Source organism: Paroedura picta, chromosome 1 (genome assembly GCF_049243985.1).
Source record: "Paroedura picta isolate Pp20150507F chromosome 1, Ppicta_v3.0, whole genome shotgun sequence".
In the NCBI taxonomy this organism is placed as follows: Eukaryota; Metazoa; Chordata; class Lepidosauria; order Squamata; family Gekkonidae; genus Paroedura; species Paroedura picta.
The window spans coordinates 166,498,564-166,638,436 of NC_135369.1; the positions used below are offsets into that span (position 1 = coordinate 166,498,564).

General features: G+C 43.4%; 1 protein-coding gene across 1 annotated transcript; it reads right to left on the reverse strand.

Moving 5' to 3' along the window:
- Positions 1-849: 849 nt before the first annotated feature.
- Positions 850-76,413, reverse strand: CYRIA (CYFIP related Rac1 interactor A). Its single transcript, XM_077311056.1, has 12 exons — positions 75,983-76,413; positions 42,843-42,878; positions 22,465-22,544; positions 17,892-18,013; positions 16,083-16,188; positions 14,922-15,058; positions 14,129-14,206; positions 12,850-12,966; positions 12,676-12,755; positions 8,503-8,629; positions 7,147-7,217; positions 850-5,589 (listed from the first exon to the last, which is right to left on the reverse strand). The coding sequence occupies exons 3-12, from the start codon at positions 22,532-22,534 to the stop codon at positions 5,526-5,528; spliced, it is 972 nt and encodes a 323-aa protein (XP_077167171.1). The 5' UTR covers positions 22,535-22,544; positions 42,843-42,878; positions 75,983-76,413; the 3' UTR covers positions 850-5,525.
- Positions 76,414-139,873: the final 63,460 nt, after the last annotated feature.

The following is a 139,873-nucleotide window of genomic DNA, read 5'->3' on the forward strand; positions in this document are numbered from 1 at the left end:
CCTCCAGGTGGATTGGGGAGGACAACTGGTAAGCATAGAAGGAAACGCCAAGGAAAACACGGAGAACCCCTCTCCCCATGCAGATGCTCATGGCCATTACGAATGCCTCCGCAGCAATGATGAGCGCACCAGAGGAAATAGACAAATTCGATCCACAATAACAGTGCTGGAAGAGTTTCAAATTGTTTTCCCTTTGAATTCTATTTTTGGCAGACAAAACAATTGACGTAGAACGGATCATAGAACGAGTCTAATGTGTGCCGAATTACATGTCAACACAAACTCAGCTCAAAGGCTCCGTTGTTGTACCACGATTTTAATACTGTTGTTCATATCTCATGCTAACTGTTAGCATAGTAACCTGCCATAAAACAGCAGCCAAGAAACTAAACGAAAAATTTAAATTAAAATGATTACGATGACACGGTTCTAAGTAGGATCTCTCCAGAAGGTTGGTTTCCTTGTCTTTAACAAGATTCGAATTAGGGTTGCAATTTATTTGCCTCTATTTTATTTGTATGTTTGCCAGGTTTACATCTTTAAATTCCAGCTTCTTTTAGTATAACAACAACAACAACTGAAGTAGCTATTTAGAGCAGGGGTAGTCAGCCTGTGGTCCTCCGGATGCTCATGTACTACAGTTCCCATGAGCCCCTGCCAGGAAACAGCTCATGGGCAGGAGCCATGTGAATTGTAGTCCATGAACATCTGGAGGACCACAGGTTGACTACCATTGATTTAGAGAACATTTTTTTAACTCCTTTGAGTTTAAAACTCCTTTTTTTTAAACTCCTTATACAACTATTTTAAAGTAGGCACTGAAGCGTACAAATGGCGAAATCACAAAACTGCTTTTGAAACTTTTTTATTATACAGAAGGCAAGTTACTCTCTTCTTCAGGCTTTTATAAACCGAGCTCCCTTAGTAAAACTTTAATTCCCAGACAGAAAGTATCTGACAAAGCACTCATTCATAAGAAAATCAACATCACATCTACTTTGCATGCATATTGATTTGTGCAGAAAGTGAATTTGTGAATGCAAAAACGTGATCACCATTGGAACTGCGAGCTCACTGGGGAGGGGTCCTGCCTACATTTCATTCAAACAGTACTACCTTCCTTTCCCATATATCTTTGTCAAGAAAAACCAGGGTGCTGCATCTTTGCAGCAGGATCCTGCTCTGCACACCACTCCGACTGGGCAGAAATGCTGAAACCAGGCATCTCCCTCCCCCCACCCCCCGAGAGCCATTTTTCAAGTATTTTAAACCTTATTGTGCTTTCTATAAAAGATGAACGGATGATTTAATCAATAAACACACCTGCAGCACTTTAAGAATTACAAAAAAAAGGCATATAACCCAACTGGAGCAACAAACCATTGGTGGCGAGTGGGAGGGGCAAAAACACTCATCTGAATAAGGGAGCTATCCTAAGCAAGACCCATTCATTCAGTGGGGTTTCCTCTTAGGGCTAAGTATTCCATTCACCACTGTCAATTGCCTTTTGAAGCTAGGATCCTCCCACTGGCGGAGAATATACTACGACTCCTAGGAGAAGCTTTGCTTTGCTTTCTCTTTTTTGGTATACATGAATACATCCATTGCATTATCTTACATATAAAATACCACACATCAGGAATGGCTTCTCTCGAAAATTAAGAGCCTGATACATGGGCCTGTGGGAAAACCCAAGGATGGCTGCCCCAATACTTTGTTTTACGTCAAAGAGTAGATCATGTCATGCAGGGTCAGCGGTAAGCAACACTAACAACAAGAATAAAGTAGTATTATTCCAGAACAGGCTCCTGTTCAGGACAAAAGCTGCATAGTGCTAACTCCTACCACATATATAAAAATAGAAAGCTATCTCTGCCTCAAGCAGCTTACAGTAAGGCCCAAAAGACTATATCACAAATACTCTTTAAGTCAAACTGACATCGGCACAAATACTCTGAAGCATCCAGTTTCTGGTTCTGTAGATAAGAAGTGGACATGCCCAGTCTATGTTGCAATTTATATTCTGCCCTGTTTTTGGAAACCCAGGGCAGATTACAGTCGAGAGCATCTCACTCCTCTCAAACATTATGGACCCAAAGTCATGGATGCACATTCTAGCCAGTATGACTAATTCAGGCCAAGCCAACCCCCTCTCCCCCAGGAAACGGTTGTGCTGCAAACTTTACAAGGTCTAAATATATAAATGCCAAACCTTACCGACACAAACTAGCATATAGTTCTGAAAAATCTCTTAAGTTAACCACAGCTGCTCCATATCACTCAAGAAGACACATTCGAAAGGAGAACTCGGCATTCCCCGATGGGGAACTCCGGTGGGAAACGACACGAATTCAGCGAAGGATCTTGCTTCTTGGAAGTGTCACAATTGCAGCTCTGGTCAGCCGAGAACTGAAACGTAACTCTCAGGTTTCACACAGTGGCCAACTGTTGAACACAGCAGTAAAAGGGATTGAATGGCATACTTACACACAGCTCAGTTCCCACACAATGGGGCTCCTCTTTAATGCCTCTTCTGTTCTCACCCTTTACTCTTCTCTAACCACCTACAATTTCAATATCGCAAAACGCCACACCTGACACGACACACAATACACAAGGTTCAAGAGAGTCAAAGCTGCGCAAGGTACTGGGCTACGGACGCTGCGTCTTGTTCCCAAGCATAAGAAAGCCTGTTTATTTTGTTAACAGAGATAAGCGCTTAATTCTCGTATTATCCATATATCTAATTCTCAACATTTACAGACAGAGAAAATAGTGACTGCTACAAGCCTGGGGAAAATCCCAGGTTTGCAGAACATCCTGCAAGTTTTTTTTTTTTTTTTAATTGAGATGTTAAAACTCTTAAAACATGGCCTGCCAAGAAGGAGAGCCAGGTATGGCACAAATAGGGAGGATGGGGGCCACTGCTACTCCTCCACAGACCTGTGGGGGAGGGGCAGTTGGGTGGAACAGTGGGGAGGAGGATGGAGAGAGTGGAAGGAGGATGGGTAGGCAGGGTGGCAGGTTAGTGGAGAACAGGGGAACAGGTGGTTGGGCTGAGATGAAGGAGGGGGCAAGTGTGACTTCCCTAGAACCCATGAACACACCCAGGTGAAAAGTTGGGGGGTGGGGCAGGATCCCCTTACAGATTCCTTGATGTTGGGTGGATGTTTAGCAACTACCACCCACTGCAAGCTGACTTCTTCAGCTAGGCCGTGTACAATCTTGGAAATGTTGTGAAGTGGGGGGATTTATACGTGCATACGGGACCTAACTTCTCCTTCGGTTTTCCCCACTGCTCAGAGAGAAGTGGCACATATAGAGATAGAAGTAACGTACCTTCACATGCCATGACAGCAAAGACACGCCATATTAATTTATTTGCATAAAATTACAGATCTTATTACGAATATTCAAGTGCGGCTGCTTCTGAGAAAAATGAATCCCACGGGAATAGTTATTGGAGCAGTTTCCCCACCAACACAACTAAGAAGCTGGCTTTGACTTAAACGTTGTGTCACTCCTCCCCAAAGAAATTTGCTCTGCTTTAGCCAGAATCTTACTATATTATACAGCTCCTTGGAAGCCTCCCATGTGGTTTTCCAACCCATCATACCATCAAGACATCTGGAGTTTTATCTTTTAATCATTTCAAAATGGTAAATAAAAAGTAGGGGGGGGGGAGTGGAAATTATGTATCAAAACTTTTTGACCTGCCATGTGATTCCATGCTCTGCCCAGGGAAACTCTGGGCATTAAAATATAACAGCAAACAATGCTATTGAGACATTACAGTAGCTCAAAGTGAGCCTCCAAATAATCTGGGATACCTGATGAATGAATCTTAAAAACAGCGCCAAAATTCATAGCACCTTGGGGATCCTCTATTGGCTCGACTGAGTTATACACGGTATAAGCTAGGCCTAGGCTAAATCCGATGCGGCACCACAAAAGAAAAGAAAATAGTGGTATCTTTCATCAGCATGCACACAGCCCTCTGCAAAGTCAGGAGAAGCGCTAAGAGAGAAGCCAAGGGAACACACACACAAAGCTACTCGGTGCTGCCAGCGTGCTCAAAGGCATATAAAAATCAGGCAAAGATATATACAGATAAGTTGCTGACACTGGATTGGTCCTCTATGCAGTTTCACATAATGGTTCCCGTAACTTCACCTATCTGCCAAAAGGCAATCTGGGCAGACATAAAAACCACAGAAAGATTGAAAACGGTTACAAAACAATTGTTTACACACATTCAGGACTCGAGGGGACACCTCCCCCAGAAGCCTATAGGAAGGGGGATCCTTTAGGAAGTCCACGGTAGGAAATAATTTTTTTTTAAAAAAAAGGAGCGCCAACACTACATACTAAAGCTTTGTTCAGATGTACTGCAGAGAATTCGGCTTGGCATTATGGAAACAACCTGGAAGGAAATTCAGCCTTGCTCACGTGATCCTTCACTGGCCCACGCACCATCATTACGTAAAGCAGGGGTAGTCAAACTGCGGCCCTCCAGATGTCCATGGACTACAATTCCCATGAGCCCCTGCCAGCATCCGCTGGCAGGGGCTCATGGGAATTGTTGACCATGGACATCCGGAGGGCCGCAGTTTGACTACCCCTGACGTAAAGCTTCACTTCCTGCACTGCAGGCTCAGTGATCCTGCCCCCTTCCCACCCTCCACCAAAGCATCCCAACCTGAGCAGCTGTCATTCCACACAGCCCCACAAGGTCAGGTACAAATTATCCTGGGGTCAACCAGAACTGCTGGGGTGTGTGTGTGTGTGTGTGTGTGAGTGGAAAGCAGGGAAGATCTGCAGCTGTCAGGGCCTTCTGAGGACATGTGACAGGATCCAATCCACGGCTAGTGCATACCCTGATACCCAATCTGGGTTGGCAGATCAAGAGCAAACCAGAGTGTGTCTGATACAAAAGGAACCAGGCTGAGTTCGCAACCCAAGAGGGAGTCTGGACGAGGAAGGATCATGCAAGCGTGCCTGAAAATTCTTCCACGTAAGTGAGGTCATATGTCTGAACCGAATGCACTGTTTTGCTTAATTTGCTGCGCTATACTCTCTCTCTCTCTCTCTCCTCTTCTTCAAAGCCTAGTGGAAAGGAGAAGAGGAGAATTCCTTTCAGAACCACGGAAGTTTCCGTATCAAAATCTTCTTGGGTACGCTCTCATATGTGGAACTGCTTAGAGATCCCGGCAACGAGAACAAATTTACAGCATACATCCACAAAAGCATTAAAAAAGAAAGAAAGAAAAAAACAAGGCACATAGACAATTATGTCATTTACACATTCAAATTAAGGTACCTTTTAGAGCTGTCAAAGAGTAAGAGTAGCATAAAATGACGCTCTGCCATGCAGAGTCAGTCACTTTATTAATCCAAATCCACATACTGTAGCCACAGTTATGTTATGTAAATACATATATGTATTTAAACACCACACACTATTAAATTATGTAAACAAACAGCTCCTCTAAATAATACAAAAGTCCACTTGTCCAAAGAGGGCACTACTGGAGCATTGCTCGAACTTGTCTTGAAGTCGATTCATCATTCAGGTGCTTTGTAGTAAACCTGGAAGTCACAAAAGGACAGTCAAAAGGGGGCATCGTGTGGGGAAAGGGGAGCCATTTCTGAGCATTCTTAGTTGTCCTGACAAATGAACAGTCTGATGCATGCTGAAGGTTTATTCACACAAAGGCCATTTTAGCAAGACCTGAACGCTGTACTTGGAAACTATGAAAAATGATAAAACTACTTACAGTACTAAAACAAGCTACTTCTGTACACAAATGAAACATATGAACAAGTTGCCTATTATGCTCCTAGTATAGGTTGCCCGGGTAACAATCTGCTCCACTTAATATTTCTGGTAAGCCCTTGGAAGAGGAGCATGTCTCATGGCTTAAGTGCCACTCAGCGCTTAACACCCACTCAGGGCAGCTGTCCCACCCCTGAGTGCCTTCTCCTCCAACCAGCTTGCCTGTCTGTCCAGCAGCCAGCCAATCGCCTTCCGTCCCCCACTGCTGACCACCCCCTCCTCCTTCCACTTCCCTCTGAGGCTTGGAGGCTGCAGATCCCTGCTGCGTGAGAGCTGTCCCTGCCGGTGAGTTCCCTAACAGCTGCATGCAACCTTTCGAGGTCTTGGAGGGAGGGGGAGGCTGTCCACAGAGTTCTTCCACCCCATCCCCCCCAATCTAGCACCCCTTGTATTGCTGAATGCAACGGCCTTGGCCCCTAGTGAGTGGTAAAGGTCATCCATAAGTTGAGATAGCCCATTTGCAGGCTACTGGGAAGCAAACAGCAGTTATAGGGATGCTGCCCTAACTCAGCCTTTCTGGATTACAAGAGCATTTACTTCCTTTACTACTTTTGCTGCTACCTACCAGTTACAGCACTCTCCCCCCCCCCCCAATCTTGGGACATTATCTCAACTCCCTCTATCAAGACTTGAAAACTTGATGCGATCAGTCTGTGAACGGCACGTCTACCCATCTGAACATTCTAAACAAATGCGACATATGGAGAGAAGAAGAAAAGCCACCCGAAGGAGTCTCAAAGCAGCTTACAATTGCCTACCATTCATCTCCCCACAGCAGACACCCTGTGAGGTAGATGAGGCTGAGAGAGCTTTGAGAGAGACTGATTCATGAGAACAGCTCTAACAGGACTGTGACTGGCTGCATGTAGAGGGGTGGGGCATCAAACCCAGGTCTCCAGATTAGAGGCCGCCACTATTAACCACTGCATCAAGCTGGCAGACACTTAATGTTTGGAAACAGACTGGTCCTTCTGTGACATCTTGCACAATATGCACAAACTGACATTCTTTTTGAACTAAGACTGAACCTAGGACTTTCTACAGGCAAATGATGTTTTCTACTACTGAAAGATGGTTTCTCCCATAAGCTTCTGCGTCCACACCAGGCTCCTATTTTTCTTTTCTATCTGATATGCCTACCAAAGATTCCATTTAAACTCACAGGAGTCATGGAAAGATCTCTGAACACCAATCTGGCAACTCTATTCTACTACACAGTAAAGACAGAGTTAAATAAACCCCCTCACATTATTAGTACCCAAAAACAAAATAAGATTACGGAATCAAAGTAGCAAAAGAGTTGTTGGTACCTGAGAGCATTCAATAGTCCTTCAACTGTGTCCGGAGGCTGTTCTCTTAAAACCTTTATGCAACCCTTCATCTGGAAAAAGAAAACATGCAGGTATTTAAGAATATTAAAATGGGGTGGGGGATCTTATTCCAGCCAGTACTTGGGGATAGCTCATTGAATGTTGCTCCTTTCGTGGTTGGAATGACTTCATCAACATAAAGTAGAGGCAGCCATTTACAACATTAATCAGACTGTAATAAATAAATAAATATTCTAAATGGCATAATCCACCCTGAGTCTCAGTAGGGAAGAATACAGATTAAGTAAATGAACAAATGTCCTGATATTGAACTGGGCTTGAACTGACCTCCACCGAGACAGTTCCAAAGTTCGTTTTGCCCCTACATTAGCGGTCCCCAACCTTCTTGTAGTCGGGGACCACCTCCGAGGGTGGGAGAGAGCTGGCGGCCCGGCCACAGCAGCTGCATGTAAACGCGCATGCGCAGAACAGGCACACCTGCGCGTTTTCGCCAGTAGGGGGCGCAAACCCCGCATGCGCGGCAGCTCTGCGCATGCGCTCTCGCTGCGGGGGGGGAGGCAGGTGCAGCCGCTGGGGGCCCGGTACCATGGCCTTAGCAGCCTGGTACCGGACCGCGGACCGGGGGTTCAAGACCCCTGCCCTACATGATCATATCCTGATGATGCCGCTACAAAGGCTAATTCAAGGAACTTTCCCTCCTACATCCTCCAGATACTTGTCAGTGGACCGCAAATGTGTTTTTCCGTGTCATCTAAGGTTCTATGCCTTAGTCAGTCAGGCAGTAACCTTTTATTGGCATAAAATATGTATAAAACCTATAGAAATAGGGCTTAAAATGTCAACGAAATAATAAAATGGGCCATGGGGTTACATAACCGAAGAGATCTTAAAATGATTAGATAAACCTTAAAAGATAAAATACAAAATAGGCAGCATATTATAAAAGCATCTTAGTTAAGACTCTGGCGACTATAATGGTTACCTCTGGGTCTTTGTCAGAGAGCAGAAATTGCAAGGTCATGGACTTACTTACAGAAGGCTTGTTTCCCAGCAAAGCAACAAAACCGTCATCCTGGCATTGCTCATATAAGGGGCAATCTGACAAAATGTGCGCGATAGAGTCAGGGCAGCGAGAACCACACAGACAGAGTCTCGCATGGTATCTATGCCTTAAGCTAGTCTAGACTTTTAGGATGAAGTAAATATTGGTGTGGGTACAATCTTCCTCCAAAGAGTTTTCCTGCAACTTCAGATGTTTTTCCAAAGCTGCAGTGTCTCCTTTGTACCACCTATAACACTTTTGCTCAGCCAGGGGACCTTCGTAATTATTCTTACATCGATCTTCGAGGCCTTGGAGAAAGCTCCCACCGGATGGACGTGGTCATAGAGGATAATAACACCAACCATGACTCTCATGCAGAACATAAGGGTCTCTTCGCTAGTGAATCTACTTCGGTATTCTCTGGGAAACAAACAACAACAAAAATCAATCATTGCTTTTATTTTATATTTCAAATGAGGAATAATTTATTTTCACAGCCATGTAAAATGAGTGCAAGAGATCTTTTTCAAAAACAGTCTTTTCTCTTTCACTGACCCTTCAGATATGGCTAAAAACAGCGAGTAGGGGAATGTGGGATGAATCCTAAATAGGACATCAAACACGACACAGTACCAAATGCAACTTTGGAACTGTACTAGTTGTGGCACTTCCAGAATGGTTATGACACTGCTAATACCGTATGCAGCAGGAGCATGCAAACAAACTCACACTCAGAATTTATTTTACGTTTGCTGGTGACAAAAGCCATTTTTTAAAAGCAGCATGCAGTTTCACAAAGGAAATCCTACTGATAGCTAAAGAGCAATTTCCATTTGTGCAAGGCACTAGCATTAGAAGGCTGGTCTAAATTTTAATGAATGATGCCAATAAAGAATTGCATTTCAAAGACCGTCTATGCACTGGGAACTTCACTGCCTCAGCTCCCGTGCAGCTCCCGCACAAATCGGGGGCGGATGAGGCGCACTGGGCAAAATGCTCCCCCGTGTGGGTGCAGGAAGAGGAGGGGCAACCTGCCACGACTAAAACTCCAGCCTGCAGCCTGGCATGAAACCTCCAGTGCATAAACGGTCAAAGGGAGGAACGGTCAGCCGTAATAACTGTACGATGATCACACCGTACCCAGTGTTATAGTTTGTGCCTCAACCCCTGTGTTGACAGAACACAACCGCATTAGAGATTAACTCTGCTGACTGGCTTCTTTGATACTTTCTACTTCACTTCAATTTTTATCTATTGCATCTGCATCTGGTTTAGACTAAGGAACCATTTAATAATGTGGCCTTTAATTTTACAGTACAAACTTGTGAAATATGGGTGCCTTGATTATGATGAGGGTTAGGCTCCAAAAAAAAAAAAACCCCACAGTTGTATCTCCAAAGATCTACAGGGACAGTCAAACAATTGCTTTTACCACTGGAGAGATAGCAAAAGGCTCGATTTTAAAGGAATGAATATGTTAGCATTGTCTGTATACAGCCATGTCAGTGTGTGACTGAGGAGCACAGGGTTCATTAGGTTCTCCTGACAGAATGACCAATCTCTCAACATCACAGCTTGTAAAAATACACAATTGAATCAAAGGGTAAAGCCATGTGGAAAGTGACCTGTTTTAAAGATCTTTGACCTTTTTTTGTCCTACCCTATCTCCCCCACCCTCCCTTTTCCAACTTTAAAAATTTGTCAGAAAGGATAAAGTCAAGACAACTACCTCTTAGCAAAAAAAACCCCCAATCAGACAAATTCACCTTCTCACAGTCATGAATTGTGCAAAAGCTAAGCAACTCTAATTACAGGACAAAGTTTGAGTCCAGTTCACTTGTACTTCAAGATGTGTAGATAATGGGCCGTTTAGTTCAGGGGTAGTCAAACTGCGGCCCTCCAGATGTCCATGGACTACAATTCCCACAAGCCCCTGCCAGCGAATGGAGGGCCGCAGTTTGACTACCCCTGGTTTAGTCATTGCTAAGTGTCAAGATGTCATGCAGTGTTTCCTTCACTAATTAAGAAGTAAATATGTATCGTTTGTTTAACATTTATTTGAATATAAAGCACACTCAAAATGATTCACTAAAGCAATGCGTTGCAGCTGTATCAGGCTTGTGCACAGAACATTAGAGGCTCTGAAATATGTTGCATGGTATCCAAAAGACATGCAGAAACCTCTTTTTCATCTCTCCCCGCATTGGTTTACATCCCACAGAGGATTTCTGCAGATGAAAGGTATTTCCATTGCCCCTTCCTGCTGTAGTCCAATGACCCTTCCTGCTATAGTTCTCGCCTGCCCCTTCCGGCTGTAGCCCAATGAACACAAAAGGCTGCTCCTGCACAGGAGACACCCCTGCGGAGCAGCAAGAGGGGAAGCTGGCGGAGGAAATCAGCAAAAAAACCCCTTCCACCCAAAGAAATCTTCTGGGAAGTTAATCTATTGCCCTGGTTCGTGCTCAAATATCGTATTTCCCATATTCGTAATAAGCATGCTGGTGTTTATGTGCCACACTAGGGTAGAGGTGAAAACTGGACTCTGGATCTTTGTACGCGGCCCATTAGACAGAATGATGCTGCCCAGGAATATTAAACTATAGATCGTGATTTATAGATACATTAATTAAGTGGATAATAAAACAAAGACACATAATTAAGAAGAAAAACTAAAACAGGAAAGAACAAATGATCCATAGTTTGGAAACACTGTTGAAAATAACAATGCCTTGATCTATTGCAGAAGCTTTAGAAGGAAATGACCAGTGGATCTCTTCAAACAAGGAATTCCGTAAGGCTAGTGCCATAGCAGAAAAGGTCCCATCCCATATGCCTCAGACAATTTAATTGTGTAAAAGGGGCCAGCCCAAGATGTTACAAATAATGTAGGCAATCATGAAAGAAGCCAGTCCTGTGTTTCATCTGTTCTTTCTAGGATTATGTAACACTGAGTTTCTATGGCCTTCCAAAGAGGAGGAGGAAGAGAAGAAGAAAAGTTGGTTCTTATATGCCGCTTCTCTTTATCCGAAGGAGTCTCAAAGTCGCCTTCCCTTCCCTTTCCCCACAACAGACACCCTGTGAGATGGGTGAGGCTGAGAGAGCCCTGATATCACTGCTAAGTCAGAACAGCTTTATCAGTGCTGTGGTGAGCCCAAGGTCACCCAGCTGGCTGCATGTGGGGGAGTGCAGAATCGAACCCGGCATGCCAGATTAGAAGTCCGCACTCCTAACCCCTACACCAAACTGGCTCTCCAATAAAGCAGAGAAGGTTGCCAATAAAGCAGAGAAGGGACAACTAAAATTTACTGCATGACAACAGGTGCCAAAGCAGTGTTATACCTTCCAAGTCTATTGAAGTCAATGGACTCCGCACTACTGAATGGGACCATAAATACCGTTAGGTGTTATGGGGCTGAAGAGTGCAGACTATAACAATGCCATTAATATTTTTAAACAATTGCTTTGATATACCAGTATAATTAATTGGCATTAAAGTCTCATTTAGTAGAAAGCACTTGACTTGGATAACAGTTTTCTGTTCATAGTTGAACCTGAGAATATTGTGTGGATGGGTGTAAAGTGCTGCCAAGACTTATGGTGTTTTCAAAACTCTCAAGAGTTTTCAAGGCAAGAGATTTCTGGATGTGGTTTGTCATTTCCTGCCTCTCTGCAGTGACCGTGGATTTTCTTAGTGATCTCTCATCCAAGTACTAACCAGGGCTGACCCTGCTTAGCATCTGAGATGTGATGAGATAGTCATCCAGGCCAGAGCATATATACTGAGAATATTACAAACATTTCCTTTCTTAAAAAACAGAATTACTTCTAAATGGCACTTCTGTAATGTACTTTTAAATAATATAGTGCACCTCTGCACAACCAGGAACATTTTTTTAAAAGTGCATAATTTCCCCTCCATTAAAAGGGGCATTCGTCGCAGCCAAAAGCTGTTTCTTAATTCTTCTAAAAATTATTTCAGAAGGGAGACAAATATGCTTGCTGAACGGGCATCCTTTAAAGTCCATTATGAAACAAAAGCATCCATTTGGAACTCTCAAAATGCAGGTTGTTCCTTTGCAGAGGTCTCTTGTAATTGATGAACAATTTTCAGACTGAGACAAGGGAAGTTTATCCATTGCTCACTGAAAGTGGTGAGGTGGAAGCATTATTATCCACAGGTTACACAATTGTTTCTTTCGTCCCACTGGAACCTCCAGCCAAGTATGTTCTGTGTATTCTTAAAGCATTGTGCAGATCATTTTTGTAACGGAAATGTTTGTACATGGCACAGCCCGTCATTCCTCTTTCGTATCCCCTTCTCTCTGAAATAACTATTGGCTACCCTCAGCCTTACAGCAGAATGAGCTCCCTAAAAGTTATAAACTACATCAACAAACTTTTAACAATCTTTGTACTGTTACATGAAAAAAGGGGGAAAAGAGTATTTCTGTCTTCTGGAAACTTACGGTGTTTCCAGCATGACTTTACATACACTGGCCATCGTACTTAGACAGTCTGTCGTATTCTCAATGGGTAGAGTTTTGTTCTGGAAAGTTGAAGGGGAAAAAAATGGATCAGTCATATGGTACTTCCTGATGGTCTGTTTTCTGTTCTCAGTACACATATTATAAGCTCATCACCTCTGCAACAAAGCGCATTGTAGCATTGCTCAGTGTTTTCAACACAGGTGTAGCTTCTGCATAAAAGAGGGACATCCTGTTGGCCATCTCATTGTTCACTTCATTCTCAATGTCAAGCTGAAGGAGACACAAGGAAACACTAATTAAGACAACCTGTCCTGCTGGTTTCCACAAACATGGAGATGGCCGGTGACTCTGATGAGCAATCATGTTTGATGAATAATCTAATCTGGTCCTTTTGAGAAGAGGAAAAGAGAGGCTGTGTGCATGTTTTTATGCCCCATTGTTCATTACATTAAGGAGTCTCAAAGTAGCCTACAATCACCTTCCCTTCCTCTCCCCACAACAGACACCCTGTGAGGTGGGTGGGGCTGAGAGAACTGCTCTACAAAAACAGCTTTGCTGGGTGAGACTGTGGTGAAGCTGATATGCAGAAGGTCCCAAAACTGAACACTCCTGTTAAAGGTTCCTGGGTAGTAGATGTCAGGGAAGACCTGTCCTCTGATACTCTGGAGAGAGAGACTGCTGGTCAGAAAAGATACGACTGAACTAGATAAACCAATGGTCTGACTTGGTTCGAAGAACATTTTACGTGTATATATATCAGCTGAGCTTGTGGTCCTTGATTAGCACACTTCCTTGACGTAAGGCAAACCACTTTACAAGCTGAAGGGAACTTTGGCACAGAGATGAAGAAAGAGCACTCAGTCACTCAGACAAAAAAAATAAATATTTACTATGTCTCTCCAAATCTTTAGGGGCACCTACTGTTATTATTATTTTTTTTTTTTGGATCCTAGGAATCACAATCACAATGAAATAATAATTCCTTTAACATTCTCTTAGTAGCACAGTTACATCTCTTCGGATACAAATACAAAGAACAATAAGACATCAATTCTTACCATGAATAAGGATTTAAAATGTTGAATAAATCTTATCCTTGGGACCAACGTAAGGATCAATTGCTAAGCCTGTCAACCACAAGCTCGGCCACCCTCTGATACGAAGGCTGTATCCTTGATAAAGGACCCCTAAAAGTGCATTTGTTCTTATGGCAACAGCTTCTAAGTATACTGTGGTGTAAACACATCTATGAACTCTGCCTTCAAGGTCAACATAACAAACAAATATCAACATATCACCTTCTGGTACAGAGTAAGCTTCTGAAAGAAAGAAAGAAAGAAAGAAAGAAAGAAAGAAAGAAAGAAAGAAAGAAAGAAAGAAAGAAAGAAAGAAAGAAAGAAAGAAAGAAAGAAAGAAAGAACACTTCACTTACATGCATATTATTTATCCTGTTGCGACTTATTGTCCTCCTATAATAGCTGAAGTCATTCTGAATTGCTGGGTTCCTCATCTTTAAAAAATAAATGATGAAGTCCATGAAGAAAGCACCTTCCAAAACTACTAACACAAGAGCAGTTCTAGCCTCCTTATTCACATACATTGATCAGACAGCTCAGATTCCCCAAGAACCTTGCAGTCCTAGTTCCCATCTTTAAGAAAGGTAGTAGAGAAGACTTGGCCAATTACAGACCCATAAGCCTCCTTGACATAATCAGCAAATTATACTCTAAACATCTTAGTTTGAGATTATGTGAGTGGCTTGACCAAAAAGGTTTCTTGGAAGAAGAACAGACTGGCTTTAGACATGGCAGATCAGTTATGAATCATTATTTAGTCTTAAAGGTAAAGGTATCCCCTGGGCAAGCACCGGGTCATGTCTGACCCTTGGGGTGACGCCCTCTAGCGTTTTCATGGCAGACTCAATACTGGGTGGTTTGCCAGTGCCTTCCCCGGTCATTACCGTTTACCCCCCAGCAAGCAAGCTGCCTTACTACCCTGCGCCACAAGAGGTTCTTACAGAATTGACAAGTATGTGCATTATGATGAGATCACTTTTTGTAGCCTTTGTCGACTTTAAATCTGCATTTGATTCAATATCTAGAGATCTTCTATGGTCAAAACTTTTCAGCTCAACAACTGATAAACGGCTTTTGTTATTACTTTATAAACTTCACAAGAATACAAGAGCAAATGTATTTCAGCACCTCACAACACTATCTCCTGACCTTGAGTTCATCGAAACGGAGAGTAAAATGCAAGATGGCAGCAAACTGCTTAGCAAGGGCCTGCTCGCGCTCTAAATGCTGCGTCGGTGTATAGGGTGGGCAGGTCAGGGATTCCAATAAACTTTGCAGTGCTTTCTCTGGGGGAAAAGAGTGTATATGGGAGAGGGAAAGAAGAAAATGAAATTGCACTAATTTGTTTCGTTTATTAGAAAGCCACATTCAAACTAGTGCATACTTAAATACGCTTTGCTGTTTTGTGGGGCAGGTCAACAGTTAGATTTCAGAAAATTAACAAAACGCTACACCTGGCTTTTACTCGACTGTCTGCAAATGCATTTATTGGCCAGTTATTATTAGAGAAAAAGCCTCTTACGTTATTTTCTCTTCATTGCAAATCTGGGGAAATAGATCAGTTCATAACACATAAGAACCAACAGGTTTAACAAATAAAGTCCTTGAAGGATCCAGGCCAATAATAATTTTTTGAAGGGGGGGGGGGACCTTCAAGTTCTTTAATTGCACTGAAAACCAGTCCACACCTGTGGGAAATGCTTGCAGTAAGTCCCTTCTGGCTAACACCTGCACTCAGTCATATATATGTAGACTCTAGATGCAGAGGCTCTGTATAAATCACCCTATCTTTTGCATACTGTTACATGAGTCCATTTTCTTCGAAGTCCTCTAGACATCCCCTGTCTAGATCCCTTTTTCTAGTCCTTCCAGCACCAATATTACAGTATTATTTTGCATCCAGGGGGCTGACAGTACATAATACTAGCCTTGGACTTTTTTTTCCAGGATAGCACCAAACTAAGGACAAATAACATTCAGAACATTATTATTATTATTATTATTATTATTATTATTATTATTATTATTATTATTATTATTATTATTATTATTAATTGGATTTATTTCCCGCCACTCCCCGTAGGCTCGCGGCGGGTCACAATAGTCCTATCCCCATTAAAATACCCATTAAAAGACTTTAAAAACAATCCCAACATGGCGGAAGCTCTCATTATTCCCACCCCTGCCAGAACATACCAGATGGCAAAGACGCTCTAAAATATCAGACCCTCATAACAAAAATTCAGCTCAAGAAGTATTCAGAAAGTATGAGCCAAAAAGTTCTATTGAGATCGTTAGGCAGGTCCTCACCTAATCTGAGGGAAAATTCATAAAACCGCTTCAACCTCACCACCAGGGGACAGACTGAATTCCACGCTCTTTCTTGAAGCTGTATATCATTTGGGTTTTGTATTGCCTGAAAAAAAGGGAGGGGAAAAAGAAAAATGACCAAGGACACAGCCATGACTGCAGTACAAAACAGCCAAAATTCACCCCAGTATACTACCACATTTTAATATACAATATTCCATAAAGACTATTCATGTATTAACAAGGAATCAATAATTCCAGCAGATTCCAACAACTGCAATAAATTTCACTGCTGTTAGCCTGGCCTTTCCCCTCGTTTTTCCTTTAATTTTTTTTTGAGTTCCTTCAGACAGAGATGTGTCCCCCCCCCATGTACATTACCATATAAAGCACCATGTACATTGAGGGAGCTGAACAACAATGTAATCATGACAACATCCTTAAATCAGAGAGAGATGCCGAGCCCAAAGCCAAGCTGCTTGTTAAGCCTCCTCTGGAGTTTCATTATTAAGAACAAAACTGGCAGAAATGCTTGGAACGCGCGGTGCTCTCATCCTACACCAGACTTCATCATCTGTCCTCTTAGTCATTCATAAATAAAACAGATTTAGAAAAATATTTGCAAAATGTGTGTGGTGCATGTAAGAGGAGTAGCTCTGGCACAGATCCAGCCATGGGTAGAAGGAATTCTGCCCCTGAGACGCTGTTCCCAGGGTTCCCCCAGGAACAGTATCTCAGAGTTGCACTTTAGAGTGAAGAGCTGAGCCACCTTTTTATACTCTGCTTTTCACTACTTGAAGGAAGCCCAAAGTGGCCTACAAATACCTTTTCCTTCTCCCCATGGCAGAAATGCTGTGAGGTCAGTGCGTCTGAGAGAGCTCTAACAGAGAACATCTCTAAGAGATCTGTAATTAGCCCTCCGTCACCCAGCTGGCTGCAGGTAGAAGAGTAGAGAATTAAACCTGGTTCTCCAGAGTAGAGTCCACCACTCTTATGTGCTGGGACATAGCGTAAGGCAGAGAAGTTGCAGTCCACTGGTGGAAATTCTTCCACCCACAGAAAGGCTAGCCAGATCCAAGTCACTGTATTGGCTAGTCAGATCCAAGTCACTTCCTGTGATTACCTGGGTGCAGAGGCACTCTGGGACAGAGAAGTAACTCAGGCTTTCTCAACCAGGGTTTCATGAAACCTTTGGATTTCTTGACAGCCCTGGAAGGGTTTCCCAAATGGGTGGTTATACAAGTTCAATTAAATTAAACTAAACTAAACTCCCAATTGGTGTGATTTGCTTCAATGGGGCATGTGGCCTAAACCAGCGGTAGTCAACCTGTGGTCCTCCAGATGTTCATGGACTACAATTCCCATGGGAACTGTAGTCCTTGGACATCTGGAGGGCCACAGGTTGACTATCCCTGGCTTAAACCATTTAGTTAGGGCTCCTAGCCACTGCTCCAGTTTTGTGAGCAGAGTTTTTGCAAACGAATCTACATCCATAGGAAATTTATTAGAAGGGGAGGGGCCTAGAGAGGGTGGGAAGGGGAGGGGCCACAGGTGGGTGTGTACATAAGTATGCTTCCCAACCATATTCTGCATGATCGTGGCACTTCTGGGGTCCTTCAAAGCCTGACAAATTTTGCAGAGATTTCGCAACAGTAAAAAAAGCTGAGAAAGGCTGGGATAACTAAATCAGGAATTATCTCCTGATTTTTGGTTTAATTATTCCTAATCATGAACACACAGTTAACAACAACAGAGTGGAATGCAAAATACTGCAGAGTGATGTGGATCCTTCTTCTGCAATCAACATACATCTCTTATCTCTTGTCCAGCTCCTTTGTAGGACTGCAGGTCTGACAGCATGCTCTCTGAATCCTGTAACACAGCACTGACTTGGTTCCATACTTCCCTTTCTCCCTCTGTAGGCTGAGCATCTGGGCATGACATAAGAAAGCAGACAATTCAAAGCAGTAGATTGCATGAACCAGCATGAAACAATAATCACATTCACTTAATAATAGTGCACTGAGTCTGATGAAGCCAGGAAAGCTTGCTGGGTGACCTTGGGACCGGTCACACAATTTCAGAGCAATCTACGCCCACATGGTTGTTGTGGGGATAAAATGGCTGTGAGCCGAATAATGTAAGTTGTTTTGGCTCCTCATTGGAGAGAAAGGGATACAAATGAAATAAGTAAGCAAACAAATCCAAGATTTGGCAAGGCTACTAAACTCTCTCAATCATGTCTTTTACAACCTTCAACATTTTCACTTTCCTTAATGGAGGCAGAGGGTATAGAGGAGGGGGTTCCTGCCAAGGTTGGAGGAGTCTCAGGCATTCCTCTGTAAATGCAGTGTGCCCCAAAGTTTCAAACAAGTCTGCCTTCACATAACCTGTGCCTTTATGAAGTATCCAAGAATACTATTCTGTAGTAAGTCATAAAAAGGATACACCCCTTCTCTCATAACAGGGCAGAAATCTTGGTTTCAAATGCTATTCACTCTCAAAGGTGAGAATTACGATACAAAACAGTGGTCTTCAGCATGAGCACGGAATTCCCAGCAACCACATGAGATAAAACGTATGGCATCAGATTTGTGACATGAAGAGGGAATATGGAGTTACAGTTTGTGTATGTGAGCAGGAATTAGCCCTTTGATAACCATATGCTCGTCTATTTAAGATTATAGTCACAGCAGCTGTATTGATTTTGATGAAGGGGGAGGAGAACCCAAAAAGACAACAGTTAAGTGAAACTGCTTGTAAAGACCGTAAAGATCAAGTATATTTATAAGTAGACCAAATTAATGAAAACTAAAAAGCAAGGATACATTTATGTAGATTTTAATATAAATTTCTATTATGACAGGCTAAGTGAAAAGGGTTAAAAACTGAGAGCAAATGTTTTTTTTTTTAATACAACAACCCTGAGCTACCAATATTTTGTAACTTCTCAGTGTTGTAGCTGCTTAAAATACTCAGATGTGGCTAATTTTAGTTTTGTTCTAATTTTAGAGGAGTAAGGCTAGTTTTACTGCAGTACGTGAAGGGTTAAACAGAGGGTCAAACAAAGGATAAAGATTAAAACTGAGGTCACAGAGCTACCATAAACTCTAATATCACTTTTAAACTTTATTACACTTATAGAAGATTAAAGTATTAATATCAGAGACGAGAGATAGTGAGTTCACAGATAAGGCTTTAGGCAGGTTTTTGTGACAGAAAAAGGAAAACAAACGACAAAAAAAAATGCAGCTAGGGTTTTTTAAAATGGAGGTCCAATTTTAAACTAAATTTAAAAAATAAAGCTAATTTTCACATTTTTAAGAAGGTTTTTTTTTCTTACAACAGACAAGCAGACAGATATCCCCTGTAACTACTGAAGCTACTTAGCTAGGGTTCCCTTTAATTCAAGCCTAGAAGGGCAAAACTAGCTCCTGGTAGCTGGTGGTTTGATCCTTAGGCATGTAGACATATGGATTGTGAACCTGTGTACTGTGAGCCTAGGGATTTGCCTCCTGGTAGGAAGGCACTGGATATTACATGTGGTCTAGATCAGGGGTAGTCAACTTGTGGTCCTCCAGATGTCCATGGACTACAATTCCCATGAGCCCCTGCCAGCAAACGCTGGGAGGGGGTGATGGGAATTGTAGTCCATGGACATCTGGAGGACCACAAGTTGACTACCCCTGGTCTAGATAGACTAGTAGACAATGCTGGGAAGGATCCAGTGGTCATGGTATGCTTAGGCTGGTAGATAGATCAGTAGCAAACCTGCGTACTAGCCACAATGTTATTTACCTGCCTGGTCTAGACAGGCTGGTAGAGAGTACTGGAGAAGAGCCAGTGGTTAGGGTACATGTTGATGCCAAGGATGTGGGGAAATGTAGTATTGTGGCTCTGGAGGAAAAATTTAGGCTGCTAGGCAGGAGACTCAAGGCTTCCTCCAAGGTAGCCTTCTCAAAAGTCCTGCCTGTTCTACACACAGGGTAAGTTAGTCAAGCACAAACTAGAAATATCAGAATAGATTCAAATGGTTAGCCGTGTTGGTCTGAAGTAGCACAATAAAATCAGAGTCCAGTAGCACCTTTAAGACCAACAAAGATTTATTCAAGGCATGAGCTTTCGAGTGCAAGCACCCTTCATCAGACGAAGGGTGCTTGCACGCGAAAGCTCTGATTTTATAGAAATATCAGTGTATGGATAAGATGATAGCGTACTTCTCAGTCTTCTCTTGCGAGGGGAATTGTGCTCAACATGACAAAATCATTTCACATGCTGGAGGATGAGAGTTGTGGCCTAGCATCACTGTAGGTGTAAAGATGTTGAAAGACCTGACTCAGACTGAGGTCATGAGGTGCTCCAACTGATGGGCAAATGAAAAACTCACCAGGCCTAGATGGCATGCATGAAAATTTAACTTCTGGATCTTCTGACAAAACTATACAATTTAGTTCTAAAATCTCCATTCCCAAGGACGGGAAGGAAGCTAATACAGCCCCCATCTTTAAAAAAGATTCCAGAGGAGATCTTGGAAATTACAGGCCGGTCAGTCTAACATCAATACTGGGGAAGCTGGTTGGATCTATTATTAAAGATAGAATTAGTAGTGGATGAATAAAAGCTATTGGGGAAGACATTGAGAAAGCAGATAAAAACTACAAAGGAAAATGCTGGCACTTTCTATGGAATGGTAAAAAAGCAAAAATATTCTGGAAAAGAAATCCACTTAAAAGTGAAACTTATTAAAGTTTAAATTCACAATGGAAACTAAGAGCATGCTATTAGGTATTCTGCCTAACAAATTATTAAAATTTTAAAAGAGATATTCAAATACATGGTGAGAGCAACTAGAACTACTTATATATTTTAGCGAAATGGAAATTAGACATCTATCCATGTTTAGAAGAATGGGAAAATAAAGCTGCTGAATATGCAGTAATGGCAAAATTAACAACCCAGCTGAGAAACATCTATTACAAAATTTGTGGAGAGCTGGAGCATGTGTACTATGTGCACTATGCTAGTTGAAGATAAACTTAGATTGAGAAAGAGTCTAAAAATACAAATGTACGGTAATGAAATAGAATTAGAATTAAAATTTGTTTTAAATGTAACATCTTATATCTTGAAAGGAGATATATAATAGATCTTTTTTCACACTGATATATATTTTAATCTGTTAAAGGTTCTAATGAATATGTAGAAGAGGCAAAATATATAATATTGAATAAATAGTAATGATGAACCTAATGGTGTAGTCAAAATAAAAATTTTGAAACTTAAACTTAAAATGTTGAATACAATCATACCCCAACAGAAGTAAGAACTATTGTATATTATAGATAATACCTTAAAATTATAATTAAGGGGATGTAAGGGAAGATATTTTCTCTCTTATACATTTTGTATTACATGATTTTTCTCAACACAATTATGTTGTATAACCTTTTCCCCTCCCCTTTCTTGCATCCACAAGACAGCAAACACTTTAATTTTTTTAAGCAATTTGCTTATAAATCATTTTAAAATACACCACAGACCACTTACAATGATCAATCTGTACATACAAAAGTGAGAGGAAAACTGAAGGCTGCCCCACTCTGCTTCTTTCGGATACAATTCATGTGGGAATGTAATCACTGAGCTGGATCTATCCAGATGTTTCACTTTCTTTCACCTGCTTACATCCCCTACTACAGCCCCTACCACCCATGGGTTTTATACACACCGTTCCCATGATCCTCAGCATACCATTTCTGGTGGTCAAAGAGGACACTCCCTTTTTCACGAACAGAAAAGTTGGTTGGATTCAACCCACTTTCCAGAAGTTCTAATCGCAAATTTAAATGCTAGTAGCCAAACAAGAAAACTACAGCAATCTCCTGCCCAAAAAGCTCCCAGATAATATGGCAGCATTAGATCATTAGCTGGTCTTTTTAATTCATGTTGATGATAATGAAGCATGGTATTGGGGTTTTGGATTATCTGAGCAGCTAGCTATCTGAGAGGACATTGGGAAGCTGTAAGTGGTGTGTGCTGTATTGCCATACATTGATACACTGATGCATGCAATTCATTAGGAATTAAAATGAGAAAAGAATGCAAGCCAGGCTGGAAACTTTACTAAGTCTCAAAGAAAATGGGGGGGGGGGGGACACTGGCCTCTGATCAAACTCTGTGCAAGTGAGAACTTTTAAAAGAGTCCCATTCAGTTCCTGAAAAACAGAAAGGGAACAGGAAAAGTGCTCTGGGAGAATAAATACTGTAAAAGCATTAAGTCCGATCATTTGTACAGCTACCTGTTAAAGCAAATCAGGCTTATACATTCCTTCTCAATCTTTTCCTAAATCAGGGGAAATGATATTCCAGTCTTTGAACTTACTTTCAAAATCCAGGAAAAAATGTGGGTTGTTTTCAATTTCCCTGGAAAGGACTTTAAGAAGGTTACCCATACCAGCAAACCTAGTGAAGGCAACAAAACCATAAAGAGTTACATCTACACAATTAGAACACTGACAAAAGCAAAGGATTGACATGTTTTGTTCTTCTCATGCACACTGAAACAATGCCACTTCTCTGATGTAGTAAATAGCGCAAACAGTATCCAGTGGGTGGATCCAACCTTCATCCAAAGAGCTTTCCACCAGCCTAAAAAACCTTCCTCTACATTAATTGGCCTTCCACTGGAAGAAGTCTCCTTACATTTGAGGAAGCATTCAAACTCTGCTCAACGGATTGGTAGGATAGAGGTAGGATCCACCCCAAGAGATAATAGGAGGAACCCCAAGCAACCCAAATGATACACAGAAATTGTGTTAATTACATAGGCTGGGAACAAGACGCCATTTCAGATGACTGGAAGTAGTAGAAGGATAGTTGGATTTTATACTCTGCTTTTCATTACGCAAAGGAATCTCAAAGTGGCTTACAATCACCTTTCCTTCCTTTCCCCACAACAGACACCCTGTTAGGTGGGTGAGGCTGAGAGAACTCTGACAGGACTGTTCTGTGATTACAACCCTAACAGGACTGCGACTAGCCCAAGGACTTCCAGCTGGCTCCATGTGGAAAAGTGGGGAACCAAACCCGCCTCTACAGATTAGAAGCCGCCGCTCTTAACCACTAAGCTGGCTCCCAAGTAGTAAGGTAGATGTATCATCGTCAGTGCTGTTCATGCTAATTTCTTTCATACTATTGCCTTTGGTTAAACAGATTTCAGAGATTTCAAGAATGCTACGGTGTATATGAGAGTTTTGGCACTGCAGTTCTAATGAAAGATAAGTACAGACCAGTTATTTAGGTTTATATGAAATACATTCGATTCTAGTTTGATTATATTAAAATTTTTAACCACCTTTCTATCCACCTGCCCACAGCAGGTTACAGTGCATCCACAATATAATGGCATCCACAATACAAAACAATATACAAATCAGTTCTGTAATACAAATCTAAAAAGCTGTAAGGAAAATTACAGCAGGCAAGGGAGCAGCAAATACAAAAAGATAAAACCAGTGACGTTTACTTCTTTACCCTGTGGGTCATTACTATAGATATGGCTACCTGTTCAATGGTCTCTGAGCAATTACCAATAAGCAGCAATTCAAGAGCCCTGCCATCTGAGCCATTAGGGAAAGGTAAAAGTGAGGAGATCAAGTCAGAACGTTTGTTGTTATACAACTCACATCGCAGAATGATATGGCAAACTGATGGCAGTACCTGCAAATCCTTTCATTGAGGGGAGTTCTCCTATACCTGCCTTCAACCATTACAGAAGGAAGCACGTTTAGACTGGCTAACAAAAACGCTCTGCGGTTCGAAGGCATTATAAGGTTGGAAAAATAATGTGCCATAGTGTTTGCTTATATGCTATCTAAAACTGGATGCAAGAGCCTCTTGTGGCGCAGAGTGGTAAGGCAGCCGCCTGAAAGCTTTGCCCATGAGGTTGGGAGTTCAATCCCAGCAGCCGGCTCAAGGTTGACTCAGCCTTCCATCCTTCCGAGGTCGGTAAAATGAGTACCTAGCTTGCTGGGGGGTAAATGGTAATGACTGGGGAAGGCACTGGCAAACCACCCCGTATTGAGTCTGCCATGAAAACGCTGGAGGGCGTCACCCCAAGGGTCAGACATGACTCGGTGCTTGCACAGGGGGTACCTTTACCTTTACCTTTAAAACTGGATGCAACAGCCATATGGTTACACACTGAGATATTATAAAAGGGCCTTGAGTTTTGTGCAGTGCACTGTTATAAGATGGCACCATTGCTGAAGTCTTTGGGGGAGGAACTAGAAACATGAAGTGGTTCCCTGCACCTCTCCGTAATGTCAACGAGAAAGAGAGAGACATACAGCACGCTGATACAAATGCCACAGGTATTTTCTCTACTATAGCCCAAGGATCCTCTCTCAGAAGACCGAATGCTAGCAAGCAGCTTTTTATCTATGATGTTTTTGAACCAGAGCTTTGAGCATTTCATCTCACTCTCTTCCATGGAGATCGCTCCTAAGTGCAACCTAGGGACTGTGCTATCCTGTTCCTCTGAATCACCTGAGAATCATAACCTGGCGTATTTTTTTTTTAGTATTCTAAAACCTCACAAAGATTTGTGGCTCTAGGCGTTCAGGGACAATGTGTCAACTCATTTCAGTCATTTGTTTTTGTTTGTACCAGTAAGTTCACTTCTTTATCATAATGGGGAAAGCGGCATTATTTAACTGTGCTGTTAAATTTCATCCTCCTCATTTTGTCTTGTCACAAGGGATGTAAGTATTAGCCATCATTCCACAATGTGACCTTTTATAGTCCGTGTCTTTATCTATGGGAAGACATTTATGACTGTGTTGGTCCAAATATAAAATGCAAAACATAAAATCCTATGTAATTTATGGAGCCAGTTAATAAATTACGTTATTATGTTATTTATGGAAATTTATGGAAATAGTTAACAAATTAGGAATGTGCTTTGGGAAAGCTTACTCTCTATCCCCAGATGACATCCCTCATTCATATAGCAACTAGGGGCCAAGCCCGTTGCATTCAGGAATACAATGCGTGCTAGACTAGCGGGATGGGGTGGAAGAACTCTGCAGTTGTCCTCTCCCTCAACCCAGGACCCGGAAAGGTCACAGGCAGCTTTTAGTGTGGCATGAACCTGGCTGAGGTCATGGCCGGGTGGCTCTGTCATCTAGGGCAGGGGTAGTCAACCTGTGGTCCTCCAGATGTTCATGAACTACAATTCCCATGAGCCCCTGCCAGCAAATGCTGGCAGGGGCTCATGGAAACTGTAGTCCATGGACATCTGGAGGACCACAGGTTGACTACCCCTGATCTAGGGGAGAGGCGCCCTCCCGAGAAGCCCCAAGACTCAGGGGCTGGAGGCCCCTGGGCAGGGAATTCACTGGCAAGGGCAGCTCACATGGCAGGGATCCCTTCCATTCCAGCTCCTCTACAATTCCTTTCTCACTCCTTTGTGATTTGCTAAATGCAAAAAGAATGTGAAAATGGTTTACTTGTTTCTGTTTCCTCATTTCCAAATTTAATTTCTCAAACAATAAGGGTGAACTTTCCAACACATGTGCTTAAACTATACAATATAGAGCTTGAAGCAGCACATTGGATAGCCCTGTAAGTTTGGAGGTCATTTTGACGTTTCGGTATTCAATAATTTGGGCTAAGAGTTAGTGTGTGGCTTTCAGAGTGCTGAACCAGGTTCTAAGAGACTTCAAATCCTTGTTCAACCAAGAAGGTCACTTAATGACAATGAACCAATATAACTCACAGGCCTGTTCCGAGCAAAAAGTGAGGAAACCATTAATGCCTTATGCAAAAATCCTGCATGTAATGAATTTAGTAAGACTTAGTTTTGAGACTATGTAAGATTCAAGTACAAGACCAGAAGTCTAAAACATGCCCTACTGCATCATTACAGAGAGATACGGATACTCTTCATTTTTACATGGATTCATTTAAGATAAGACTTGTAGAAGGCCCAAAGAATTGAATACTGCCATGTGACATCCACACAGTAAAAAGAGCAATACAAATCAAAGGAAAATGCAAGTTAGCACTTGCACATCACAAGCAACTTGCTGATGTTTTGGAATCCTTTAATATGTTATTGCTTCAAAAATAAAATCCTGAAAAAGCTAAATTTTAAATTAAGTTTCCCAGACCTGCCATCTACAGTTATTGGTTTCTTTCATTCCCCCAGCGAGCAAAATTGGCGTAAGCCGCTTTTGTGCAAAAGATCCATAGAAACAACAGGTACAGTATTAAGCACGTAATGATTCTGAACTAATTTGTAGAAGCCAAGCTCTTTCCCGCCATGGGTGTTCCAAGAAAAATATTCTCCAGCGCATTAAAGTATAAGCTATTCCAACTGGGAATCATTCAGGGCTTTAAATGTTATTTAAAGCAATGACAAATTATGGTTGAAGAATTAAATTGCACCAGAGTTTGATCATTTAAAAATGCTGTCCCTTGGCAACAGGAAGCATTGTATGTGTGTGAACTCTCTTAACCAAGAACCACATCAATATGCCTGAACTCATCTAAAGCTATGATGTAAACACAGAAATTAGTGAAAAGACGATGATAATAATTATGAATCTGAAAAGGTATAACAAGGGTAGTTTTCACTGTAAGTTTTGCTTTATCTTTTCATTCTACTGGACTTAATCAGTTAAAAAACGTAGGATTAACATTTACAGGTGTCCTCTTCTAAACAAGTAAACAAATCAAAAAGACTGGACCAGAAGAGTAGGATGTCAGCAAATGCCAAGATGAGAACTTCACAATTTGCTGACTGTATGATTTTTATTTTCTGCTCTCAAGTCACAGCTGACTTACAGTAAGCCCAGAGGGTTTTCAAGCTAAGAGACATTTGCAGGTGGTTTGCCACTGCCTCCCTCGACATTATGATCCTGGTATTCCTTGGCTGTCTCCCTTCCAAATACTGCTCTGCTTAGCTTCTGGTATCTGATGAGATCAGGCTTGCCTGGCCAAGGCAACTATAAGATATCCTACTAAAGATGCCAGTCTGGAGACTTTTCTCAGGATTCAAGAGAGAAGTTCTTACAGGGTCTCAGGTTATTTCTCTTCTAATAAAGATTCTTCTCAAATATATTTAGTCAAACCTTGTCAACTTCCTGCATTGGTTCTTTGGACTGCAAGATTGTATTTATTAGGGACAGGCATAAAACGAACCACAATGCAAAATTTGTTACAAATTTGTCTACCGTTACAAACTTCTATGAACTTTTAAAGCAGTTCATGAGATTTCATAGAAAACGCAGATAGCAGGGGTTTAAAGAGACTCTGAGTCTCTTTAATCTCCTGCATTCTTTTCCCTGTGAAAGCCATAAAAACAGCTGTGGGGTAGGGAACAGGTTGTTTTTCAGACTTTCTACAAACCCCAATGAAAGGGACTGAGGTGTGCAGGGCTACAAACCACAAACCGGTTCAGTTCACAAATGAATCCCATCCCCATATCAATTTGGTTTGCGGTTCAGCCATGATCTATAAACTGACATGAACTGCATTTTTCTAGTTCATGCCCATCCCTAGTATTTATAGCAGGGAGGTGTTCACAGCAGTGCAGATTTCAGGCTCAAAGCCTGGATGCTTCCATGAGCATGGACAAGAACATCCACTAAGCCTAGGAAGCACTGGGAAATTTTACCATATTGTTCCAGGTTCAGTTTCTAGAGTTTACTTATTAAAATCTTTATGCCTTAACTGTTCCATCATGAGTGGTTCACAGCTCTTCAGATCCTGAAGCTTCTACATCTACAAGCCATCATTGTCAATATTCCCCTCTCTTATAAGGATAAACCAGGAAGAGGGAAAGCTAGGGTCTGACTGGAATCTGGCCTATGACCCAAACTAAGTTATTTGAGTGCCTGGAGGCATTCACACCATACTTGGTTCTTTTAACTGACTTCCCAAAGCTGCCTACAAAATTAAAGTATCAAACAAAAACTCAGCTAAATAGCTTTAAAATGCTCAGCCCACAGCTGAAAGTAATTGTTCCTCTTCAGATGTTTATTTACATAATGTATCTTGCTTTGCCTATGCATCACCAGGAGCTGCTAGGCAGGAGTGGGAGAGCAGGTCATGGTGACACCAACACGTATTCAGGTTCCTTTCAGTGGATTTTTTAATTCATTTTTGCCCTGTGTAGTAATAAGACTCATAACAACTATTCATTCTTGCACTGCTTAGCCTTTTGAGTCTTTAGTTTAAGGAATTGCTTCTCTCTCTTTCTTCCCTGTTTCTCAGGACAAAGGATTAAATTGATCAATCATTAATCTAATAAAATGGCCTCTGGCTTAAGAAAGCTTTTGCCGTCTAATATGTCTACGCCACAATACTGTCCTGTTTATACGACTACAAACCAAAATAGTTTCCAATGTCTAAAAAGTTAACATATGTACCAATCAAGAATAGAGACAAATATTCCTAAATTCTGTTTTTAAAAGATTTTCCTTAATTCTGGCAGGAAACTGGCCACACAGAATGCTCCAGATTCTTAATTTTGTTGAACTTCTGGGGCTTTCTGGATTTCACAAACAGACACTGGGCCCAATCACAAAATGGCTGCCATCTGGGTGGTTTTAAGCTAAGTGTCCTCTGATGGTGGGTTAGCTGTTTCTGAATGAGTTCCCTGTAGACAGGGCTCTTCAGAAACCCCTCCTGTTCTGATAAAATGGAAGAAAGCCAGGATTGGCCCCTTTAGTTTGAGGAACAGGTGCTTGAAGAAAGAAGGAAGACCCCGCAGGGGCTATTGAGTCCACAGACACCACTTTGGAGATAGCTGCTCTACAGCTTATCTATTTATTGACTCTTCTGATAACAGCAGAATTCTAGCACACTACCTTCAGATGATCTCAGAGCAAAGAAGACAAGAATTATTTTATGTAATCAGGATCTAAGTTATTTAGTCCTTTAAACCAGTGGTCCCCAACCCCCGGTCCGGGGACCAGTGCCAGTCCGTGGATCAGTCGGTACCGGGCCACAGCTCCTCCTTGTCCTCTTCCCCGGCTGCTGCCTCGGGGGTGCCCTGCCACTCTGCTGCCGGCTCACCTTTAGTGCTCTCCAGTGGCCGCCATGGCTGGGGCTCCCCCTCAGCATGGCACTGTGCAGCTGCTGCTGGCAGCACCCCCCAGCGGATGGCGGGAAGTCAGGGGCACCAGTGGGAAAGCAAGTGGAGCAGGGGCTCAGGCAGCAGTGGTGACATCCCTCGGCAAAAGACTACCCCCCCCCCCGGGCCTCAGTAAAATGGTCAAGTGTTGACCGGTCCCCAGTGATAAAAAGTTTGGGGATCACTGCTTTAAAGAATAAGCACCAATATTTTGTGGATCCATACTATGGGACAGTACAGTCACTCTACATTAGTGTAAGAGGATTTCTTTGATTAGTTAATGCCTAGCCGCTATACTCCAGAGCAGCTGAATACTTTTCAAAGGACAATATGATAATGCTGATGATGTTATCCATTCAGTCGTGCCTGACCCTCGGCGATTCTATAGGAAAGTTTTCACCACACATCCCTGTCTCTGACTGCTTCTTTTAGTTGGTTCATGGTCATCCCTATATCAGGTTTGATCATGTCTAGCCAGCGGCTCCTTTGGAGGGCGATATAGAAATTCAATAAATAAATAAACCAGCAGAGTGTAGTGGTTAGATGAGGAACTGGGACACCCAGTTTTGAAACCCTACACTGTGATGGAAATTTGCTAGGTGGAGTTACACGCTCAGACTAAACTACCTCACCAAGTTGTTGTAAGTAGCGATGTGAAGGCTCATACACACAAAAATTGGAACAGTTCAGGAAGGTGGAGGTGAGTTCCAGGTGTTTTTTGAGGACTTTTTCATTTTTTTTAGAAACAATTCAGAGAGCACTGGAGGAGGGGGACTATATTTTCTCTTTTAGGATCAGTAATGTGCTTCTTAAGGCAAAGGTTTTTTTTTACTGTTTGACATGAAAAAGTCTGAGAACATTTGATTTTTTTGATGGAAGAAGAGGGAAATTTATGAAAGCATGGAAAAATATTAATATTGTACATATGTACAACATTTTCAAGAATTGGTTTCCCTTAAATATACATATTCATGGCAACTAGTAATATGCTACAATTTTAATCATAATCATAATACATTATAAAAGAGTTCAGTGTTTTCAATGTTAAATAGTTTAACTCACTATCCAAATTTGTTGGTATGATGTGACTATGAGACACTATTTGTCTAATAAAAATCATTTTTACTTTTTTTACAACGTAATTTGTTTTCTACTTTCAACTTTAATGTTTCCCTACCTATCATATAGGAAAACCTAAAGGATGGATGTGTTATGGCAGGGGTAGTCAAACTGCGGCCCTCCAGATGTCCATGGACTACAATTCCCAGGATCCCCTGCCAGCAAATGCTGGCAGGGGCTTCTGGGAATTGTATTCCACAGACATCTGGAGGGCCGCAGTTTGACTACCCCTGTGTTATGGTATCATGAGGTGCAGCAACTTGCAACAGTTTCTCAAACATTGGTTAATCCTGCAATTTTTCATAAAGAGAATTAAGACATTTTTACATTTAAATTTCAACAATACGGCAAAGAGAACAACTTTATATGCCAAGCAAGTTATATTTATGCATTTTATGTTGTCAGATCTGTAAAATAAGTTCAAGATGAACGGAAAAGGGGGACAACGTTTTGTTTTTCCCTGAACCTCTATACTTTTTGCAACTATTACATCTCTACTTGTGAAGATAAAATGGAGAAGGGGAGGGGGTTGTATGCTAGTTTGGGTCCCTACAGAGGAGGAAAGGGGGGTATAAATGAAATAAATAAAATAAACAAACCAGAGGAACGAAACCTGTGTGTGCGCTGGCATGTGTATATACATGTGCATGTTTGAATAGCTATCCAATAGCTTTCTTCAAGCAGATTTGCTAATATATGAATGAATGAATGAATTTGCTCTATGAATGCTAGCTGGTGGCAGTATGGATGAATCAACACAAACCCTCTAATTAGCTGGAAAAATTACAGGAAACCTTAAGGCCTACATGATCCCAAACTCTTACACTAGTTACAGCAGAAGGGACCTGAATCTTTTCCACTCACATTCTATGCATAATAAAATCAGAGTCCAGTAGCACCTTTAAGACCAACAAAGATTTATTCAGGGCGCGAGCTTTCGAGTGCAAGCACTCTTTGTCAGACTATGATCTTCTTACAAAGAATGCTTCCACTTGAAAGCTCACGCCCTGAATAAATCTTTGTTGGTCTTAAAGGTGCTGCTGGACTCTGATTTTAGACCAACACGGCTACCCATTTGAATCTATTCTAGGAATATTTTGTCTTAAGTGAATCCTACAGAGTTCAATGGGGACTTACTCTTAAGGACAGAGGACTGCAACCATGAACAGGAATCTTGCACCAGAAAGCAATGGCCTCCCCTAATTAAAGAGGACTCAACAAAAGACACCTGTTCTACCTGTTCAAAAAATCCCTTAACCGGTACATCCTGCTGACGTAGTATACAGTTCCAGTAATTCACTGCCATTCCAGAAGGAAAAGAATGGAATGTATGTATCAAATCGCAAACTATATAACACATATTATTATTAATAGTGAACAGATCACATAACATGCAGACAAATATTAACGAGCAGAAAAGTATCGCCTCTGTATTATGTCCTGGCTGTAACAGCAGAAAGGTTTGGGCAACACATCAATCGGGTTTAACTACAGGAAAGTTTAAGATTAGTCAGTCCTGCTCAATCCATTTGTAAAAGGCAAAAATTCTTATTGTGCTTTATAACAAGACTGGCTGCCTGCAAAATGCACAGTAATGGCTCGTCTGGCAATAAAGAAAAACCATCCAGCAACAGATTAAAAACTGTTCTGAAAAAAGAAGCAAGCAGACATTGCAAGTCAAAAGCTGTAAAATGGAAATAAAGGTATGTTTAAGAAATGGATCTCAATTCAGCAATAAAATCCATTCAGCAATGTCTTGTTAAGATAATTAAGTTCATACAAGGCCTGACTTTTCTATTAAAGATTGTTTGCTCCAAACCTGCAAATTTTAATCCATGGCAAATTCACCCCATGATTCATCTTACCCACCCCTTTAGAGTAAATATCATTTGCTTCTTTGCTAATACTAGATGCACGTGGCTGAAGTGACCTATTATAAAAAGAAAACAGACATTGTCCAGTGATGTGAGCAAAGTTAAACATATGCACAAAAGTGGACATTGTGCAGTTGTTTGGACAACCCTGCAGTGCTACATTGTGGATTTCCTGTGAAGGAGACATTTAAAAATCGCAGACCACTCTATAGACATTTGCTCATTCAACATGGCTTCACATGAAGGGGGGGGGGGGGGGAGACTGACTAGTTCAGAATGGATTTAGTTGGTTATATATTGCCCTCTGCTGTTTGATGGAGAAAATCACTGAGAAATTACCATTTAAAAACTAAATCCTGCAAAATTTTCAAGACGCAATTGAAGTCCGAAGTCTGACAACAAAAGCGTACACGTGCTTTAGTCATTTTTGAGTACCTCCCATATTATATTGGCAACTTCATCCCAATCAAATGTGATAAAATGTATAACTTCAGCAATAAAACGCAAACTTAGAAAGTCTCAAATGAATTATCTTCAAATAAGAATAATCCATCAATTATAAGACAATTGATCTACAGAAGGAACTAAGAGGAAAGTCTCTTCTATTGCCTATTCACACACATACCATATCCAAAGCACTATTTAGACATAACAAACACCTGTATTCATTCCTGTAATGAACAAGCCTCAAATTCCTACTCTTATGCACATTTTCTTTCTTCCCCTTGCATGCAGAGCTTTGGTTGAAAACATCCTGATTTGGGAAGCCCTTCACTGAACTTTAGCAAGTTGGGATGAGGTGTTATTTCTTCCCAGTAAACAGGATTCTACACTAAGATTAAATAATAGTTTTAAGATCTCAGTAACTGAGAAAGACACACATTCCCGTTTCTTAAGGAATCTGCATTCAGGCACCAAAACACTCAGTGCCTCAGAATATCTACTGTGATTCCACAGTATGGAGGGAAATCAAAGGAATCATATGACCTAAGGGTGGGGGAAAGAACCCAAGGATTTCAGTCTCATTCACATTACAAACTAACTGTGGTTTGTGACATATGGGTACAGCCTCCTGCCCCAAGATTTCTTGCATTCAAAGGCTTAGGCAGTGGAAGAATACCAGTTGTCCTAATTCACCAAAGACAATGTCAGGGTTCAGTAATAACAGTATCATGTTATGTTATGAAGAAAGTTCCGTGTATTATTTATGTTCCATGTGAACAACCATGAGCCTCAGGGGAGGTATACAAATTTAATAAATTAATGAAATAAATTTCTTGCAGAGATTAAAAGGTGGAATGCCTGAAGTTAAACTTTTAAAAAATAAAGATGAAAAAAGTGAGTATAGAATCATAGATTGATGGAGTTGGAAGGGGTCATCCAGGCCTTCTAGTCCAATCGCTTGCTCAATACAGGATCAGCCTAAAAACATAAGTATCTGTCCAGCCACAGCTCACCACCTCCTTAGGCGGTTGATTCCACTGCTGAACTGTTCTGACTGTGGACAATTTTTTTTCCTGATATCTAGCTAATATTGTTTTACATGTAGTTTAAACTCATTACTGTGGGTCCTATCCTCCACTGCCAGCAGGAACCTTTCCCTGCCTTCCTCTAAGAGTCACAACCTGTCAAAAATACTTCAAGGGAGCAATCCCATCCCCTCTCAACCTCCTCTTCTTCAGGCTGAACATTTCCAAATCCCTCAGCTTCTCCTCATACGTCTTGGTCCCCAGACCATTCTCATCTGAACCCTTTCAATATTGTCCATGTCCTTTTTGAAGTGAGGCCTACAAAACTGCACACAGTACTCCAGGTGGGGTCTGACCAATGCAGTATACAACAGGACTACGATGTCTTGTGATTTTGATGTGACAAGTCTTCTGAATATACAAAACAAGCTTTCCCCAGGCATGTCCCCCACCCCGACTTTGATCTGATGTGCTATTGGGCTACTCATTAAATGTCCCTGACAGGAAAGCCCCTGCAGCCTATGCACTGTAGTTCTGATCTCAGTTTAGTTCTCATGGGCCTAGAGTGCAGATGGAACTCTATTGGGCAGAGATGTATCTGGGGAAAATATATATCATATAGTTACACTCAGTCTTCTGAAATGAATAAAAATCTTTCAGTTGTTTGAATGCGCAAAGGTAGCAAAAGGATAAAAAAAATCCCGTTCACAGTGGTGCATGTTAACACATCCGCCTTGTGTGCCATCAAAAGCTATTATTGATCTCAGAAGCTTGGCTTCCATTAAAACAAACCTTCTTTGTGTTCATGTATTCCAAATTTGTTCCAATGCCTCACTGTAATCATTCCAACGCAGGCAGGCATCTAATTTTGTCAGGACTCTCCATATGGCAAAATTTAAATAGCAAGAGCCTTGGCAGCTTGTCAGATTTGAAATGCCTCCTTCCAAATATCCAATGAAACCTAATAAGCTTTCTGAGGTGTGTCTTGATCAATCAGATGGCAGCTATCGGTTGATTGTGAGATGTGGCAGTGGCAGATGATGAAGTGGCCTTTTTCAATCGCACAACATTAACTATTAAAACTAACAACTTGAAGTTTGCACAAATGCTGCAGACAATCAGACAGATCTGGGAACAGTCCTGGGCTGAATGTGCACTTACTTTGTTTATTCCATTGTGGATCCTGCTGAATCTAGATCGATTTGAACTCGGGTCTCCCTTTCACTCCCCCCCCTCCCCACTGAAACAGAAAAGTGTTCTGCAAGTGCTTAGGGAAGCTCAGAAGGGGAGGGGGCAGCCAAGCACAGCAGAAGCCTCTTTCTTTTTTCTTGAACGGGAGGGGGGAGGAGAGGATTGGACACAGTAGAGGGAGGAAAAACAGGCGGCAAACCTCTACTGACAAAAGTTAAGGCTTCTACTGAGAGAAAATTGGGGCTTCCCCACCAGGAGCGCAAACGTGCATGCGCGGCAGTTTCGCGCATGGGCTTCTGCGCATGCGCGGCGCCTGGATCCCGCTCCCCCCCACTGGTCCGCAACTTGAAAAAGGTTGCCGACCACTGGGTTAGACCACATCTGAAATACTGTGTCCAGTTCTGAGTTTGCGCAGGAGATTGACAAGTTGGAATGTGTTCAGAGAAAGGCAACTAGAATGGTTGAGGGGTTGGAATCCATGCCTTATGAGAAGAAGCTGAGAGAGCTGGGTATGTGTAGTTTGGAGAAGAGGAGGGCAAGGGGTGATGATAGCTGTGTTTAACCTCGTAAAAGGAAGACATTTTGAAGAGGTAGCTAACCTGTTTACTGTAGCATTAGATACAATGGCTAGGAGCAATGGATTTAAATTATGGGAAAGGTTCCACTTAAATATTAGAAAACATTTCCTGATGGCAAGGGAAGTTCGTAGATGGATTTTGCTGCCTTGGATGATTGTGGCGTCTCCTTTGTTAGAAGTTTCGAGGAGGAGTTTCAATGAGCACCTGTCAGGAATGTGTGATTTTCAGGTCCCCAAGAACATGGGAGGCTGGACTAGATGGTCCTTTGTGGTCTCTTCCAGCTCTGTGTGATTCTGATTCTGCATTAACCAAGAGGCTTTTGGGGGATGGGGTAGGGGACATTTCTATCAAAGATGCCGCACTTTATAATCCTCTTGTAGAGCCCTGGGTCCCCCTCCTGCATGTAAGAAGCAGCTTCCTGTATAACAAGGAAATCTCTTTGTATTAGTATTTCTGGTGCGCCTTAGAGAAATATGGCTGGGCTACAGAGCTTGTTTAGACAGGTTCAGAAATGTTTAGACATGTTCAGAAATAGGCCAAGCTTGCTCTGGTGGGTAGTCATGTCATCTCCAAATGAATCTGACTATCACAGAGTAACACAATTAATGAAACATAGGTTTGGGTCATCAGTTCCTTTCCCCAACCCTGGAACAATGAGGATAAAAGAAATCAAAAGTTTCAGGCAGGTGGCTAATCTCCTCAACCTTAAAGTACTGTTTCCCTTTAATGTCTTGTCCCACTTGAAATCATCCTTCAGTCCGCTTTTCCTCACCCTTAATTGTTGGACCATCGCACTCCCATCAAGGTGGGTCCAAAATGTCCAATGTTCAAACCAGAATGCAAATATGACTAACACCCTTTTCATTACATCAACTCTGGAGGCTTCCCAATGAGTCAATTAAGGCTCCTTTGACAAATACTGGCTAACCTGTTAGCATAGTCTCCACTTCTTCAATACATTTTTAGATGTTAATTACCCAAGGGAAGGCACTGGCAAACCACCCCTTATTGAGTCTGCCATGAAAACGCTGGAGGGCGTCACCCCAAGGGTCAGACATGACTCAGTGCTTGCACAGGGGATACCTTTACCTTTAACCCCAGGATATATTTTGGATATACAACTAGCATGGTTGGCTCAATTTAGAATGATATTTTGGACCTGCCACTAAGCATAGCATGCTGATTTTCTTTGCTGTTTTTCTGTGCAGACCTACTGCACGTAGTGGATGGTAGCTATGAAAACCTTTATTGAACCCAAAACTTAATCCTCTTTTGCACCATCTCAACCCTTTACCTTCTTCTATGTGCTTGTTTAGTTTAATAGCATGGATGTGTGTTAGGGACTTTTCTTTTGTTTCTTGAGATGAACACTTTGAGATGAAATGCACTTTTGTGTGTGTGAAATTCCCCTGGCAGAACCAACACCAGGACCAACACAGATTAGCAACTGCTTTTCCCTGCCCTCTCTGCATCCAGAGGGTAAGGGTGGGAGGAAGGAGGCTCACACTCCAATGCACCTCTTTTCTCCATGGAGACTGCTGCCTGGAGATCAGTTGTAATTCCTGAAGATCTCCAGGCCTCCCCAAGAGGTTCAAAAACAAAAACCTGTCGATTCCATGAAGTAGAAGCTGAGAAACAAATTGGTAATTGGCCGTGCAATAAAATCTGTTTATTCAAAATAGACTTTATTGCACAGCCAATTATTGCTTTCCCCCCCTCTATTCCCCTGGAAGTTGGCAACCCAGCAGGCTGCACATGGAGGAAGCATCAGATCCAGCTCTTGAGATCAGAGTCCGCCACTCTTTAACCACCACACCACACTGAATCTGAAGATCTAGTGGGAAGCAGGGAGAGAAGGATGTTAAAACCATGATTTATGCTTTTCCATGTGGCCAGCACCCATGAAGGCCACAATCCAGGTGTGGGTCCTAGTGCCCGGTGCATTCCTGGGTGCACTGGGCTTTGCCTCTAGTGTGGTAAATAAAGTTCAGTGTTGGTAAATGTAAGGTGACTCACTTTGGAACCAAAACTCCAAGGAGAGTCTAATAGGATCTGAACGTGCGGAGATGGAGAGGGGAAAAGCTCTTGAGGTCACAGTAGACAACCCAATAAAAGTCTGATCCAACAAGTCTGTTCTTATGATACAAATTCAATTTGAAGAGTACAAAATTCAACAACCAGGGTCCCCCTCCATTACATGCAGATAAACAAAAGCAAGCCAACCCACAGACCTTCACTATACTTTTAAAACAGATTGCAGTTAGGGGAATTATCCACTAAGTGGCAATATAAACCTACAAGAGACATAAAAGTCCTTCAAAAACAATCCCACTGCATATAATTTTTCTGGAGCTAAGTAGACAGGTCTCAAGGAAAATCAACAGTACAATGTGTCTGATTCTGAAATGTGTTGTTAGCACAAAAAAACTAACAGCCCTAGACCACTTTAAGAACACTATGTAGAATCTAATTAACAATGAGAGAAAAGCAGCAATAAAGACCCCCTCCCAAATTTATTTAAAACGATGCTTTCTTTCAAGCTAGTCATACAAATAAAATTATCATGAAAGCAGGAGGCTGCTGGCGAGTGCTATATAAAGATGCATGGCTAGACAGAAATGCATCTTAAAATAATTGTACTGGTTCTAAAAAATCAGTACAATTTTAACAGTCGGCACAGAACAATATGGATCAGTAATCTGTTGCCATGAAAGAAGAATGGGGATATTGATAAAGATAAAGGTAAAGGTATCCCCTGTGCAAGCACCGAGTCATGTCTGACCCTTGGGGTGACGCCCTCCAGCGTTTTCATGGCAGACTCAATACGGGGTGGTTTGCCAGTGCCTTCCCCAGTCATTACCGTTTACCCCCCAGCAGCAAGCTGGGTACTCATTTTACCGACCTCGGAAGGATGGAAGGCTGAGTCAACCTTGAGCCGGCTGCTGGGATTGAACGCCCAGCCTCATGGGCAGACAGTTTCAGACAGCATTTCTGCTGCCTTACCACTCTGCGCCACAAGAGGCTCTGGGGATATTGATAGTGCAATTCTAAACAGAGTTACACTCTTGTAAGTTAATTGACCAGTGGGCTGAAAAGGCCGTAACTCCACTTACGACAGCACTGTAAAATACAGGGTTCTTTGGTCTGTAACTTTGGACAGTGCCTGTTATCTTCTGATGACATGGCACAGTAAACGGCTTTCAGCTGGCATCAAAAACTGCTCCTTCCAGCTCCATTCCTCTACTCAGGGCATGGTTTTATGCTTGTTCTCAGGACATGAATTCCAGCTTATCTGGCTGCATGTACACATATGGCATGTTTATGTCATCACCTGCATAATATTTATTCTGGCTAGAAGTTCAGCAGTTAGAGTTGGCTACAACAATCATGACTTTCTGGCATGAGTGCATAGCAACGCAGATTTAGGTCATTATCTACAAACTAAATCCTGAACAAAATCTGAGTCCAGTAGCACCTTTAAGACCCAATAAAATTTTATTCAAGGCGTGGGCTTTTGTGTGCAAGCACTCTTCCTCAGACAATGGAACAAGAATCATAAGGGTACAGATATAAGGAGAGAGAAAAGTACTAGTAAATTAGTTAACAGCGTCAAAAAGACATCCACAAATACACAGCATAATGAAGATTGGATAATTTCTTGCTAGAATAACAAAATCAGTCCTTTAGGTTCAATTGTCATTCACAAAAACATAGGGGGAATAAAGATGTTAAGGTTAGTGCTTAAGGGCAGTTGCTTTCCCTGTTGTGCTGATGGAATTATCCAATCTTCATTCTCATGCTAACTCATGAGTTAGCCCAAACGTCCATCACTCCACGGCAGTGCAGAGAGGATTAAATAAGAGGGGAACCCAAAATGCACACGTGCTCCCTGGGTTCCCTGCACTCAAGCGCTGCCTTATGAAGCACCCTGATTGTCAGGCAACAGCGCTCTGTGCTGTGCGGAATTTATCTGTTAAATAAACTAAACCATCCTCTCTCCTCCCCAGCCAGCATGAGGTCCATAATATTTACAGATGCATTTCGCACACGATGGAGCAGCATCCTGTTTTGTAATTTTGCCTGGGTGTGCCTCCCAGGCCATTTCTGGCAACACGTCCTAGGACAGTAAGCAGCCAGACTTGTTCCTGATACAGGGAAAACAGATGGGCATTTGGCTCATCTGCTTCACTAAACAGAGCATATGCAAAATGGATCTTAGCCCAGCTCTTTCCTTCTGTAGCAAAAGGCTTACCAAGTGTGAAAGGTTTCAAGTTCTTCTGTTCTAATATGCATCATCCAGAAGTTATGGAAGAAGTAGGGCTGTCACGTTAACATGGCAAGAACAAGGGACGCTTGGGAGAAGCAGTCTCAAGCAGAGGGCAGCCACTGTGGATGTGTTTTATATGTAAATAGGCAGCATCTAATTTATCTTCAGATCTTTGCCTACTGAATATACGCTTGTTAGCACCTTAAAATCACAACCTCCTCCCCCGATTAGCATTCTATAATTTATGGTAATAAAAACTGTAAGGACAGGTAGCAGAACCCTAAACTCTGGTGCCCCTTTCCTTTGGGATTTTGAACCTGGAAAGTTTAAAGTGTCCTTCCTCAATATCTTTTGTTATCACATTAAGGAAGATTTTTATCTTCAAAAGTATTTGCCAGTCACTGCCAAGATTCAGTTTGCTGTTATTTCTGGCTTACGATCGCTGCTTTTGTGGTTGAAAGCGTATGAAAATGTATAATTTATCTTCCACAGAAATCTGTTTCGGTTTCTGTCCATTGATACCTATGCCGGGGGGGAAAAAACCCTCCTCATTATTATGAACGGAGTACTTCACTGTCATAGGTTATGCTCAGGACAGCATTGCTTTTCAACCAGAATGTAACCATCACTGCCCTGCCCTGTTTAGAATTTATTAAGAGCAAAATAAGCTCCTCAAGGCAATAGCTCATGTGGGAAGGAGTGGAAACCTGCTGTTTGTTTGTTTGTTTGTCTGTTTATTATTTAGATTTAGATTTATTACTAGCCTCTCGCCGGACTCTCGAGGTGAGTCACAACATATAAAACCCTAGTAAAAACATACAATAAAACCCGTAAAAAATATCAGTACACCTATATACCAGGCATAATAAAACAAGATACAGCAAAAAGAATCACAACCCTTATCTGCACTACCCTTAGATAACCCGTTCTAGAGGGGAGGGAGATAGAGGGTGCTGTTGGTATTTGTGACTGCTGCTTAATTAATTCCTGTAGGGTAGGGAGCCAGTTTGGTGTAGTGGTTAAGAGTGCGGACTTCTAATCTGGCATGCCAGGTTCGATTCTGCACTCCTCCACATGCAACCAGCTGGGTGACCTTGGGCTCGCCATGGCACTGATAAAACTGTTCTGACCGGGCAGTGATATCAGGGCTCTCTCAGCCTCACCCACCCCACAGGGTGTTTGTTGTGGGGAGAGGAATGGGAAGGCGACTGTAAGCCGCTTTGAGCCTCCTTCGGGTAGGGAAAAGCGGCATATAAGAACCAACTCTTCTTCTTCTTCTTCTTCAAATCGCAGATATTCCTTGCGGCCCAGCCTCATCCAACGACCTGGCGGAAGAGCTCCGTTTTACAGGCACTGCAGAATGCTGAAAACTCCAGCTAGGACCCGCAGCTCTTCCAGGAGCTTATTCCACTAGGTTGAGGCCAGGACCGAAAAGGCTCTGGCCCTGATCGAGGCCAGGCGCGCCTCTCTGGGGCCGGGGAGGCATATGCCTCTCCTTAGATTTCTTTTCAGCAGCACTTAATGAAGTTTAACACAGCAGTGGTTTTCTTACACAGCACACACACAACACCACAGGGTTTCGCCAGCAGCAGCAACCGCTAAAGCTCAAATGAACCTCTGGAGGTGAATGCTGGCCAACGTCCTGGGCATTTCTAAACAAACCTTTGCATGATGAAGAAAAGAAAAACTTCTGTCTTCAGTGGACAAACCCAATGATGCTAAAAGAGGGATCTGTGACAATTCTGCCAGGTGGAAAGGGCTGGCAGAAGGAGTGTTTTGACTTCATTCCCTTTGAAGATCTCCACAGCGGCTCCTTAGGGAAAGGAGAAGCTTCCTGAAGCATTAGACAGCAAAACCCCACTCTAGTAATGACATGCATAATTGGAGTAGAGTTGCTCTAGCAGCAGAAGGAAGGAACTAAGTTAAATCACCACTGGCAGAAGAGAAAAATAAAGGAAGGAGAAACTTTGGCCTTCTTTCCTCCCCATCTCTATATGTCTCCAGAAGATTCCTTTGCAGTCAGATGCATTCAAGGACAATTGTTGCTACTGTCAATTCACTAAACCTGGAAAGTCCCTGGACAATGAGCTGTTTCCTCCATTCAGCTTTTAAGATAACAGTTTTCTGCAAGCACTGACTAGAAGCAATGGGGTGGATCCAACCATGCTCCAAGTAGCATTTCTCAAACTTCTGTGGCTTTTGCATGGGAGATACAGTCTTTAGGCTGGAGAACGCTTCATATTTAAGCCAAAAAATGGTGAGATATAGTTAGCCAGCATGGTGCGGTGGTTAAGATCTGCAGCTTCTAATCTGGTGAGCCAAGTTGGGTGACCTTGGGCTAGTCACAGCCCTGATAGTGCTGTTCTGACCAAACAGTCCTGTTGGAGCCCTCTTAGCCCCACCTACCTCACAAGGTGTCTGTTGTGGGGAGAGGAAGGGAAGGCGATTGTAAGCCACTTTGAGACTCCCTCAGGCAGTGAAAAGGGAAGTATAAAAATCAACTCTTCTTCTAAAATTAATAAATGAATACTGCTCAGTAGAATAGTATGATAACAGTAGGACCCATTCCAGTTGCTGAGTGCTGCTGACAAACTAGGAGACCTACAATGCAATCTTAAACAGAACTAGATGCTTCCAGGGCCACAGCCACGGTCAGGCAGGAGGGCGTGTGAGCGGCCATACGGTAAGACAGGAAGTTCAGCAGCAACCTGGTGCTGCACAGAGTCTTGCATTGCCCGTTTTAAGACTGTAGCAGTTCTATTCTGCTCACAGAATTCTGCTCACTCCACACAGCATGCTCACTCCACACAGAACGGGAGGAAATTTAGAGAGAACACTGTTGCTGAGGTCCCTCCTCTCCACAAACCACACCCTCCCTTGGCTCCCCCCTCCCCCACCAAAAAAAGTCTCCATATAATTCCCAACCCAGAACTGGCAACAGTAATTTAAATCCAAATGCAAATTCCTATGCAGTTGTCCTTACGTGAACAGCGCCGCACAAAACATTACTGTGGAGGAAGATGTATCTCTATGTAGAATATAATGCACATAATGCTATTCACTATGCACCCTTTAAAATTATGATTTCAGGAAGCATTCAATATAGTGAGCGATTTCTTACCTGGAAAAGTATTACTTCTGAATGACGTTCAGTAATCTGCAAAAATGGAATGGCATAATCAGTAACAGTCTCATACAATACTCACATTTATACACAGTATACTTCCAGGTGAAATCATTCATCATTCAGCTCCGAACTGTGCTCCGAGATCCCTGTGGGCCTCTTCAAATATTAACAATTAGCAGTAAATGTCAACATCCGCCAAATTTATGACACTGCAAAAAATAGATTTAGGCAGAGAGACACAGGAATACTTCCTCACTCATTGCCTAACAATGTTTTGTTTTCCCCCCCAGACAGAACTATATTCCAGGATGTGAAAACTTTGAACCATTTTTTATTGCAAGCCCAATTAACATATAATATTAATTATATGTTCCAATGAATATATAAAGGAGACATAAAAATAGCTGACTAAAATAACCAAAATATAATACAACTGGCATAAATATAAAAACCAAAAAGGATCAGTGGAGTAAGTAGGGATGCCAACCTCCAGGTGGTGGCTGGATCTCTCTTATTGTTTCAACTGAGGTCCAAGCAACAGAGAGTTCACCTAGAGCAGTGGTTCTCAACCTGGGGGTCGGGACCCCTTTGGGGGTCGAACGACCGTTTCACAGGGATAGCGGCAGGACGAGCAATTTGGCCGGGATAGATTGAGATAGAGCATTCATCTGTCTGGAGCAGTGGAAAAGAGCGAGATCGGAATGGTGGGACAAGAGGAAGAGCTGAACTGAGAAACTCCGGGGGAAAAAAACAGTTTATATACAATCATGAACAATGGATCTTCACGCCAATGGTCTTTTTTTGTTTAATTTCTGTGAAAGAACACTTGCATAGTTTTATGGTTGGGGGTCACCACAACATGAGGAACTGTAGTAAAGGGCCGTGGCATTATGAAGGTTGAGAACCACTGACCTAGAGAAAATAGCCACTCTGGAAGTTGAACTCTATAGTATTATGCCCCAAACCCTGCCCTCTTCAGACTCTACCCCTAACATTTCCAGGTATTTCCAATGTGGAGTTTGCAACTCTAGGAATAAAACCCATCCAAACTCTTGGAATAAAACCCATTGTTGACGGCCTTGGTGGAGGACTGACAGTCCCACCTTTCAATGCCCCTAGATGAGATCCCCCCCCAGATGTCCTCTCCGCCCTTGACTCAAACGGATGCCTTGAACTTCGGGAGAGGAAAAGGGAAGTGAGACGCCACACTAGAGCAAGTGTGGCGGAAAACTCATGACTTCTGATTGCATGCTTATGAGGGTGTATGAGATTGCAGTGAAAGTGGCGAAATGGGATTTTTTTGCTGTGGAATTTGCTTCCGCGAGCTCTCGCCCAGCAAGCTCTCTCCCAGTGCCAGTTTGGTGTAGTGGTTAGGAGTGCGAACTTCTAATCTGGCATGCCAGGTTCGATTCTGCACTCCTCCACATGCAGCCAGCTGGGTGACCTTGGGCTCGTCACGGCACGGATAAAACTGTTCTGACCGGGCAGTGATATCAGGGCTCTCTCAGCCTCACCCATCTCACAGGGTGTCTGTTGTGGGGAGAGGAATGGGAAGGCGACTGTAAGCCGCTTTGAGCCTCCTTCGGGTAGAGAAAAGCGGCATATAAGAACCAACTCTTCTTCTTCTTCAGTGCACTTACTGCCCTTGAAGAGGGGCGCCAAAATATTAGTAAATTGGACCTCAGCTGTGAGGCATTATCGAGCTTTTTCGCAGATAAAATCTTGTCACTCCACCATGATCTTCCCACCACGGCTGATACAGATAGGGAACTGGAGGCCTGTTGGCCTCTTAACATTTTTCTTCTGTAAGATGGCATCAATAGACAAGCCCATGGCCACTGTACTGTGTAGTTTGACCCTTAGCTTTCTCTTGAAAATAGTCTGAGAGGAAGTGAAAGCCCAGCTGTTACTGGTGGCACAGTTAAAGATCCTGTGCCAGTACTAAGTCTGAGGAGGGTGTTTCTGAGTCTGTCCACACCGGATGCTCAAGTGAAGGAATATTTATATATTTTTAACTAGCTTGGGATTCTGGTCCCTGAACAACCCACCATGGTGCTGAATATTTCCTAATCTACAGATTACGATGTTTATTATGAAAAGGATGACCTCATTATAGAAAAAATTATCTCACTTCTGAGAACTGAAAGCCTTTAAAAGAGGAAGGCAAATTTCTATATGACTGCAACCATTGCTTGCTTCTGCCTGCCAATATTAATATACAAAGCCGTTACAGAACCAGCAAAGCTGGCAAGGAACAAGATGTCACTATGTCAAAGGGTGAAAAGGAGGAAATAGAAGTTTTCAAATCAGTCACACTGCACACAAAACCACAGCGGTTCCCACCAGGATTTCATACATATTAACCATTAGATGAAACTATTCCAGCTAAAGAGAACAGGCGTAACTAAAAAGAATACATCCAACAAATGAGATCTTCAGAAATTCTCCAGAACTCTTAAGAGTTCTAAGTGAAGAGTGAAATCTACCAATTTAGAATATAAGATTACAGTTATTAATGATATGCACTCAATAAAAAGCAGTTTAAATACTATTTTATGTATAAACAAATATAGGAAAACAAGAAAAAATATCAAGTTTGTTTTGATTTCAGTGTGTTTGAATGGTCCTGGAGGAGATTAGGAACGGGAGGAGAGCAAGCCAGGTGTAGATCCCCATTCAGCCATGGAAGCTGGCTGGCTTGTTCTGGGCAAGTTATATACTCTGAGCCTAACCTACCTAACAGGGTTGTTCTGAGGCTACAGTGGTGAAAGGGAGAATGCTGTAAACCACCTTTAATAAATGAATAATAGTTAGTCAGATTGAAATACAGGGAGTGACTTGTAGGATTGCACATCTTCACCCATGCATATTCCCTCCTCACCACTATAGCATTTAGTTAGAGTTAGGCCCATTATGCACGGCCGCCGAAACGGCGATTTCGGGTCACATGGAAAACGCGGAGGGGGAAGACGCGACGCATACCGGTTATACACGGGGCGGGGCGCGACGGCGGCAAAACCCAGAGTAACCGATTATGCACGCGCCGATCCGGGCGCCGCTTCTGGTTGCGCCCCGCTCACCCGGAAGCTGCGCTTTCTTCCGCGTTTCACTGACGCGGCTTTTTCGGCGGCATGCACCGAAGCTGCAGCCGGTTGCAGCCGGCTCCGTTGCTTTATCCGTGATTTTAGTCGCCGCCATTCCACCCCGAATGTGCGCTAAAACCCCCGTGCATAATGGGTCTTATATGTGCGCCAAATTTTAAGCTTATCATGGCTAGCTTTAAACCAGAATTTGCAACTATGGTCAGTGGCTGGTTTGCAAATACCAGTTCAACCGAGCCTGGAATAATAAGAGACCCACCATGGTTTGGTAAACAGTACTACATTTGCACATGAATGAGAACCATCCGCGGATGTATTAAACCCAGTCCAACATAATGCTTCCCCATTTTGTGCCATATAGTTCCCTCACATCTCTGAAGACAAGATGCCCTTCACAAATATATAGAAAGATAATTTAAAATAAAAACTTGCCTATCCACAAAGATCTGGCTCATAAGGGCCTATCCAGACTAAGATTTTGACACCCAACCATAAGATCTGCACAAATCTTGCAAGCACTAAATTTCCTTCTAAGTAATGAATGGTTGTAAACATGGATGCAATCAGTTCCACCTGATATTCATAACCTGATAAACACTAACAAAAGGCTCATAGGATTTGACTTGTCATGTCAAATCCCAGCTTGCTGGGAGCAGCGGCATATAAATTTAATGAATGAATGAATGAATGAATGAATGAATGAATGAATGACAGCTAATAGAATATGAACAAACTTTGGCAGTTGTGCAGACTTGTTTTTTAAAATGGGGCAAAATATCAGGACCCAAATGCAATTGTGCTGCAGCCTGCTAAACTATTTTCCATCTATCACAGATATGTCAGTGTCGTGCATTCCAGGGAGATGTGACAGAGCTCTTTTAACTCTCCCCAGCTGTCATTGAGTGGATTAAAAATTAAGATATTTGGATTTAGGGAGATTGCCCAATTGGGCTGCATATCTGTTATATCAACTTGGTTATATATTTTATATTATTACTTATGCTTCCTGTATGTATCTACCATACAATCAATCAGTCAATAACTTCGGTTCAAAATGCTTGCACAGCTGTGAAGACACAAATACATTTACTTTCCATCCCAGGAGGAAACACTTTTTTAGCCTTGAACTCTTACTTAGCATCTTTAGCTTTTATACAGCGAAATATGAAAAAAATAATTTCAAAGCCACCTTCCTTTATGTATAAGCAGACACAATTCTGTAGCACAGGAGGCATTTGAGCTGCATGAGCTTGAATGGTGCTATTAGCCAGTATCAATCCATCTCACATAATGAACAAGGAAGGGCATAAACCAGGGCACAAACAAAATTTCCCCATGAAAATGCCCAATTTGTGCCTCCTAAGCTGTGGTTCAGGGAGGTGGTTCCCCTGAACATTTCATAGACCATTGTCTGGTTTAAGGGTTCAGCTGGTAGCCATTTTAGGCTGACAGCAGATGGGTGCATACACCCTGCTCTCAGCCCACAGTGTCTGAAAGTGATTTCAGTGCACTGGATAGCTTCCCTTCCTTTGGAAGGGGAGGAAAGGGATCCAACACGTTGAAAAAGACTTGAAGCCCTTTCAGTCTGACCCATGGGCCTCTCATCTCTCACGACAAAAATGGCTGCAATTTATTTCAGCCAACTGTTTCACTCCCCCCCCCCCACCTACACACACTTCTAAGCTGACAGAAGTGAAATAGACTAGCCCAAACCAGACTGGTTCATTGCGGGGGGGGGTCGGGGGGGGTCTGGGTTGGGTCTTCAGTTTAAACACCTGAACAAACAATTTTCAGTTTGTGCCCACCCCTATTCATTAAGTACTCTATTCGAGCTGAAATTTTGTATGTGGATTAAGTTCCCCGGCCCAGAGCATCATAGCAAAGTTCTGATTCTCACTACATCTCTACACCCCAGTACCAGAATCAAAAGCCAAAAATGTTTTCTGCTGTTCACAAAGTCACCTTTTCTAACCGCATACAAACTACCATGACTGGCCTCCAAAGACCTGCTTTAGGTTCACTCAGTCCTGTCACTGTTTTCTTTAAACAGTAGATCTCCATGTCGTATCACAAATTGCTTGTGAAGCATCAGAAACCTCACTGTTCCAGCATAAAACTGGGGGGGGGGGGTGCTGTTTGAAAAATACAACTTCATATCCACTTTGAGATATGAACTCCAGCTTGGAAAATTCCTGACATTTTGGAGGCAGTGCTTGTGGGGGAAGGGGGGACTCTAAGGAGGGATTTTACCTATATGTGGAATACGATAGAGCAGCCTTTAGCAGCTTTTTTTTTACCGTTGAGAAGCCTCTGAAACATTCACCAGTCTTTAAGAAACCCCAGAAAATGAAGCAACCATGAAGAATAGGTTGGGAAGCATAGCTCTGTACACGCCCACCCGGGGCCCCTCTCTTGGTCATGTCACCCAATAAATGCTTAACAAATTTTAAAAATACATAACAAATTAACTTCCACCCATTCAAGAATCCCTTCTAGGTTCGTCAAGAAACCCCAGGGTTTCATGAAAGCTTGCCATAGTGTCTATGCTCTGAAGCAGCCATTTTCTCCAAGGGGACTGCTCTCTGTGGCTGGGAGGTCAGTTGTAATTCTAGGAGAAAGTAAGGTAAAGGTAAAGGTATCCCCTGTGCAAGCACCGAGTCATGTCTGACCCTTGGGGTGACGCTCTCTAGCGTTTTCATGGCAGGCTCAATACGGGGTGGTTTGCCAGTGCCTTCCCCATTCATTACCGTTTACCCCCCAGCCAGCTGGGTACTCATTTTACTGGCCTCGGAAGGATGGAAGGCTGACAAACCGACTATTAGGTCCACAGAACAGATATGTGCTTCCGGATCCCTGGCCTACCTATTCCAGCACCAAAATGAGAAAAGTGTCTGGTAAAGTCTAGACAACGCCTCGCGAATGTATTTAGCCATAGACAAAATGCACATTTTAAAAAGCCAGTTCAAATACTGCAACACAGCAGTCAACTGTGTGTTATGTGTGAAAAGCTTATTACCCATGCCAAGTTTGAGCAATCACACTTTACAGTCAATTTAACTTAAGGCAATGCACAGCTGCTACTTTGGAAGTTTCATGCTGTGGAAATAATAATGAAGACCATATGATCAATCTTCCCGAAGACATTTAAAATTAAAATGTTTTTTTTTTTAAAGACTGTGTTACACCATGCTTAAACACAAGATAAAGTACGACTTACTGGGGTAAAAAATGCTAAAGTAATAATAATTTGTAATAATTTGTAATAATAATTTGTAAAAAAGTAACCAGGCTCCTTCAAAATTCCCCTTCTCTGTCTTATTACAGCAGGGCACCAAACAATGGGAGGCTGCGAACATGTTTGATGTGGAAAGAAACAATATTCGAGTCCTACCATCCCCTCTCATATGCCATGACAAGGTGTGGAGACACATACACTGTACAGTGAAGCATCATCCTGAAAAATGCAGAACATTGGAAGCATGTGCAAATTCGTGCTAATCCCTGCTCAGCACTGACTGACCTGCTCAAGCCACTATCAACACAATCCTGAACAGAATTACACCTTTCCACTTCTGTTAACATCAGTGGGTATAAAGATAAAGGTAAAGGTATCCCCTGTGCAAGCACTGGGTCATGTCTGACCCTTGGGGTGACGCCCTCTAGTGTTTTCATGGCAGACTCAATACGGGGTGGTTTGCCAGTGCCTTCCCCAGTCATTACCGTTTACCCCCCAGCAAGCTGGGTACTCATTTTACCGACATCGGAAGGATGGAAGGCTGAGTCAAGCTTGAGCCGGCTGCTGGGATTGAACTCCCAGCCTCATGGGCAGAGCTTCAGGCTGCATGTCTGCTGCCTTACCACTCTGCGCCACAAGAGGCTCTTAGGGTATAGAAGGGCTTAACTCTGTTTAAGATTACACTGTAAGAGTCCTTCTGATGTATTTTATATAAACAAAGCCACTGTCACATTGCTTTTTCCTACAAAAAAAGCAGTCTCAGAAGCCCTAGGAGTAGGGTTACCAACCTCCAGATGATGCCTGGAGTTCCCCCAGAATTACAACTGATCTTCCAGACCAAACAGATCAACCCCCTAGGGGCTCATGGGAATTGTAGTCCAGAGCCATCTGAGGAAAAACAGTTTGGCCACCCCTGTACTGTACTATTCCACATCCCCATGAAGTAAACTAGCACTCTGTGAAAATGCTTCTTCCTGGTATACAAAATTCATCAAAGTCACTTACCAGTGACAAGTATGTTTTGTCAGCCCGGCAACTTAGAAGCAGCAGTGTGTGCAGCCACTAATGACATAGTAAAAAAAAAGTTGTAAATTACTGAAGCAACAGAGTTACTGAAGCAACAGAGATGAACCCAGAGAAATATCTGGGTGTCCCACTAGTGCAGAGGACAATGGGAGAGGCTACAGGCCCACTTACTACATAGATTTCCTTTACTGACTTCCACCCTAAGGGATGTTGGCTGCTCCTTGCTTTCTTGGACTTATATAGAGTCGTCTCTCTTCAGTAATTCTTTTATTCTTATTTCACACAAGTCCCGACACATTTCGCCTTACAGCTTTTTCAAGGCGCTTCAGACGCCACAAGCTAGGTTTAGCTATTGTATGACCTCAAGAGATTCCTTAAAAAGTTGAAGTTGGTCCTTAAATATAAAAACCATCCCTTGAAAAAGCTGTAAGGCGAAACGCGTGGGGACTCGTGTGAAATAAGAATAAAAGAATTACTGAAGAGAGACGACTCTATATAAGTCCAATTTGGATATTTTATTGCCACATAGGTTTCCCAGTGCATCTGTATTTTTCTATATTTGTTCCTTCACTGGGACCCACCCCTCCCGGTTCATTATTTTTGCTCACTGCTTTCAGCATGAGCGGCTGACCACAATGGCCTCCCATCATCCCTCTTCTTTAAAGATGGGTGGTCCAAAAGCCACTAGAACCCCATCCCACAACTTCTCAGCCATCTGGGTGGCTTAAATTTAAGCTTCCTCCCTTCACCCACTCATTTCTGGAACCAGATTCCAGAAGTCACACACACACACTTCCCTTGTGTATCCTGTATTATCTACCAAAAATTCCATAAGTAATAAATAAGAAGCAACCAAGAGGCATCACGTCATTGTTCTTCTGTGTGTATGACTTCTGTTCTCTAAAACTCTTAATTGTTGTTCATTTATCCAACATAGTACCATAGCTCCTGTAGCATATCTGGTAAGATCTGTTTTTTGAAACTTGGGTTAGTCAGAATTCTGGCCGCTTCCAGCAAATTTTAAATTAAAACTCTAAACTTACCCAATAGGTATAATTCCCTAAAAGCAAAACTTGTCTCTTTACTAAAAAAAAAACAAAGTGAGTCCAATAGCACCGTTAAGACTAGTGTGAGCTTTGTGCACGCACATGAAAGCTCAGGCCTTGAATAAATCTTTGTTGGTCTTAAAGGTCTTACATGGCTACCCGCTTGAGTGTATCTTTACTGATATGCTTACCCAAGAATATTATTGATCAAATATTTTTGCCTGAGTATGCCTGAGCAACCTGACAATTATGACTTCTTATATAAGGGAAAGAGCCTCTTGTGGCGCAGAGTGGTAAGGCAGCCGTCTGAAAGCTTTGCCCATAAGGCTGGGAGTTCAATCCCAGCAGCCGGCTCAAGGTTGACTCAGCCTTCCATCCTTCCAAGGTCGGTAAAATGAGTACCCAGCTTGCTGGGGGGTAAACGGTAATGACTGGGGAAGGCACTGGCAAACCACCCCGTATTGAGTCTGCCATGAAAACGCTAGAGGGCGTCACCCCAAGGGTCAGACATGACTCGGTGCTTGCACAGGGGATACCTTTACCTTTTACCTTTATATAAGGGAAGGAATCTCTCTTTTTGCACCCTTCTCCGCCCTCCCCATTTGCCTCTCACTTACCTTCTGTGTGGGTGCTAATTTGCTTTTTTCTGCATCCTCATCCCCCTCTCTTCTCAGTCTAAAAGAAATTGCTAGCTGTTCTCTTGATCTCTCTTTCTCTTTCCTCTCCCCAGGTATGCCACCCACCTTCTCATATTATTACTTTTTAATGATTCGATTGCAAGGAAGGGTAACTTGTTTTGATTTTCATTTCCTGGGACCACCTCCTTTCAAAGCATCTTTGGGCTCTTATTTTGAACCTGCTTCATCGTGCTTCCATCCTGCCACCTTTATTTTTGCCTTTTCATTTGAGACTGTCTTATTTTCTTGTTCGCTTCTGATCTCCCTTTCTGAGGAGGAGCCCCGACCTGGTCATCCCTGGTAAGCTTGATCCCATCAGATCTCAGAAGCTAAGCAGAGTGAGGCCTAGCTAGCACTTGGAAGGGCGACCTCCAAGGAATACCAGGGTCGTGTCATGGGGGCAGGCAATGGCAAACCACCTCCAAATGTCTCCTGCCTGGCAGCCAGACAGCCTTAGGATCTCCTGGCTATATTACACACTTGCCATACAATAACTTAAATAAATAAATACTAATCCAAGGGAATTTTGATCTGGGCCCATATCACATTTTCATTTGCCCTGCCTCCTAAGGGCACACAGTATTTTCCATGCTTTCCCCCTACTGCTTTTTATCATCAAAACTATCTTTGTGAAGTAGGTCAAGTGGTGAAAAAATGCCTGACCCCAAAGTACTCAGAGCTGTATGAATGAATGGGAATTTGTCCTACACACACACACTTACAGTCCTCCATGAACACCTACCAGGAAATTGAATTTTATCCCATCCCTCCCTCCCCCGGATAAATTAAGGCTGTTGGCCTTACACAATTAACCTTGCACCAGGGGTAAGTAACAAAACCTTCACGGAATTCAGTATGCTCAACCCAGCAATCTGGCTGCTCTGTGACACAGAGTTCCATATGCGAAAACACAAGAAATTTGGGGGATTCATGAAGTCCCAGTAACATGGGAAAGGTCATATTAGGGAATGTCTGTGCCTCATCAGGGTCCTTCCCTCCAAAGAATAACCATGCATGTTTTAGGATTATTGTTCGATGAGGCAATTTTATCGAGCAGTCCACAATGGTACTGATTAAGGGGCTATACACTGTTAAAGCTAATCCTCAATTTACCAGCAATATATCACAGAGGATGAGAGCAAAACTGTGGGTAACCGCTAGCAAAATTATTTAACGAAAACACTGAGAACACACATCTCGCATCCGAGGGTCTATTAAAGTTAGCAGCGCTGAAATGAAGTGTGACATCTCCAGACCTAACCCCCCCTCCTGAAATCACAGTGTTTTGATCTTTTTTCTTTTCTTTTTTTTCCTTTGCTCTCCAGCTATACATGTCACATGGCACCACTTTTCTCCTTTTATGGGCAAAAAAACAGAAGGAAGCCAGTCAGCCCAGAAAACTGTTCACTTCAAGACGGCTGCATGAATAAAAAAAAAAAATGCAAGTTGTAATGCAAGTCTCTCCCACCTCAGTGAGAAAATGCATTCACATCCTAAAAGGGAGCAGGAGGGGGGGGGGACACCTCCACCGCTAACTTTTCAAGTGTGCATGGTGTTATATTTCTACAGAACGTTTCCTGCTAAACCGACACAGAAAGATTGTTGAGAACAAGAAAAACAGCATATTATGCACACATGCCTTCTTTAAATTCATTGGTGTGCAGATGTATTACTGCCGTATGATTGCATCCGTCTTGTTTTTACAAACAGAAGCACTGACACGGTGTACCAGTAAAAATGCATGCTTGCATAATCCGGCATTTACAATTCCATAGGCTTCTACAGATGTCCTATAACATTTTAGCATCTGCCTCCCACTGATCTGCTAAATGTAGCTTTGGTTGAGTGGGAGAAAATGTACCTTAATGCACGCAGAAAAACCAACTGAATATCAAGCTAAAAAGCTAACGTTCTGCCAGCCGAAACAAGGCTTTGCATTGCAGGCATTGAAAACAGAAGACTTTTGTTAGTGATTACATTTTACCACACATACAAGGAGAACATGTCACATGTACAGTATTTGCTGGCGTATAAGACTACTTTTTCCTCCTGAAAAACATGCCTCCAAGTGGGGGGGTCATCCTATACGCCGGGTGCACTTCAGTTGGGATAGACATGGCTGCCCATAGTGGCCCATAGTACTGTAATGTAATGTAACAAACTCTATATTTTGAGTGGAAATGTTGGGGGGTCGTCTTATACGCCCACTCGTCTTATACGCTGGCAAATACGGTAATTGTCCTGATACACACCATTGCTATATTGGTTGCAAGGACAATGTGTTGATTCTGTGAAGGTTCAAGGGGGTGGCAGGTTACAGTGGATGAGCAATAGGGTTGTGAGTGTCCTGCAGAGTGCAGGAGATTGGACTTGATGACCCAGGAGGTCCCTTCCAACTCTATGATTCTATGATTTCATATAAGGGTGTCTCAATATATGCAATGTGAGGTCTTTTCATCCTCAGTGTAAATACCTGTCTTGCCCCTTTCAGTCAAAAACATTTTTACTTCGTAAATGTTTAGACCACCACTGAAGGAGCTTGCCCAAGGCAATTTACAAAATAAAAATAATAAAAGCCAAACAATAAAATATTTTAATCAAAATCTACCAGCAAAAATCATTAAAAATCAGCCCAGCACAGAATGCATAGGCCATAAAATCTAGCATCCAAAAACAGCCCAGCATTAAAAAATATATACAATACAGACAAACACGTTTCCAGCCTAAGGTAGTGTTTAAAAATATCACCCCTTAATTAAAGGCCAGGGTGAACGGACACTTTTTGGCCTGGCTCCTGAAAGAAAGCAAGAGAGGCACTAAGGGACCCTCGAGGGACAGGACATTCCACAAGCAAGGTGCCACTACTGAAAAAGCCCTTCCTCTAGTTCAGAAGTAGTCAACCTGTGGTCCTCCAGATGTTCATGGACTATGAACCCCTGCCAGCATTTGGGAATTGTAGTCCATGAACATCTGAAGGACCACAGGTTGACTACCCCTGCTCTAGTTGTCACCTGCCTTATCACCTGCCTTACCTCATGCACAGAGACTAGGGCTTTTGAGGCAGACCTTAGCTGTTGGGCTGAACAATATGGGAGAAGGTGGTCCTTCAAGTATCCTGGCCCCAAGCCTTAGGACTATTCAGAAGCATCCTTATGGAAAGTGCATGACTGTAATCTAACCTGGATGCAATCATAACACAGCACACTGAAGCAACAGTTTATATGATGATGGTGTGTTCTAGTGTGCTCTCCCCATATGCCATTACCCAATTTCCAGTAAATGTGACCATGACATCTGAATTACAATGCAATCCAAAAAAGAGCTAAAACCTTTTAAAATCCATTGAAGCTAATAGTCTGTAAAATGTAACTCTAAGCCAGGTTTCTTCAACTTTTTTACTCTTGTGAAACCCCTGAAGCATTCTTCAGGCTTCAAGAAACCCCAGAAGTGGCGCAATCATGCAGAATGTGGTTCGGAAGCATAGCTGTGTACACCCCCACCTGGGGCCCCTCCCATTCCCACCGCCTCCAGGCCGATCATTGGCCATTTGGGGTGGGTGGGTCTACTTGACTATATATGGTCCTATAACCCAATTAAAGAGCCTCTTGTGGTGCGGAGTGGTAAGGCAGCAGACATGCAGTCTGAAAACTCTGCCCATGAGGCTGGAAGTTCAATCCCAGCAGCCGGCTCAAGGTCGACTCAGCATTCCATCCTTCCGAGGTTGGTAAAATGAGTACCCAGCCTGCTGGGGGGTAAATGGTAATGACTGGGGAAGGAAATGGCAAACCACCCCGTATTGAGTCTGCCATGAAAACACTGGAGTGCATCACCCCAAGGGGCAGACATGACCCGGTGCTTGCACAGGGGATACCTTTCCCTTTACCTATAACCCAATAAATGTTTAACAAATTTCAAAAATATATTAAAAATTATTAACTCCCACCCTTTCAGGAAACCCTTCCAGGGCCATCAAAAAACCTCAGAGTTTCATGAAACCCTAGTTGACAAAGCTTGCTCTAAGCAGAAAGCTCCAGCTGGTTATGCAGTTTACGTTACACTGTCAGGACCCAAGAACGCCAATGTTCTTTGCATACAAGCACATGCAAATTTGTAATCCTCCGTATTACCGAAATCACTATGAATAGGCGATATCCATATATTGCCTAACACAAGCTGAAGAGCTGCAGTTTCCTTATTTCATGCCAACTATCTATAGCTACCTTACCAGCACAGATAAATCAGCACTGACTTTTAATTCATCCAGCATGAAGATTGCTGATGAGCTCCAAAGCTTGTACAATGCTTTGTGTCCATTTGGTTGGTACTAATAAAAAGAATTACATGGCTTTCCTTCGGGTTTTCGATGCCATTAGCCACTGGTCCATACATTACACGCACAGACTATTGGGCTGGTCTCAAATCTGGAACTGGGTTTGATTCCCCACTCCTCTACCTGCATCCAGCAGGGTGACCTTGTGCTGGTCACAATTCTCTTAGCGTTGTTCTCACCGAGCTCTCTGATCCTCATCATCTTCACAGGGTGTCTCTTGTGGTCAGAGGAAGGGAAAGGTGTTTGTAAGGTGCTTTGGGACTCCTTTGGGTAGTGAAACGCAGGTTATTAAAACCCAGCTCTTCTTCTAATGAAGGAATTGAAGGTAACGTACATGCAGGGTTTGGTTAGACCCACTGCAATAACAGCAAAAGTGTTATCGAGCACTTGGGAACGGGGTTTGCTAGTGAATCAAATATACTAAATATGCAGTTATATATTGCTCTGCCCTGCCCTCTACCTAAAGGAATCCAGAACAACTAAACCCCACCCCAGTGGAAACACCATGATGAGAGCTCTTGTTAAATCCCACCAGAGCTACGGTGCCATTTTAGGCAGCAGATAGACAAGTGGGCCAGGCTCTGGAGCCCTCCAGCACAAGAGGCTCATGGTAGCTCAAGTCAGACTGATGGCTGAGGCAGCTAAGGATGATGTAAAAGCGGTCAGAAAAAGGCATCAAGATGACTTGGTGGTTGGAGAGGCTCATTTATAGACGTACTGGTATGGTGGCTGTGGGGGCACGCTCTGAAAGAACTGTGACTGGCCCAAGGTCAGCTAGCTGGTGGCATACAGAGGAGTAGGGAATCAAACCCAGTTCTCCAGATTAGAGGCTGCCACTCTTACCCACTACACTTGGAGGCAAGTCTTACAGACTAGAGGTAAGAACTAGTTATTTCAACTAGGGACCCCAAACCCTACCCTAATCTTACATATTGCCTTTTGCCACCTTTTCCGAATACTTCCATACCCCTCGCTTCAAGCTTCTTCATCAGCAGTTATGGAGGAAATAACTTCTCTTATTTATATACTAGAGACAAAGCCCGTTGCACCCAGGAATGCAACGGGCGCTAGCACATGCATCTGCACTGTGACCTTCCTGGGTTCTCACCCCCTCCCCGAGATCCAGCGTGGTGAAGAGGTTAAAGAGTAGCAAGCTCCAATCTCAAGGGCTGGGTTTGATTCCTAACTCCTGTTCAATATGCAGCCAGCTGGGTTGCCAACTTCTTCTAAGTGGGGGCCTGGAAACCATCAGGCACATGAAAGACAGGATGAAAGACAGAGAAAGATGGGGGAAGAGAAGGAGGAGGGAAGGAAGGCATAATTTCTCCTGGAGAAAACAGCTGCTTTGGAGGGGCACTGGCCCTCCTACCCCCACCCCATCCAACCAGTGTCTACACAAGTCACCACTGTCCCCATCCAATCCCATCTTTTCCAAAGGCTAGGCCTGGAAGGCTATGGAGAGATGGCCTGCTACCTTCCTACTCCCCAAATCTTCCAAAGTCCAGGCCAGGAAGGCTGCAGGGGAGGGGCTGCCACCTTCCTACCCCCCACATCTCCCAAAGGCCAGGCTGCTTGGGGAAGGCCATAGGGGATGGGCTGCAATTTGAACTGATTAGCCCTTACTGGCACAGTCCTCTCTCCCTACTGGCAGCACACCCCAGGGAGGACCAGTCAGGCAGGGAGTGAGTTGTCAACTTCAGCTTTATTATGTTTAGTAAAGTGATGTTTATCCATGCAAAAAGTGCCCGACAGAACTAAAGTAAGGGCTGCTTCATGTGAATAGTTATAACACAGAGATGAATGTCCATGCCAGAAAGTACCATAGCATTTGAATAGTGGCGTGAGAGTCACGTTTTACAACAGTACATGATTTGGAAGGCAATACATGTAACAGCCTTCCCATCCACAGTATGACTTTAGGGAGGAACAGAGGAGGCACAGAGATCAGGACTGAAAACAGACCATGATTTTACGCCAGATTCCCGGAAACTGTAAGCCAGTGGAAACTGCAATGTTGTTAACAGCTTGATTAATGGCAGGAATAACCAAGCCAGCTGGCCTGTTGGGTAAACCGGAAGGGAAGAGTAGCCTAAGACTATACACAGTGTGAACAAACTCAGGCTTCCTGAAACTACCAGTCTATGACTGTAGATTTATTTATTCATTTATTTACTGGCAGCACTCACTGGGACAGTTCTCTTTCCCTATCTGCATGCAATCTGAACTGATTGGCCCTTACCGGGACACTACTCTCCCCCTATCAGCAGCACAGCCCCAGGGAGGGCCAATCAGGTAGGGAGTGAGTTGTCACCTTGAGCTTTATTACGTTTAGTGATTAGTATTGGGCGGAAAGATGAATTAAAAATATTTTAAACAAACTATATTTTCTCAGCCTTTTCAGCCTTCTTCTTTCACCCTAATTTTCCTCACGGTTATTCCCTACTAACATCAACCCTTCTTTGCCTTTGATAAGTGACAACTAACCAAAAGCTTAACAAAATAATGTTTAAAAAATGCATTCTGAAATGCACCGCTAACAATAATCTCTCGTGCTAAAACAGCTAATTGGTTGCTTGGACAGAAATCCCTTGTTTTCAATCCTAGAAGATTTGCAAGAATAGAAAATACAAATGCTGTGGGATCAGAAGCTTTGTAACTTTGTTTATTCCTGATTTTAAGAGGTTCCATTCCCAGGAACTGAAGAAACGCTACTGGACTGAAAAGCTCTTAATGCATCACAGGATGGAAACAGTTCAAAGCCCACTAGCTGTAGCAATAACACCAGCTTTAACAAGTCAACATGTTGTAACTTGCAACCAACATGAGGGGATATGCCCCTTTAAGCGTATACTCATTCTTTAGTCATGGACAAATCATTTCAGTTTTTATCCCAACACCTTTTCTTAGCTCAAGGCTGGAAAAAAATATAACTGTACCATACTTAGAATATTGCCAAATTCCATTCTCTGGCACAAAGCAACATTTCATGCATGAATGTCTACCCCTCCCTGTTTCGTAAGGCACTCTGGATGAACTTCCAGTTTCAAAGGTAACAGACTCAAGCTATGGTGTTTCATGGTTCAGTCACACATGTAAAACGACGTGCTGATGTCAAGAGCTGAACAAGAACTGTGTGAAACATGAACGTAAACAACACCTTTAAAGATGCTTAGCAGATTGCCTAGTTGACAATATCCTGTTCTTTAACAACAATAGGAACTACCGTATATACTCGCATATAAGCCAACCCGCATATAAGCCGAGGCATCTAATTTTACCACAAAATCTGGGCAAACTTATTGACTCACATATAACCCGAGGGTGGGAAATGCAGCAGTTACTGGTAAATTTACATTAATTGAGGCAACAATAGGTTAAATGTTTTTGAATACTTATTTCAAAGAAAAAAACAGTAAACTAGCTCTGTCAGTGCAAAAGAGGGCCAGCAAACCAGAACAGAACAACAGTACCCAAAGTTGGCAACCTATTACAAGTACAACAGCTACCAAACTGGGAGAATGGACTACTCTAACTAAAATTGCAGTGCTCCCCCAGAACAAAACACTGAAATAAAGAACTGTAAGAATCAAGTTTTAAAAGAAACACAACCCCAAGAAGAAAAGGCAAACAATGCTGCCCCTCAGAAAAAAAGAAGTGAACATTAGGAGAAACAGTAAATCCCAAAGCACCCCAAAAAACCACCCCACTGGGAACAGGCTGTTATTTCAATTACCGTATATACCAGCGTATAAGCCGATGAGCACTTTTTCAGTGTGAATACTATGCTGAAAAACTCGGCTTATGCACGAGTATATACGGCAGGGGTAGTCAAACTGTGGCCTTCCAGATGTCCATGGACTACAATTCCCAGGAACCCCTGCCAGTGAATGCTGGCAGGGGCTTCTGGGAATTGTAGTCCATGGACATCTGGAGGGCCGCAGTTTGACTACCCCTGATATACGGTATCATGCTTGGGAGCCTGCTGGCTCAGTTTGCATTCTGCTTGCCCGTCAAGAGCATGGAGCCCATCTTTTCAGAAACTGTTCTAATGCAACTAAATTCAGGTATGGATTTGAGACGATTTTTTTTAGTGGTTAGGAGCGTGGACTTCTAATCTGGCACCCCGGGTTTGATTCCCCCCCTCCCCCACATGCAGCCAGCTGGGTGACCTTGGGCTCACCACAGCACTGAGAAGGCTGTTCTGATGGAGCAGTAATATCAGGGCTCTCTTAGCCTCACCTCCCTCACAAGATGTCTGTTGTGGGGAGAGGAAAGGGAAGGTGAACGTAAGCCACTTTGAGACTCCTTCGGGAAGAGAAAAGCGGCATATAAGAACCAACTCTCCTCCTCCTCCTCCTCTTCCTCTTCTTTGTCTTCTGTCCCTACAATTTTCTATCATAATAACAACGGTTTCTCACAGCTCCCCCCCCCCCCCAACAAACCGTCTCTGATTTTTAAAGGCCACAGAGTAAACTGGGAGGGGGGACACAGATTTTTCAGTTGAGACTCTCTACTAAAGTGTTGTGTGACCTCAGTAATTCAGCTAAATCTTGTGACAGTTCCCAAGCAGTGGCCACTGGCTCTGCAAATGCAATAAGCAGGCAGTGCAATCTGTCCAATATCTATCATTTAAAACTTGTCTTACTTGTCCTACATGGAACACGCAAAGAAAGGTCAAACAACATGCAATTTTGTGCTTTAAACAAGTAATCCAATTCAGTGAGCTGACCCCTCTGGTTATTAAGGTTATTTAGTTCTTAAGCTGGACAAAAGCAACCTCAACCAGCCATAACCTGGCCTTGTAACACATTTGGTGCTTGCACAGCCGTGGAACTTCCTCTTATTTTTTCTGACAACCTATGGTAACCCCGTAGGGTTTTCAAGCTATGAGATGTTCAGAGGCAGGTTCACCATTGCCTGCCTCTGGGTAGTAACCCTGGTATTCCTTTGATGGTTTTCCATCGAAATACTGACTAGAGCTGGCCTTGCTTAGCTTCTGATATCTGATGAGATCAGGCTAGCTGGGACTATGGAGGTCAGGGCAGTCTTAGCATGCTGCTATTCTCAAGACAAACCTCACCAGGAATCTTCAATCTGGAAATCACCTCCCTTGGATCTGAGACTATTCAAGCAAGGTTTGAAACAGCTTGGTGGTAGTGTTAGTCATCAGGATGATTAAGTCAATAATGTTCACAAAGGTATTTCACATGCAGTATCTTGGTAAGCCCTACATGAGACCTGGAAAGAAAGTCAGTATTACTTGCCACAGACAAGGCATTTAGGCTGCCAGAAGCCAATTAGAAGAAGAAGAAGAGTTGGTTCGTATATGCCGCTTTTCCCTACCTGAAGGAGGCTCAAAGCGGCTTACAGTCACCTTCCCATTCCTCTCCCCACAACAGACACCCTGTGGGGTGGGTGAGGCTGAGAGAGCCCTGATATCACTGCCCGGTCAGAACAGCTTTATCAGTGCTGTGGCGAGCCCAAGGTCACCCAGCTGGTTGCATGTGGGGGAGCGCAGAATCGAACCTGGCATACCAGATTAGAAGTCCACACTCCTAACCACTACACCAAACTGGCTATAACAACCATGCCCACACCCTAATTAATGGATTTCATGGGTAAAATGGGATTTGGGCTTCTTGAATCCTATCTTGGCAATTCATGTAGTGTCTAGAAGACTGAAATGGAGATTTAAAATATGAAGATTTTTAGCAACCTTGTCCAGGGTCAGACCCCTCAGAAAATTTCTGCAAACAGAAAGAGACTGGGGGAGGGGGAGGGCAAGGGAGGTGATCTTTTGCTAAATCTTGATACAGACCTTTGATTCTGCATCTAGGGGGTCGGTCCCTAGTTCCCAAAACATGAACTTTTTTTACTGGTTGCAGTGAGAATGGAAAGGCAACAAGGCACTCCTATTCCACTGATGGAAATTCTTCCTATTGGCTGAAATTTATCACAAGATCCAAAGTGCAGTCATTTATGGTACTAGGAAATAACCCCCATCCCATTTCCACAGTAATATATCTGCATCCTTTCCATTCTGCCTGAAGATGATGTACTTCTAGCTGGAAAGTTCTCGTACATCTATGTCTCAATAAAAATAATCACCACATCTACTTTCATCTACTGTAAATGGACTGCTTTCAAGGCCTATAATAAAGGCTGAGTGTAGCACTGCAAAAGAAACTTAGAAGGAAAGAAAAGATCATGTTTCGCAGATGAGAGAAATGGGCAAGGCACATCCCCCATATTTATTTATTTATTTGTTATATTTATATACCACCCTCCCCGAGAGCTCAGGGCAGTTTACAGGGAACAGTAAAAGATATAGATAATATATGGTAACAGGTGATAACAGTAACAACAATAGCTTAACATGATCATAACAATATGTCAATGTTCTCTTCAGATCAAGACCCTTGGTCTTGCCAACCGTCTAACAACCATGCCCACATCCTTAAGTTTCCATAGCCTATTCTTGGGATAATGTTCAAAGATATAGGGAATACTACAGCTTCTGCAATACTGCCTCAACAGTGAGCAGCTTGACTTCTCATAAGGGTACGACAGATTGCAAGGATCTGCGTTAAAAATGAAATATTCTAGTGAAAACATTGTTGATCCAAAATAGTTTTTTGAAAACCACCCATGAGGTTGCTGAAAGTAGCTTAATGATGTATGGGACCAGGGTGGTCACAGAAATATAACATCCTAACTGCCCCTCCATCCAATTTCTCTCTCTTTCTGCAAGTCAACCACAGCTATGGTCAATGAAACTGATGTTCATGGCCTACAATTCCCATGAGCCCCTGCCAGCAAACGCTGGGAGGGGCTCATGGGAAATGTAGTCCATGGACATCTGGAGGACCACAGGTTGACTACCCCTGGACTAGATGACCCAGCAGGTCCCTTCCAACTCTTTGATTCTATGATTTTAAGTCTCTCTTATTTTAGTTTTGATTGTAGAAGTTTTAGTGACCATTTAGTCCGACGTAGTACAGTACAATGTGGAAACCAGACCTAGATAGTCCAGGCAAGCTCAATTCCATCAGATTTTGGAAGCTAAGCATGATCAGCCCTGACTACCACACAGAAAGGCTACCCCTGGAAAATCAGGGGCAGGCGATGGCAAACCGCCTACAAACATCTCTTGCCTGGGAGGCCAGACAACCTGAGGATCTCCTGGCCAGAACAGTCTCAAAGCAGCCTACAATTGCCTTCCCTTCCTCCTCCCTCCATCCAATTTCTCTCTCTTTCTGCAAGTCAACCACAGCTATGGTCAATGAAACTGCCATTGTATCCACACAACCAAATGTGAATAGTGATGTCTGGTAAGGAGTTATGTCACTTCTTGTTAGCTCACATAGGATGACTACCATCCTCACAGGGATAGTCAACCTGTGGTCCTCCAGATGTCCATAGACTACAATTCCTTTGAGCCCCTGCCAGCGTTTGCTTACTGTTGCTCTACAACAGTGGTTCTCAACCTTCCTAATGCCACCACCCTTTAATACAGTTCCTCCTGTTGTAGTGACCCCCAACCATAAAACTATGCAAGTGTTCTCTCACAGAAATTAAACCAAAACTGGCCAATGGCAAGAAGATCCATTGTTCACGATTGTACATAAATTGTTTTCCCCCCCCCTGTGGTTTCTCAGTTCAGTTCTGCCTGTTGTCCCACCAATCTTGCTCTTTTCCGCTGCACCAGGCAGACGAACGCTCTATCTCAATCAACCCCGCAAGGCTGCTGAGTGGATGAAATGGAAGAGGAGCGATGTCAGCCACTTTGGGACCCCCTTGGAGAGAATGGCGGAGTATGAACCGAGTAACAATAACCAATGATTTGGAAAAACAACAATTGAGTCCAGGGTCACCTTTAATCCCAAAAACAATGTATTCAGCTTTCATGTGCAGGCACCCTCCCTAAGACAAAATTGATTTGGAGACATCAGTAAAGGGATGTGGGTCCCCCTTTGAGAGAAGTGTGGGGAAGATGCCAAGAAAACCCATGATCTGGAGGAGGCAACACCTGTGGGCCTGAGAGCAGAGCTTCTCGTTGCATCTCAGCTGCGCATGTCCAACAGAGGCAACAGTGGCAGCGCCCCCTTGGCCAAACTGCTCGCCCTGCCATGACCCCTGTGAAAGGCCTGTTCGACCCCCAAAGAGGATCCAACCCCCAGGTTGAGAACCACTGCTCTACAACCTGTCTTCTTAGACTTATGGTTTATAAGTAGTTCATAAGAGCCTCTTGTGGCGCAGAGTGGTAAGGCAGCAGACATGCAATCCGAAAGCTCTGCCCATGGGGCTGGGAGTGCAATCCCAGCAGCCGGCTCAAGGTTGACTCAGCCTTCCATCCTTCTGAGGTCAGTAAAATGAGTACCCAGTTTGCTTGCTGGGGGGTAAACGGTAATGACTGGGGAAGGCACTGACAAACCACCCCGTATTGAGTCTGCTAAGAAAACGCTAGAGGGCGTCACCCCAAGGGTCAGACATGACTCGGTGCTTGCACAGGGGATACTTTACCTTTACCTTATAAGTAGTTCAAGGCATCACACTCATGACCGTTCTTGCCACTTAAAGCCTACAGAGAGTTATGACCATCTCACATTACAGATCTCCTCTCTCAGAGACATCCAAAGGCAGGATAGCCCAGCCTCCGTTATAATCAGCCCTCACTCACACAGAGCTATCAGGGCTGGGGCTCAAACACTGTTCCAAACACTGCCACCATTCATTCATATCCTAGAATGTCTGTAGACGGAAATATTCTCATTTGTGTGTTCATTCGCTTCTTCCCTTAGACATTCAACCATTAGATTAATCAAAACAAGTATATTGTATTTATAAGAACAAAATAGGGAGGAACCTGACGTCTAAGAAACCGTGTTCTACTTCCACTGAATTTTCGCACTGCGGTCCTAAACCTACAACTGGTATCCTTTCGTTCAAAATTTACTATTTTCAGCCTGTCCCAAGCAGCTCTTCTGTACAGTTCCCCTCAGTCAGAAAGACCCTCCTTTTCACCTCAGCCCTGAGGTTGTCAGCTTCTCTCTCAGTAACCCATTCTGTCTTTTTTTCAACCGCTGCTTTTCAATTCCCCTTCTTTCAACATTTTGTCCACCCTCATTAGACTGAGCGATTGTTCTTAGATAGTGGCAGAAGCTACCCTGTCCTCAGCTACTGTTTTCACACAACCAAATGCTAATAATGATGTCTGATACGGGGCCTTAGACATCTTGGAAATAGGCTCATCACTTATCCAGTTTAATATGGAAACTGTCACAAGAGACTTGCCTTGCCGAATATTTGTACAGGACTCCATCCATCACTGGCGAATAATATACTTAACAGGACAGGAAGGTTCAGTTATTCTCTTGAAGAGGGTTTTAAAAACACAGAAGTAGCACACAACAACAAATCCAGCAGCCTAAATATCCATAAGAACGTAAATATAAAATAAATAAATCTTTATTCTTATAACCCACCCTCCTCATGAGGCTCAGGGAAGATAACATATTGGGGGAAGTTGTAAAATGCTTTTAAATGTAAGAGCAAGTTTAATGTTATTTGACTATACTTTATTAATCAATAGCTCATCTATAAAATCAATAAAATATCAAGAAGTTCTAAGGTTTCACAAAACCCTGGTTGAGAAAGCCTGACATATGGGATTATTAATACAACTTTGCAGAAAATGTATTTATTAATTATTTAGATTTATATGTTTTTAATGTTTTGGAAATAACACTGAAATGATATCTGATTTATAAATGTTAAATGCTTTTGGAATAACAGTGCTCTCTGCTAAAACTATTGTTATCATCATTATTAATGACAACAATAAAAACACAATCATCATCTCTCATTTAAGCAATATTAACAACCTTAGAGAATAGATCAGCCACAAATACAATGTGATGCATCTTTTCCACTGCATGAAGAAAACAGTAGAAATGTTACTGTACTGTGAATTTATAATCATGGCCACAGAATGTCAATGTTAAACTGATTCAATCTGTAATCATTTAAGTGCTGTGACCTGTTCCAAAATAAAGCAGCAGAGCCAGTATAACCCTAAAGCCATATCTGTCATAAGAGAAGTTTCACTTAGAATGCATTTCTAATGTTCCATTTTACAGCACATTCAATACAGTTCACAGGAAGGCCTGGGGGAGTGCTTCACGATCCATTTGGTACATTCAGCTCCAGTGCTACACCATGACAAGTCTAAAAATATCTACACTCACTAAATAAAAGGTGTGAAAACAAGAGGGATGTTCTGATTATTACAGGCAGCTTCATGCAGTGTTATTTTGTACAGGAAGATCTAGTCTATAAAACATGCACCAACAGCAAGTCTGAAGCACTGCTTCCTAATCACTGTATTCACAGTGGGAAAAACATTTCCGTCGCACAATGAATTTAAAAGGAGACGTGGTGAGGTTTTAAGCAGTCTTGTGATTCAGTCTTTTTTTTTCTCTGCAGTCCAAACTGCCACTGCCCTCATATAATGTTAATAGCATTTTACTTTCACAATAATCATCTCGTAAATACAGCCTTCTAGATTATACTAGTGCAAAGTACAAGGGTTCCACGACTATGTTGTGATAATGCCTAAACAGAGTTGCATCCTAATCCCATTGATTTCCACAGAATTAAAGGGTGTGGCTCTGTTTAGGATTGCACTGTACATAAACTGTCCAGCCATGAGTTCAAAGTTTTACTTTAACTGAAACCAACTAAATTGGTTTCACACAGGTGACTGCGTTTCATTTCTGGATGGTAGCTTGCTCTGACTCACGCAAAAGAAACAAAAAAAAGTGGATTCCCATAGTAAATGTACACATTTTATAACTGCAAAGTAAAATAGAAACTGAAAGGGTAACATTTAATGTCTTTCACTCTCCAGTCATATAATGATTATTCTTCTGATTCTCATGTTAGAACTGAGGGGAAATAAGGAATTTTAAAAGTCTATTTTTGGAGGCAAAAAGCTGGTGGCAAAAGTGTATACTAATGTATCACATATGTAAAACTACCTTGTACAAAACCATGACTCAAGTAAAAACAAAGGGGGAAAAAAGCACAAAGGAACAAAAAAAAGGGAAGAAAGATTTTTTTCAAATATTTTATGTATATATTATGTATACATTACCCAGACCATCTTACTCCCAGAGATTTAGAGATTATCAGAACTGTGGTATTAGCTTACGGGTTCAATAGTCAGTCCTATAACAATACTTGACTTTATTCCCTCCCCCATCTTCTGATGACAAGCTCTGGAGAACTCAACAGTTGTATTGTATTGTGCTTTGTGTCATATTGGTTTATCTTAATTTTGTTTGGGGATTTTGCTTTGGACCACCACAGTTAACTTCAAACAACTGTGATTAATAGATTGACCCCCAATACCTCAGGGCAGAAGGGATAGAAAATAAAGGAACCACCACTCTTAACCACTATGGCCCATTATGCACAGACGCCGAAACGGCGATTTCGGGTCACATGGAAAATGCGGAGGGGGAAGAAGTGAAGCAAACCGCTTATGCATGAGACGGGATGGGACGGGACAGGACGCAACGACGGCAAAACCCAGAGTAACCGATTATGCACGCGGCGACCCCAGCGCCGCTTCCGGTTGCGCCCCGGTCACCCGGAAGCTGCGCTTTCTTCCGCTTTTCGCTAACGTGGCTTTTTCGGCGGCATGCACTGAATCTGCGGCCGATTGCGGCCGGCTCCATGCGTTATCGGTGATTTTAGTCACTGTCATTCCACCCCAAATGTGCGCTATCCCCCCCGTGCATAATGGGCATACACCAAGCTGGTTCTTCGCTATGGTTAGCAGTACCAGCTGAACACACATGCAGAGATTACTATCAACAAAAGTCAAAAGTAGACAAACGAGCATGTCCAGAGAAAGGCAACAAAGATGGGGAGGGGTTTGGAGACCAAGACATATGAAGAAAGGTTGGGAAAGCTTGGTCTGTTTAGCCTGGAGAGGAGAGGACTGAGAGGGGATCTGGTAACCATCTTCAAGTATTTAAAAGGGTGCCATATAGAGGATGGAGCAGAGTTGTTCTCTCTTGCCCCGGAGGGACAGACCAGGACCAATGGGATGAAATTAATTCAAAAGAAATGCCATTTAAACATCCGGAAGAAGTTCCTGACAGTTAGAGTGGTTTCTCAGTGGAACAGGCTTCCTCGGGAGGTGGTGGGTTCTCCATCTTTGGAAAATTTTAAACAGAGACTAAATAGCCATCTGATGGAGAGGCTAATTCTGTGAAGGCTGAAGGGGGTGGCAGGTGACAGTGGATGAGCGATAAGGTTATGAGTGTCCTGCATAGGGCAGCAGGTTAGACTAGATGACCCATGCGGTCCCATCCAACTCTATGATTCATATTCTGGGAAGAACGTCCAAGAGTTTCGTATTAAAATGTTCAAGCCAAAGTCGGGCAACCACCACCAGGACTGTGGAGACCTTTTTGTTATTGTTCCTACAGGGCGATCTGAATTCACAGCCCTTTGCCTTCTCAAAACTGACAATAAACCCAGGTGCACCTGCTGCCCTCTGAATGGCACTAGCGATAAGGAAGAAAGCTCAGCAGTCCTAAACTGTTGCTCTGAAGCAACTAGATGTGTGTCTGTGACAGAATGAAAGGGTATCCACTTTCCACCTAACAAGGTACAGTCAACACATGCCATGATTTTTTAAGAAACGGCTCCCCTTTCCCACACAGCACTGCCCCTCAGAGTCTCTGTAGTTTCCAATGCACCACAGTGGTAACAGGGTTTTCAGACAGCAGCTTTTCCTGCATCTCTCCTGCCCTAGACCCCATGCAGGCCATTCCCCACACTCCAAAGGTTATTGCTTCCAAGTTTTCATTAAAATATTGTAATAGACATAGCAATATATCATTTTGCCAATTTAACAAACGTACTCAAGAAGCCCCCTAGTGGCAGGCAAGAGGTGGGGCTGCCGATTCAGGGACAGAAAAAGGGAGATGAGCCTGGCTTTGCTGTGATCTTTCCCAAAAATGTCACAGCAAAGCAGATTTTGGAAAGGTCAGGAGAAAGTCGGGGAAAGTCTATGAGGAGCACAAATGCACCACAGTACTGTGGGGATAAGGGGAGGGGTACGTGGGTTTTCCAACAGCATTGAATCGGGAGCAAATTATCCAGGCAGAAATGGACTCATTCTCAGGCGTAGCGCTCTTAACGTTTAGGCCGAGTCTGCAAACCCTGATTTACTTCTGCACAATACGGAACGGAACCAGGCCTGCCAACTTTCCTGGATAGATTCATACGGTAAACACATGACACAGAGTAGCAATATCATTTTGATTTAATGTAATTATATTTCAAATAATGGTACAGCCCACCCCAATTAAAAAATAATCTTGAACAGCAGCACGCACTAACTTCACAGGTGGAGAACATACCGTGAGGTTAACCCCACCATGAGGTTTTGCTACTATTTTTGTCTAAGGTCTGGTGTGTTGAATGTTGCCTGCTTCCAGAGACAAGCTATACATGAAATGTTTTCTTTCTCCTTGGGAGATGGGAGGAGTTTTCGCCTAGGAGGGAAATGGGATGTCATGAAACAAAAAGTGAAGGGTAGTTCCTGCAGAAGTAGTTTTGTACCCATGATTCTTCCTGCAAGGTCAAAGAAGAGGTGTCAGGAGTCCCCTGAGGAAGGGGGTCTCCCTAAGGAGATTGGCCACACAAAGAGTACGGCCAACCCGGCTGGGGGGCCAGGGGCCTGTGGCCAGGCGGCTGGGGGTCCCAATGGAGGCGGATGCCCGTTGGCCCCCAAAAGTCGCTTCCCTTGTGATTTACACCATGATGCAACTTGACTTGTCCTCCCGGCTGGGAGCGAGGCAGGCATCCCGAGCATCACAGCTTGATACAGCATAGCATCCGGACAGCTGATGGGTCAGGCTTCCTTACCTGGGTGTTGGTGTGCCAACCCTCCATTGAGGGTTGCAATAAACTGGGCTGCGGCCAATTTCAATGCCAGATGGAGTGCCGAGGCTTCTTTGAGCTAATCGCCTCCTGCTAGTCAATAAGAACCACACCCAAAAGCTAAGGAGAAATGCTAAAACTGAGTCCCAACACCAGTTTGGATTAAATATATTAGCACGCAGTTTGGGAATATCAAGATGTGGCAGAACAGCATCACAAAGGTCCTTTTATGAGATAGCCTTGCCTTCAACTTACACACTATGTGAAATGTGATTCTTCAGGCTAGGAAACCGCCTAGTCATGCCATAGCTAGATATTAGCAGTGACCAGAACATAAACGAGCCACGAGAGAGAGAACGAGATTCAAGCACAACTACGTCTTTTAAAGAATCACTGTCATTTCTGCACTTTCCAAGAGGAAAACAACACACAGCTACACTCTAATAAACGTGTGTGTTTTTTTTCACAGCAGGAAGCTTATATCAACCATTGTGAAGATCCCTCCCTGATAAAAAGTGTGTGCTGCCCAAAGTGTGCTGCCCTGGCTGTTTTTGTCGTCTATGGATATGAGAAAAGAGAAAACCCCAAACCAAATCGGGCTGGTCACTACGATATTTGCATGTTTTCCCTCATTTGCTGTCTTCCCCCCTGCCGTTTCCCTTGTGCTTTTATTAGGGCCTGGCATAAGCCAGAAAGCTGACTGGGAAATGGATTTTTCCACCTCCTTGCTTATGTATTAATGGAGGCCTGGGAAACACAGGAACCTTTGTTGGCATGACAAGACATTATTGCGACCCAAATAAGGAATCATTAAGAAGGATCACAACCATTTTATCTACTTAAAATCCTTTCCCCGTCCTGCAAACTAACTGTATTTAGAATTTCTGAAAACTTCAGTTCTTGAATCCAAACCTTGTTTTGAAAATTAAAGGGATTTTTAGCCTCCAGGATCAATGAGAAATTGTTTTATTTATTCATTTATTATATTCATATACTACCCTCCCTTTCAGCTCAAGGCAGTTTACCATTGGAAACTTTCATAAAACAATACAATACAATAAACATCTTTACTTAAATATATAATACCTTTAGCAACGAACATTTGTACTAAAAATAGTAAAACAGTTTATAATTTAATGTTCAACAGTCCACATTCAACCATTCAGATTTTTGACTGCACTGTGATTCCATTTTTTTCCCCTGTGATTGCAGGTGATGGTGGGAGGGGCCTCTGGACCCTGGTTGTCCTGACCGAAAACCTGTTGGAAGAGCTCCCTTTTGCAGGGCCTGTGGAATTGTTTTAGCTTCAGCAGAGCTCTGATGTCATCTGGGAGCTCATTCCACTAAGTGGGGGCCAAGACCGAGAAAGCCCTTTCTATCTTGGAGATTTAGAGAGCCTTTAATAAGGAACTCTTTAGAAGGGCCTTTAGTTTTTCCTAATAATTATTTTGTGGGCCTTGGGCTTCTTTTTGGTGACTGCTACAATCTAATTTCAGAGTTTCGGTTTTCAAGTATTATATTTCATATAATTTTATTGATGTTATCTGCCTTTACTGATGTTATCTGCCTTTGGAGAAAAGTGGTCTTTAAATATTTAAATAATGTATTTAAATAAAACATTATTTAATGTATTTAAATAAAACAGAAAGAGAAGTAACAGCACAATGTTTTTAAAAGCTTTACAAGCTTCAAAAACCGTAATACTGATTTCAGACAATGCTGGAATCACTGAGTTTCTTCAATACCAAAAGCAACTAGAACTGGAAAATCTTGGATCCACACAATTGAGGTTATCTCTAAAGTTCTGCTACAACACTGGCACAATGTAAAGTATATACTAGCTAAGCCTTGTTTCTAGTAATTTCTGGTTTTATAAAACTGGTTTTATAAAATATGGCTATCTACACAAACATATTGTGACAGACTGCATTTTTTAAAGTTTAGAAGTGCTATGTAAACAGATAAAGGACTGTGAAGGGTTAATTCCTTTAGTGACAGGCTCTTCTAAGATAACTAATTTGTTAGCATCCTCTAAGCACAGAAAAACTTTTGAACTGGATGTTGAGGAGAGAGATGCAATCTGATTTTAGCCCTAGCTGAGAAGAATTGAGTACTGACCGTTTCAGAATTCAGCCCTAACTGAGAGCAGTTTAACAAAGACAGGAGAATTGGGAGAAAGTTGGCAAGGATGAGTGGGTAGTTAGTTAGAGGCTCACAGTCGAACAGAGAGTTAATTCTGAAGAGTCAAGATCCCTGGTCTGGTCTAGTTAGAAACAGCCTCTAGAGACTTTAAGAGTAGATTAAAAACTCACAAGTACTGGTGTTTCAAGAAAAGGAAGTTGGGTACTGGAAAGAGTACATCTGCCTTCTGGAAACAAAAAAGAGTCAGAAAATACTCAAAGTATACTGAAGGATTTGAGAAAAACACTAGAATAAAAGCCTCTCAACACAAAGATTTCGGTAACTGTGAATAGCTTAATAAACTCTCAGCCTGAAACATAAGAACTGAAGTCTGTGCAGGTGCTGGTTTTACCTCAGAAATTTCATCTCCTGATTTCACCTGACCTTTCCCCTCTCTGTTAAATAAAATATTTTGTCATTTTTGAATTTCAAAATGCCTCAAGTGCCATCTAAGCAAAGGGGGCTCCCGATCCTCCCCTCAGGTTCCTGGGCTGAGCCAACAGCCAAAATATCATACTGTGACAGGGTGGGACAGCCAGAGTTCTTCAACAAAGAAGAAAACATTGCTCAATCAATGAAGAGAAAGGAAAACCGAGGGGAAATCCTGCCTCATATATAAACTTTCCAAATCCCTATACTGTAGTAACAGGACAATAAACGAACACAAAATATTTCCTCTTTCAATATATTTTACAGATATTTCCATTTGTGCAAACCAGGGGTCTCCAATCTTTTTGAGCCTTCTGGCTTATTTTGAATTTTGACACAGGGTGGCAGGCCCAACCACAAAATAGTCATTTGGGAAGCCCAGGTGCAGGTGATAAGAGGGGTACATTTTTAAAATACACTGGAAAAGAAGAGTCATAGAAGAGAATAAAACCAACATTGTAGTGGCAGCTGTTACTGAAATGTCATTTTGATCTTTACCACCAATCATATCTCAGATGTGCAAACAAACACCTGACCCCACCTACTTTCTAAAAACACCTGGTGGGCACCAAAGTATTAGTGGGCACTATGGCAACCCTTGGCACCACACTGACATTGCCTATCTCTGTGTAGCAACTCTGGTTCTCCCTTGGAGGTCTCCATCCACTAAACAAGGCTGACATTGCTTACCTTCTGAGATATTATGGGATTGGATTACCCTAAACCAGGCTTTCTCAACCAGGGTTTCATTAGCCCTGGAAGGGTTTTGCCAACTGGGCAGCAGTTATTTAATTTTTTAAAAAATTATCTGGTATATCATATATGGTTGTTGACCTGCCCCCCTCCCACAATGGCCAATGATGGGCCTGGAGAGGGGAAAGGGAGGGCCTCAACCATACAAATCCTCACTGGCCAGGGCTTCTTGGGGGGAAAGATGCAACAGAGTGACATAGGCTTGCCCTAGTCCTGTTTCAGGTATGAAGGGGTAGAGGTTGCAGAGCAGCATAGGTCTGCTCTCGCCCTGTTTCTGGCATTGGGGTAAACAAGGCAGCAACAAAGTAGCATAGGCCTGCCCCAGCCCGGTTTCTGCAGGCTCTCCCTACAGACTCTTTTTGGTGAAGAACAAACTGGTAGCCAGCCCAGAGTTCAGGTATAGTTCTGTTCACAAATAATCTGAAAATATTTCTGTGCTGTCACTTCCTGTGCCATGGGAACAGCCTGGTGATGTCACATCCGGTGGGAGTGTCTGGGTAATATCACTTCTGCTGACATGTGACTTCCAGGGACATTGCAGGAAGATGTATTCTGCTGACATTACTTCCGGATTTTCTCAAAGAATATTTCAGCAATTTCTCAATGGTAAAGAAATGCCTTAGACTATTCAGGTCAGGGTGCAACACACATACCAGGTTCAAAGGGCCATTTAACCCAGTGACATTTCTTTCTTAGCAAATGAACAGGATCATACAACATATAGGGTAAGTCAATACACAAGAAATCTGTAACTAGATACCATCACCCTTTGTTTAAAGCTAGCTAGCTAGGCAGGCAGGCAGATAGGAAACACCTCTCTCAGCACCACTGTTCCAATCAAATTTAGAACGACCCCAGGGTTGCTCAAAAACAAAGTCGATGTGAAATGAAATCACGGATACCTCCTGTAACGTCAATACCTAATATTAACCTATATTTTCCCCACATCCATCTAACAAATATTTTTTTCATGATGTTGCAGTTTAATTTTTAATGCCTTCCTCCCAAGGGCTTTCTAAACCACGCTTTCTGCAATACTGCAACCCTTTTACCTGTACCCAACCAGAAGAGATGTGAAAAACTATTCTGTGAGGACCCAGCGTATCCTTTCTGAACTGATTTTTAGGCATAATCTGAACATCGTGAGCATCATGTGGCTGCTGCCGCAAGGGGAAACAATGGGGGCTTCCCTGAGGTTTGGCAGCAGCATTGTGAGAACTTACCAAAAAATCCACAGGGCTGTCATTTACCAATGTTACAGCTGCAATGCAGAGTCTATTCTGTAAACAGGTTAGTGTAGTAGATGTGTGTGTGTGTACATGCGCACACATGTGTGGCAACCATACCGCCTTTATCGTGATGTCCGCAGCGTCTTTTATTTTTATTATTGCCAGGCCTTAAATATCCGCTTTCAGTCTCCCCACAAGCCATGCAAGCACCAGGCTTGCCTTTGCTAATCCATAAGGCGAACATCAGGCAAAAGACTCTTCCAATTCATCTTCCCCCCCCCTCCTTCCTTTCCACTTCCCTAATTCATCTAGGAAAGGGAGGAGGGCGACATAAAGCAGAATCACAGGATAGGAAGTCTCTCCGCACCACCCCAAGCATGACAGCACGAAGCAAGGCAAAAAAAAAAAAAAAACCCAAATTAGATTTTAATACAATCCATCCTCGGTGGAGGAAGGGGAAGAGGAACAGCGAGGCCTGGGGAGGGCCACAACACATGTCCCCACTGGGGACTGTCACTGGCCAGAAAATGCAAAAAGACAAAAATGCAAAATGCAAAAAAGTGCTGTCACTGGCCAGAAAATGCAAAAATACGGGGGAATGGGGACCTCCCTACAACTTTTCTTCCGATGGGGATAGAAAGAGCGACCACCTTTTTAATCCATTTAGAGAGACATTCATCCCAATCATTATTCATTATTGAAAGGGGGGGGGGTTTTGGGGGGGAGGGATGCCAGTGCGGCAACAGGTGCCTTTTCCTCCCCGCCCCCACCCTTGAAGCCTAGGGCTGCGAGCCTCCATGGGGCGTCGCAAACCCCACGACGGGCAGCGCGCACGACCCACCCGAACTGCCCAGGAAGGCGAGGCGCGCTCGCCGGGGCGGGGAGAGGAGAGGAGAGGAGGAAGGCTGACGCGAAGGGCGCGAAGAACCTGCCGCTCCGACCAGTAGGAGACGGGGCAGGGTCCACCTCCCGGGGCTCTCGCCAGGCAGCGCGCTCCTCCCGGCCGGCCCCCACCCAAAGCTGCGGCGCAGGCGGGGCCCTTCCCGCCGTCTCCCCCCACCCCATTCCCCGTCCCCCGGTGCCCGCCTCCCCCTCTCTTCTCTCTCAGGCAAGAAAGCCGTGGCTCGGCCTCCGGCCCTCCCCTCCGTTTGCTGCTTTCCCTCACCTGCTCCCTTCTTCTCCGCGCTGCTGCAGACAACGGCGGGCTCAGCCATGCCCGGGCGGCGCGCGCTAAAGATGAGGCGACCCAGCTCCGCACGGCTCGGGGAAATGGGGGGCGCGCGGGCGGGCGGGCGGGCGTGGGGGCGGGCGGGGCGCTCCCTGGGAAGCGGCTTCTGCTTCTTCTGCTTCTTTCCCTCCTCGCTGTCGGGGGGGAGGCGCTGCCTGTCTGTCTGTCAGAGCGCGCGCTCGGCCCTGTCTCCTCCCTGCCGCAGACACCGCCTTGCCAGTCCGGACGCACGACGCGCTTTTCCTCAGCGAGGGAGGGACGGAGGGAGTCTTTTTTTTTTTTTCCCCTTGTCCCGAGCCTGGTTGCCGTGGCGGGGGCTTGGGCCCCGCAGTGGCCAATCCCAAACCAGAGCTCCTGGCGAGCGCGAAACCGAGCCTAGTGATGCCTCTGGCGCATCGCCTTGAAAACAACTGGGCCGGAGCCACGCGTTCTGGGAGGTTGCGCTGTCGTCGGGATCATCCCCTCACGACCGGGTTCTTACCTCCCCCCGCTGTGGATAGGGAATCAGAAACCGAGTGCTTATCGTTATGCACCATCCCACAACGTGTGGTATCAAATTGGGGGACGGGGAGGGGAGGGGGGTTGTTGTGGCACGCAGGAGGTGCCATCCCATGCCCTTGCACAATTCCACATTTTCCTTTGCAGAAGCCCAGACAATTTGTGGAGTTGATTCATTGGATCCCTCTCAGTGGGTTTTGGGCTTTGGCCTGGGTACTGGGAGCTGGAGTTCAGATTGCCCTCAACAGCCACACTGGGCTTCGGGGTGGTTACATCACCTTTGAGGCGCACCTGTCGTGCTACAATGTACACGTGAAAAGACTAAATAGATTGGGCTCGTTTAGAATTGCACTTAGGGAATTCACTGCCACAGGATGTTATGATGGGCAAAATAATGTTTCAGAAGATGAAGGAAACAAGGAAGGTGCCTTTCTGTATTGTCGATCATTTTCAGAAGGGTTTAGAAATGTTACAGGAGAGGTAAGGAGGGTGTGGGTGAAAGTCAGATTTAGATTGTTTATATAGATCCTCGTGAATTCAAACAAAACAAAACCGCCATTATACTGTAGACCAGGGGTAGTCAAACTGCGGCCCTCCAGATGTCCATGGACTACTATTCCCATGAGCCCCTGCCAGCATTCGCTGGCAGGAGCTCATGGGAATGGTAGTCCATGGACATCTGGAGGGCCGCAGTTTGACTACCCCTGCTGTAGACCATGTTTTAGTCTATATACAATATCACAAAAATCATGCATCCAGGGCATTATGGGGATGCAATGGCACAAAAACAAAGTTGAAATATATGGCACTTGATCATCCCAGTCTCACCTAGAATCATAGAGTCACAGAGTTGGAAAGGACCTCCTGGGTCATCTAGTCCAACCTCCTGTACTATGCAGGACACTCATAACAGTATCGCTCATCCACTCTAAGCTGCCACACCCATGAACCTTCACATAATCAGCCTCTCCGTCAGATGGCTATCCAGCCTTTGTTTAAAAATTTCCAAAGATGGAGAACCCACTACCTCCCAAGGAAGCTTGTTCCACTGAGAAACTGTCAGGAACTTCTTCCAGATGTTTAGACAGAATTTGTTTTGAATTAATTTGATCCTATTTGTTCTGGTCCGTCCCTCTGGGGCAAGAGAGAACAACTCTGCTCCATCCTCTGTGTCAGGGGTAGTCAACCTGTGGTCCTCCAGATGTTCAAATGCTGCAAATGCTGGCAGGGGCTCATCGGAATTGTAATCCCTGGACATCTGGAGGAACATAGGTTGACTACCCCTGCTCTATATGGCAGCCTTTTAAATACTTGAAGATTCAATAGGGACTGGCGCACTCACTAAAGTGCCCATCAGAAAAACCATGGGGCCAAGCGACTCCAAATAGTTCACAGCAGCAGAGCAGAAACACAGTACTAGGGAAGGATGTGAGCATCAGCAACGACAGCAGAGATTAATTACCAACACTGCACCCTGCCTTCCAGTGCTCACGCCCACTGCTACCCACCCAGGCTAGCAGCAGCAGAACACATTCATCCACAACATAGAAACCATTTACCTAGAGAAGGGGGTGGTGTCCACCTTGACCTCCCCTCTCACCAGGATCTGCATGCACACCAGCCCTCACTGGCCCGGTGGAGAAGCTCTGGCTGGGTAGGTTGGGAAGCTCAGATGTGTACACACCTACCTGAGGCCCCTCCCATTCCCACCTCCTCCAGGCCCATCACTGGTCATTTGGGAGAGGGGGTCAACATGATTATATAAGGTCATAAAAAGGTAAAGGTATCCCCTGTGCAAGCACCGAGTCATGTCTGACCCTTGGGGTGACGCCCTCTAGCGTTTTCATGGCAGACTCAATATGGGGTGGTTTGCCAGTGCCTTCCCCAGTCATTACTGTTTACCCCCCAGCAAGCTGGGTACTCATGTTACCGACCTCGGAAGGATGGAAGGCTGAGTCAACCTTGAGCCGGCTGCTGGGATCGAACTCCCAGCCTCATGGGCAAAGCTTTTGGATGGCTGCCTTACCACTCTGCGCCACAAGAGGCTCTTATATAAGGTCATATCACCCAATAAATGTTTAACAACTCTTCCAGGGCTATCAGGAAACCTCAGAGTTTTACAAAACCATGGTTGAGAAAGCCAGCTCTAACCTCTACCATCAGCCTTGTTTGGAAAATCTGTGTAGGGGGATGCAGCACTGCAATTGAACATATCCACGGTAGCTATGCCAGCATATATCTGAGGCAAGCAAATAAATAGTTGGTATTGGTTCTTTCCCCCCACCTGTGGCCCTAGAAAACTATTATAAGGCAGATGTGGTAATAGCTATATCTCTGGTCTGCTTAAAGTATCTGTCCATTCCTATGACAGCTTAAGCCAAATTCTTATCTTGTGGTTTCATCAGATTAAGTAATTTCCTGGTGTAAGAATAGTGTGAAGAATGTGGGCCTGCTTGTCTAACAGCCAGAATTATTGGTATCACAACAACCCAATGACGTGTAACCTGCCCTAACATTAGCAACAGGAATAGGTCATAGTTCAGTCATTTTAATTTGAAGGGGGCCAGAAGTATTGGCTTTAAAATTGGATGAATTGTGTACATAACTGTTATATCTACGGGTTCATGGAAACATAGAATTAAAGAGTTGGAAGTTATCTCCATGGTCCAATCCCCTGTAGAATGCAGGAAATTCACAATTACCCATCCACCCACAGTGACCCCAATTCCATGGCCAGATGATGCCCCCCAAAAAAACAGGCTCCAAGTGAGGCACTAAACTCCCGACCCTTAATGAGATCCAGCTAACAGCTTTAACCACCATCAGGACTCTGGGTGTGATACTGGGGCTATTATGCACTCACAGTTTTTCACCAAAGTCAGTATGCTGACCCTTTTAAATAATCTTAAAAAAAAAAACTCATGTTTATGCATGTCCTCTGATACTGCATTGTTTTTTGCAGCAATTATGCATTTGAAACAGTTACCACAGTAACTCTTCAAGTGGGAGGGAGAACTTCCTTGATTGTACTAGACACTGCAGTGTCACCTGAGTGTCACTCTGGCACATGCTGCTGGCAGGGCCTCATGGGAATTGTAGTTCATGGACATGGAGACTTCAACAAGAAATTTCCGTGGGGATACACAGGCTTTTGAATGCCAAAACTGCCACCTCTGAGGTATACTGTTCTTCAAAGAGTGTGGGCAGGATGGACTACTACAGCAGACCACAGGTTCTCATGCAAACTGAAAGCCCTCACCATACTCCCCCCCCCGCAAAGTTTTTTTTAATCACTGGTGAACCAGTCCAAAACGGGAGCCTTCACCCATAGCATGAAGCAGCTCTGCTTCTTCATTCTCCTGCAAGAGGGAACTGGTATTTCATACAGCCACTGAGCCATGCAAGGCAGCACAGGAAAGACCCCTCAGTTCATGGGCACCTCCAAAGCTGAGAGTTTGTTCTCGGATTAAGCAAATGTTTTGATATCAATCCGTGCCCAGAAAGGGCCTTGTTGCTCCACTCCCAAAAGGCAGAAAGAAAGACAAAATGGGGGGGGGGGGGGATACACATCTAGAAGAACAAATGAAGTTTGCCCTTCAAGAGGATCCAGATGTGGGTTCCCTGTCCCATTGACAAGACCTCTAATGCAGTGGTCCCCAACCTTTTTATCACCGGGGACCGGTCTACACTTGACAATTTTACTGAGGCCCGGCAGGGGGTAGTCTTTTGCCAAGGGACGTCGCCGCATGAGCCCCTGCTCCACTTGCTTTCCTGCCAGCGCCCCTGACTTCCTGCCGCCCACTGGGGGGGCACTGCCAGCAGCAGCTGCCACGCCAAGGGGGAGCCCCAGCCCTGGCAGCTACTGGAGAGCACCAAAGGTGAGCCGGCAGCAGAGTGGCAGGGCAGCCTCCGAGGCAGCAGTCAGGGAGGAGGAGCCGCAGCCCGGTACCAACTGATCCACGGATCAGTACCGGCTCCCAGCCCGGGGTTGGGGACCACTGATCTAGAGGATAATAATTATTTCATACTCTACTATGATTCAGTGTTATTTTCTGAAACAATATTGTCCTTTCAAGGTGGAAAGAACTTTTGGGGGAAAGTTATTCTCAGCAAACTGAATTCAGCACATGTGATTAGCCAACTGCAAAATTCCAGTCCTGCATATAATACCTGTCAAGAAGTAAACTATCACATGGAAATTATACAGTATTAATAAATATTCCCAGCCTCACAATGACCTGAATCTTCAGAGAGAGCAATGGAAAACATGTTTCTAGACAGCTTGCTATAAGAAATCCAAAAGCTATCACTTTACTATTACTTTACTACTGCTTTACTAATGCTTTACGGGTGCTTTGCTATTGCTTTACTAATGCTTTATGGATGCTTTACTAATGCTTTAAAATAAATAATGACTAAATAAATACTATTTATATATTTAATATAATATGTAGTAGTAGTAGTAATAGTAGTAGTATCAAGACACAAATCTGGTTCACACACAACTCTGGGAAGGGATGTAGACTTTCTGGGGAAATCTGAATTGGAAAATAGTCTGATTTAAATAATGTTACCACAAGAAGGCAAATGCACCATGTATAAGTCTGGATCATGGACAAGCACTATTTCTTGAATGTCTCATTTTGTACTGACTCACTATCCATAATTTGCCCTGACTTCCTATGAGAAAAGTAGACTACAGGTAACATAATATAAAAATCTCACATTTAATTCACCTAGCATGACTGATTTGCTGCCCAGACACCCTGAAATTATAGATGAACAGTCTGTACTTATATATGTAGGGTGGGAAATTTTGCATGGAACAAATATAACATCCATGGTTAGCAGACAGTCTCCTTTAACTGAGAGGCAGTTTACAGATACACTCAGAAATACCCTTCCTTTAATATAATGGTGGAATTATTGTTTGCCATTAAGGGCTGAGCTACTACTTTACCACTACTTTACTACTACTTTCTTATTATTTCAATACATTACCACGACTTTACTATTATTTTACTACTGTTTCACTATCGCTTTACTATCGCTTTACTATCGCTTTACCACTACTTCACTACTAAATTACTAACACTTTACTATCACTTTATTACTACTTTACTATCGCTTCACTAACACTTCAGTTGTTTTACTACTACTTTACTACTGCTTTACAATTGCTTTACTACTACTTCACTAACACTTCGCTATTGCTTTGCTGTCACTTTACTACCACTTTACTATCACTTCACCATTGCTTCACTAACACTTTACTACTGTTTTACTACTACTTTACTATCACCTCACTAGCACTTTGATGTCGCTTTGCCATCACTTTGCTACTACTTTACTATCACTTTACTACTACTTTACTAACACTTTACTAACACTTTATTATCACATTGCTACTACTTTATTACTACTTTCATTACTATTTTATTGCTTTATTACTACTACTTTACTACTACTACTTTTTACTATTGCTTTACTATTGCTTTACTACTTCAGATAGTGAAAAGCAGGATATATTTTAAAAACTACTTCTAACAAGGGGTTTTGGAATATAGACAAAACATCTCATCTTAGTCAGAGAAAAAGGTGATGTTAAGGAGGGATGCCTAGCAGATGAAATAAATACACATTAAACTCAAGAGCATCCAGACAAGGACAACAACAGATCAATAAGTCAACAATATACTAATGCTAAGTGAAACAGAAATTTCAGCTCCAGCTAAGCCTGTAAGGGGTAGCTATTCCAGAATCATCACACACCACCTTCAAAAAGCTCTCTCCCATCTCACCACCTCCTAACTCATTGGAGGCACGAAGAGCACAGTCCCCATAGATGTATTCAATGAACAGAACTGGCTGGACAATATGGAGGCAGATGGTTCTTCTTGGCCCCAAACCATCATGGGCTTTAGTGCTCAAAACCAGCATTTCAGTGAGAAGTGGTATACAAATTGAATAAATAAATAATGTACTAAAAGGCAATCAAAATCTCTCAATACAGAAATAACATGCTCACTGCAAGGGGTGCTTATCAACACCCTAGCCAAAACATTTTGGATCAGGTACATATTATAAGTCATTTAGTGAAAAATGGAGCTATAGCACATTGTGTTAACTTACATGAAACCAGGATGTCATAAATGCATGGATGTCATAAATGCATGAGTCATTGTGCAATGCCAGAGGTATGCAATAGAATTAGAACACACAATATTACAAATGTCTATAAACAAGATCCAAATGTTGTAGGCTCTACTCAATTAAACCTTTTGCAGGAATGTGTGTCAACCTTTTAAGGTGCCACAAGATTCCAATGTGATTTTGTGGTGGGACTTCTAAAACTGCTGGATCAGAATTATAAAAGCTGTGCAGCAACACTGCTTTTGTGATTAACCTGCTATGATTTCAAATGGTGTAATGGTTAGAAAACTAAAATGAGATGTACAATTAAGAAAATATGTTGAAATACTGAAGATGGAACTAACATTAGAAGGTGATAGAAGAAGAGTTGGTTCTTATATGCCGCTTTTCTCTAACCGAAGCAGGCTCAAAGCAGCTTACAGTCGCCTTCCCTTTCCTCTCCCCACAACAGACACCCTGTGAGATTGGTGAGGCTGAGAGAGCCCTGATATCACTGCTCGATCAGAACAGCTTTATCAGTGCTGTGGTGAGCCCAAGGTCACCCAGCTGGCTGAATGTAGGGGAGTGCAGAATCGAACCTGGCATGCCAGATTAGAAGTCTGCACTCCTAATCAATACACCAAATCACTACTGCACTCCTAATCACTACACCTAATCACTACTGTTGCTTGCTATTGTTTTGGTGATACTTTACTATCAATTTACTACTACTTTACTTATTCTTTACTGACACTTTACTATTGCTTTACTAATACTTTACTATTGCTTTACTGCTTTACCACTAGTTTACTAATACGGTTACGGCGATTATCAGAACATGGGTCACTCCACTCACTGTGGCTAGTTAGGATCCATCCAATGAGGATCTGAAATACCGATTTGAAAGTAGGACAACCATGCTTCAAATGGGGCCCAGATCTCTCCCAGAATTATAACTCATTACAAAATTCTAAATGACTCCAGAAATCACTTTCCTTGGGCGAAATGTGAGATTCAGAGGGCCTCTACTACCCAAAGGAGTCTCAAAGTGGTTTACAAACACCTTTTCCATTCGTCTCCCCACAATAGTCAACCTGTGAGGTATGTGGGGCTGTGAGAGGTCTGAGAGAACTGGGAATGGGCCGCAGTGACCCAGCAGGCCTCAGGTGTCCCAAAGCATTTTCCAATAGTCTTCATTTTCTCTCCCCATAGCAGACTCCCCATGAGGGAAGTGGGGTAGAGAGCCTCACATGGAAACTGGCAACCCTAAGAGGAAGACTCTGTGCACAGCAGTCTTGACCTTAGTAAGGTTTTTTATACTGGTTTTTTATTTGCCCAGCCAAGGTTGAAAAAAGTCATTTAAATTCCCATGTGTCTCCAGCCATTTACTGGTTCACTATTTACAGTTTCAGCCCTGGCTGGGCTGACTGGATGGAACTCTGGTCTGTCCTGGTGAGGGGCCAATCGGAAGGTGCTTTGCGCCTTCTGATTGGCCCCTCCTCTTGTCAGTCCGGGGCCAATTGTTGCCCCCCCCATCCTGGACTGAGCCCACCCCAACACCCCTTACTGTTTTATTAAGAGGGACAGATGGACACAGCATCCCCTGTTAAGAACTCAGCTGTCATACCACTATGGAATCTTCATCCTCATCTCAGTTAAAAATCTCAATTGACCACAGGAAAGGAGCAAATTTTAGCAGCTCCTACACAGACATCATAAAAAGGCACACACCATGGAGCTACACAAAAACAATGGTAAAACACTAAGAACATACTCATGGAATTGTAAAATAAATCCTAAAAATATGGTTCAATGTGCCTATAGGAAACAACACAACACAACAAAAGGCCCCCAAACAGACACACATTCTATGGGGGGGGGAGTGCACATCAACTCTCTCCCCCCCATCCCCAACAAATCAGGAATAATAAAGTGACAGCATAGAGTCTTGGGAAAGAACTTGCTTCTGCCTTAGAAAGGGACATTTCCATATAATCTGCATTAAGCAAATGTTGTGTTATATGAGAAAATTACACCTGAAACATAAGCACTGCAGTTGGGCAATGTGACAATTTAGGGACGGCTGCTTTGGACAGTAGAATACATTACATTTGTTACAGATAGATTCCCTTGAAACAGTGGCAATAAATATTATAATCATGGTATTGCCAGATGTAGCTCATTGGGAATGTCAGATTTGCTTAGACACTGTTAATATCACTAGGATACCAAATGATTTCAGCTTTTTTGTGAAAACACATTTTCAGTTGCATCTAGGAACTGTATCCTGGCAACAGAGTTATATTTTTGGATCCCAAACAATGTATTCTGTTCATTGTATGCAAGCGATAGCAAGATGCTAACTCTGGGCCAGAAACACAAGATCAAACGTCTAAGAGAAAGGGGAGAAGGTTTAAAGGTGAGCACAGTTTTATCCATTTTCTTTTGTATTCATTTCAACCATTAAACACTGAGATCAGATTAAGAAAGTTTCTCTTCCAGTGGAAATGCCGGCATCCCATATACATTTTTCCTGTATACAATAATAATGAAGCACATATTTAGATCCCCTTCCATCTGGACAAAAACCAGAAGAAAAAAAAAAAGCTTTAATTTTAAAAGGGACAATTAAATGTAATATAATAATATAATATAATATATGTGATGTAGTACATATTTAATAAATGTAAAATAATAAGTAAAATTAGGGCCAATTAAAATTAAAATAACAGCCAAATTAAACTAAGGCCAGATGACATGCAACATTTGTTTTAAACTGGTATGGGAACTCAGATTTGATTGAACTACAAGCTTTTGTCGCTACATTTGTACGGAGAAAATGGCGCTGGTGAAATATTAAATGCCCTCTCTTCCAGAGTTGGCCTTCCATGCATTTTAAAAATTAAAATGTCACCTGGCCCTAATTTTGGTGCTGCTGTTTTTCCGAGGGAGTTGAAAATTGTCTTAGCCATTATAACAGGTCAGGATCAGGATCAGAAGAAGAAGAAGAAGAAGAAGAAGAAGAAGAAGAAGAAGAAGAAGAAGAAGAGTTGGTTCTTATATGCCGCTTTTCTCTACCCAAAGGAGGCTCAAAGTGGCTTACAGTCGCCTTCCCTTTCCTCTCCCCACAACAGACACCCTGTGAGGTGGGTGAGGCTGAGAGAGAAACCCGGCATGCCAGATTAGAAGTCCACACTCCTAACCACTACACCAAACTGCTGATAGGATCTAATGGCACCCTTGATCACTGATTGGGCAGAATAACATTGATTTAATGCACCACTACTTTCTGGTTAAAGAAGAAAAGAACATATGAGTGCCTTTTCTCCTCTTTTTGATGTGGAACATAACTTCTAGTGCACCCCCTGAAATGGATGTGAATACGGACATCACGTCCATTGTCCCAGCCTAGGGAGCATGCCAGAAGAGGTTGGGGCAGCTGTGGTGCAGCGTAGCAGTCAGCCAGCTGGGGCAGTGCGGACCATTGCGGGAAGAGGCCATGCTATCGCCACGCTGCCCAATTCCTGCACAGTTGCAGGATAGCAATCACCCCTGTCCAAGGCCTGGGCAGATGTGGTGTGGTGTGGTATGGTGCAGTGGCTGCCCAGGCCAACACCATCGTGAAGGAGAGGGCGGGGGAGGTGAAGGAAGGAGTCTGGGTGGGAGGAGGTGGGAGGGATGAGGGAGTCTCAGTGGGGGCAGGTGGGAGGAAGGAGGGAGTCTGGGTAAGAAACAAATAGGATGAGTCTGGGTGTGTGTCTGAGGGAGGGGGAATGAATAAGGGAGGAGGTCAGGTAAATGACAGGTATGGGTGACAAGGCCAGGGGGGAATGGAGGGAAGACTTTGTGTATGTCTAAGAAGGGAAGGGGGGACCATGGAGCCACTGATGTGGTCCACATAACTGTTGAGAGTCATGCTATCATGAATTTTTTTACCAGAATGATGCAAGAAAGGGAGAGAAGGAGAATTATTTGAAGAGTTCCAGCAATCATGGCTTACAGCTTTAATATGAAGAGTAAATATATATCTTGTTATGCAAAATGTTTTAAATATATCACATCAATATATATCATTCACAGAATGGCTCCATCTGTGGATACTAAAATTGGACAATGGAGCCATAACCAGAAAAAAAAAATCTTTCTACAAACCTGAAAACAGACCTTAGAATTATAGAATCATGAAATAATAGAGTTGGAAGGGATCTCCTGGGTCATCTAGTCCAACCTCCTGCATTATGCAGGACACTCATAACACTATCACTCATCCACTGTAACCTGCCACCCCCTTGAACCTTCACAGAATCAGCCTCTCCGTCAGATGGCTATCCAACCTCTGTTTAAAAATCTCCAAAGATTGAGAACCCACCACCTCCCGAGGAAGCCTGTTCCACTGAGAAACCGCTCTGTCAGGAACATCTTCCAGATGTTTAGACGGAATTTCTTTTGAATTAATTTCATCCCATTGGTTCTGGTCTATCCCTCTGGGGCAAGAGAGAACAACTCTGCTCCATTCTCTATACGGCAGCCTTTTTTCCAGAAAAAAACGCCTGATTTTCACAAAAGAAAAACTGAAATTAAAAAATTACATTGCGGAGTGTCTGTAGCTTTAAGAAATGAACGCCTTCAGTAATTGTTGCTAGGCAGCCTCAGCAGTATTTCCAGCCATGCAGCCTTGGCTTCTGTCAGTAAAAGGCAGGGGGAGGGCAAGAGTATTTCCATTCCTATTTTGGCCTTTGAGGGAGGACTCGCTGGGACCAGGCCTGGCAGCAATTAAAGTGACTACAACATGACTTGCATGACTCACCCAGAGCTGGCTGCTTGGCACTGTTCAACAGCATCCACCCACGAATGCCAGTGTGGGGTAGTGGTCCAAATAGAACCTGGGAGACTGAAGCTGTGAAGATAAAATAGAGGGTAGGAGAATTAAGGACACTGATTTAGTCCACATAGTGAAGAAAAGTGTGGTATAAAAAAAGTAAATAATAAATATAGGTGAAGATGAGGGTAGATAAAATGTCGGTGGGTGCAAAGGAGGAAAGGAAGCATTGAAACGTGAAGATATGGGGGGTTCCAGTGGAAGGAACAGAAGAACTGGTGTGAGGAGGGATATAGAAGGAAAAGTGAGGTAGCCCCTGCAACTCCTTGCACATTCACCCCTGCACAACTCAACCATAGTTTTCCCAGTTAGAGACTGCTGGATGATGGAAGTAGGGAAGCCTGAAGACAAGAAAGTAAGAGGATGGGAGGCTGCTGGGTGGGCGGGAAGGACAGAATAAAGCAGGCAAAGCTGAGGACGAGAAGAGGAAAGTGTGGGAAATGACACAGGGGAAATTGGGTTGCCTCTCACAAGTCCTTGTGGGTTCCTCATAACTCAACTGGGTCCTGTCCAGCAGCTGGAGCTAAACAATTTTCCCAAGGAGAATCTGCCACGAGGAAAAAAGGAGGAAAAGCTGAAGGGGGTGGGAGGTGGGGAGAAAATAAAGGTAGACTGGCATTTGGGTGAGAAGAATGAAGCAAGCAGGAAAGGGAGAGACGCTAGGGGCTTTCAAGAAATGGGAAGGGTTATACATGAAAATTATACATTTTAACATTAGAGTATCCCCCCCTTCCATTTCCTGGCATTGATCACCCATTGCTTCCAAATAAGAAGGACATGGATCTTTTTGTTGTTGTCTAAGAACTTACCTTCCCTTTTCTGACTCTAGTGGTTCTAGAAATGTTTTGCATGTTTGAAAGCTCACAGTAATAAGTGAAAAGTATTTACCGGACTATTCTATTTTGAAAGACATTTTAAATGGCAGGCGGGGAAGAGAGGGACTCAACTTAATGGCCTTGCTTCCAGCCCGGCTGCTCACTCACGTCTGTGATGAACATGTTCGGACATGCCTTCCCCTCATTCAGGGATGCTGCATTTTGCAAGGACACCGCTCGGACACGCACTGGCACCGACACGCGCGTGCTTTGTAGTCGACAAATCTGTGGCAAGGAAAAAGGTTGGAAATTACACACTTAAAAGGTCAAGTGCTTAAAAAACAAAACCCTTTTCCCAGCTTGCTTTTGTCACGTTGCTGCAGAAATGTAATTATCTTTAATTTTTTATGCCATCACCCAGGCAGCCCTTGGTGGGGATGCTAACTGTGTCATACATTAGCCATGCAAATGCAAAACAAATGACACAGTGCGGTTCACATGCCAAAAAGAAGAGAGTAGAGTCAAATTTGGTTCCTTTGTTGTTTTTAGAAAACAGGGTGGGATTTTTTTAAAATGTCAGAATGAAACCAATGGAGATCTCTTTGCTGCCTCCTCATCTCGAATGAGTTTCTCAGCACTCACACTTCTTACTAACTGCGGCCACCATAATAAAATAGTGCCCCCCCCCATTGCTCAGGCGGAAGGGCGCTGGGGCAGTAAGAAGATTGTGCTTCCTGCCCTGGAGCTTGAAGGAAGGGGCTCTCACGCTACTTCCTTAGGACGCTGCATTTCTCCCCAATTGCATATCCTCTGTTGCATCAATGAAAGCTTTTGCAGCATGTGGAGTTCCCTTTGAAACACATCTCCTGAAATAATATGACAGGTAACCAGTAAAACAACCTAAGTAACCCCTTTGATCACGCCAACTTGGTTTGTGAATCTGGGCAGCAAATGGGAGAGGGGGTAGCCCAGAAACAGGACATCTAGAGAGAGACCTCATACAAAGGTTCCCTAAAACAATGTTTCTGTAAGGAAGCTCAGGTAGAGGAAAACATCCATGTTTTTTTTTCGCATTCTCATTTTCCTCCTTTGTAAGTGCTTATTTCTTTTGGGAAGGGCGGTGTGTATGTGCTGTTCCTCACAGGTTTTGTTCCCTTTGATGGTTGTGTTGATATTACACCAGTTTTTGTCCAGCATATGTCTCTGCAGATTTAAACTGCAGGTTTTTATGCCAGAGATAAACCACTGTAATATTAAATGGACCAATAGAGGGCGAGAGACACATGTGGAGCAGATCCCCCCCTCTCCCCAATCTGACCAAACAGGAAGTTACAAACAGGAAAATTAGATAGGAGAAAAGCCCCATTGGAGCCTTATTTGCAACAAACACACAGTGGTATATTTCACTGGAATTTTACAAACCAAGATATAACTTGGACCATGTCCATTCCAAAGCACTTTGTATATGAACAGAATTATTTCTGAAATACAGGAGGAGTTGGGGAAACCTCTGGTTTGACAGTTCTTCCAACTCAGCACTAACTGATTTGATTTCCTCAGGGAACAGGAAGAGGCGGCAACAAAAGAGAATGACTCAGCAGTTATGTGGCTGACAAGGACGTTATCCAATCGGAGCCATCACTGAGGCGTCCTGCCAACACGATCTTCGGACTGGCTTTTGTGAATGCAGCATTGCCACTTTCCTCCATCAGCTCTTTGGGCACCAGCTTTTTCATTCTAGGTACGCACAGATCCTGCACTTGTTAGAGCAACTCTGGGCTCAGACTGCTGGGCTGGTGCATGCTGGAAGGCAGGCAGCCAGTAGGCAGACTGGAGGAGGCAGAGGCTGTTGCTTGTCTTACTCCCCCCCCCCTAAAGAAGCTAGCTAGCCTGCCGTCTGAGGTAGAATAGATAGACAGCCACCCCACCTGCCCCTATGAAGGACAGAGGCAGAGCCTTAAGGTTCCTCCCCAACATTAATAAAGAGCAGACATACTTGGGTAATGCAAGAGATCAGTAACAATGAATGGTTTGACTCAAATCCAGGATCATCGTAGAGGCCGACCAGAGGCTCAGGCAGTAAGCTTTCAAGAGGCAAAGCTCTGTTTATTCTATTTATTGGTTTGGATTTGGATTTTTATACCGCTCTTCCCCATGGCTCTGTCGAGCATGGTACTTATTCCTTGAAACTCTCATTGATCCCTAATGTACTACTGGGTTCAAAATTTAACTATTCTGCAGGTCAACTTGCAGGCTACCCTCTGAAACTCGCATGAAGAAGCAGATTGTCTTTTGTTGCAAGATCAGAAGAGACCAGAAATGACCTCAGAATGTTGGGCCAGGATCTAATTTCGCTCCTTCCCACCATACTTTACGGCATGTATTTCCCATGCATAAAATCCCAATAAACCTCACCATTAAAACACATAAAAATACAACTCTACATGCCACAAGAGAGATGAAGGCATCTTCACAGGGGTAGCCAAACTGTGACTCTCCAGATGTCCATGGACTACAGGTACCATGACCCCCTGTCAAATGACCACTCTGGCAAAGGCTCATGGTCATTGTATTCTATAATCCAAACAAAATATATAACACTGTAGTCTATAGACATTTGGAGAGTCACAGTTTGACCACTCCAGCCCTAGAACATCTGAAACAGTGTAAAGTGCTCTCAAAGTCATGTGAAACAATCTATAGTGCTTGCAGTGTACTGTTATGGGGATCCCTATATGTGTAGTTCTTGTGGTGTCATTTTTAGTGTTACACCTGGGGGACTGTTGTGGGGAGAGGAATGGGAAGGCGACTGTAAGCCGCTTTGAGTTTCCTTCGGGTAGGGAAAAGCAGCATATAAGAACCAACTCTTCTTCTTCTTCAAAACTTGAGCTTGCTGTGTCCCTGACTCTGTTATTCTCTCTGAGCCTAACCTACCTCACAACATTGCAAGAATAAGTTGGAGGATGTACATTGCTGTGAGCTCTGCAGATGGGATAAAAGTATGCAAGATGGATACATGAATTCCTCCGTTCACCTATCTGATCCTTCGTACCTTCATATGGTCTTGCAAGGCTTAAGAGTGGTTACTGTACTAAAAAGTGCTATAATATATGTGGAATGGCCCAACGACAGCCAAAAGAACTCAACTGTTGGCAAATCTAGTCCTTGGCAGACATTATGTAACCAGGATGGGAAACCTTACAAAGACCTTTGCTTATCTAGGCAGCAATACCAAGAACATTAGATGCTTGTCTCCCAGTCAGGGCACCCGGCCCTTAAGAGTCATTGCACGTCTTTAAAATGCTTCTGTATTTTTATTTTTATTCTTGGCCTCAAAACGGAGCCATTCTTGTTATGTTAGAAGTTGGAAGGAATGATTCAGTGACCACTGATGCTGGTCTTGTTCCAGCTGGCTCACTGGGGTTATGTCACTGAAATGCCATAGTCATCATTCCTTACTCTTCCCAAGTACGCTGGGGATATTTATTTTTTAAATAACCATGGTGATACTCATTCATTAAATTTACTTTTACTGGAGAACAAACTTTTCTGCCTCTGTGTGAGAATATTATGATACTGTTGAAGTTCCTTGTCTTTTCAGGGTTTTTTTTTAAAGAATCCACAGGAAAAGAGCATAGGACTCAAAGCAGCTCACAAGCTTTAAAGTAATAGACAGGTAGGCAGGAGTGCAGTCACTGAAAACCCTAGCACTTCAAAACATCCTTTGGTCATAGAATCATAGAGTTAGAAGGGACCTCCAGGTCATTTAGTCCAACCCCCTGCACAACGCAGGGACTCACAACAACCTGTCTACCTGCAGTGACCCCAATTTCATGCCCAAGTGATTCCCCCCACCAAAAATCTCTAGAATTCAGCCTGGCCTGGTCATATCCTATTCTTAAAAGGTAAAGGTAAAGGTATCCCCTGTGCAAGCACCGAGTCATGTCTGACCCTTTGGGTGACGCCCTCTAGCGTTTTCATGGCAGACTCAATACGGGGTGGTTTGCCAGTGCCTTCCCCAGTCATTACCGTTTACCCCGCAGCAAGCTTTTACCGACCTCGGAAGGATGGAAGGCTGAGTCAACCTTGAGCTGGCTGCTGGGATTGAACTCCCAGCCTCATGGGCAGAGCTTTCAGACTGCATGACTGCTGCCTTACCACTCTGCGCCACAAGAGGCTCTAATGGGGGGAGATAAATGGCGGGAGATACCATACCATCAGCACTCCAAAATTCTAAAAAGACAACAGAAATGTGGAAAGCTGCAGACCATGGTAGTAGGGACCTCTCCTATCCCTGTCTGTAGACTATCTCTAGATGGGGGTGGATCTTCAGCTGAGCAATCTTCAGGCCAAGGATCACTGTGGTCAAGTGTTCCGGGGCCAAGTAGGGCTCCCCAATCATATTCTGCACCATCGCACCACTTCTGCGGTTTCTCAAAGCCTGAAGAATGTTTCAGGGGTTTCTCAACAATAAAAAAAAAATTGAGAAAGGCTGACATAGAGTCTCCATTCCGAAGCTGCCATTTCTCGCAGGGCAGCAAACCTTTACAGTCTGGAAATCAGCTGTAATTCTGGTAGACCACCATGCTCCACTGTAAGCCTTATCCTATTAACTGCTCCATGTATTTCCGCAATCTGAATTTAGAAATGTAGGCTTTGCCCTTAACACAATGAAAAGATTGCTGTCCCTTGATCTTGGGCAGAAAGAAATTATGCTGAGAAGGCCTGGAAACATCAAAGAGTTCATTCCCCCCCCCCCTTAAGAAACCACTTAGCCACTGCTGTGCCCTTCTGAAAGCGTAGCTGTCTGATCCATTTTGGAAGCTTTTGAAGCTCACTGTGAACCAGAGCAAATGTTTTGCGAGAAGCCATACTGAAGTGGGACTTGGGTGTTCCGACTGACATTGTATCGTTTTTATTGTAGTCCGTTGTCATTTCATTAAAGCGGTATATTCAGATAATTCCAGAAAATCTTCAGCTCATCAGGAAAGATGTGAGTGTCTTTGGGAACAACGGCCAATTCGGCATTAAAACGTGGGGGAATGAACAACGGAAGAGAGGAAAACCTGCTTGTGAGGAACTCACAATTGATTTGTGCATCTAAATTTTAAAAATGCATAAGGAAGAAAATTTGCATTGCCACTTAGCACTAATGGATTTGAAGGCTCATAGTCCAGTGTCCCTTGAATGCATTACCGGCCAGAAGGAGTTTTAGCTCAATGGCAGGGATTCTGCTTTGCATGCAGAAGGTCCCAAGGCTGAACTTCTGGTATCCCAAGTGGGAGGGATCAGGTTATAGGTGAATTGAAAGAGCTTGACTTAAGACCAAGTTAAGTGCCGGCCCTGAAGAGTAAACAGTACTGACCTGGATAGACCAATCATCTGATGCAGGTCAAGGCCACTTCATGTGATCTATTCTGGAAGCCAAGTTCAAGTCTCCCAGTGATGCTGAAGGTTCACAAAAACCAGGCTTGCAGTATGGATTTTCACTTTACACGAGACATATTTTTCTTACGCATTAAGTACCTGAGACAGACAGGTTGGGTTCTCTTTGTCTTTAAGAGCAGCCAAGGAGAGCTGACAGAATGTTGATAGGCGGTTGGAAATACAGAAGTTGTAAGTTGTAAATGAGAGTTAGGAGATGGCAACAAAGAAGTCAACAACTTAAGAGTTGAGGCGAGAAAAAGGAGAATGTCTGACAGTACAACTGTGCAGAAAAGCTGCTTAAAGCATGCTGAAAATGGTGAAGTTTTAACTAAAGGATGCCAGTTGTAGGAACAGGACCTCAGTTCAAAAGTTAAATGGAAGAGAAACATGGTTACTTATACTTGACTTTCCTCAGAATTGTATCTGTTCCACTTAATATTTCTGTTAAGGGTTTGTTGGAGGAGCATGTCTCATGGGTAAGTGCCTCTCAGTGCTTAACACCCACTCGAGGCGGCTGCCCCACCCCTGAGTGCCTCCTCCTCCAACCGGCTTGCCTGTCTATCCAGTGAGCAGCCAATCACCTTCCATCTCCCACCCCTGACCACCCCTCCTCCTTCCACTTCCCTCTGAGGCTCGGAGGCTGCAGATCCCTGCTGTATGAGAGCTGCCCCTGCCAGTGAGTTCCCTAACAGCTGCCTGAGCCTTTCCAGGTCCTGCGGGGAGGGGGAGGCCATCCGCCGAGTTCTTCCACCACCATCCCAAATCTAGCACCCAAATCTATTCCTGAATGCAACAGGCTTGGCCCCTAGTTTATATCATGAATACAAATTTTCCAGTTTTGATTAACCCTGTGGGCTGTTTGTCTAAGGCAGGGATTCCCAACTAGACTGACGTCTGGAGGAGGTCTGCAGCCTTTCTCCTTCTGTCTTAATGAACTCAGCCAAAAGCTTGACAAATAGCTGCTTCCATTGGTCCCTCTCCCCCTCTCCCAAGTGTGAGTGAGCTTTCACATGGTTTCTGTGCCTGGGAGGGAGCAAAACCAGCATGCCTACTCCTGGTTTAAACCACCTCCTTCCTTTCCACCCCTCAGTCCCCCTTGAGCCTGGCGATGTCACTTCTGGGGCATGGCAGATGTCATGGCCAGCTCACATCACTTCCAGGGCTCCTCAAAGCCTGAAAAATGATTTCAGGGGCTCCTCCATGGTCAAAAGGTTTAAATAGGCTGGTCTGGGGGGGGACCACATACTCATACACACAGTTGAATGTGTTAACCTCTGTACATATATTAGAGCAGTGGTCCCCAACCCCCGGTCAGGGGACCGGTACCAGTCCATGGATCAGTCGGTACCGGGCCACGGCTCCTCCTCGTCCTCTTCCCCAGCTGCTGCTTCGGGGGCTGCTCTGCCATTCTGCTGCTGGCTCACCTTTGGTGCTCTCCAGTGGCGTGATCTTCAATCCCAGTAACTCTTGGTGATTAAAGTTTTATTACTAAAGGGGGCTGGGCTGCCCAGTCCGTGGATGTCTCTGAGAGTTAGAGGACCTGAGGTGTGAAATGGTCATGGCTCTCTGTATAATTTTTAAAAAGACAAGAAGGGTAACTTGTAATGTCTTGACCTACATATAACTCATAAACTGAGAGAGAGGTTTAAGAGGCACTCTCTTGCTAGGGAAAAGGGGCATCAAAGCACCCTTACCTCGATGTGAAGAAGAAGAAGAAGAAGAAGAAGAAGAAGAAGAAGAAGAAGAAGAAGAAGAAGAAGAAGAAGAAGAAGAAGATTCTATCCTCTGCTGCCAACAGAAGAAGAGTTGGTTCTTATACACCGCTTTTTTCTACCAGAAGGATTCTCAAAGAAGCTTACATTCGCTTTCCTCTCCCCACAACAGACACCCTGTGAGGTGGGTGAGGCTGAGAGAGCCCTGATATTACTGCTCAGTCAGAACAGCTTTCTCAGTGCTGTGGCAAGACCAAGGTCACCCAGCTGGCTGTATATAAGGGAGCAGAGAATCAAACCCAGCTCACCAGATTAGAAGTCCATACTCCTAACCTCTACACCAAGCTGGCTCACTACACCAAGACTCATTTGATTTCCCACTTTGTCCCTTCTTGGTCAGCATTCATCAGCCCAAGGGGCCAAGGCCTAGCTGTTGAAGGAATCATGGACAGAACTTGATCACTTTGGCCCCTTAGTCCCTCCCATCATTTCCCTCTGATGGCTGAAAGGGCTGTGTCATTTACAGGGCAATGACCAGGTGCCATCTGCAGTCCAGCAGCCAAATCATCATTAGGGAAGTAAAACACAGCTGGTCAGGCTTGGACTACAATTCTTAAACAGCAGTTTGAGAAATCAGACTCACAAGCATTTTAAAAAGGCCACATTACAAAGGGCCAATTTCAGGAATTCTTGAAAAAAGTGATTTTTGTTTTGAGAAAGCTCAACATTTGGAACGAATATACCCTTCAAGCAGAGGGAGGATTAGTCATCACCAATTATCTCCATTTAAAATAATTCAGGTGGCAATGCAAAGCTGGAAAAAGAGTGGCGTCTACAGAGAACTGACACCACCAATCAGGGGTGGAAATAGAAGACTGGATACCACCACAAGTCAAGCATCTTCACATATCAATGATGAAACTAGTTGCTGTATATGAGCATAGTCAACCCTAAAACGAGTCGTACGCAGGCATGCCTGAATTTATCTCCTGTCTTATGTCTTCCTTAATACTGCAAGAAATGTGCCTGGAGCACCCATCCCCTGTTGCTGTTTAACATCAAAATGACTTCTTACTATGAAACCGTGTTCATTCCGATGATAGACTGTCCACAGCTATCTAGCCGATTTTCAAAACTGCTGTAACAGCAAGTAGTAATCATCTTCTTTCACCCAAAATTAGTGGAGATTAAATGTAGGTAGGTAGGAAATAGTGCCATCTTGTGGAACAGATTAAATCTGTAAATACTTGTTAAGAGAGATTGATTCCGTATGGTGGCTGTCATTTGATGCCATCTGATTTTGTTTTGATTCAGTGGACCCGCAACTCCAGGTGAATGGAAAACAAAAGCAAATAATGAAGCAAAATTTCTGAAAAGGTAGGAAAAGAGCACTACAGCAATACAGTTACCATCAGGGGATCCCCTAGAACCAATGAGATCAGGACCCTCGCTCCTAGTGAAAGAGCTCCAGACTGCAAGATGGACAGGGGAGGCGATTGGGGGGGGGGTTAATTTTAATTAATTGCCATCTTTTAAAATTAATTGCCTTGTTCGGTTCTGAATTGCAATTTCAGCCACTGATCCAAGTCAACGGAAATCATGCTGAAGACCTTGGAAACTGATGCTGCAGCTCAATCGTGACTAACTGAAGCTCCACTGATTTTTATGAGATGTGCGTATCGATTCTAGTCCCATTGGCCCAGGCCCAGCTGCATGAATCATATACAAGTGAGTCAAAGGGATGTTTAACTTTTATAAATAGCATATTTCTCAGATTAATATCAATTCCACAGCATGGGCCCCATCTGACCACATATATAATTTTGGTGATACATTCCTCCTCTCCCCCCACAATTGTACAATACTTCTTTTTAATTCTTGGTCTACATGTATGTGTAGAGGGGGGAGCTTAAGACTTCCCCGGGTCCTGAGACATTCTAAAGCACAGGAAACGTAACAAACCACTCTTAGTCACCAGATTCTGCCTTTGCTGTTATTTGCTCACTTTGTCACAGCTGTGTGAATGAGACAGTGTGCTGAAGAATAAATACGGCAGAACAGACAATAGCTTCCAGTTCAGTTCAAATGGACCAAACTAATGTGTGTATGTGTGTGTCATTAGAGCATGCTGAAGCTCCTTCAACTTTTTCCAGGATAAATTTTTATGGTCTGCCCACACCATAACATTTTGAGCATTCATGAATAGGATTTCCAGGCTCCAGGGGGAGGGCCTGGGTATCTGAACTGAATTCACAGACCTTACTTCCTCTGTAGAAAATGGCTGGTTTGGAAGGTGGACTGTATGATTTCTGCAAACCCTGCCCACCCAAGGCTCAACCTCAAATCTCCAGGGATTTTCCACCCAGCAGTGGGCAACTCTAGCTGGGAACAGGGCCAGTTCCACTCTCTGGGAAAATCAATTAAAGACTGATAGATCTGCCCAATCAAACTGGAAATGAAAAGGGATTGTTTTGATTAATGATGTGGAAGTTTCATCAGATGTGTAGAAGTAGGATTGCCAACCTGGAAATCTCTTGGGGTTACAACTGATCTCCAGGCAGCAGGTTCACACCTGGAGCAAATGGCCACTTTGGAGGATGAGGATGACAAGGACAAGGACAAGGACAAGGAAGAAAAAGAGTTGGATCTTATATGCCACTTTTCTCTACCAGGCAGAGTCTCAAAGCGGCTTACAGTCGCCTTCCCTTTCTTCTCCCCACAACAGACACCCTGTGAGGGAGGGGAGGCTGAGAGAGCCCTGATATCACTGCTCGGTCAGAACAGCTTGATCAGTGCTGGGGTTAGCCCCAGGTCACCCAGTTGGCTGCATGTGGAAGTGTGGAATCAAACCCGGTTTACCAGATTAGAAGTCCACACTCCTAACCACTACAAGCTGGAAGATGGACCCTATGACATTATTCCTCATCCCAAACTCCACCTTCCTCAGGCTCCACCCATAAAAACTTCAGGTATTTAGACTGTCAAAGGACAGGCTCCTAGGAAAGCCTAATAACAGGGTAAGCAGGAAAGGGAGGCATTTTCATTGTCACCAGTAACAGGTATATTGGTACTCTGACGGGGCTTTAGCAAAAACCACCCATCCTTTGGCCTGAAGCTTTCTTTCTGTTCAGCTCTTGCTCACGGCCCACCACTTACCCTCTCCACAGTATGGCTTAGTGGTTAGGAGCAACAGACTTTAATCTAGAGAGCTGTGTTTGAGTCTCTTTTCCTCTTCCATATGAGCAGGGGGTTGGACTAGATGACCTGTGTGACCCCTTCCAAGATTCTATGATTCTAGTAAGAAAGAGTCATTCACAGATTCAGTTCAATGGACATTCCTGGTTTGAATGTGGATATAGGATTCTAATTTTTCCCCCCTACATCGATCTCCTCTGCTCTAATCAAGCTGATTATGTTTTGCATTGCCCCTTTGCATCCTAACTCACTTCTTTGCAACACTCCTCCCACCTTCTGCCTGGGGTAGAAGGACTCAGTGATCGCTATTCCGACTTGTACCTGACGAAGGGAGCTTGCAATCTTGCAAGCCAATACCCATAAAATCTTGCTGATTTCTGCTGTGTTACTGGGCTCAGTTCTGTCTCTCACAGTGAATAAAGTATTTCTCTCTCTCACTGCTTGGATGCACACTCTGCTAAAAAAAAACCCTCTTCTGAACCCCAAAAGGCATCTCTCCTTGGCAGTAGCCAGGTGGCACAGACTCACTATGCAGTAATTCTGCAAAAGTTCTTGGGAGCAGCCCATAACACAGACCCCTAAACCCAATCTTCCCGTAACATGGAGGACATGTGGAAAAGCTTCAGAGGTCTCCTGTGAGTTTTATTTCTCTAGTTTGCGCAGGGCCCATTCTGCATACTTCTGAACCTCTGTAATTTGCACCTGTTATTTCCCCAGAAAGCACTTTCCTGTGGTCACCTTCATTTGGAAGCTATATTTGGACCCCTTAACCCCAATCCTCACCAGACTTGGAGAGCAGGTAGAATAGAGTCAGCCAGAGATCCCCTAGAGTTTGGTGACCCTGGAATGCCAGGGGGCTGTTATACCGCATCATAAACTGAACCTGTTTGTTTAGCCCTTCAAAGTTCATGCGTCATGATAGTCTGTGGTTCATGAACCAAACATGCCATTAACTACATGTTAGCAGAGTAAATAAGGCAGTGAAGTTGCACACCCTGATTAAAGAGCAGATAAAAGTTCATTCAGGAATCAACATACTTGATAGTGCAGAGGAGAGACAGACATAGTAAATAACTACATATCTAGTTGAGTTATTAGGGTTCAGTTTTATTAGAGGTATACTCAGGGCAATTCCGCACATTAAAAAAATTAGTGTTACGCCAGCACAATGCTGTAACGCAAAAAAAAAATCACACCTCCTAGAATTTTTCACCTCCTGGCTCCTCTGCCACCGTCTCACGCGTCTTGACACTCTGCATAGAAGAGGGGAACATGCTATCCACATGCTCCTTTCTTCTGCCTATCAATCAAGACAGGCAGCCAATCACCTTTCTCCGTCTTTTAAAGGGACCATGATGCAAGTCACTTTAAAAAAAAATAGTTCTCTGTTTAAACGTGTATGTGTCTATTCATAGATGCATAGGGCTGTTTTTACAGCCACCCCTCTTGGAATCTCGAGCCTTGAAGACTTTTAAAAATGATCTGCTTCCCGATTTTGTTTGGGGGGAGGGGGAAGAGGCATGCTTTGTGTGCAAATGTGCTCTGCCTGGGCGATTGTACACATATTCATAGCTCCAGGCATTTTTAATCAAAGAAGAAGAAGAAGCCCTGTCCCCAGGAGAAGGGAGAGGGAGGCAGGGACGGGCTCTGGAACCAGAGTTAGCACTACTTTGGCTCCCCACATGAACTTGGTGTGTAGCTTGCTGGTTGCTCTCCTCCCACTCACATGAAATAGTTGAGGGAATCCAGTTTATGCGATTCCCCCACTAGTGCTTTAAAATGGATGATGTAGCTGCCACTTTGCTGCTGGATCACTGGATGAGGACGATGTCATGCAAAATGTGAAAAATATGGTGTTTGCAAAAGGTAAGGATTTCACTATATTTCCTTTGTGTTGAAAAAGCCCTGAATTATTCAGCTTTTAGGCATTTAAAGGTACCTAGACCCCTTAGATTGCCTCCAGAGCCCCCAACAGCTGATCTGCAGAGAGACTTCTCTTTGTGAATCAGTTGTTTGTCAGGCAGTGGAGGGGATGGTTCATACCGCCCCCCTCACATAGCCTGTCCAGCAGTTAAGCTTTTTTCCAAAAGATCAACGAGCTCTGCAAGGGAATACCAGTTCACACCCCCTCCCTTTGCACAGACCAATAAGAAGATGATCTAGGGAGAGAAGCCTCTTCCCAGGATCAGCTTGGGCTCCACAGGTGGTGGTAAGAATGCACTCCCTAGCGTCTTTTTGCTTTACTCCCTTGGAAAGGGCGGGAGCAAAAGAGACGGTTTAAATGGTTGCTGGCCATTTAAACTTAACAGCTGACCAGTGGCTGGTCAAACTGTTAAGTTTAAATGGCTGGCAGCCATTTCAGGGCTCCCTTTCACTCCACCCCCATCCAAAGAAAGCAAAGAGGATCAACAGAAGGGCTTGGAGCCATACCAGTTTTATTGCAGGGCAGACACACCTGCCCACTTTAGAATGGTTGTGATAGATATAGAGGGAGTACATGGTATAGAGATGAAATAAAAGTCCCGTCTGTGGTCTAAATAAAGTTTTTAGAGAAAAACTTGTCTTATTAATTATTGTGAAGTATCCATTTATTATAAATTGTTTTCAGCATATATTGTCATTTCTTTCCCCAATCAATTAATATATAAATTAACAACATAAATCTGGTGGTGCTTTAAACCTAGTTGTTACTGTTGTTAATCTATGTACATTAGAAGGCACAGTTAGAGCTGGTAAGTCTTTCAGATTAGTTTCCTTCAGATTTATTAATTGGTATATTAATGGCCTGAAGATGAAACTCAAGTACTTTGGCCACCTCATGAGAAGGAAGGACTCCCTGGAGAAGAGCCTGATGCTGGGAGCGATCGAGGGCAAAAGAAGAAGGGGACGACAGAGAATGAGGAGGCTGGATGGAGTCACTGAAGCAGTAGGTGCGAGCTTAAATGGACTCCAGGGAATGGTAGAGGACAGGAAGGCCTGGAGGATCATTGTCCATGGGGTCGCGATGGGTCAGACACGACTTCGCACCTAACAACAACAACAATATTAATGGCCGAGGACATTGCAAATTTTGGTAATGTATGTCAATTAACCCAAATGATGTGTTAACACTTTGTTAAAACATACATATAGGGTGAATTGTAGAATATACAAGTTATATTGCTTTTGTATTTATTTTTCAGCTGAGGAAGCTGAACAGTGAAATCCGTGATAACATCTGTTATTGGTTCACAAAACCCTGATTAAGAAAGCCAGGATAGATAGATAGATAGATAGATAGATAGATAGATAGATAGATAGATAGATAGATAGATAGATAGATAGATAGATAGATAGATAGATAGATAGATAGATAGATAGATAGATAGATAGATAGATAGATAGATAGATAGATAGATAGATAGATAGATAGATAGATAGATAGATAGATTTCACAGGGGGGGAAGTCCCAGAAATACCACAATCGCTGCAGCATCAAACTAGATACAAATATGTACAGTTCTGAAACCGGACATAAATCCACATCAGGTATAAATGGAGCCTTAATTCCAGGTACTGATGTTTGCATGTAGCCCATTCCATGGATGGAACTTGGTCAGTCATTCAAACAGAAAAGAAAGGGAGATGTAATCAGATGTCTGTTCTGGATCTTCAGTTTTCTACACAGCAACGGTATGAGCTACTGTTGTAGATACCCTTTTTTCAAAGCACTGGTTGTGTCATGTTTTGTCAAAAAACTTCACCCTGTGAGCGGCCTTCTGTCTCATAGAACTGCTGCTGCAATTACCCTGTGGTTGTGGTTCAGCAAGTTTCATGGACATTCGATTTGAATGACAATGAGATTGTTGCGAGTTTTCCGTGCTGCATAATGCCACCAGAAGAGGGTGCTCACTCCTAACAATATGTAGAATGGCCTTCTTAGGAGGAAATGATACCCAGGGAGAATATCATCTATGACAAACTCCTCCTTTCCCCTTTCTATTGTTTTGGTGCCATTTTAAAGACATTGTTCATATTATAATATCTTTTCATTTGTACAAAACTAGAAAACCATAAAAACATCTTACACATTTATAAACGACAGTAACCCTATTCTTATACTAAACGCCTCATAACCATTTTCCTTTTATTCAAGCTAGTAGCATCCCAAAGTAGTCAAATATGTTTGAATGCATCATGTTTACACTTACCTAAAGGGTTAAACTTATTCCAAACATTAATCATTTTGTTCTTTCAGACCTACGCAGGAAAGAAGTGAGGGGGTTTCCCACCCATTAGGGCTGCATGACATATTTTGTAAAACCAATATTTTTGTTTTCCTGGGGCTACTTATTGTTTCCGTACTTGAGCTATCGATATTCTTAATGCTATGATCAGATTTCCAACTCTACTCTTAAACTCTAATCTAACTACTGAACTTCTATCCCAATATGATGTTCTATTGAAAATTGTATGACGTTATAGATTTTTATAATGTTCCATGTAAATTTATGCAATGTTCCATGTAAACCGCCTAGAGCTGTAAAGAATGGGTGGTATAAAAATCCAAATGAATAAATAATTAAACAAACACACAAACAAACCAAAGGTGAAAATATATAATGGATTCTACATCTACCACATTCTTCAAGTTGTTATTGTTTTTTTGAAAAATCCTACACAGCCTAATCATTCGATGTTGTGGAAATCCAAATTATTACTATCTATAAACAGAGTTATAAAACCAGGTATATTCATGCTGGCTTATTATTACTAGAACTCTGAATTTGAGACATGCTAACAACTAAGTTGAAGATTTCTAGGAACATCAAGCAAAACAAATTGCTATTTAACCTTGTGGGAGTGTTATTGTTTTTTAAAGCAGTTGTTTGACGCTAAAGAATAAGGTGACCAGATTGTCCCACTTTTGGTCCATCCAGAACCAGGTACAATGCAGTGCATGGGAAAGGCTACAGTTTTCTGGGAAATCAATAGAAATTCAAATACCTCTGTGCTCATCCATTGAGTTTCTGTTTTTATTATAGGCCAAATAACATAATTTTGTTTTAATACTACAAAATACAACAAACAGTTTCCGCTATCAATTTAAGCTTATTAAAATGAAGAAAAGTTGTGAATAAACATATGGTGGTTATTATTATTATTATTGCAGTGTTATGAAACACGTTACAGATTTCCACAAACTGCCCTTTTGTCATTGGGCTAAATCAATCTATTCCTTATTTACGTGGTTTATCTGTCAAAGCTCCACACTCTTGTACAACACATAATTGCCATTGTAAACACAATAGCGAAAGTCTTGAAAGGTCATCAGGCACATTTTATATTTTTCTATAACAGAAAAATGTCATTTAAAAAATTAAAATATATATATTCAGTCAAAAGTTTGAAATCCCTACAATAGTTATGTTATTATTTCCTGAGGAACTGGAGATAGATGAATTGTCTGCTCATCATGTTTTCCCAGCAGGGTTTAGAAGACAAGGCAGAAACTGGGATAGATGTAATTTGTCATACTATTATTACTGCCATTTTTTTACACATCTTATTCCAGAAGATTCAAGTAGGAATGTCTAACCCATTCTGTGGTCAACCTCCCATCAAACTACTACACTACCGACAACAGTTTGATAATTCCTTTATTACGTTTCAGGTTTTCGGTATATGACATACTGCTTCCTTAGTCTTGTAATTCAACTTTCCTAATTAATATTTAATCAACTGTATATGGGTAATAAAGTGGGAACAAAGCACGTGTTACTAGAATGATCAGAGCTATTTACAAAGAGTGGATTGGATATTATAGCAAAAGGTATCTACCGCAGGATATCTTTGAGGTTAAAGGCATGCTAATTAGGAGAACCTTTGCTTAATGGTGTCAGAGGTGGGTTTGATGACTCCTCCAGACCAGGAGTGACCAAGCTGTAGCTCTCCAGATGTCCATGGACTAGAATCCATCCTCCTGATGGATCCTGGAAGCCTCTGACTTCCAGGATCCATCAGGAGATAAACAACCTGCTGTGAATGCTGGGACAGAAGCCCAAATGGCCCCTGAGCAACAGGGGTGGGACAGGCAACTCAGGGGCAGGACAGCTGCCCTGAGTGGGTGTTTAGCTTTGAGTGGCATTTAAGCCATAAGACATGCTCCTCCTCCAAGGCCTTGCTAAAAATATATAGTGGAACAGATATCCTACAGGGGACATCAGGAGAGTTAGGTATCATATTCAGATTAGGATTTTCCTGCTATCTGTTCCACATAATATTTCTGGTAAGGCCTTAGAGAAGGAGCGTGTCTCTGAGTGCCTCCTCCTCCAACCAGCTTGCCTTTCTGTCCAGCAACCAGCCAATCACCTTCCATTCCCCATCCGTGACCACACCCTCCTCCTTCCACTTCCCTCTGAGGCTTGGGTGCTGCAGATCCCTGCCGTGTAAGAGCTGCCGCTACTGGTGAGTTCCAGAACAGGGGGGATACCATCTGCAGAGTTCTTCCACTCCCACCCCCGTCTAGCCCCTGTTGTATTCCTGAATGCAACAGGCTTGGCCCCTAGTTTTCAAATAATCTCCTGATTGGCTCATTTGGAGACTTCCTGCTCCTTTGAGCACACTTCCTCCCTGATTGCCTCCACATCAGTTAGACCAGGGGTAGTCAAACTGCGGCCCTCCAGATGTCCATGGACTACAATTCCCAGAAGCCCCTGCCAGCGAATGCTGGCAGGGGGTTCTGGGAATTGTAGTCCATGGACATCTGGAGGGCCGCAGTTTGACTACTCCTGAGTTAGACTATTAGGACTATCTCTCTCCTCTCTTCTTTACATGGTTGCTTCTCTTCTTAATAAAACTAATAAATTCTTTAAGCAGCAAGTGATTTGCACCTCCTTTGCATATTTGAACTCTGCCAACAGGAGCCAGATTGCCAGGTCAAAGCCTTGAACCCTCACAAACATTTGAGGGACAGGAACAAGCAAGTTAAATTATGGAGCTTTTGTAAAATGTCTTTCTGTAAAACTTTGGTTCAGGCTTTAGGCCTGTGAATTTTCTAGTAGGCGTCAAAAGAAGTTCTTTGTTTCTTGGTACAAGTTTGTACTGTCCCAATTATTTCCACCTGTGACCTCCAAGAAGCTAACACTCTTGGAGCTACTCTAATAAGGTAATGCAGATGTTCCCAATTAACTTGTTTTGAGAAATGGGTTTCTGGCTGAATGAACTCAGCATTCTATCGTCTGTCCTAGGATTAGCCCTTCTTGTGTCTCCTGCCCTGGCATGAGTATTATATTGGCTTATTAATAAATTGGTAAATACTTCTGACTGGTTCATGTGTTTATTTTATTCATTCATTCATTCATTCATTCATTCATTCATTCATTCATTCATTCTATTTATATACCGCTCTCCCCTAGAGCCCCATGTGGGGAAAAGCCATAAAGAATCTTGATTTGAAACACCATTTTGTCAAACTTTAGTCAGACCTCCATCAGCTTATGGACTCTGGAGTTTTGAAACTCTGCCTCAGAACTTTGCCATCCGTTATGCTTCAGTGAGTACTGTATATACTTGCAAATAAGCTGACCCGCATATAAGCTGAGGCACCTAATTTCACCACAAAATCTGGGCAAATTTATTGACTCACATATAAGCTGAGGGTGGGAAATGCTCCATAATCACAGGCTCTCCCATCCAGCCTCCCCCCCACAACAAATACAGAAAAGTCAAGAGGATGAATAGCTGCTGGTTTTTGTACCCTGCTTTTCTCTATCCAAAGGAGTCTCAAAGCGGCTTACAATCGCCTTTCCTTCCTCTCTTCATGCCAGACACCCTGAGAGAGCTCTGACAGAACGGCTCTGCAAGAACAGCTCTGGCAGGAGAACCAAACAGTGCCCCCAGGCCAGCAAACCAGAGCAGAACAACAGCACCCGAAGTTGGCAACCTACTACAAGTACAACAGCTACCAAACTAGGAGAATGGACAACTACAAATGCATTGCCCCCCAGAACAATACACTAAAATATAGAACCGTAAAACTGAACACTGAAAGAAAGAACTGGAAAAATCAACTTTTAAAAGAAACACAACCCCAAGAACAAAAGGCAAATAATGCTGCTCCTCAGATTAAAGAAGAAATACTAGGAGAAAGAAACAGTAAATCCCAAAGCACCCTCAAAACCCACCCCACCCACAGAAACCAAAAGAATAGTTTGGAAGAAGTGATGAAGAGGAGGAAGAAGTGTAAGAAATTAAGGCAAAAGGGAAAAAAAGATCAGAGTCCTTCAGTCAAACAGTTGATGTCCTACAAGCTGCTGGAGCAAGCTCAGCTTGGAGTACACATGTGCAAAAGGCAATGCAACAATTGGCTGGCTGGAGCAGGCTTGGATTTCAATTACCATATATAACCGCATATAAGCTGAGGAGGGCTTTTTCAGTGTGAAAAAAGGTGCTGAAAAACTAGGCTTATACACGAGTATATATGGTATATTGTGTTAGCAGGAGATTTTTCACCATATTCTTCTTTTTTTTTTCACTGCCTAGTATAACAAAGTATCTATGTGCACCTTAATACAATATGATGTCTTAAACCTTTTGTCTGGTTATTGACAAGCCATGCTGTAACCTGTGCCTTGGCTTGTGTTACTCTACCAAATTCTGTATTGTGGTTTCTTGGCTGTGGACTGAGTCAAGTCTCCTGTTAATTCCCTGACAGGCCTCAAGACTGCCTCTGAGTCTTGAAAGCTTTAGGAACCGTTCAGAGGTGGTGGCAGTCCTACCTAGCAGGGAGGTTGGCGTATTTAACTTCCTTGTGCTTTGTAATCTTGTTCTGACCTTCTCGTGGGCACCCACTTAGTTGAGGTCTGTGAACTTGGCCTCAGCTAAGTAGGGTGTGACCCCGCACCAATGCCATGACCTCACTTCTGATATCATTTGAAGTGTTGTGGTGCACCTGCGCAATGCCAGTGTGCCCCCTAATTTGCCTCCATTATTATTTTCATAACCTCCCAACCACGGTAGTGAATCCAATTCAGAGTCCCCAGAGGAGGAAAGGCTATTATACAACAACTGTGATACAAAATCCTGATTAAACAGGAATATACCAACACCTGCCTAGGACATACCATGGCACCAGAAGTCTGCAAGGGAAGCCTTACCACTGGCCCTAGAAGGTATACAACAATTGTGATACAAAATAAATCAGGAAGGACATTCCAGAAAACGCTGGCAGGGGCTCATGGGAATTGTAGTCCATGGACATCTGGAGGGCCGCAGTTTGACTACCCCTGCTCTAGCCTATTGTCAAGGAGCCTAAGGCTGAACTCTGTGGGTTCTCAGAGTTAGTGTGCATAAAAAGACAATCCTTGTAAAAATATATGAAACTAAGGGCCAAGCCCGTTGCATTCAGGGATACAAAGGGCTCTAGATTGATGTGTGTTTGTGGAAGAACTCTGCGGACGGCTTCCCCTTCCCCCCCCAATACCTGAAAAGGCTGCAGGAAGCTGTTAGGGAACTCACCAGCAGGGGCAGCTCTCATGCAGCAGGGATCTGTAGCCTCTGAGCCTCGGAGGGAAGTGGAAGCAGGAGGGGGTGGTCAAGGAGTGAGGGACAGAAAGCGATTGGCTGGCTGCTGGACAGACAGGCAAGTGGGTGTTAAGTGCTGAGTGGCTCTTAAGCCATGAGATTCACTCCTCCTACAAGCCCTTACCAGAAATACATGATGTGTATTTGAATTATTTCAGAAATAGTTTTATCTCCAAGCAGCACACCATTCCAGAACTATGCAGCCAAAGAAACCAAGAAAAACTAGCTGAACTAACAATTTAAATTTGTTTTACGTTTGAAACCTGAATTAGATGGCACAATCTTAAAGTCAAAGATTATAGCTTAAGCATCCTCTGTGTTGCAATATAATAATGTCATAGTCCAGGCCTTTAGCCCATCAGAATCCAAGCTAATTTCATTTTCCAGGCTCTTAGCCCTGTAGTCAATAATGGCTTCTTATTCTGTGTTTCTGTTTAAAACGTTGGCCTAGGCTATCAGGCCTGCAGTTTCAGAGCACGTCACAAAGATCTTTTTTACTGTGGAAGTATTTGCTCCCAATTAGAGTGAGCACACCTGTGGCCTTGGAGATGGGTTGAGAGAGCCTCTGACAGAGATAAAGTAACAAGCTGCAGATGTGTTCAATTAAGTGCTTTGAGAACAAGGTCTTTTGCTAGCTGATGTCAGCATTCCAGCTCCTGACTTCCGACTGGCCCTCTCTCCAGTCTCTGTCTTAGCATCAGAGCTCCCATTGGATTATTAATTAATTAACAAATGAATATGATTGGCTTTTGGGTTGGGAATCCCATGGGGGATTAATCCATAAAGGAATTCAATTTGCCATATGTTTTGTCATGCCATCTTGCTACCCTTACTTGTACCTGTGTCACGTTTGTTGTGCCTGATTTGACCCTTCTGAAACTTTGGACTTTGAATCTCTGTTTACGAACTTTGCCATTCTTTGTCCTTAAGTGAGTATGAAAGTGTTAGCAATAATTTACAATCTTCTTATTTTCTGCACTGTTAAATATATATTTATCTTTGTGCACCTTAATTTTTTAAAAGTTAGTCTATTTCTTGAACATGCTTAGTGGCCTTTCTCTTAGAATTGTAGAATCATTGATTTGGAAGGGACCTCCAGGGTAATCTAGTCCAACCCCCTCCAGAATGCAGGAAATTCACAACTACCTGCCCACCCACTGTGACCCAATGCCCAGATGATGCCCCCCTAAAAAAAAAAAAACCCTAGAATCCCTGGTCAATCTAGTCTGGAGGAAATTTGCTTCCTGAACCAAAGTGGCAATGAGCATTTCCCTGGGCATGCAAGAAAGAGCCACAAGAACCAAGCATAGACACAATCTCTTATGCTCATCTACTTACAATCTGCCTAAATTCACAGAATCAGCATTTCTGTAAGGTGGCTATTTAGCCTCTGCTTACAAACTTCCAAGGAAGAAAAACCCACTACCGCCCAAGGAAGCCTGTTACACTGAGGAACCGCTCTGACTGTCAGGAACTTCTTCCGGATGTTTAGCTGAAAATTCTTTGGAATTAATTTCATCCCATTCATTCTGGTCTTGCCTTTTGGGACAACAGAAAACAGCTCCAATCCATCATCTTGTGTCACCCTACCATTTAGTGTTGTTGCCTTATAGCTAGATCTAAGATGCCCATTTATTTATTAGATTTTTATACCGTCACTTCCAGCAAGCTGGCTCGCGGCAGTTCACAATAAAACATATAATGAAACAACATAAGCCAATTCCTAAAAGGACCATAACAATAAAATTACTAATAATCCCCACAATACAGACAATTTGTATGGCGGTACAATATAAAAATATAAACCTCTCTCCCAATGACTCAGCCCTTGTTGCCAATATGGATTCCAATAATAAAAATTATTCTGAATCTGATCTCATATCCCGGGATTTAAGTCCCGGATAGACCCCAGACTGCTTCTGGGTTTTGGGAGTCTAAGGAACCATTCGGAGGTGATGGTAGGCTACCTTGCAAGGAGTTTGGGGCATTTAAATCCCTGGGGTTCTGTAATTCTGCTTTGTCCATCTCGTGGATGATTCCCCAGCTGGGGTCTGAGCACTTGGGCCTGCCGGGGTAGAGAGTGACCACAAGCCTAATTATAGTTTTTTGGTGGACCAGTATCAGGTGTTGATGACAATCCAATCAGAACATGCTCTTGCTGCAACCCTCTAGAACAGGGGTAGTCAAACTGCGGCCCTTCAGATGCCAGCGAATGCTGGCAGGGGCTCATGGGAATTGTAGTCCATGGACATCTGGAGGGCCGCAGTTTGACTACCCCTGCTCTAGGAAGTTTTAGCATGCCAATGTGATTTATAATAACTTTGATTATGACTTTTGATTCAGCAAGTGACTAAGTTTTTTCAATGTCAGTTGTACTCCTATTTAATGAAATGAATATCTGTACATAATAAAAAGTTATAAACTGCAAAGTCTGGAAGCAGAAAATATTCTTCAGAATTCCGTCCCTTTATTCTAATTCTACATTTGCCCATTATGCACAGTAGCAATGAAATCACTCATGCCAAGAACTTTCCACCCTTTGAGATACTCCTCTATAAAATTCTAATCATATGAAGTCTGAAAGTCGTCACTTTAAAAATGATGGTTGAATGAATTACAGGTAATGATTTCTTTTACTTTGGAAATGTGTCAAGTACGGAATTCTAGATATTTCAGTATTGTTACAACACCATGTACTTTCCCACTAGTTAATGACCTGATGCTTCTTTTACTTGAAATGAGTGGTGGAACTACAGCCGGCAATATTAATAACTGAAACAGAAAAAATACATGTATTTTCACCCAATGACCAGTTTAGCCACTTCTAAATCAGCCCAAGAGATCTTGTGAGATCTCTTAGTAATCAGAGCCTATGAATAGCAGAATTTTGGATGGGGAAGGTCCCCAGTGAATTGTATAGTTTATTTATTTTATTATTTATTTATTTGATGTATAGACCAGCCTCCCAGCAAGACACTTCAGGTGGGTGTACTGGAGGGTCACCATGACTAGTCACTATTATTATTATTATTATTATTATTATTATTATTATTATTATTATTATTAAATTTCTTACCCACCACTCCCAGTAAGGCTCGTGGCGGGTTACAAAATGTGCATTAAAACCCTGATAAAACTTCCCTTTAAGACACAACCAAAAATTATAGTCAAAAATAAAATGCAGAAAATGCTGCAGAATCTCAATATAACTCTTCTCAGCTTATACCCCTAATATAATCTCCTAGAGGAGGAAGAAAAGGGGGGTTGATAACACCCAGCAGTTGTTTGAATAACCCAAGGGGGGGGGGGTCCAGTAGCTCTTTCTTAGTGCATCGGCCTCCACCATAGACCTGGCGGAAGAGCTCCGTCTTGCAGGCCCTGCAGAACGCTGGAAGCTCCCGCAGGGCATGTAGCTCTTCCAGGAGCTCATTCCACCAGGTTGGGGGCCAGGACCGAAAAGGCCCTGGCCCTAGTTGAGGCCAGACGGGTATGGCCTAAATTTTTTAACCCACAGAGCATAGAACCCTGCGGGGAGGATAGGGCAAAAGGTGGTCCCTACCTAATCTACCTAACCTATGTTCTTGGAAGAAATGTATCACTCTGGCATGTCCATTCTCTCAGGGGACACATAATACACTGTATTTTTTTAAACTGTTAAAACTGATTTCTTTACCACATCTAAAATGATACGGTAAATTGAACCCTATGATTTAAATGCAAAGTTTATAATTAACCTAGGAAACAATTTAAGCAATAGCTGCTAAAGCATATACCATCTCCTTGGAATTAATGAATGGCTTGAAGAGTCGATGGTTTGAGAACAAGCTTTAGGCTATTAACCCCCAACAACATAATTAATGCCTGAGCAGAGGGCCTTTCTTGATTCATTAATACACTTGTACCCGCACAGAACGCAATTAAACAGGGACTATTTTTGCTCTAAACCAATAGCGGCACATTGAGATAGATAGCTTTGAAACTCTTTTAATGATACTTCCATGGTACTTAATATTCTCAAAGTCTCTCCTCTCAACAGGAGCTAATCAGCATTATCTCTTTGGTCTTTAATGATCTGCCTGGGCAATAACAAATCCAAAAAGTCTTCTGAGATAGGAAACAAAGTATATTTGCTTTCCTTCTAAACATGACTAATATCGACTCTCCAAGGAACTCCAGATATTCTGAGAATATGCAGGCAAGGCATAAATGCACAATCCATATATGGGATCTATTCATGTTTGGGTTCTTACTCCAGCCTCTGAAATTAAGGGCCAGTACAGCAATATCCTGGCGACAAGGACCATGAGGGGAGAACTGGGCAGAGAAAGAAGCGGGAAGCACAGTTTTCACTTCATATTACGTTTTTCTATACAGTAGAAGGAATCAGTAGAAGGATCCTGGGTAATATGGCCACCAAGGACTGAATGCAGATCTCGAGAGGCAAATTTATATTATATTTATTGTTCAGCAAGAAGACAGGAAGCTCCGCACTTCAGTCAGAATCCTCTTTCTTTGTGACTAGCATTTATACAAGGGGGGCTGCAAGAAATTATGGGAGAGGAATTTCCCCCTTCTCTTCTTCTCCACCCCAACAGCTCATGTGGGAGCAAGATCTAGGCAAGGGCAATATTTAAGAGAAGGCATTAAAAGATTACACTGGTCTGTTGTCACACAGGGTGTCAACTTTGCAGCTGTATGTCTCACGTAGGACCTTTAAAAGGATGAGAATTGCAACTAATCACCTGCCATGTCACTTTGACCAAGCAATATGAGTTGGTGGACCACTCCCTGTCTCAAGCTCACACAAGTCATTTTCAGTGCCCCACATTTCTGATCTGTGTCCGTCGACTCAATTTGTACACAGTGAGATGGCTGATCTCAAGTTGCAGACTGCGGCCAGTGATGGCTTCAAGATGTGGGGAGAGGAAAGCAGTGCTGCTCTCTTGAGGTCAGTGGGTAGTGGGTGTTTTCCAACCAGATGTTGTGACTGAGGACTTCTTATAGCTGAGGACTCAAGTAACTGACAGGATCTGCAGGATTTGCATGATATTTCACAGCTCTGCTACGATTATTGATCTCCCCAGATGCTCCTTTGATATCTCGACCAAAAGGCATTCTCCTCTCGACCACAGTATATTTGTCAAGCATTAGGATGATGTTATCCGTTCAGTCGTGTCCGACCCTTGGTGATTCTATAGGACAGTTTTCTCCATTTGTCTCTGTCAATGACTGCTTCTTTTAGTTGGTCCATGGTCATCCCTGTATCGGCTTTGATCGTGTCGAGCCAGCGGATCCTTTGGCAACCGCGTTTCCTTTTGCCGCTGACCATGCCGAGCGTTAATGATTTTTCTAAAAAGCCAAGCATTATATCAATGCTAAACCATCTGCAAGGGCCGGGCTTGCTAGATTTCCCTCTTCTGACTCATTTCTCCCCTCCTTTTTACCTTCGCCTTGTTGTGGCCTTCACACACATTGGAAACTTGTACCCTAATTTAGCAGAGCACGGTTATGCCCTGAGTGTAGGACAGAGCTCTCTGCCATCATCGCTATCCTGCGTTTTAACAAAGCTACAATGAATAAACTGACAAAAGAGAAATGCAATGTTGTGTTTGGCAGGTTCAGGCTGATGAAGTAAAACAGAGCAGAGAGCAAGTTTGGTGTAGCGGGTAAGAAGAACAGCCTCTGATATCGAGTACCAGGTTGGATTCCACTGTCTTGGACCATAGGGTCTTTTGAAAGGCATCCAACGCATTACATTTCTTCCAACTTAGTGTAGTGGTTAAGCGCAGCAGCTTCTAATCTGGAGAACTGGGCTTGATTCCCCACTCCTCTGCATGCAGCCAGCTGAGTGACCTTGAGCTAGTCACAGTTCTGTCAGAGCTGTCTCAGCCTCACCTACCTTACAGGGTGTTTGTTGTGGGGAGAGGAAGGGAAGGCGATTCCAAGCCGCTTCGAGACTCCTTCAGGAAGTAAAAAATGCAGGACAAAAAAGAAGCTCTTCTGCTTCAGTTGACTAGATAATAGAACAGTACATAAATGCAGGATAGCCACACAGAGCAGAGCAGAATATGGTAAAAGTTTGATCTGAGCTGACAGCAGGTGACTGGGGATTCTGAGACATTGTCTTGGTGACCCAAATTGGTGCCCAACATTGCACAAGCTGATCTTGTGAGTTTACATAATGCAAAAGGCATTGGATTCAACGTGTTACCTTGTAGGAATGCCACTTACTCCATAGAGTCCCTACTTGTATTATTAATAAATCAAGCATGTAGTACGAAGACACCCGTATTCACAATGCACAGCAAATACTTTTTATGTCTCTCGCTGTGGCATAACTCTACAATTACGTTCTGATCCTGACACCACTTTAATCACAATGGGTTTATAAACCCACATGATGCCCGGATAAATGATGTTTATTCCATGCAAAAATGTAATGTCTGAAATATTAATTCATTAGTAAAGCCAACTGCTTATGACATTTGCTTGAGGAGTGGTGCAATCAGTGCATCTAAATCAGCCAAGCCTTTAAACTGGATTAAATTGGTTTACCATCTGGATTTCTACATAACTCACCATCGGTCGCTGTTAGCATTTTCAAGGCTACAGAAAAATCCAGAAGCATTAAACTCAAGGCAACTTTGGCCATACGTTTCAGTGGGTTAAATCTATGGAATTGGGTCATTCCAGATGGGTCATCCCGATGTTGAACAGCATGAATAGCTCAGAGTAGCCTGAGCTCATCACAGCTTGAAAACTATGCCAGGTTGGCCACAGTTAGTACTTGCATGAGAAACCCTCAAAGAAAACCTGGGTTACTATGCAGAGGAGGGTGATGGCAAACCACCTCTGCTCATCTCTTGCCTTAAAAAAACCCCATGAAGGGTTGCTATGAGTCAGTTGTGACTTGACAGCACTATACAACAACAACAACAACAGCAGCAACAGCAGCAGCAGCAGCAGCAACAGCAACAACAACAACAACAACAACGTTATTATTCCCAATATTACTGTGCAAGAACAGAATTAAAAAGTAGTCCAGGGGCACTCTGAAAACTAACAAAATGTATTTCAGCCTGAGAAAGTCACTTCTTCAGATGCAATGCAGCAATACCCAATACCACTATTACAGCATTAGCAATTTTCTACAAGCTAGTGTTGAAGTCTAGTAAAGGAACGTGAGAGGGAAAGGGGAAGGAGGAAATAGAGATGAACCACTGTGTCAAAGTACCAGACAGATAGTTTAAAATGTCATCATCCAGTCCATATCAACCGGTCTCATATGTTTCGGTGATTTAAGATCCCTTCCAGTCTGGTGAACCAAAAGCGTCCATTCTTGTTTGTCACAGTTGTGTTAGTAATGTTATATATCTGCTTAAATGATTCTCCTCTCTTCCAATTTAATCTTCCCCCCCTCTGCCTCCCAGGTAGATTAGTCTGAGAAGAGACAGACAAAGCCAAGGCCCATTCGGTGAGCTTAAGAAGGGAAGTGTTATTAGAACCTGAGACCCTCCAATCGTAACACCTCACAGAATTTCACAAAAAAGAAAACTGTTGAGCAGGCCAAAAGATATCGAGACCTGATCATATTTACAGGGCCAAATCTGCTGTTTACAGATTATGCAAATGTCATGACATTTCAACAGACAGAGCTGGGATCACAAGATCCCAAGGACACAATAACCATTATGCTTTCAGAGCCTGCATTTTGGGCCAAGGTGGGGATCAGCTTTAGGTTTTTATTTGGTGCCTGTGTTTCTTATCAGCATCTTTCCATTGATCCTAATATTAGCCCATTCCACTTGGTCTTGGACCATCATAGGGTCTTTGAAAGGCATCCAACCCATTACATTTCTTCCAGCTTGGCGTGCAGTGGTTAAGTGCAGCAGCTTCTAATCTGGAGAACTGGGCTTGATTCCCCACTCCTCTGCATGCAACCAGCTGAGTGACCTTGAGCTAGTCACAGTTCTGTCAGAGCTCTCTCAGCCCCACCTACCTCACAGGGTGTGTCTGTTGTGGGGAGAGGAAGGGAAGGCGACTGTAAGCCGCTTTGAGACACCTTCAGTTATTAAACAGCTTTGAGACGCCTTCTGGTAGTAAAAAGAGGGGTAAGTATCAAAAGGCTCTTCTTCAGTGCACAGTTCAGCTCAACACTTTTTAGAACACAAATAGTTTTGCTTTTTTGTTTACAATTACTGAGGAGAAGAGGCTGGCTAGAGAACATGGCGGGGGGATTACAGAGTTGCAACAACACAATTCACAAAGCTTCGAGTACCATTATAGCATTACGTGAAATCTCACCCAATCTGAAATACCCATGTAATCTATTTTCATTAGCTTCGCCACTTCAGAGTGAATGCAGTGGCGTCAATCACAGCACCGCAGGGAGCTTTGCCGAGCATTCCTCAACTCGGTTGCCATGATGAATTGGCAGTTCTTCTGCAGAAATTGTTAGTTGAGAGTAAGACTCAAGACCGCTGGGATTGTGCCTCCAAAGAGTATTCATTTAAACAGTGATTTCTCCACGTGTCATTTCAGGAGCTCTCTACAAACAGGAGATCAGAAGGTGTGTCTGGACTAATAACATGAATGACTCCCTAGGTCTTTGGTGTGTCTCTGATAAGAGGGTGAGACCCAAGATGGGGTGGGGGCAGATTATGGGACACTAGAGACAAAGCCCGTTGCACCCAGGAATACAACGTGCGCTAGCACAAACGCCTGCACGGTGACACTCCTGGGTTCTGCCCCCCCCCTGCTTAGTCTTTAGCTCCAGTGTGCTGAAGTGGTTCAAGAGTGGCAGACTCTAATCTCAAGAGCTGGGTTTGATTCCTGACTCCTCCTCCATACACAGCCAGTTAAATTCTGGGTGAGACCTGGAAACCTTCAGGAAAGGTGAAAGAAAGACAGGATGAAATAGAGAGAAAGAGACAGAGAAAAAGAGAAACATGTTGCCCTCTCCTAAACTCTGCCCTCCTCAGGCCCCTCCCACCCCCATCTCCAGGTACTTCCCAACCAGGAGCTGTACCAAAAGGGCAATGCCAGGTGCAGACAGCTGAGAGGCCAAGCAAAGTTCCTTCCTTCCTTGCTTGCTTTTCTTCCCTCTCCTTCCCACCTAGAAGTTGGCAACCCTGCCCCAGCCATGATGTTTCCCGCAAAGATTTTCTGTGAGAATCAGATCCTCACATCCATTTTTTTTTACTGAGTCAGACCTATCCTCAAAATACCTACCTTTAGGTATCAAGTCCCTAACCAGGGCTGAATCTGCATGGAGCTTTTATTCCAATCCCAGATCGATTCAGTCCCTGCCATCTCCCCTGAGTGCGATTTCCATTTTGATTTTATCTGATTTAAATTTTCCTTCTGCAACAAGCAGAACTGATCCAGAGTGACCCTACCTTTCCCCTGTGATATCCTGGAGTGGATATAATCCTTGATATTTTAAAAATTGGCATGAGAAAGCATGCAGCTGTCTGCTTTTCCCAAAATAACTTGCCTCTGATGCTGTAGAAAAGCCCTGACTGGCCAAGGCTTCCTTGTTTCCAGGCTGCAAGCTTGCCTTAAAGGGAGACCTTAACTTCTCTCAGCAGAAGCTCCAGTAGTCCTAACTTCTCTCGGTAGAGATTTGCCTCTTGATTTTTGTTCTCCCTCCTCTGCTGTCTCCAATTCTCTTCACCCCTCCCTCCCTGTTCAAGAAACAAAAGAAAGAGGCTCCTGCTGCACTTGGCTCCCCCCCCTCTGAGCTTCCATAATCATGTGCAGAACATTTTTCTGTTTCAATGGGGAGGGGGAAGAGAGGAAGACCCGAGTTCAAATAGATCTGGATTCAGCAGGATCCACAATGGAATAAACAAAGTAAGTACAGATTCAGCCCAGGACACTTCCTCCAACCAAAATCCAAAAACCCTCTTAGGGTTGACAGCCTCCAGATGGAGGCATGGAGACATTCCAGAATTACAACTGATCTTCAGAAAGGAGTTCCCCTGGAGAAAATGGCCATCTTAAGGGATAAGATTTTTGACATTATACTCTGCTGAGCTCCTTCTCCTCCCCAAGCCCATCCTCCCCATGCTCCCATCTCAAAAATCTCCAGGAATTTCTCAGTTCCAAGTTGACTACCCAATCTCTGTCCATTAACCAGCCGTCAAACTGCCAAAGTCTTCTTTGTTTTCTTCTCATCCTTTCAATCCACCATTTGAAAGTGATTAGCTGAGGCTCCTGGAGGATGGAATTTGACTTTGCCACTGCAACTAAAGGTGAACATGGAGACATGGAGCCCAATCAAGTAATTTCCCTGGTTGGCCAGTCTGTTTGCCACTTTTTATCTGGCAAGTTGCATGGAAAAGAGAAACTCATATTGAATCCCTGAATATGAGCTTCCTTGTAACAAGAAAGGTGTGGAGATATGATGATAATCCAGCCTGCTATGGCCTCTTATGCTCACACTCACCCAACATTACCCACAGAGATTCTTTGTATAGTGGATATTTAAACCCAAATCTCTTCCAGACACTAGACTACCCCAATAACTCATAGGAGAATGGTGCAACACCGATGAAGGCAAATTCCAGGATTCACTTCAGCTAAAAAAAATCATTTCCTATCAATATAACTCCATGGTGTACAGATGGAGAGAGATGTCCCTTGATAGAGGATTTGTCATAACTCCTTCTCCTCTCCTCCCCACCTTTTTGTATTTTTAATCTGGCTAAGGAGTAAGAAAAAAAATACCAAGTTTTACCCCTCTGCAATCAGTATACATGAGTGGGTACTCTCCTATTTTGATTGATAGGCCTGGAAGCCAATGGAGGAACTCCCTAACATTTCATTTTCCAGCTATTGTTACTTTGGGGATCTTAAAGTGGGTCATGTTTTTATATGCTCCCCATCCTTTCCCTGAACTCATTTTTGCTTTGATCTGCATGGCATTTTATCTGGATAAGAGTGTCAGTCTGCTTTTTTACAGAGTCATCTTTGCATGCTTTTGATCAGCTAAGACAGCAGTCTAAGGGGGAGGATTTTAATTGTGCTGCCATCACCTGTGAGATTTGCTAGTTGGCTGCAGCCTGTTATTAGCACTGCCTTCTTGCTCTCTACATTCTGCTATAGTAACATGGATAATTCAGAGAGAGCCTAAGATGACTGTCAGCTTTGTGTCATGTCTGTATCCACTTTCAAGTGGATTATTGCTAGGGTGATAGAGCTGAGATGCAAGCCAGGAAAAGGTCGCTTTTATTTAAAGTGTAAATAGCAATCGCCAGGAAAAGAGATTACAGGAAGAAATATAGAACAATTACATTTGCTTTCCAAATCAAGGCGGGCTGAAACTTTGTTTTTTCTGTTGTGTATCCTGCTGAATTCCAATAGATTTGAACTCGGGTCTTCCTCTATCCGCCTCCCCATTGAAACAGAAAGTATTCTGGAAAGGATTGGGAAAGCTCAGAGTGGGGAGGGGAGCCAAGCACAGCAGGAGTCTCTTTCTTTTCATGCAAAGGGGGGGGGGGGGAGATTGGAGACAGTTGAGGAGGGGGAATAAATCCAAAAGGCAAATCTCTGCTGAGAGAAGTTAGGGCTTCTCGAGTGCAGTCACTTTAGGACAAGCCTTGCAACCACGAATCAGGAAGTCTTTCAATTGATGCCCTGGCCAATCAGGGGAGACTGCTTTGTTATATCAGCATTGGAGGCACGAGGTAGGAAGTTAATTAGCAAAAAAACACATTTACTGATGCCTGTTTTTCAAACGTTGAGGGTTATATCTACTTCTGGATGTTGCAGGGGAAAGGTGGGGCCACTCTGGATCAATCATGCATATTGCAGAGGGAAAATGTAAAGCGCCCCAAATCAAAGTGGAAATCAAATTCAGTGTAGATTGCAGGGATTTATTCAAACTGGAAGTAGGTTAAAACCCCCATGCAGACTACACTCAGGACATGGGATTCAGGTGGGTAGCTGTGTTGGTCTGAGATAGCAGAACACAATTTGAGTCCAAAGGTTCCTTTAAGACCAACAAAGTTTTATTCAAGGTGTGAGCTGCACACAAAAGCTCACATCTTGGGTAAAACTCAGGAATGGGGATAGAAGCACGGCATTGGGAAAAAACATAATTGTGCACCAAAACAACCTAAATTAGAACAGCAATTGCAATTCTGCAAGGGGGTAGTTGTCAACCAGACTAGCAGAGGAGTACAAGTTAGCCAAGAAATGTGGGACGTATTATTATTGTTGCTGTTGTTGTTTAATTTATATCCCGCCTCCCCCTGGAGGCTCGGGGTGGGTCACATAAAATCAATCCCCTAAAAACAGTAAAAAGAACAATAAAACACAGTACACCAATCACAACAAGGCAAGACAAGAATGGCGGCCAGGTTCATGCAACTAACCCAATTTCCATAACCCCACTAAAAGGAAGAAAAAAAAAGAGGGGGGGCTGATGGCACATGCAACCGCCACATTTGTGAAGGGGGTGGATCTCCCTTGCTGCCCGGCCTCAACCAAGAGCCTGGCGGAGGAGCTCCATCTTGCAGGCCCTGCAGAATGTTGAAAGTTCTTGCAGGGCCTGCAGCTCTTCCGGGAGCTCATTCCACCAGGTCGAGGCCAGGACCGAAAAGGCCCTGGCCCTGGTCAAGGCCAGGCGACCTTCCTTGGGGCCAGGAATGACCAATAGGTTAGCCCCTGCAGAGCGTTAGGCCCTGCGGGAAGTATAGGGTGATAGGCCTTGAAGGTCAAAACCAAAACCTTGAACCTGATCCGGAATATAACCGGTAACCAGTGCAGCTGCCTCAGCACTAGCTGGATATGGGCCCTCCAAGGTGTAGCTGTGAGGACCCTAGCAGTCACATTTTGGACCAGTTGCAGTTTCCGGGTCAAGACCAAAGTCAGGCCAGTGTAAAGCAAGTTACAGGTGACCGTTGCAATGGTTCTGGGGGAGAGTCTGGGTGGCCATCTATGAGGCGAAAGAGCTGGGTGTCATCAGCATACTGATGGCAATCCAGCCCATAACTCTTCACTAGTTGAGCCAGAGGGCGCATAAATAATGTGGGGGAGAGCACCGAGCCCTGTGGGACCCCACAAGGGAGCCGGTAAGGGCCCGATAGTTCATCTCCCACTGCTACCCTCTGTGTTCGGTTTTGGAGGAAGGCGCGTATCCAGCACAAGGCTGTACCCCTTCTCCCCGTACCGGCAAGACGGCTCGCTAGCAGTTCATTATCAACCACGTCAAACGCGGCCGATAGATCTAAAAGAACTAGCACAGCATTATACGCATGTGTTGTGATTATTTGGATATTTCAATAAAAACTCTGGCCTCCCGGAGAGATGAGGAGAATGGAAGCCGGAGTTGACTGGACCAGCTCTGTCTATGTGTGCATCGTTCCAACAAAGAGTGTTAAGTTACTTAGTTCCTTTTGTTCCAGGGAGGACCCCCTAATGATTTTCATTGTTCTCCTTTCTTCCATTCCATCATAACAATTCTGTGAAGGAGATTAGGCTGAGAGAGCAACTAGCCTAAGGTCATACAGCAAACTAGGCCTCCCAGATTCTAGTTCAAGACTCTCACCAGAATACCACATGGGCTCTCCAGTTTTCTAGATTCATCAGTCTCTGGTCATGCATACCCATAATACTCACCGTTTAAAAACTCCATTTAGGGCTTCCACTAATATCATTTTCCTCTCCCTTTATGTTTGTGGCACAGTGATCCATGTTAGTTGGGCATCATGTACAGATGTTGCTTGGTAACAGGGGGTTTAGATTGTTGTGGAACAGCTGTGATGAAGAGAACATTTCGTATAGAAAATGAGCCTTTACCAGTAGCCTTGGTGTTTTAGTACTGTGAAACACAATGGCTTCTTCCACTGCAAACCTAAAAACGCTGAGGCTTTTTTCTACCCCAAGATACACTGGAATTTGACTAGGGGTGAAATTTATGCCCCAGATGCACTATGCATAAGATTTGGGGCTACACAGAAAGAATGCCATGTGAATCAGATCCATGTTACACATTTGTGAAGCAACACAGGACATCTCTGTTTTCAGCATTGCACACTGTCAAAAACAAGGCCTTTGTTACATACCCAGAGAAGCCTTAAATTTTAAAAAGTAATTTAGGGTATCTGAAGAAGTATACATGCACACAAAAGCTTATACGAAGAATTAAATCTGTTGGCCTTAAAGGTGCTGCTGGACTTAAACTGTAAGGGTTTCAGTGTTTCATTTGTTGAATGGTATAAGCCAAACAAATCCACAGAGGGCCTGTTAACTCTGTTCTTCTTTTTTTAAGAGGACAGTTTCATGCAAAAGCAACCAACAGCAATATTTTATAAAACAAAAAAAGGACATTTCTGCACATCATCAAAAATAGCGTTACGGCAGCTGAGTGGCATAACGCTACATATAATCCCGTCCCCTCCTCACCTTTTCTGCTGTCTCGCTCTTCTCTGCTGCCATTTCGTGCTTCCCCCCCCCCTCCACAAGTGCTGCTGGAAATGACAGAAGAGAGCAACCTGATTTATACACAACTCTCCTCCACCTGTCAGTCAAGCCAGGCAGCCAGTCCCCTTTCTCCATGCTTTAAAGGGCCGTTGATGTAGTTTTTTTTTTAATCAGTAGTTCTCAGTTGAAACGCCTATGGATCTAATCATAGATGCTTCTTTATTGTGCTTCTTTATTGTCACCGCTTATGGAATAACGAGTCTTGCTTCTTTTAAAAATAAGTCTCGTTATCCAAAAAGTGGATTCACCCTCCGGAAAGTGCTACACTCCTGCAACCAATCTGCAACACTAGCGGGAAAGTTCTGTGCATTACCCTTGTTGCGGTTTCTGCAAAGTCCCTCCCCCTGGCTCTCTCCTCTGATCTTCTGGCTAAACGATCACCATTTTTTTTTCTCCGAGCGAGCGGAGATAAACACACCGGCGAGCCTTTGTTTACCCAGCGAGGCTTCCCTGGCTGCAGAGCTGTTTTAAGTCACTAAGCACGAAACAACACACAGCCCCGTTTGCTGGTTTATTTTCCCTTTATTTTTTACTGTATTTTCGGCCGAAAATCGCGCCCGTGCCGGGAGGGGGTTCACTCAGGGGGAGCGTGGCAACAATGAAATGGCAGCTCAAACACCACCTGCTACCTAGATGGGTCTCTCCGTTGCAACGAATCAATGCAGATTCGTTGCAATGTGTTTTTTTTTTAAACTTCCTTAAAGGTAAAGGGGCTTTTAGGGATCATGATAACGGCCGCCCATTGGCTGCTTGACGGCCAGGGGCGGAACGAGCTCGGCAATATCGCTTCCTGGCTAGCAATTTTTGCAGAGACCGGAAACCTGTGGGAAACGATAGAAACACAACTGGATTCCACTACAAAGCCAGGTATGCTTAACGACGAATTCCACTATTTAAAATGGCGTTTTTTCGTCCCGCAACCAATTTGCCACATAGATCCTGGTGCAGAATGGCCCTCAGTATGGTGGGCACAGCCATAAAATGGCTACCACAAGAGGCAGAGGCAGATACAAAATGGCTGCCACACTTTACCTTCAGTCCACACAGAGCTTTTAAACACCAGGAATTTGCCCTGACTTACTTCTCATCTGCTTGTCCAGTGGCGGGACACATTCCCGGTTCTGCATGATGTCGGCAGTGAACCAGGGCTGCCCCAGGCCTGGCCTGACTCAGGCCTTCATTTGCCTCACATTCTTAAAAACAAAAAACCAAAACATGCCCTCACCACCCCAGCTCCTGTGCGGCACAATGGGCAAAATGCTCCTCATGCGGGAATGGGAAGAGGTGGGCCAGCCTGCCCCGGCTCAAACACAAAGAGACATCCCACAGTAGAACCTCTTGTGCAGTAAAGGTAACAGTGAAGATCCTTGTCTTGTGGTCAGCTGCTGCCGAATCAACTTTTAAAAAATCCACGCTGCCAACCAAATCTCCAGTGGCCTATCAGGAGCCTTGTGTGGCTCTTCCCACTTTCTCACTAACTCGATGGTAAAGAGAGTTCCTGTTTACATTCTCAAAAGTCAGGAGGCATCGCACAGAAAGCTATTTCCAACAACTTGCCCAGCTTGGCCCTTGGTTGGCTGCCTGCCCTGCACACCCGCCCAATGCCTCTTGCTGCCGTCCTGAAGCTGCCCACTGTGCCAGGTGCATGATGGCTGCAACTGCTGAGAGTGAAGACTGGGTCTGAGGTCTTGGACGGCGGGCAGGGCAGATTGGGAGACAGACCCCCACCCTGCCCATGCCTATGGCCCTGATCAGAAGAACCCAGGAGGCATCTCTGTGCTGGCAGAAAGATTCAGAAACAGTTGCCTCCATTGTAGAAGGATCCTTGGATCGCCACCTGCCAATATTTTGTCATTTGCTTCAGGTCCCCACAATGGCCACTTTGTGATTGTGTCCATTTATGGTGGCACCCACTCCCTATTCTCAAATTTCTGAAAGTCCCCTTGGGCTCAACAAAGCCTGGGGACCCTTCTGTGTGGGAGGGATTATTCCCCTGCACCAAGTATATACTGTGGGGATTCACTGTGGAGGGGGACCCACAGTCCTCCTGTACCACCAAGTTTAATTCCTCTACGCATACCTCCACATGTCCCATTCTTGTGATTTGATCCTTTTTTCGTGTATTTGGGGCCAGGGATTGCAGACAGGGCCGGATTTTTCTATAGGCTAACTAGGCTTCAGCCTAGGGCCTCAAGATCAAGAGGGACCTATATTCTACATTTTTTATAAAGGTTAGTACCAATCACAGCATGTTTCATTTAACATATTGATATATATCACAGTAATGATGTATTTGATTATCTCTCATGTAATTTACAAACTTAAAAATGGGAGGTGAAAGGGCCACATGAGTGGAATAGCCTAGGGCCTCTTTTCATGTAAATCTGGCCCTGATTACAGCTGATGTCCAAGTAAATCAGGGGTCCCACTGGAAGGCCCCATTGCAGTTTCATTACAAATCTTGCCAAAAAGAATTGTTATGCATGGAACAGAGAGTCAAAACTCTGGGCCGTTCCACATTCATCCAAAATAGCACAACGGTTATTAATTGAAATTGCTACAGTTTTGCCGTTATGCACAACGTCGTTGACAATCTGCAACACTCCTGAAACCGATCCGAAAAAAACCCTTCGTTGTAGCGTTTTCAGGGAAGTCCCAAAAAGTGGATTCACCCTCCGGAAAGCGCTACACTCCTGCAACCTATCTGCAACACTAGCGGGAAAGTTCTGTGCATTACCATAGTTGCGGGTTCTGCAAAGTCCCTCCCCCTGGCTCTCTCCTCTGATCTTCCGGCGAAGCGATCGCCATTTTTTTTTCACCGAGCGACCGGAGATCAACGCACTGGCGAGCCTTCGTTTACCCAGTGAGGCTTTCCCGGCTGCAGTCCCTCTGTTTAAAGTCACCAAGCACAAGCATCGCAGAGGCCCGTTTGCTGGTTTATTTTCACTTTATTTTTCACACTGTTTTCGGCCGAAAATCGCGGCCGTGAGGGGGGGGGTTCACTCGGGGGGGAGCATGGCAATGATGAAACGGCAGCTCAAACATCACCTGCTAGCTGGATGGGTCTCTCCGTTGCAACAAATCAACGAATCAACAATTTGCTACATGGATCCCGGTGCGGAATGGCCCTCTGACAAGGAGAGGAGAAACTTTCTGCTGCTGCGTAGTCGCATCACACCTCAATGTCAAAGAGACACAAAAGATCACTATTTTGATGGTTAAGTTAATTAGCAATGGCAAGGTCTGATCCTGTAAAGCTGTGCTTCTTATTGTTCTTGAAGGTAATGGGATGAGAACTGTCAACAAAGACAGGGAAGTCTATACGTTTCCCGCTTCAGTAAAGTGGTTTCGGGGACTAACCTTTGGAACTGTGGCATTAACAGCCTTCTGCAGAGAACAAGCCATTTGCGATAAATTTCTCTCACAGGCCCATATTCTGAACGATTTCCTCCTTGCAGAAGCTGCACTGAATTCTGATGATAAGGACTTGAAGCATTTGGCTTGGAATGTTGCATCCTTTCTCTCCAGACAATAATGATGAGTTGTCCGGGGGGGGGGGGATCACCAGGCCATACAGCTGAAATGAAATGATAACTTCAGAACTCAGTGGCAGAAATGTTAGATCCTTTTGCAAGCCATGATCGGCATGGGCATCATCACTGCTGCACTGCTTCTGAGCTGCACAGGATAATGGCTATGGAAAAGCATTGTAATGCCACCTATTCCACAGTCTATCAAGATGGCTGGGACAAGCTACACTCTCACCTCAGTGGCTTGCAAGGATGGCCAAATTGTGGCTCTCCAGACGTCCCTGAACTACAATTCCTAGTCAACTAGTGCTGGCAGGGGCTCATGGGTATTGTAGTCCACAGACATCTGGAGAGCCACAGTTTGACCACCCCCGAAAGACCAGCTGTAGTTCTGGGAGATCACCAGGCCCCACTTTGCTTTAATTAATTAATAATATACCACCCTCCCTTTCGACCCAGGGTAGTTGATATTGTAACTTTTGTAAAGCAATACAGTACAATAAACACCTTGACTCAGAATGAAACATATTTAGTGGTCTTCACATGTTCGGAGTGACTAAACTAAGTAAATTTGTTAAACTATGTGGTAACAAAGCCCATTCTACTGCTCTTCTTTCTAACTGTTCTCATCCAGAAAAGGGAAGAAGCTTTCTCAGGACATATCCTTATCCATTGTTGTTCCTCTTGCCCCTGCAGCTCCCGCCCTCCGTCCCTGGACTCTAGCCTCTTTGCTCTCAGATGCCTCAGTACCTGGAGCCAGCAGCAAGTAAGTGGAGAGGGCCCTGGGCAAAGGATCGTGATGGAGGGCCTCTTAATGAGGGCCTCTTGGCCTGCTAGGCTGGGCCTGCTGACGAGGGTCTCCTGGCCTGCTGACTGCTCGTTAAGGACTGCTAAGGAGCTGCGTGGCTGGCCTACTTGATCTGGCTGTGAGCTGCCGCCCAAAGCCACCTTAAGCTGCCTGGCCAGGGGCCAGGGGAGGGGACCCTTTCAAGGCCCGTTCTTAGGAACGAGCTTTGAAGCTAGTTTATTCAATAAGTGTACAGTGATGTTCAATTTAACTAATATGCTCAGTTCGAGATTGAGGCATGCCAAGGTCCTATTTTTTTAAATAATATTTAGTGGCCTCTCTTAACATGAGTCCCTAAACTGTAGTTTGCTTTAATTTGAGTGTAAATCCAGTTCTGAACAAGCTGTTTATGGTAGGGCTAATATAGAAGAAGAAGAAGAAGAAGAGTTGGTTCTTATATGCCGCTTTTCCCTACCCGAAGGAGGCTCAAAGCGGCTTACAGTCGCCTTCCCATTCATCTCCCCACAACAGACACCCTGTGGGGTGGGTGAGGCTGAGAGAGCACTGATATCACTGCCCGGTCAGAACAGTTTTATCAGCGCCGTGGCGAGCCCAAGGTCACCCAGCTGGTTGCATGTGGGGGAGCGCAGAATCGAACCTGGCATGCCAGATTACAAGTCCGCACTCCTAACCACTACACCAAACTGGCTATAGTTAGGAAAAGACAACTGCAATCTCATTGTGAACAGCAAAAGCAAACACTGATCTCCCCCCCCCAAGTCTCTTTAAAACAAGTAACACTTATTTTTGAAGTGTGTCAGTGGAGCCATGACTTCATCATACTGAAAAGGTTAGTGCCATGGCAGCAGGAGCTTAGTACAGAGAAGAAGAAAAAAGTGTTCCAAATAGCTTGTTTTCTTGAGCATCCCTCAGTAGGGAGCCTGCAACAAGATTTGGACCAGCAGGTGGCACTGCAGCCAAGATGGATGTGGAGATGAAAATCGATACACCCCTCTGTTGTCCGTCATGTCCATATATATGGCTTAATTTTGCTTTGTTTTCACTTGACTCATAACATGGATATAAATCTTATGCCGGTTGAGATTTTCCTTCCAAACGCTCTCCAGGATCAAGAAATATTCACATGCAACAGGATAGCAGGTTGCAGATACCTGTGTTATTGATTTTTTTTTAAAATCTGTAAAACCAAGAGTAAAATAATACCTTTTTAAATGACAAACTGAAGGACTGGAAATCAGTGAGCCTGCATCTGAAGTCCCGGGTTGGATGTTCAGTAAAACCAAACCATCAAAAGCTGGTAGGGAGAGAATGGGATTTTTAGCGGGGTTATTGTTAAATCTGTAGGTCTGAAGGAAGCCAAGACCACTTGGAGTTCGATCAGCTCTTTATTAGGCTCTTAGCATAGTGGTACAAGTGACAAATCTGAACCGAGAAACCCCTCAAGGGCCCCAATACACACACACACACACACAATGGATCTTCCTATCAGTGCATGATATTGGTCAGTTTCCGTTCAAACTGACTGGATCCTGAAACAGGGAACTGTCTCACATTGGTCAGTTAATTTGCTCACTTTGATCCAACCTCAGACCTCAAGCTCGGTCTTCTGTAGCAGGGGTCGCCAAGCCCCGGGGTTGATTATTTCATATCCCTTTTAATAGGGATGGGCATGAACCTAAGAAATCCAGTTCAGATTTTGGGGTTTGGGGCAATCCTGAACTGAACCCGAAATAGAACAAACATGTCCTGCACCAAACTGACCACTTTAGATCCACCAGCCACAGCTGGGAGGAAGGGGGAAATATCACCCATAAAGGGTTAAATGACTGGCAGCCATTTAACCCGTCCATCTGGCAGGGTGTGTGAAACAGACTGGTTTAATGGTTTGCTGACATTTAAATCTAACAGTGTGAATCCATCTGACTGTTTAAATGGCTGGCAACTATTTCACTGGTTAATTTGCTTGGAAGTACGGGAAACGAAGCAACTGCCCAATAGCAGGGTAGCTGCAAGCCATTTCACTGGTCTCATTTCCCCCACTTGTAAGCAGCAGGGGGAGCAAAACTAACAGGTTTAATGGATCACAGCTTGGAGTAGTGGCTAGGAGCACTAACTTCTAATCTGGCGAGCCAGGTTTGCTTCCCCGCTCCTCCTCCACATGCAGTCAGCTAGGTGACCTTGGGCTTCCCACAGCACTGATAAAGCTGTTCTGACTGAGCAGTAATATCAGGGCTCTCTCAGCCTCAGGGTGTCTGTTGTGGGGAGAGGAAAGGGAAGGCGACTGTAAGCCACTCTGAGACTTCTTCAGGTAGAGAAAAGCAGCATGTAAGAACCAACTTCTTCTTCTTCTTCAGCTGATGGGCAGAGCCACCCTGCTGTTATATTTAAATGGCTAATAGCCATTTCACTGGTCAGTTTGCTTGGAAGCAGGGGGAAACCAACCGGTGAAATATTTTGTAGCTATTTCAGCCTAACAGGGGTAGGTGTGCCCATCAACTAAGCTGAAACAGCTGTGAGCTATTTCACAAGTCTGTTTTGCTTCTTCCCACTTCAAGCCTCACACATCAACATTCACCAAGGTTAGAAGCAAAAAAAAAAAATCATTCATATGGTAATTGAAACAAAATAGCTAGGAGAAAGGATAGTCTTAAATTGTTCACGGAATTCCCTTCTTTGTTCACGTAATTCATTAAGTTGTTCACGTAATTCATTCTCAGGCCCTGCTTACCTCAAAGGAACGCACTGTAAATGTTTCTTGTCTTTGGAGCTGAAAATCCAGCTTTTTATAGCTTGGCCAAATATTATCCTTGTTAAACCACCCAATATACGAAACATGGGCCTTTTGCTATAGTACTATATAGGATAGATATCATTAACCAGCTCGAGGAAGAAACCAAATATTACATGAAAAATATGTCCCAGAATTTAAATTCATTTTCTCTTGTCATCCAAGTGACCTGACTCCAGAACGGATGGATTGCTTCTGAGTTTTATCTTGCCATTAATTACAGAGGCAAAAGCCAATGAAAGGAATAATATTTTCAGTGACATGGTACTGTCAGAAAGCCCAATTGCTAAAGGAAGAACACCCTAAAAATAGGCCAAGTCAGGGGCTCTGAATTATTGATATGCTGTCGCTGTGCTATGGCTCATTCACCAACGTATTTTTACCCGAGGATTTCTTCTGACATAGCGTTTACCTCAACTGCAGTGATTGTATAATGACACTCGAGTAGGCAATTCACATTATGAAGAAAGAGTGGATATTTTGGAATAATCTTTATGGATTATTCCGAAACAAATTAAGGCAGGCCTTGGAAAATCCATATGGATACCTAATTCTAACTTTTTTGCTGTTGTTGTTGTTCACACACCATTCATTAAAAAACAAAACACCCTACATCGAGACAAATCAGGCCTGAAATCCACATTTCTGTTTTGTGAAGGCACAAAAATCATATGGATTTGGATCAGATGTATTTTTAAAAAATAAAGATACCTGGCAGGTTTCTTATAATCACGTGGCCATCTGAACCCTCTGAAATGGTAAGCCTGCAAGGTGAGGCACCTGCTTCTTGGCAGTGTCAATCTGTCTTCCAAGATATATTTTAAATGAAGGATATTGCCATGGTTATAAAGAGTAATTTGGAAGGGGGAAAAATGCTGTATTGCTCTAAATTGTGACAATATAGTCTAATTTAACTAAAAGGCACACATTTTGGTTTACCGCTAAGAAAAATAAAGTGGAACCTCTACCCGTCCCTCTTTCTCTGCTGCTCTTTTATTCAAGTTATACGTGTTACCAAATGGCTTCTGCCACTAATCGCTGATGAAACAGTGAATGCCCAAAATGTGATAAGTGTTGGAATACAGACAACTCCATTCTTATTTCATGAAAAGCACAGGGCCTATAGCAATTGCCCTAAGTAACCTTTCCCAAAGGAGAAGTATACAGAGCTGTTAGATATTCACAGTAACACTTTCCCTGCAATGTTTAGGCTACTTCCACAACATAGATAGAAAGAGAAATGTGGAGACAGGGCCAATTCCTGCCTCTTTCCGTGCAAGTGTCCCAATGATGACTCCCAGAAATTTATTCTAATCACTAGAGGTAAAACCTGCTGCACCCAGGAATGCACCGGGCACTAGGACTCATGCCTGATTGTGGTCTTCAAGGGCTACATGGCAAAAGCATAAATCATGGTTTTGATATCCTCCTCCCCTGTTTCCCACTTGATCTTAAGATTCAGTGTGGTGTAGTGCAAGGGGTAGTCAACCTGTGTTCCTCCAGATGCCCATGGACTACAAATGCTTGCACGGGCTCATGGGAATTGTAGTCCATGAACATCTGGAGGACCACAGGTTGACTACCCCTGGTGTGGTGGTTAAAAAGTGGCGGACTCTAATCTCAAGAGCTGGATCTGATGCCTCCTCCATGTGCAGCCAGCTGGGTTGCCAACCTCCAGGGGAGCAGAGAAAAAGAATCAATAAATGGCTGTGCAATAAAGTCTACTTTGTGAGATCAACAGCTTTTGTTTTTGAACCTCATGGGAAGGTCTGACAATCTTCAGGAATCACAACTGGTCTTCAGGCAGCTGACCTCACAGAGAAAACAGGTGCATTTGAGTGTCTGCCCCCACAGTGCTTTTTGGATGCAGAGAGGGCAGGGAAAAGCACTCAGCCAGCAGTTCCTAATCTGTGTCCTGCTGTAGGTCCTGCCAGGGGAATTTCACACACGCACGTCATCTCAAAGTGCTCATCTCCAGGGTATAAAGATCAGCTTTGCAGGGGGAAAGGGCTGCTGTGGAGGCATTGTGCCATCTTGAGGGCCCAGCTAAAACCTCCAGGAATATTCTTAATTCAGGGGTCAGTAGCTTTCAGGTGGGGCCTGGAGATCTCCGGGAGTTAGAGTTCATGTGCAAATTATACAGATCACCTCCCCTGGCAAAATGGCAGCTGGGGAGGAGGGACTCTGTGGCCTTTGACACCATTGAGGTTCAGGGATGCCACAATCCAGGTGGAACCTGGGAATCCCCTGGAACCATAGCTCTTCTCGAGACCACAGAGATGAGTCCCCTGGAAACCATAGCTGTAAAAGGCAGTCATACCAGAGAAGGATTGCATGGCATATTCCGGGAGAACTACTCCTTAATGGCCCTATCAGCATCATCGATCTCAGGAATAGAGTGTGTCGGCCTAGGATGGGAATCAATCGAGAACATGGCCATCTGGGGGGTGTACTGTTCACCCACTGCACCGCCAGATGCGCTGTTGGGCCTGCTGGAGGCGGCGGCTCCCTGGGCATTGCAGGACCCTAGACTTTTGATTCTGGGGGACTTCAATGTTTGTGCAGATTCATTGTCCCCAGGTCTTGACCCAGATCTAGTGTCAGCCATGGGGACACTAGGGGCCTTGCAATCATTGCTGGTCCCACCTATCAGGCTGGCTACACCCTTGAGAGGGATCTCTTCTGCCAGGCATTTGGTTGAGGCCAAGCAGAACTAGCAACATCTACAGAGTCCCTACTCCCTCCCTTCCAGAAACCCATTAATGCGTTCTGCCCCTGGACCTGTTTGCATTTTTACAGTTACCTCTATTACAGTTAATGTTAATTATTATTGTTGTGGTTATCTATACTTTATGGAAAATCTAATTTCTTTGTACTACGTTCTATGTAAACCACCCTGAGCCTCAGGGGAGACATATAAATACAACAAATAAATAAATGTGATCTTTGGCGCAAGGGTAGAGGTAGATCTGGTAGCTAATAACATTGTCCCATGGTCAACAACCTCGGAAGGATGGAAGGCTGAGTCAACCTTGAGCCAGCTGCTGGGATCGAACTCCCAGCCTCATGGGCAGACAGCTTCAGATAGCATGTCGCTGCCTTACCACTCTGCACCACAAAAGGCTCCTGTGAAGCATTAGCGATCATTTTTACAGATAAAGTCTTGTCACTCTGCTGTGAACTTACTGCCACAATTGACGAAAAAAATGAACTGGGAGCTCCGTGGCTGGGGGATATGGTTTGATGGCTTCAGACTACTCTCTTTAACCAAATTTGACCAATAGATAGGTTCAATGAAGGCGACCATCTGCCCCTTATATCCCTGCCCATCATGGCTGCTTAAGGGCATCGATAGGCAGATAGGAGGCCTGTTGGAGATTGTGAACCCCTCCATTTTATCGAACGAATTCCCTCAGGGGAGTAAGGTGGCAGTGGTTTGCCATTTACTGAAGAAACCATTGCTGGACCTGCGAGCTTTTGCCAACTACCGCCCAATATCGCATCTTGCTTTCCTGGGCAAGGTGGTTGAGAGGGCTGCAGCAGACCAGCTCCTGGCATTTTTGGAGGAAACTTAGGCCCTGGACCCCTATCAGCCTGCCTTCTGTCATGGCCATGATCTCCAACGCCAGCTGGACGAGGGCAGATCAGACATTCTCATTATATTAGATCTATCAGCTAGGTTTGATGTGGTCAAGCACAAGTTATTGGCATACTGCCTTGGGGACACAGATATCGGAGGAATAGCCTTGAAGTGGCTGACCTCCTTTCTAATGAACTGGTCACAGAAGGTTGTTGTGGGGAAGAGTTATCAGACCCCCTTCATACTTCCTTGTGGGGGACAACAAGGTGCGATACTTCCCCCCACATGTTTTAACATCTATATGCACCCTCAGGGTAAGCTGGTCTCAGTTACAGGCTGGAGTGTTACCAGTATGTGGATGACATCCAGCTCTATCTGCTGATGGACATTTTGCCATTTCACCCCCCCAGAGTCATTGGCCAGCTGTTTGGTAGCTCTGGCTGGATAGATCAAGTAGAGTCATCCAAAAATCAACACCGCTAAGATGGAGATCCTGTGACTGGATAGAAAGGGACAGGTCAGGAAGCATATCACTCATACTTGGATAGGGTACAACTTATATCTGCACCAATGGCTAGGAATTTGGGCATGATTTTTGATGCCTGTTTATCTATGGAGGCTCAGGAAGGTAGCCTGGATGGCAGTTTTCCACCTGTGCCAAGCACGGCTACTGGCAACCTCCTTGTTCTCGGAACACTTGGCCACAGTGATCCATTCAACAATCATTTCCAGGTAAATTAGGGTAGGGGAATAATTTGTGACTTGGTTAGGATCTTTCAATATTTTGGGAAATTATGGTGCATGGAGAAATTGATGGATTTTTATTAGCGTAAATTCTCATATTAGGGTTAGGGTTAGCATTGCCATGTCTCTGTTTCAGGAGTTAATTGTTTTATTGGGGATGTTAGGGGTGGGGAAGGATTTGTGATATGGTTAGGAAAGCTTATGGGATCTTTCAATATCTTGAGTCATCATGGAGAATGGAGAAATTGATTCATTTTTATTAGTATAAAGTCTCAGATTAGGGTTAGGGTTAGCATAGCCATGGCTCTGATTGGGGTGTTATTTGTATTATTGGTGACTGTAGGCGTTAGGGTTAGCATTGTAAAGGCTCTGATTGTAAAGTTAATTGTTTTATTGGATACTTTAGGGGTGGGAAAGTGTTTGTGACATGGTTCGGAAAGGTTTTGGGACCTATCATTATTCTTGGACATTACTGTGCATGGAGAAATGGATGGATTTTTGTTTGCGTATATTCTCAGATTAGGGTTAGGGTTAGCATTGTAAAGGCTCCGATTGTAGAGTTAATTGTTTTATTGGATACTTTAAGAGTGTGGAAGTGTTTGTGACATGGTTCGGAGAGGTATCAATATTCTTGGAAATTGTTGTGCATAGAAAAATGGATTGATTTTTATTAGCATAAATTCTCATATTAGGGTTAAGGTTAGCCTAGCCATGGCTCCATTTGAGGAGTTAATTATTTTATTGGGGATGTTAGGGGTGGCTAGGAAAGGCTATGGGATCTTTCGATATTTTTGGACATCATGAAGCATGGAAAAATTGGTTTATTTTTATTAGCATAAATTCTCAGATTATGTTTATGGTTAGCATAGCAATGGCTCCATTTGAGGAGTTAATTATTTTATTGGGGATGTTAGGGGTGCAGAAGGATGTGTGACAGGGTTAGGAAAGGTTATGGGATCTTACAATTTTTTCGGACATCAAGGGGCATGGAGAAATTGACTCATTTATATTAGCATAAATTCTCAGATTACGGTTAGCCATGGGTCCGTTTGGAAAGTTAATTTTTTTCTTGGGGATGGATACTTTTTATTGGATACTTTAGGGGTGGGGAAGCATTTGTGACATGGATAGGAAAGGTAATGGGATTTTTCAATATTTTCGGTCATCATGGAGAATGGACAAATTGATTCATTTTTATTACCATAAATTCTCAGATTAGGGCTAGCATAGCCATGGCTCCGTTTGGGAAGTTAATGGTTTTATTGGGTAAGTTAGAGTAGGGGAATAATTTGTGACATGGTTTGGAAAGGTTATTGGATTTTTCAAGATTTTGAGAAATTATGGCGCATGGAGAAATTGATGGATTTTTTTAGTGTAAATTCTCATATTAGAGTTAGGGTTAGCATAGCCATGGTTTCAATTGGGGAGTTAATTGTTTTATTGGTGACTTTAGGGGTGTGGACATATTTGTGATGGGGTTCGGAAAGGTTATGGGACCTATCATTATTCTTGGACATTATTGAGCATGGCAGAATTGATGGATTTTTGTTAGCATAAATTCTCAGATTAGGATCGGGATTAGCATATCCATGGGTCTGTTTGGATTCTAAGAAATAAAAGTAAACAGAGAAAGACTTAAAAGAGGCCTGTTGCTAGCCCCCTAACCTGAACTACAGTTTTTCCTTTTTCTATATATTTGTATGAGCCTCTTGTGGCGCAGAGTGGTAAGGCAGCCGTCTGAAAGCTTTGCCCATAAGGCTGGGAGTTCGATCCCAGCAGCCGGCTCAAGGTTGACTCAGCCTTCCATCCTTCTGAGGTCGGTAAAATGAGTACCCAGCTTGCTGCTGGGGGGTAAAATGGTAATGACTGGGGAAGGCACTGGCAAACCACCCCGTATTGAGTCTGCCATGAAAACGCTAGAGGGCGTCACCCCAAGGGTCAGACATGACTCGGTGCTTGCACAGGGGATACCTTTACCTTTATATATTTGTACTCTCGTAATCCTTGTTCCATTTTGTCTGAGGAAGAGTGCTTGTACTCAAAAGCTCATGCCTTGAATAAATCTTTATTGGTCTTAAAGATGCAATTGGACTCAGTTTTTTTACAGTTACTAGGAATCTGATTTCTTCCTTCCCGAGCAGGAACAGAGCAAATGAGTATATGTGTGGAGTAAGTAGTGTGCATAACTGCAAAATATAAGGGGTTGTATTGCAGGGGTCATTGGAAGAGACGTATATTTAGCATAGATTTTCAACTTATCTCCTCCAGTCTCTTGATTGCTCAACAAGAGATTCCCTGTCTGTTTGAGCATACTTCCTCTCTGCTTGCCTCCAGAACATAAGTTGAACAGAAGAATGACTGCAGATAACAGATAGCTTGATGTTTTGGTCTCTTCTCTCTATTCTTAGTTGTTTCCCTTCTGAATAAAAATTATTTTATTCTTTAAGCAGCCTGGTGCTTCGCCATCTCTGCATATTCAAAATCTGTCACAATAGCTGCTCCCTAGCCAAGTCAAAAGACAGCTGCTCTATTTCACTTTTATTTTGTTAGGTCCATTGAAGGTTTTGGGCTAGGAAATCCTGGTTCCCTGAGTCCACGGGGATATATGAGCTTAGGGGTTGGTGCTGCCCATGTCAAAGGGGTTCATTATTTTCACCCCAGGATATGGAAACACATTGATCTGGGAGGTGATAAGATCTTTCCAGCCTAGCTATCTCTCTCTCAGCACAATAGAATCAGAGTCCAGTAGCAAGCGCTCGAAAGCTCACCCCCTGAATAAACCTTTGTTGGTCTTAAAGGTGCTCCTGGACTATGATTTGAATCTGTCTCAGCAGTTTGTCACCATCAAAGTCAGCGCTTCCAAAGATGCCTTCCCTGCACAATCCTATTTATTGACAAACATCCAAGGACAAAGCAGCGGACGTTGACTGACCAAACCAGTGTAACCAGCAGTCCTGCATTCAGTTCCCAAAGAGTAATGGTATTCTACGGGTAAAGGTAAAAGTATCCCCTGTGCAAGCACTGGGTCATGTCTGACCCTTGGGGTGACGCCCTCTAGCGTTTTCATGGCAAACTCAATATGGGGTGGTTTGCCAGTGCCTTTCTCAGTCATTACCATTTTACCCCCCAGCAAGCTGGGTACTCATTTTACCGACCTTGGAAGGATGGAAGGCTGAGTCAACTTTCAGCTGGCAGCTGGGATCGAACTCCCAGCCTCATGGGCAGAGCTTCAGACAGCATGTCGGCTGCCTTACCACCCTGGGCCACAAGAGGCTCATTGGGTACTTCAACTTTATAATCAATTTCAGCTTAATTCCCTTGTCTCGGTCCACATTCATATTACTTCTAGTCTCCAAATAGATGTGGAAAGCTGGGGAGACATCCCAGGCCAAGAAATTCATTTTTCTAACTCTTTTTGTTAAGCCTTTGTCTTTGCATTAGGGTGGCAGCACAAAAAGAATGCGGCAACCAGGCTGTTCCCTGAAACGTTTCACACTAAGGCCAATAATTTTTCCAATATATAAAATGACAAGTGTGCCACAATCCCTCATATATGCAGCACTTTCTTTCCTGCCGATAGCATTTCTTCCATCATAATATTATTTTAAAACTTGTCTAAACTACAGCATTTACTTCTGTAGTGAACTGTATTCCAGAGCAAGCCAGCAAAATAACTCCTATTACTTACTCGACTTTGGCTGGGATTGCAACCAATTTATTTATTTGTTTGTTTATTTGGATTTTTATACCGCCCATTCTTCACAGCTCTGCATAACTTTACATAGAACATTATAACAACTTAGTAAGGATCCCCATCTATTTATCTACTTATTTATGGCGTAAGGTGTGTTTTGTGGGGTTTTATTGTATTTTTACTGTTGTATCTTGTGTAAACCTCCGCGAGACCACCGGGAGAGCGGTTGTATAAAAATGTAAAAAATAAATAAAGTAAATAAACCAAATGCTTGCTTTTTTTTTTTTTTTTGCTATTTCACCCTCATCATTTTATTTATTTTGCAAAAGCCTTTGCCTTTTTGTACCTTTTTATTAGCAGGTTACAGAGTTAGAAGCACTGTAGGAGTCTATAACCTGATGCGTTGCCCAAGATTACATGCAGTGCAAGCAGCTGCGAAGAATCTCTACAGCTCATTTATTTCTTGAAACAGAATGCAGAGCCCTCTCTGATGCCTTTACTCGTGTCATGTACTGGAAGCCCACGTGAATGGACAAAAATGTGCCTGGAGAAACTAGTCTTTTCTCCAGCCTGTTTCTGTTGCAGCATCATTTTCACTGCAGGCCTTTCCTCCCCTGTCCATTTTAAGCCCCTAATGATCAGTACCTATTGGTATAAATGCCTGTTCAGAGTGGTAGTTATGGAGAAAGTCAAAGAAACTTAGGAGAAAAATCAACTCCTAGCATATGATTGAAATTGCTCCTTGCAGGGAGCTTTTTACAGGGTAATGCTAAGCTGAATTACACACTTCTAAGTCCATGGAAGTCAACGGGCTTAGAAAGCCTCTGCTTGGGATTATACTTTGAGAGTAGATTGACCTCCTGTAGCTTTAACAGATGAATTAAAGAAGAGATTTTAGTCTGCAAAACCCTGCCACCTGCTGAAATTGCCTCTCCTAAATACGTACAGAAGATACTTGAACCCTATCCAGCCTGCGTTTCAAAAAGGCAGTGATATCTAAAACAATCCAGATGAACCGGAAACGCCTGCCTGTAACCCATATGGGTGTGCAACTGGGAGAGCTCAAACAAGGAAAATTCACCAGGTGAACCTGTTCATGTCAGAGTTCTCAGCATGCCTATTTAAGACCACTTTAGGGAATCACTAACCTGTGTTAAGCAACCCTGAACATACATTCTTAATAGAGTCCCTTGCTGATTGATCAGACCAAGATACTAGAAAACAGTTTATCTGACGGCCTTGGAATGAAATAAACTAAAAGTAAACTCAAGAAAGGGCATTGTTTGAAAACATCCTTTATTGTTGTTTAATGCCATATGGATAGGTCTTTTTTTCTTGTTCAGACCAAGATTAAGACAACCCAGAAAGGTTGTGAAGAATCCAAGAAATCAACAAGTACTTGGTAGTCCACGAGAAACTGGACAGTGATCGAACTGTAGCTAATTTTTTGCCTAGTTCTCAATTGTATTCTTTTCTTTATTCTACAAAAAAGTGGTGAGAGATCAAGGAGGATTAGTTTATCTGTAACAGTAGAAAGCACCAAAACTAATAATATTAATGGCAGGATGTGAGCTTTTGTGAGTCACTGTTCACTTCATGAAATTGCATACCCTGCTACAACTTTGAGGTCCTATTGGACTCTTGGTCTTCTCTATCACCAAAAAGAGGTGAGGCTTTCTACAGAATCACATAAACACAGAATTTTTCTAAAGCATTCCTTCATGTAGAAGCTGGTATAAATTAAAGAATAAACAATCTGACAATATAATAAGGTCTGAGCTGTTAAGCTGCAGGGATCCCATCCACAGGAGTGGATTGCCCAATAAATATCCCCTTGAGAACAGTTTGTCCTCTCCCCATGTTAATCAAAGCAAATCAAATTTATTTAATACAGCATTATGTCCAGATAAGAGAGCCTCTTGTGGCGCATGCTGTCTGAAAGTTCTGCCCATGAGGCTGGGAGTTCAATCCC

Bases quoted from the DNA above. Each gene is read 5' to 3' on its own strand.
- CYRIA (XM_077311056.1), bottom strand. From the start codon at position 22,534: ATGGGTAACCTTCTTAAAGTCCTTTCCAGGGAAATTGAAAACAACCCA. The intron at 18,014-22,464 runs GTAAGTTCAAAG...TGTCATGCCCAG, and splicing joins TTTTTTCCTGGATTTTGAAA to ATGCTCAGCCTACAGAGGGA. The intron at 15,059-16,082 runs GTGAGGACCTGC...CTTTTCCCCCAG, and splicing joins TGAATTTTCCCTCAGATTAG to AGAAAGCACTGCAAAGTTTA.